The 144179-nt window shown below is 41.2% G+C and overlaps 7 protein-coding genes across 10 annotated transcripts in view; 4 read left to right on the plus strand and 3 right to left on the minus strand.

The window, feature by feature from the left end:
* Positions 1 to 1249: 1249 nt before the first annotated feature.
* Positions 1250 to 32435, plus strand: gpc4 (glypican 4). The gene is made up of 9 exons (XM_063876419.1): positions 1250 to 2069; positions 21886 to 22044; positions 26971 to 27368; positions 27683 to 27848; positions 28644 to 28774; positions 28855 to 29001; positions 29091 to 29215; positions 29303 to 29475; positions 29565 to 32435. The coding sequence occupies exons 1-9, from the start codon at positions 1913 to 1915 to the stop codon at positions 29780 to 29782; spliced, it is 1674 nt and encodes a 557-aa protein (XP_063732489.1). The 5' UTR covers positions 1250 to 1912; the 3' UTR covers positions 29783 to 32435.
* A 1442-nt stretch (positions 32436 to 33877) lies between these two features.
* On the plus strand, positions 33878 to 54231 carry brd8b (bromodomain containing 8b). 2 transcript variants are annotated; one of them, XM_063876502.1, is made up of 19 exons: positions 33878 to 33927; positions 34786 to 34882; positions 41049 to 41118; positions 41195 to 41244; positions 41375 to 41497; positions 41582 to 41662; positions 42134 to 42198; positions 42288 to 42472; positions 42625 to 42819; positions 43067 to 43160; positions 43360 to 43502; positions 44146 to 44563; positions 44675 to 44712; positions 46032 to 46231; positions 46409 to 46501; positions 47412 to 47480; positions 47682 to 47967; positions 50842 to 50886; positions 52333 to 54231. In XM_063876502.1, the coding sequence occupies exons 1-19, from the start codon at positions 33909 to 33911 to the stop codon at positions 52390 to 52392; spliced, it is 2331 nt and encodes a 776-aa protein (XP_063732572.1). In that variant the 5' UTR covers positions 33878 to 33908; the 3' UTR covers positions 52393 to 54231. The 2 variants fall into 2 exon arrangements, with proteins under 2 accessions (XP_063732572.1, XP_063732573.1); XM_063876503.1 differs by lacking the exon at positions 50842 to 50886 and having other exon boundaries at positions 52333 to 54230.
* Positions 54232 to 54842: 611 nt separating this feature from the next.
* si:ch211-39i2.2 (DNA damage-inducible transcript 4-like protein-like) lies at positions 54843 to 56735 on the minus strand. The gene is made up of 2 exons (XM_063877014.1): positions 56474 to 56735; positions 54843 to 55876 (listed from the first exon to the last, which is right to left on the minus strand). Exons 1-2 carry the CDS (start codon positions 56649 to 56651, stop codon positions 55431 to 55433), a joined length of 624 nt encoding a protein of 207 aa, XP_063733084.1. The 5' UTR covers positions 56652 to 56735; the 3' UTR covers positions 54843 to 55430.
* A 10202-nt stretch (positions 56736 to 66937) lies between these two features.
* sting1 (stimulator of interferon response cGAMP interactor 1) lies at positions 66938 to 87731 on the minus strand. Of its 2 annotated transcripts, XM_063876897.1 has the most exons (8): positions 87556 to 87731; positions 86575 to 86801; positions 85942 to 86134; positions 71649 to 71757; positions 71161 to 71396; positions 69212 to 69398; positions 68795 to 68944; positions 66938 to 67434 (listed from the first exon to the last, which is right to left on the minus strand). In XM_063876897.1, exons 2-8 carry the CDS (start codon positions 86799 to 86801, stop codon positions 67406 to 67408), a joined length of 1131 nt encoding a protein of 376 aa, XP_063732967.1. In that variant the 5' UTR covers positions 87556 to 87731; the 3' UTR covers positions 66938 to 67405. The 2 variants fall into 2 exon arrangements, with proteins under 2 accessions (XP_063732967.1, XP_063732966.1); XM_063876896.1 differs by lacking the exon at positions 66938 to 67434 and having other exon boundaries at positions 68555 to 68944.
* Positions 87732 to 89250: 1519 nt separating this feature from the next.
* On the minus strand, positions 89251 to 127620 carry ppp3cb (protein phosphatase 3, catalytic subunit, beta isozyme). Of its 2 annotated transcripts, XM_063875707.1 has the most exons (14): positions 127361 to 127620; positions 114335 to 114535; positions 111339 to 111463; positions 109325 to 109436; positions 106433 to 106578; positions 104440 to 104579; positions 101921 to 101998; positions 99056 to 99150; positions 98676 to 98801; positions 97904 to 97981; positions 97692 to 97776; positions 96500 to 96597; positions 95059 to 95106; positions 89251 to 91492 (listed from the first exon to the last, which is right to left on the minus strand). In XM_063875707.1, the coding sequence occupies exons 1-14, from the start codon at positions 127383 to 127385 to the stop codon at positions 91314 to 91316; spliced, it is 1536 nt and encodes a 511-aa protein (XP_063731777.1). In that variant the 5' UTR covers positions 127386 to 127620; the 3' UTR covers positions 89251 to 91313. The 2 variants fall into 2 exon arrangements, with proteins under 2 accessions (XP_063731777.1, XP_063731778.1); XM_063875708.1 differs by lacking the exon at positions 95059 to 95106.
* Positions 127621 to 132047: 4427 nt separating this feature from the next.
* ube2d2 (ubiquitin-conjugating enzyme E2D 2 (UBC4/5 homolog, yeast)) lies at positions 132048 to 140766 on the plus strand. The gene is made up of 7 exons (XM_063876533.1): positions 132048 to 132306; positions 133956 to 134019; positions 137237 to 137268; positions 137557 to 137634; positions 137756 to 137861; positions 138207 to 138300; positions 139450 to 140766. Exons 1-7 carry the CDS (start codon positions 132283 to 132285, stop codon positions 139493 to 139495), a joined length of 444 nt encoding a protein of 147 aa, XP_063732603.1. The 5' UTR covers positions 132048 to 132282; the 3' UTR covers positions 139496 to 140766.
* A 1018-nt stretch (positions 140767 to 141784) lies between these two features.
* The window catches only part of zgc:110843 (uncharacterized protein LOC541492 homolog), a 3285-nt gene continuing 890 nt past the window's right edge, over positions 141785 to 144179 (plus strand). Inside the window, exons 1-3 of the mRNA XM_063876898.1 lie at positions 141785 to 141991; positions 143195 to 143397; positions 144115 to 144179. The exon at positions 144115 to 144179 is cut by the window's right edge and continues 890 nt beyond it. Of these exons, the coding sequence (XP_063732968.1) occupies positions 141937 to 141991; positions 143195 to 143397; positions 144115 to 144179 (323 nt within the window). The 5' untranslated portion in view covers positions 141785 to 141936. The remainder of the gene's footprint in view (positions 141992 to 143194; positions 143398 to 144114) is intronic.

The following is a 144179-nucleotide window of genomic DNA, read 5'->3' on the forward strand; positions in this document are numbered from 1 at the left end:
ATGGAAGATCCTCAAATGGTTTATGTATCAAAAAACAAACGTTGCCCATTATTTCCCAGTGATCGTCCTGTCATGGGGTTTTATACGGTGGCCGACAGTAAAGATGATGAGTAAACGTGCTACTACGGCCCAGATCACTTACATTAAGTAATACGCGCTGCATTTTCCAAACCGATGCGGATATAAAAACACAAATGTGCGAAAACACATGCAAATGAAGATACGTCTTCACTAACTTGACAACACGTGCAAACTAAAAGCTCAAGTTTCCGTTGTGTTTTGAGCTTTATGCAGCGCTTTAAGTTAATGCTGCTCATGTGTTGTCAAGTTGGTGACGTTATTTCTTTATTTGCAAACTTGTTTTTTATATTTGCATCATTTTTTATATTGCAGCGCGTTTCTCCACGTTCTGGGCCGTTGTAATGTGTTTGCCGCTGTCGGCCACCGTAGGTTTAATTATACATTTGATCATTCTTACAATGTCATTGTCATCTCAATCCACTTGTACAGCTCCCAGCAGACTGTTTACTGTGGTTTACAAGAATGGCCACACTACATGACAGGCAGATGCATATTGGTCTGACCTGTGTTTGTGTAAGGACCAGGCCTGTAATTTTGCCTCCATGGTTACTGTTAACATCAGCCATGTTTTTAATCCCAGGCTTTTAAACAAACTCAAATGTATCGGATCATAAATGCTGAGCAGAAATAACACATTTGGAGGAAATATGTCTTGTGCTCTGATGTTATGTAAATCGCTTTATTGCAATAGAAAAAAAACAAAACACTTGGAGAGCAGTTTGTCAAAATAAATAATCACTTGTTATTGAATTTCTCATCATGGACAACCTTCAATTACACAATTAAGTGGTTTTCAACCCTCTAATGATCCTTGGGGTACTTCCAAAGGGGGTTAGGGAAAACAGTTTATCTCCACTCATTATTATCACTTATTTTACATTAGGACAGACCTTCAATTCAAAGGATTTTTATCTCTGTGGTTATCTCCTGTCTGACGGTAAAAACAGATAAGAAAGCCTTCTCAAACACAGGTCAGATGGGGGTCTGCAGTAAAAGAAATGTGTGATTTTGAGGACTTTTGGTTATCTGGTGCTTCCTTTCCTCATGTCATGTGGCCCAACAATAAGTCTTCATGTTATGCCACAGTGTAGCTCCACCCTCAGCTCCAGTCCTGCTTTTTCAAGACTGGTTTCCACCAGTCTAGACATTATAGAAAGGGAAAGAGAGAGAGAGAGGTATCCAAAGAGTTTGAATTCCCTGCTCCATGCTCCACCCCTGGTGTTCCTGTTTTCCAGGTCTTTGTCCCCGGAACTTGCACTCTCTCCTGGGTGTCCACTAGGGTTTTATGCTTGCATCTGGATCCCAGTACGACTAGCCTTCAGTCCGGTGTCCTACAGAAACCACGGCCTCTCCTCAAGTTGGGAAAGAAAGCAAGAAAAGAAAAGAAGAAAGAGGAAAAAACACCTTCTCGGCTATTTTTCCACCGTCTCCTCTCTCCCCTGGTTTATACGTCCGTCGCGGCTGTGCAGTAGCAGAGATTCTTGCCCCTCAGTTAAAAACTTTTTTACATGTTTGAAAACTATCGTTTCGTCGCGTTTTTGTGTTTTTCCGATTGAGTCTGGAACTCGACATGTATCGCACATTTCCGTGCTGTTAAACGAACGACGTTTGAGCAGTTTTCACGGTTATTTTCGGAGTTGGTCTCCTGCCTGAAGTTGTGTGAGCGGTGGCCTGAGCTGTGAATGAAGTATCTGTTAAAGAAATCAGCGCGTCTCCATGAGGAAACTCAGCGTGGGAGTCGCTGAAACTCTGTGCTAGTTCTACACACCTGAGCGACTTTACTTTTATATATTTTTTTACTTTTTGTGCTGTTGTTTTTAAGTGACACACCATGAAGCCGCTGTTGGTGTTGTGTGTAGTTTGCACGCTGGTTGTGTTGTGTGTGTCGATGACTGCGGAGCAAAAGTTGAAAAACTGCAACGACGTCCGCGCGGCTTACAGCTCCAAGGGCTTCAACGTCAACGATGTTCCCAACAAAGGAGCCAATGGTGAGTTTTATTTTATTTTAATGAGCTTAGCCCTGTTTTTAACCTGAAATACTGTAGTCCAGAAAGTAGTGTTTTCCAATGTGGGGTGCGAGGACCCCCCATGGGTCCTATAGAGGTTCCCCGGTGGTCCTTAGGCTAATGAGAACTTTTAGGCTAGCAGCATTAGCATAATGTGGCACTGTAAAGGTCAGGTTTTTGATTTAGCATTGTTAGCTTCTCAATTACAGACAACACAGTTAACTTGTCAAAAGTCATAATGTCGGAACAAGTACTTAAGTACAAATACTATGATCTTAAAGTACTCAACTACAAGTAAAAGTCACGATTTCAAAATTGTACTTAAGTAAAAGTAGAAAAGTATAAGCATCAAAATACTCAGGAAGTACAACAAGTAAAAGTACTCATACTGCACCATTACACATTTCAGAATAATATAAAATGCTGAAGTATTATCAGCCTATTTTACATAACCACAGACATATGAAAAGTACACTCTGTTTATGCAGAATGGATCTTTTCTCAGTATTATTTTATTACGTTGACTGTATCCTGTTTTTATGCTTGCAAGAGCACTTTAATGTTGTAGTTTGTAAGTTTGGGCCGAATTAAGATACCAGTGTTGATTACAGTTTGGGTACAGTATTGCAATATACCATATCAGAATATCATGTGTTTTTATAAGTAAAAGGTACAATATTTACTTTGAAATATAGTGGAGTAGAAGTATTAAGCATAATTAAACAGAAATACTCAAGTATAGTACAAATGTCAGAAAACTACTTAAGTACAATTCTGAATAAATTTACTTAGTTACTTTCATTACTCACCTAAAGGTGTTCCAGATGCTTTTTTTTTATAACTACCAAATCTAAAATGTAAAGTCATTGACATAAGTGACAAAGTCCCTACAACAAACAGTTAAATTGTCACTTATGAACTTGGACATTGTGTGCTTTTTTCAAAGTTTATATAAAAACATGGTTCATCATGCAGACATGTTTTTTTCAAGTTGTTAAAAGTTACAGTACATTGTTAAGTTTGGGCGAAAGAAGCAGTGAAACATTTGGGCATACATTCCTCAGGCTGAAAAGCCCCTCAAGGCTCCAGGGTTTAAATATAGTCCTCATTTAGGAAATACTTGTAGGTAATTCATAACAATAAAGAGGTATAATAAACACACAGGCTTTGCTCCCCAGTGAAAGAAAGCAGGCCTGTGTTTATTTCCAGGCTTCCTTAGTACAGACTCCTATGGCTATGAAGTGCAGGCTGCCTGCAGTGATTTAGTAAACATTCCTGTGCATTGTGAACAAGGCTTATGGATTTTATTCCTCTCTGCGATTGTCTGATTTGTGTGGTTTTAAACATTTTCTGTGTAGGCACATGTTGTACTCCTACATCTGCAACCAGTCTAGTTTGCAGGACGGGATATTATGCAGCCACGAAGAGCGCTTGGTAATAAATAGGAACTGCTATGTTTATAGTCCGGCAGAGGTGAGAAGGCAAATCAGTTTAGCTAATCACAAGTTAAACCCAAGTGATGGAAACTTACATAGGGGGGCTTTTACACTGAAGGCTTGAGGGGAGCAGGGAAGGGGGTTGGGGTTTGAAATTCCACTGTGTCCTGCATACTTTAAATCCCTCCCTTCTCTCATTTCCCTTTCATTTATATGGTGGTCAAAATGAATATGCGCAGACATATTCAAACCCCTAAATTCAGGCCTGTTTGGTTGCCAGTTTGGCAGTGGCTTCAGCATGACTTTCTTGTTTAAAACTACAGAAGTAGGTCACTCAGGCATGGCCCCTGTCATGTTGGTGGCTTGTTTTCTTCCTTCTTTAAAGGCATACCTAATTGGACTTAATAATTAGCCTTTTCCAAACCGTCTCACCTTAAACCTTTCAGATAAGGGGGACCAACCTGAAAGTGTCCTATTAATCGTACTGATGTCTTTTATGAGTTAACTCTGCTTTGTAAGAGGATGTTCAGCATGTCCTTTATAAAACCCAGACATGCAGGACAATTAATTCCGATCATTAGAATTGGAGTTCATTAGAATTTGAGTCGGACATAACTGTCAAAGAAGCTGAGGACTTATCTTTTCCTGCATTTCACACACGTCTATAGGTCCTTTTGTTTTCTGCCTGTATGTCTTTGTGATGCTAAATGTCATTGAGAGTACCCCAACATGTCTGTGTTGGTCTGACTTAATTGTCTTGCATCTCTGGGTTTTGAAAGAAGGATCTGAATGAAGGCCGTTTTATTGTGCAGGATTGTGTGCTATACACACGTGCCTTTTCCTTACAATAGGTTCCCGGTGTATGTCTGGGCCTTGGGCAGGGCCGACCTCAATGAGCAGCTCTTTGTTGCTGAAAGAGACTGAGTTAATTGATCCATAGAAAGCAACATGGTTACTGTCATTAAAGAGAGTTGGGGGTCTGCAAAAAACACATACGGAAGCTCTTGAAATGTTTCATGTTGCTGGGAAGGAATGCTTCCAGATTTGTATTGAACTTCAATCATGTTTACCAGAGAATCACTTCTACATTTAATGCATTGCGCTCCACACATGAATTCTCTCCTTATCATAATGGAATCTGTGCTCTAATTGAACTGGATGTGAGGTTACAGAAGGGTTAGACCCTTAATTTCCTGCATACTTAAACTACAATTTCAGTTTGAAAAGTTAATAACCAAAGTTGCAGTTCATTGGAAAAAGCTGTTTTACTTCCAACATCTGCAGAATTTCAAATACTCTGTATAAGATGCAGTGAAATAACTTTGACCCACATAAGACTACTGGATCAGAATATTTCTCTGAAATAATGGGCCCTTGTGATACAAACCAACCATAACTGTGCAGACTTTTGTAACAGACACACTTTGAAAATGATATAGTATCTCTGCCAGTTGTCACAGAAGGAGTTTTTGACATGTTTACCTACTTTGATACACGTGTCATAAATCAGGTTGGTGAAATAATATGAGTCTTATTGGAGACACGGGATTCAAACTTGTGTTTCATAACCACAGACATCTTGTGTTATTGTTGGCAGCAAGGAGATAAGAATGTTTGTTACCATTCAAATTACCAACGGGCTCAGCCAAAGCCAGACTTGAGATTCGGAAAAGATGTTTTAATGCAGTTAAACTAAAATGGAAACCCTGATTACTTTGGCATAGACAGAACTAAGTCATACAGAGGAAGAGCAGTTGGTAAATTCCTTGTTGATCCCATGGAATCAATCTCTTACCGCTCACGTGGCAGCAGTTCAAGACCTCTTTTCCAACTTTTCTTGTCTGCAGGAGGATGATTTGTTCAGAGCCTGTGGTTGAATACCTCACTTAAATGGGAAATAAATGAAGCTCTAATGATGACAGATAAATAATGATAGTAATCGTATCAAATGTAAACAGTGGTTTAACTGTCCGAACCTATCTGCTGATGAAGTGTTGCAGCCCTAAACCCCAGAAATGAGTTAGCATTTCCTGGTAGTCTTGACTTAAAATCAATAGTTCTTTGTGTGTGTTTAGATGCCTGTAATAAAGTCTGTTGATATAACAAGCTTTTTATATGTTTTGTTCCAGAACTTAAATATGTAAGAAAATACCAGAGTTGGGAATGTCTGAAGTTTTTTCCTGTCTAAAAAAGTTGGCTGCGATCGGGTAACTCTGAACACCAGTCACCCTTTAGCTTAGCGATAGAGATGTCAAGCCATGCAACTGAGATGCAGTACGTTATAGCATAAGCTTAGATATTTACTCATGGTTATGCATTTATGTTGCAACTTTTATTAAATTATGTCAATATGTGGAGATTATCCTGCTGAACAATTATAAACGTGCATTTGCCGTAGAGTTTATTTTCTGTAATATTCAAAAATGGAAAGAAATCCCTTTTACTTTTGCTGAGAGACCACTTGCTGTGCCTGCTTTGGGGTCAGCTTCTAGAAATGGGTCATCACTGCACCCACTGTAGTGTTCATTTTTTCTTAAAAGTTATATTTGATAGTGTGATAAATTTTCAAAGGTATCCGCTAAGTGGGTTTGCACAGTTGCAACACGGACTCTTCAGGCTCACAGCAGTTAAGACTGGCCAGATTGGTATCTGCCATGTCAAAGGCTACCACATCGCAGGGCTGGACACTGCTTACCGCTCTTCAAGGGAAATCTGTTTTGCTTTACTCTGGCAGTCGGGCTTGATGTCATGCTTCAGGTATGGAACAATGGCAGAGATCAAAGAGAAGAGGGTCGTTTTTCCCTCCCTTTAGCACGAGGATCGTCCCGGCTCATAATCAGTTCAGTGCATTATGACTGAAACTCAAAGCGTGCATGACCTCAGTGCGTTGGCCTCCCGGTAAGCTCGAGACATTCTGCAGCCTCTTATCGTGAGCACTCCTTCCCCTTTAGCCGGTGGCTGCGAGCCCTGCATCTTCACGGTTTGGGAAATAACAGGTTTTGTTATTGCAATGACATTCAGCAGATAAGATAAGAGCAGGGAACTAGGGCACATACACTCGTCTGCAGGAACCTTTATAGCTCAAAGACCAATATTTGAGCGGCTCTGCTCCGTTCAACTGTGTCCTGGTATTTTAACACCTGTAATAATTAACTAATAAACCCACAGCCAAGTCTCTTACTCGCCTCGCAAGGTCAATCCCATAAAACTCAAACGACCCTCTTTGTTTTATGTGAAACACTTGGCAAGTCTTATCATTAGAACCACTTTGGTTCTGTTCTCAGAAACGGTGTTTAATTTTCCAGTATTTCAGAAAGTGGTAGTTGAAAATGACAGTCTCTGTAATAGTTGTAGCTTTGCAAATGGAAAATTCTCACAAAAAGACCCAAAGCAGCTAACAGAAACAGAAAAGTGAGGTTTTAAGATAAGGCCATTATTCATCCTGGTATCTATTTGAGAAACATCTTCCAGGGAGGTCAGGAGTCCAAAACGGATAAAGTAGTTCATGTTGTAGCAAATATTGAGTCAAACTGTAAAGGGATGAAGAATATCCCATAGTGGCTTTTAAAATGAGCAGATTTGTTTGTTGTGAATATGAAGTTGAGATGTGGATGTATTCTTGTAAACAGGCTGTATCCACTTTGTTGAAGACAGATTTTGAGGTCAAAAGAACAAGTAAATGTAAGGACGTGTTTGAAGTTGACATGAAGCTTTCCGTTGTTGTTTTTCTTATTTGAAAAGGCAGCATCTTACTCCCTAATTTCCATTATATCTGCGGGCTACGTTCTTCAAAACATACCACACTGTTACATGCTCCTTTTCTTCTTTCTCAATTAGTACATAAAAGAAGAACAATGTTTTTTAAGCTGAAACTGGTTTTGAGCCAGACATGGAGGATCAAATAGATTCAGGTGTGTCATTTAATCTACGTCCCTCCCATAGGTGTGGTCACAAGCAACGGTAAATTCACACATGCGAGCCGTCATGATAGTAATAAGGGAACACTCTCAGAGCAGCAAAGCTATACTTAGGATTAGACTGGGAAGCAACACGACAGTAGTAGCAAATGCACAAGTCTTGAATCTGTGGTAAATGTAATACTTAGTAACATTTAAATCTGGATTTCATTTTAATAAACACAACCCAATTTCTCTGGAAATCATAAACGTTTCTGTTTGGTTGCTTTGAGTCCAAATTAAAACATCAACATCATTCTGTCCCGTGAGGAATAGGTTGCACAAACATTAATATCAATGCTTGGTTTGAGGAGAAAATGAAGAACATGTGTGTGTGTGTGTGTGTGTGTGTGTGTGGTGGGGTTGATATTTAATAAAAACCCAACGTTTAAGCCAAAGCATGCACAGTAACTCCTGATAACATTCCTGAGAGATTGGATATACTTTTGCGACCTCATATGCCTTTTTGGAAAGCAGGTGTTGATGAAAGTTTTCTTTTGACAAGCCAACAATTGCTGTACTTTCTGTTCAGGCGTTATCAGATTTTCATTAGGTGCCTGGGGCAGGTCAATGCGACCATAAATATTTTTGGAGTTTCGCCCCGCTAGGATCCTCGGAGATCAGTAAATCAGTGATAATGGGAGGGTTCCTGATGCTCTCTGCCCTCTGAATGTGACATCCCCTCCTCAACTGTTTGGCGAGCCTTCAGGATAATTGAGTTTAGGTCTTATAAATCCGGAGGGGGCCTGGCTGTGTCTCGCAGCGTCCAGATGGGAGGGAGTTAGGGGAGGGCAGCTACACGTGCCTCCCAGCTCTGCTCTATCTCACCGCTCTTATCAACTTCCTTCAACCGCAGCGCTGCAGCGTGGAGATCAGGGCTGGTGGTGTACTGTTCTGCTCTGCCAGCAACAACTTCCTTATTGGCACTCCAAACCAAATCGGCTTATCACTGCGTACCAAAAAAACTACAGACAGTGGAGGGAAGATGTTCAACAATGGTCCTTGAACTACCTGGACATGTTGTGTACGGTCCACTCTGGTGGATGAAATGTCATTCTAGACCTGAGTTCCTGTCGTCTTTTTAGGACTGAAGATTCTTAAGTTTCACTCTCACGCTCATTTAGTATGCTCCAAGTGTAGCTTCGGTTCAATAGCCGTGTGTCGACCGTCCGTAATTCCATCCTTCTGCATCCTTTGCTTTACCCCCCTTCAAAATGGCCAAGTGAGCGACAGATCAGTAGGGGGTGGATGCTGTGTGTGGGAACAATTGAGCACCCCCTTTTTAGTCTGGCCTGCCCAAGCCCCCCCCCCCCCCACCCTACTCCTCCATCGCCACATTCCTCACCGGACCACCAAGACCCTCACATAAGGGAGCGCCGGAGCTGGGAAACACACGGCAACAAAGAGGGACCCTGGAGGAAAAAGAGGAGGGGGGATTTGACTGACAGGAAAGTGTGTGTGTGTGTGTGTGTGTGTGTGTGTGTGTGTGTGTGTGTGTGTGTGTGTGTGTGTGTGTGTGTGTGTGTGTGTGTGTGTGTGTGTGTGTGTGTGTGTGTGTGTGTGTGTGTGTGTGTGTGTGTGTGTGTGTGTGTGTGTGTGTGTGTGTGTGTGTGTGTGTGTGTGTGTGTGTGTGTGTGTGTGTGTGTGTGTGTGTGTGTGTGTGTGTGTGTGTGTGTGTGTGTGTGTGTGTGTGTGTGTGTGTGTGTGTGTGTGTGTGTGTGTGTGTGTGTGTGTGTGTGTGTGTGTGTGTGTGTGTGTGTGTGTGTGTGTGTGTGTGTGTGTGTCCAGGGAGGTAACTTCATGTGCTGTGACTCATCGCCGTGCAGTCACACAGGCATGTACACACAGCCTGCTCCTCAGCGAGCACCATGTCTGCCTAACACAGAACACTGTTTTAACCAGAGGGCCCCGCACTACATTTTTTTGCCATGAGTGGCCCCAGTTAAACTCGACTGTATCATTTGGTGGATCTGTGAGAAATCATGATCTGCCTTTTGTGGTCTGCGTTGAGGGGAGCGACCCCCTGAAACTCCTTGTTAACACGTCATCCCGTTTGCACGCTGTTGAAGCAGGCTGTCTCTTTCTCCCCCCCCCCTATACTATGTCCCGTCTGACAGTTCATTTTCCTCTCTCCCTGCTCGCTGTTTAGCCACTCCTCTGGGAGGTTTGGTTTCATTCCTAATCTTTCCTTTCTTCGTCATCCCTGGTTGACTTCCCTCTCTTTTTCACCATCAGCGGTGGTTTACTGCTTTTTTTTCTGCCATCAAGCCCTCTCTTTTGTAGTCTGCTTTTAACCTTTTCTCTGTGCAGAAAAAGGCATTTCAGATGATGAGCATGCCAGAAATACACCTCCTCCCCCAGTTTGAAATGTTAAGTAGGCACCAATAACACATTTTCCCCTGTGATACCAAGTAGAGGAGTACACTTTGTATCCCGAATCACATATTAAGTATTGTCTCTGTGACCAGTCTGAGACCACCGTGGCCTTGTATCAGACTGCAATATCAGTGACTTTATCACACCACCACCACCTTTGTCCTTTTGTGCTGTCGATGCCTGGTGGTTCATTTTATTTGTTCCTCTGATATTGGAGCCTCCCAGTTTTCCTTTGTGTCGATCACTCGGGCGCTGGTGTCCCTCAGCCAGCTGTGAGGAGTGTGGCGAAGGTGGCCGCGGGCTCTGATCCCAAAACTGCAGGGGTGGAGTGTGAACCCCCTCCCCTGACACGACAAGGCTCCGCTCTCTCACTGAAGTCCTCACGGCCGCACAGCAACCAGCAGGGGGGGGGGGGAGCGCAGTTTATGATGTAGGTGTAACTCATCCAAGGTTAATTGATTTCCTACGAAGCCGCAGCGGGATGGATGTCCATGTTGATTGTCGTGATCATCATCATTAAGATTTGTGCGAGTCGCCAGAGGCCCATGCGGTTAGGGAGAGCGGCGAGGGAGCGGAGCCAGGGACTGGCCTGGGTGTTTGGGCTGAAACCCCAGTGTTGGGTGCTGGCCAGGCGAGCTGTAATCCCTGCTAATTACTCCCCAGGCCTACATCAAGACTCCCACTGACGAGGAAGTCGCTCACACTTAGCTCACTTTCCAAACTGCAGTTAGCTTAATAGGTTTTCTAATATTTACTTAATCCCCCCGTGTGCTGCTCACTCTCCATGTATGTTAATATAAATGATATTGTTGTAGATCAAAAACCCTGCTTTAGTTTTTTTCTTCCTTCAAAAGTCCTTTCTTCTGTCAAACAAAAAAAAACCCAGACAAGTCTTTGGCAGCTTCACACGTCTCTGTGAATTTGACTGACAAGTTGATGCCATGTGTTAAAAGCAGGTCATCGCAACTCAAATTTAAAACATGAGGATAACAATGGCAGACGTCTTGCTGGCTGAGCGCCGTTCAGGGAAAGGGAGGGTGAAAAAAGCGCACACATGAAAGGATCAAATAGTTTGTTAAATGATGGCTCCAAAGCTGCAAATCATTTGGTCAGCGTGTTTTGAGGGTGGTTTCTGCTGGCAGGGAGAGTTGCCGTTATGTGGGAAAGCAAGTCAGTGCGCCAGTACCCGACATCATTGGAATAGCAAGTAGCTTTGATTTATCAAGAGTCGCTATATATCTTTTAAGAGCGCAATGAGCCACCCATGACTGTGGCCCATTAGGCCATTGTACCGTTGGGTTTAGACTTTCCGTCCCTTTTGACAGTCCGCGATGAGTGCTTCTTTTCCCACCGCCCCTGCCGGTGTCCAGTTTCGTAAGACCCAACAGGTATATCAGAATCTTTGTTGCCCTTTTGTAGCTTTGAGCTTCCAGAAACCTGATCTTTTACCTGACCTCATTCTGCCTGGGGGGCTTCGTCGGGCCCCGTCCTGCCTCAACATCTGGTGGACTTCAGCTGCTTTTGGATGTCTGTTATAAACATTGTCAAAGAGCTCCCTGTCCTTAGGAGGGGTTCGCTGGCTCTTACTGGAAACGACGAAAAGTCATATTTGTGTGTCAAATCTTTTTAAAAGCTCTCAAATGTTTCAACCAAGCCGGATTTTTCAAATTCTTTTTTGTGGAGTTGGAAGGGAGGCTGTTCTTGATTTGTTATGTGGAACTTGCACATGCATATTTGACCAGGCCACAAAGACAGTTTCTAAGTGTAGTGCGCGTCTCTGGAGCAGTGTGTGAAGAACATCTCAAAGAAGAGCAACTCGTAGGCTCAACAGTAGTCCATTTCGCTGACAGCCCAGCAGTGTTTGTGCGGGGTCCCATGGTAAAGCACTTGGCCTTAAGTAAAGAGTGTTTTTCATTTTCTCCTTTTAAAGTGTGTTTTCATTTGTGTGCCATGAGTCAGTGGAAAGACGGAGGGCTGGTGCAGAGGGACAAGCCAGGAAGGTCTTTTGTTTCTCTTTTTTCTCTCCTCCTCTTCTCTTCCCTTGTGATAATCACGCTGTGCTGTAACTTGTCCTCACCGTTTGTCTGCCTGTCTCTGCAAATCTTAAACATAACACAGTCTCGCTGTCTCTTTCACTCACATTTCCTTACACACACACACCCACGCACAAGGACGTGGTTGAAGCGTCAAAGGTGGAATCTGTAGTAAAAGCATTAGATCAAACACGGCAACTCTGCGGCTCATCAAAAGACACATAACCTGAAAGAAAGATGTGGAGAGGGTGAAAGAGTAGACCAGCTGTTGACGTGAATCATTGCCTCTAACTCCCTCTGATGGATGCTGCTAAGAAAAGATTCCCAGCTGAGGGACGTTAGGAAGGGAAAGTTGCTTTTTCCTGTGTGTATGAATCTGAAATCCATACATTATGTGACTCAAGCACTCATGTTAAAACCACCTGGCTGAAGGCTGAGGCCCGCACAGGTCTTTATGGCAGTCCAGCCAATCTCCAGTGGTTGCTGTATTTACCAGAAGGAAGTCAAACAAGTTGCACTAAGTTTGTGTGGAGCACACTATAAAAGCCTAAATTCAAGCCTGCCCTGAAGACAGACCACTTCTGTTTGAAGTATGAATTCCCCATAACTATGTTAACATGATTCATGGCCTCCAGCTCTTTTCATAAAGACAGAACTTGCACAAGTGTTGTAAGTTTGAACGATCATTCCCATTTCTTTGAGTCTATGTTTGTGTTTTTGTCAAACTCCTGCAGAACTCAATGCTTGTTGGTGTCCAAATGTGTACTGTCAAGTATTCGGAAGGCTTCTTAGTGTTGGGGATTTCTAAGTGGATTAACATCGAAAGCTGATTTAACTTGTCTGGATGAATCACCTCCAGGTCATGTAATCTTTCCTCTCCATCCCACTTGCTAATGTCCTGTTTCCTCACTTTAAGTCTCGCTTTTCCACTTCTATACATTTTTCACAAAAAGATCTCTGCAAAACAGCCTTCATTTCCTAGGTGGTGAGCTGTGGGTCTTTGTTGTTTTTGGCTAACACAAGAACCTTGCCCAGCACAGTTGATTCAACAGCCTCAGACTTCCTCCCAAATTTCCACCCTGCTATCAAGAGACTTTATGGAAATCACTTCATGCCACATGCACAACAAGAGGTCACAGAGTCCAACACGGTCCTCTGGGACTTTTCTTTGACCACAAATGTTTTCATGTATTTTTGTGCAGCAGGTGAACTCTTGAGAGAAGCCCCAGTGGTTGGAATTTGGTTTTCTGACTTGTTAAATGTTCTCTGGGAAGTCCAGGAGCGAGTTGAAACCCTGACAAAGCAATGACCTGGGAAGTGGTGTAGGCAGGGAGCTTTTGTGTGGGGAGACAAAGCCGGAGATGCAGGGCCGGGACGGGAGAGGGAAACAGACAGAGCGAGAGGCCAGGGCAATGTTGTGGAATCTCCCCAGGGGCTTCTGGGTAAATGTTCATGGATGACAGCGTTTTGGAATGTTCACAAACGGAGAGTTTTAATTGGCCAGAGGCCCGGACTGGTTTAGTAATCAGAAATGAACTCTGGTGGCAGAGGGCTCAGATTTACTGAGCCTCGTGTGAGAGGGGTTTGTTTGCGAGAAAAAGACTTGCATGTCGGACAAAACGCGGAGGATTTAGCGCAGATAAACATTCTAACGTGACAATTTCTCACTCCAGATGACACACAGAGTGCATTTAGAGTTTTCTGTGAACCAAATCTGTTTAAAAAGCAGATGAGGAGACATGGAGATTGTAATGAGTTCTGCTCTGCCTCAGACTCGCCTCACTTTCTCATCATAGTCATGCCGTGTGACAAGTACATTCTGGCAGTTTTGTGTTTTGACAGCTGTGTTGGTGGAAGAGAGTTTAATTCCTGATTTATTTAAGGAAACATCATTTTACACAGACATTATCCAAAGCCCTGTGGCTGGCTAGTAGCTGAAAATACTCACTCCAGAGACTACTCTTCCCCTTAACCAACACTTCCTGCCTCATAAATGGATGTTGAGCATTGTTCTAAGTGTAGTAAATCTGTCATGTCACAAGCGGTGCAAACGTTTCCCGAGTTCACCACTACTGAGAGGCTTCCTCCCACAAGTAGATCCTGCTATTTATAAAGTTACCGAGGGTCTGGGTGATTTTTGTTTAATTAACCTCCAACACTTCTGGTCAGTGCTGATTCATAATGGCTCAAATCCACATCAGTGTCGTGGCTCATCATGTGAGGGAGAAATGCCTTCTTGTCAGCTGATGACATGCCAAGTCACCAACCAATGTATCAAAGCTACACCATACGCTGTAGTTTGAGGCAAAGTCAGATGTATTGGACTGCTTTGTTAGTTTAGATCGAAGGTAAATATAACTTAGTTTCAGTGGACCGACCGTTCCAGTAAAACAAAGATGAATTAAAGCACAGAATGAACAAGAACCCAATTTGTCGCGTAAGTAAGAAGGGATGTAACTAAACTATTTAGGTATTATACAGAATATATTGAGCTTATTTTAATTTACAGCTGTCTTTGATGGGACTCAGCTGCTCTCTATGACTGTAATGGAAAATGAGCAGTGAGCAAGATATTTGGGATATGAACTCCGTTAGGGTGATTCTTTTGCAACAATGACACGCTCATGGTACATCATGCTGCTTATTACACAGCTCCTTAATCAAGAAAGACACACAAAAAAAGACTTTTATTGAGTTCAACTTGATTTTATAATGATCACAATGTCGTCCAAAGCAGCAAATGACTCTTCAGAACTATCATAATGTAGAATAAGTCATCAAAGCCCAATAATATGTTCCTCATTAATGATGTGTTATTTCACACAGCCGCAAACCCATCCGCTATTCATTTATTTTCCTGACTAGTCATGCTCAATTCCCGATATTAACCTCGTGCCCGCGGTTATAACTGCAATCCGTGCATCTTTAGTCTACATGTGATTTATTGAACTACAATGCTCTTATTGTTTTATATGCATTAGATGAATATGGTGAACCTCATGGGGGAATTATGCTGTTGCAGCAAGAGAAAATGGCAAAGATTTAAAGAACTATATATGGGCTCGTATATGGCAATATACAAATTCAGCATATGTGAACCATGAATCCAAATAGCAGCACTAAAACAAACTGAGGCTGACAGTTATGTTTTTATTAAGGCACAAATGCAGATGTTCTGGTTGCAGTTTCAAACAGTCGCTGTAAAATATATTTTACTACTTAACTTTAAAAGTTTAAAACCGTCGCCCACTTTAGTTACATGCTTTACAGGCTGCAGACCAGTTAGGAGAGTGGTGTAATGTCTGAGTCATGGGTCAGCTGGAGCTTCATGCTCCAAGCTGCTGCCACTCCCAGCCAGGGGCCGCACATCTACTGCATGTTGTCTAGAACACAGCAGACCTCCAGGTGATATAGCTACAGCCGCTCTGCTGCTTCACCGTCCAAACACTTAACTCTGCTAACGCTTAGCCAGAAGTGAAGAAATTCTCAGATCCTTTTCCTCTGTAAAAGTAGTAGTAGAAATACTCAATGGTGTCTTTAATTTCTCTACTTGAGAAAAAGTACAAAAGTCTTGGCTTCAAAACTGACTTCAAGTGCCAAAACTAGAAGTCCTCATTATATACCGAGTGGCCATTTTCAGAATAATACATTATATTCCATATCTGGATCATAGTAGATGATCTAATAATGTGTACATCGGTCAACAGGTTTTTACACTTCCAGGTATCCTAATCCATAATAATACATCATCATTTATTAGTTCACTTAATTTTGTTCTAATAATAAGAATCTGCAAAGAATTTAAAGCTGTCGAAGTATAAGAGCAAAATGATAGAGTAAAATACTACCCAAATAAAGTACCTCAAAATTGTACTTAAAAAACATTGTGTTGAGCCAACATTGAAACCTCAGAGGTAAAATAAAGTCTTAAACGTTCAATAAACCCCATCAAACACTGATTAAAGCATCAACTTGTTGGTCTTTACTCGTTCTCCTCATTTCTTCTCACCGAGCAGCAACACATTAGAGCAGAGGAGCGCACCGCTTTGGCACTGCTACCCACCATTTCCTTAAAATACATTTCAGAAGTCCCCCAAAAGCACATTTCAGGCTCTTCTGGACTTCCTTAATGAACCGAGAGCCCAAAAGCATTATTGGTCTGGCCTGAACGGCTATAAACTTGTCATTACTCTGTTTTTGTAAGAGGCTGAAGTGTAGAAGCAGAGTAGGTGGAAGCATCGCCCTGCCCTGATTATCTCCATATGAACAGCCGACCCTCTAATAATGGTTTCCGCTTACAGCATAATGTTGTTGAACATTTTCCCCCTTTTAGCAGCCCTTCTGCCACAGAGCACGCCATGTTCGCAGGATAAGTGGTGTATAAGATAAATGCAATAGTATGATGTGTGTTGCGTTTTTCTTGGCTCAGGAAATTCAGTTGTTAATGGGTTAGGGTTTGACTCTCCTCAGGATGGATTGAAACTCTTGAAGAATCTCCCTGTTTTGAGATTCTGAACAATGAAGTATTACTTTTAATAGGGTTAGGCTTTAATAGGTTTAATTACTTTTTTTTTTTCATTCTACTAAAGAAGTTCAACTCCTAGAAAACCAAATTCTTCAAACCAAGCGCAGTGAAGAAATGGTCAGGGTGTTTTGACTAGAAAAACAGGGCTTGGAAAATCCTTTTCCAACTACTGCTGGCATGACGCCCTTCAGCAAGAGTCTGCGGTTGTTCTGAGCGTGAATGTGTGGATGTTTGTTGCCCCCCCCAGCCCCCAGGCTGTAAATAAGACTGAGCTCTTAGTCAGCCTTCCTAGTTAAAGGATTTCTTTTAATACGGGGGGGAAATATCATATTGTACCAGAGCAATTTTCCTAACGGTACTGCGAAAACTTTGTGGTAGAAATGAGGGCATTAGTGGCTCGGATACTTTATGTTCCTCCCTTCGTAGTTTGACTTTTACACATTTGGTTTTTACAGCACTAGACGGGGAGATTCCCCTGCTAAACCCTGAACAATTATGCAGTCTTGAAAACTTTTATTCCATCGTGTCGAATAGATGCATGGGTATAATTTTGAAAATGACACATTCATCTGTTTGAACAAAATGGTGCCTTCCCGAAGTTATTACTGAGAGATGATAACAAACAAAGAGAATTCCGCTTTCATACGACTGATTTACAAAGCTTTGACGGGTCACTGGAAAGTCATTAGATTTCCAAAAAGGAGAAAAAGTGCTTTTGAAAGAATAATGTTTTATAGTCGTTAAAGATGAAAGACGGGGATACAAAAAGAACGTGGTGATTTGACAACGTGCTGAAACAGGAAAGTATTTGAGAAGGGAATGACTTCAAAAGCAATTGCTATGATTTTGCAAATAAAATATGCAGCCATTCTGCTGCCTTTTAATCAGTCTTGTCAACCGTGGCTTCACATCCAGCCCCATTTACTTTAACCGTCCGAAACATTTGACGAAATCTAAAAGATGTCACGCTTACAAGTCAAACTTCACACCTTTTTTAAAAGCAACATCACAGACCCCTTCAAAGACCACAGGTTCAGCTCTCAAAAACAGAAAGTTATCCAACAAATGGCTCCAAACCCCTGAACCCCCCCTCCCCAGGATAATTACACCCTAGACGGAGGTGAGAAGACAGAGGAGAATGTTATGGCTGCAGGGCGTGCAAATTCACAACAGTCTGTGTGAGGAACGCTCCGCAGACTGGCAGACCTTAGCATGTTGCAGCAGGAATTGTGATATGCACATTATAAAATCAACGTGTTGTTCTTTACACTTCTGTGTATACTTTGGGATGCTTCAAACTCTGGACATTTGAGGATCAATCAGAGAGACTTGGAAATGCGTTCCCATGTTTTGAGATGAAATTGCCCCGGTATTATTCACCGTCTCAGATTACCTACATTCCGCTGGGATTGGATTAGTATACGTAGACTGCGAGCAGCGTACAGTTTATCATTTAATTATTTACAAATGTCGATGCCCGTCTGAAAGCTCGGAGCTTTTGCTTGAGTCGCAGACCACCAGGCTCCAATTAGTGACAGACGTCGACGAATGCTTCGTGACATGCCCCCCCCCCGTGGCCTCCTTAAAGGCCCCCTTGGCAGTTTCAGTGATGAGTTCAAAAGAGTACGTAAATAATCCTCCAGGGACATCTACTGCTTCAGATTGGGGTATTTCTGTGTCCCCATGTGTTGGGGTTTTACGGCTATTAATTGCGTGTATATGTGGTCTCTTCCTACGTGTGCTGCTGGTGTTATTATGGGAGTGATTGGGGGCTGAGTTACTGTGTGGTGTGCTGACTGCTGGACAGGGGGGGTCACAGGACAGGACCTCTCTCAGAGGAGTGGCTGTTAACCCCTGACCTTGCTGGTTAAGCCTGCAGGGTGGTGGCGGTCCAGGCGGAGGTGGAGACCGGGGGGGGATTGCACCCTGAGGTCCGTCTGGTTCAGGGGCACATGATGGCAGGCAGAGGGGGCGGCGAGGTGTCTAATCTGGTTTTTGTCTGTGAGGCGTTTTCACCTCCCCCCCATCCTTCCTCTGAGTTTGAGAGGCAGGACAATGTCAAAGGGAAGTGACTTATTTTATGAGCCATTTAAAAGGGGGTGGTGGTGTTCTCCCCACAAAGGGGAGGCAGGGAGATGTGGAGAGCTGATGAATGCCATGACACACAGTCACATGTTTGTTTACAAGATGCTGCTCTCTTGTTTTGACCGCCATAAATGGTAGTTCTCCTCTCCTGAGCGACACTCTGACAATGTCCCTGCGTCTTATTACATCTTAGAGTGCTTGAGAAGCTGGAGGAGTGAGAGGCCCTCTTTAAAGGAACTCTGTAGGGCCACAGAGAGCCAGTTCACCCATCACACAAAGACTATTCATGGCAGGGATGGTAGAGAAATGACCGATGCATCCACTGACCGGGCTCATTGTGAAACAGCGAAAACACAGAGTCCGGTGCGGTGTTGATTTTTACAGGATCTAACCGGTCTCGCTCGCTCTTGTGTTCCAGCCATTTTTCTCCAAGCCGTTTGAGAAATTGGCTGCCAAAATGTTTTCACAAAGTATGCATTAGCTAAGAATCTCCAGTATTCCGAGACCTAATCCTTTGAGCTAACAATGTGACATTTGTGCAGACATTCCTGTGAAATATTGACCATCTCACTTTTATTTGTGTACTTTGGTAACTAGGGCTATTTTCCATGTGGATACAGCCCTTTTGATTGTGGGCCTGTGCTGCGGGCAGGCAGGGGGCCCTGTTGGAGGAGAGACTGGAGCGCTGTTTCACCTAAAAAAGTCCACTCTGTGTGTGTGTGTGTGTGCTGCCTGCTGTACCTCCAATCATGCTGGTACAAAGAGCCATGTGTTGAGCAGCGATGGGATGTGTGAATATGTTTTGGTAGGGGCTGCCAACTGTGCCTGGGTATGTGCGACTCTGTGTGTGTAGGAGGGGGTCAGGGGGGGGGAGAGATGAGTTTGGGGAGAGGACTGGGAGAGAAGGAGTGACTTATTTGGACTGGGTCCCAGACGAAGGGGTCCACTTTATGGCGCCACGGTGCATCCCTCCCTCTGGTGCCCTGTTTATATCATTGTATTGCTCTGAGTCACTCCTGACCCTGCAGTTCAATTTCTCCACATTGGACCTACAACTTTACATGCTTAGTTTTATGTCCATCATGGAGAGGCCAATCTGAGAGGGGTTATGTTGTTCGTATAGCTGCAATGTTTAGTCGAGTAATCATAATACTAATTTTATGTACCTCTGTAAAGCTACTTTGAGCACCTGTTAAAGCACTGATTATTATAATCAATCACCAGTACTTTGATAAAAGATACCATGTTTAGGGTTTTTATAAAGCAAAAATGGAAGAAAATGCTTTTCTCAGCCTTTTAAATATCGATTTACAGTTTTTCTGTTTTATATAATTTAACATATTTTAAGGAGGGTTTTGGAATCACAAATCAAGACATTTCAAAAACATCAGCTTGGATTTTTTTTTACAATTTTCTGACATTGAACAGAACAAACAATCATTCTAGAAAATAATATGTGGATGAATGGATAATGAAAGGGTTAAGGGGAGACCTAGTTTGCCTTGGGATTAGCTCCATTCTTTTACCAGGACACGTCAGACTCCAAAAAGAAACCTGACATAGAAACCTCTCCCCCCCCCCCCCCTCATCCACAAAGAGCAATGCGTGTGTAAAACAACAGAAGTCACCAAAGCTAAGTCCTGTTTCTCTAATAGAGGTCAGCGGGCGTTTCTGTTACATGCACCAAAAGAATGAAAACAAAACTCAAGATGTCACCAAAAAAAGAATATCCACATGGCTCGAGTTGCTATGGCGACATATTAAACATGGCAACAAGCAGTGAAGGTAACAGAACAATCCCAGGGCGTGATCTAATGATCAAAGCAGAGGGAATATCACATCCTCAACCAAAAATACAGAGCAAGAAATTAAACAAGGGTTAGCTTAATGCTAGAAAAGGCTGGAATACATAACATAAAAGATGGTGAGCTTTACAAAATACATAAAATAATAAGTTATTGTCACTGAAAGTAAACGTCTTGGATTTAAAGAGTGAAATAATTACTTAATAACTAGAAAATCACAGTTAAAGAATTAAAACGTGGGTTTATTTAAGAATTCTGAGTAGCACCTCAAGGTCTCGTATACAGGACACATGTAAAACATATCTGACCGCACACCATGTATACCCGAGAGTGAGCTTTATCTCTTTTGATTAGTCCGGGTTAAGTAAATGAAGGTAATACTCAAGCTCCAGTCAGTGTATGACATGGACGCCCTGTCAGCAGCAGTAACCTGCACACAGGCCTGGAGTCAGGGAGCTGAGCTGCTGGGGGAAACCAAACATGCCGTTGGTGCCTGGACGCACTGAAAGGATCCCTGTGTTTTCCTGAATTCCAACAGCCACGTTTAAAACAAAACATTATTGCAGCTGCGACTTCGCATTCGTCCTTCCCTGAACTTCGTTTTTTAATTGGATGTGAAACTTGTTTCGGACAAACTTGGCAGCCGCTGTTTCATCAAAGACAGCACTTAAGATTTGTACAATAGCAAAAGCTCAGAGTGGACTGTGTTCAGGTCCTGGGCCCGCTCCAAGCCCACGCTAACGCAGATCTGTTTAAAAATGTAACGTTTGTCTAACAACGCTGGAGTTCCAAAACAGGAAAACACTTCACATCTCTCCTGTTGTGGATCTGAGGGCCACTTAAAAACGGTGGCTTTACACTTCATGCTGCAGGTGAACTGCTGCTCTTTTTTTAAAGTGCTTGTTTACAAAGCAAGCATTCAAAAAGACAGCGTCAACAATGCATCACGACAGATGTCTGAGACCACGTAAAAATAACATGTGGATTCTTAATAGAAAGAAATGTAGCTTTTCTTTACCTTTATCTGCATCAGCGTTCACATGGCTAAAGTCGGCCTTCTTCCCCGTAAAGTGGGTGAAGAGCTAATCCTCTCCTCTTAAAGTCTGTGTTTTAGACACACTCAGAGAAAGCTACAGCTCTGAACCATCAATCAGGGGGGTGCCAGGATAAAAGCGAGGCTCTATAAAGTGGCTCTGCTTAACACCGCTCTGAGCAGAGTGTTGCAATTAATCCACTTAAGTGCAGTTAAGGGGCTTTTCACAGCCAAGGTGCGTTTGATTCTGGGAAAGGTGAAATCGTTGCTCAGTGGTTGAAAGGTGTAATCCCAGAAAGAGGCGCGAAAAGTGTTAATGATCAATAAAGATGTCTTTCTAACAAGTTAAATATCCACTAAAGTCGGTGAGTCGGCTCAATTAATGAATAATCAGTTCAAGACACTTTACAGGTGGACAGGTTCTGGAATAATCTCTGAATGAAATCCTCACTGTTCTGATCCAAGTGGATTCTAACTGATCTTCTGTATTGATGTGATGAGGGTTTCCTTCACCACAGCGTTTAACAGTCCCCTCCTCTTCTCTTCCAGGAGCCCTGTTGAAAGTGTGTCCGCAGGGTTTCTCCTGCTGCACGGTCGAGATGGAGGAGAAGCTGAGCCAGCAGAGCCACACGGAGATCAAAGCTCCCGTGTCCAGGCTTAGCACCAACCTACAATCTACCTTCAGACAGAGGCACGACCACTTTGACAGTAAGCAAACACACTCGGCCAGACAAACAGACACACACCGGCCACTTTTCAGACTACATTGTGCTGCCAGCTTGTGTCGAACATAGTGGGGAAGGGATCACAAGTGAGCATCACAAGGGTTCCCTCAACAAAAACTGTTGGGGTATTTCCAAAAAATATTCTCTTTGGCAAACACACGTTCTGTCCAGCAGGATAATCTCCACATATGAATGATTTTGGAAGTTTAAATGCAAGCTCCAGAAGTAAAAAGCTAATGTTAAGCTATAACTGCATTACTTCACTTCCCCACCGCTAAGCTAAAGTTGGCTAATGTTCATTTAGTGGTCTCGTTGAGTCACTTGTTTGCAACTGCTTTTTCCAAGACATCTAAAAGCCTCTGACGCTCACCAGTAGGGGATTTTGGGATGTATTTTATGTCATTGAACAAAACAGGAAGATATTTTCATTAAAAAAAAAAGAGAGATGAGGGAACCAGAAAGTGCTAAATTGCTAACTCATGGCCAGTCTTGAGGACTCATTCCTGCATTGTGCTGCTGCTGGCAGTTCCCCACTTAACTGCACTTGTGTTGCATTCATTTTTGACGGACGCCCCCACCTGCCAGTGCACCGCCCCAAGCGGAGACAGTCAGTCTGTGTCCGTTGGCCCGTCCACCTGTCTCTCAGCGTCTCACCCCCCCTGCCTCATCGCCCCTCCCCCTCCACTGCCCCACTTCTCTCCAGAGGGGACGTGCACGCTTCCAGACGGACCACACACATCTTCAGATTTAGTCTTCACTGTACTTCCTGTTCCTCTCTGTGTGTGAGCACATGTGTGTACGCCTGTAAATATTGGGATCGGGTTTCCGTCTTCTGAGGGTGGGAGAGCCTGGGAATCAGTGCTGAGTCACCGGGGTGGCTTTGACTACCATCGGCCACCCAACCATGTCGCCGCCGCAGCCATCCTGAAAAACAAGGACAGAGAGTGTTGGATTTGAAAGTTTCTGACTGCATTGTGCTTGTTATGTTGGTGTTCTGTGTGTAAAGATGTGGGTCAGAGACCTTCAGATGTTATGTGTCCGTTAAAGGGAGCGAGGGATAGTCAGTAACAAGGAGAGTGTGTATTGCAGCCAGATGTGAACAGGAATGTGACGTGTCGGAATGCAGTGGCTGCTCGAGCCGTCCCGCCCCTCTTCTTCTTCTCTCATTGCACTGCCCTTTGTCCCGTCTCATGCCCCACACTCCCTAAAACCCTCTCCTTGCCCCTCAGAACTTTCCTTCCTCTCTCCACAATGCACAAAATCTCTGTTCATCATGTCGACCAACGTATTCAGCACTTCAGTTAACATCTCGTCTTCATCTCTTCCCACTCTCTTCTTTTGTCTCTTCCTCGTGTAATTATGATAATTAAATGATCTAAAAATCTAAAAAAATGCCCCGAGCCAACCCTCTTTAGCCCAAATATATTCAGTGAACTTAAACAGACACAACTCAAACCTGGAAATATTCACATTTGAGTGAACATTGAGTTAAAAACGAGCGATTTTCTTCTTGAAAAAATTAGATTTTCTTTATTTGAATATACAAATATTTGCAGATTTTCATTTGCTTGTTTAATGTAATAATCATTGCAGCATTACAATCTTTTTTTGGGCCAAATTGTTTACAAATGAATTAAACTAACTTTTCATTCATTCATCATTCAAATCTTACATTTAATCGTGCAAAAATCACCCAGAAATGGACTCAACTTTAGCAGCTATGAGTCATCTACCTGATCCCTGTACGCGGGTTTGTTAGATGTGGGATCTCTTTACAAAGGCTGCTGTTTCTCTTCCACCTGGACCATTAGACTGTCCCTGGATACTGTGACAGGCTCGGGTTGCCATCCTATTCTTCCCCCGTTGTCACACTGAAACCCTAAAGGAGACACTTCCTGTCCCTGAAGCTAGCACAGGAAGTTCTTTATTGTACCGCTGCTAACCGAGGAGGACTGCTAATCGCTCAGGAGAAGTGCGATCAATGTAAACACAGCTGCATCTGTACACTAAGGCGGATACAACAACACACACTAACAGGAAGTGGTGTATGTGATTAGGCAGGCTCTCATCATGCGCCTGGAGCTCGGAGTCATGGCCAATTAAGACCAGGGCCAGAAATAGTTCTTCCCTCTCTCTCTGTCTGTCCTGCTGCACTGACCCCTTCCAGCAGAGCAGGGCCTATGTCTGGGATTTAAGCACTTGGATTAAGGCCCCTTGTCGCCAGACACACACACACACACACACACACACACACACACACACACACACACACACACACACACACACACACACACACACACACACACACACACACACACACACACACACACACACACACACAACAAGAGACATCCATCCGAAGCTCTAAAGTCCAACAGCAGGAGGGACAGAATCCCATCCCATAAGAAAAGGGAGAAGCGCAGGGACTAATTGGCACAAATAGGATGCAATTACTGCCTGGGCTGGGGATTGGGAGGAGCAGAGTTTATAGGGACACGGTGGGGGCGGGGGTGGAAGAAGTTCCTCGGAGGAGGAAGTAGGAGGGAGGAGTGGGAGGAGATCGGTCAGCTCCTCTGTGATGGATGGAGCCTAAGATCATGGCTCATAATTTAGGGCCTTTTCTCGGCAACATGTGGAAACGCTGACAGGCCGAGGGGAGGGAGGGAAGGGAAGGAGGAATACTCACAGGAAACCAGGAGTTGTCCTCCTTTCCTTTCCTTTTTTCGCAACAGTTTACTCTCTCCCCCCAGTGTAACCTTTCACCGACATTCTGTCAGACCCTTGGCTGAGCGACAGGCCCATTTTTTAATGGAAACAATCCGGAGGGAGTGCTCGGCTCCTCCGCCCGCTGGCAGACGGCTGCGTGTCATAAACTGTTTTTAATGACAATGCAAGATGCCTGTGTAATGCTGCTCATACTTCAGACCCTCAGCTTGAGCCAAAGAGCCCCCCCCCCCCCTCCACCTCCTTATACTGCCATCACTCACCCACACACCCTGCACACACTCTTTTTAACCAGTGGGTTTGTCCTAGCTCATTACAGGGCTTATCTGTTCAGCATCCAGGCAGTACCGCTCTGATAAACTGTCCTCCTCCTCCTCCTCCTCCTCCTCCTCCTCCGTCTCCTTTCACTGACTTTAAACTTGTTGCTACTATGACATTCCAGGGGTGGGGGGGGTGAAACCTTTTGTTTTAATCTCTGTCAATGGAGCGTGGAACTTGGTGCCCTCTCCCCTGGCTTTGTGTGTGTATGCATGCGTGTTGGTTGTGTGTGTGGGGGGGGGGAGCAATGATGGTCGGGGAGGTAAATGGAGGGGGCTGCAATGTTTCCGGTATCCTTGGCGACACAGTGGGGATTTGGAGTTAAAAAAAGCCCTCAACTTAACCCGCCCTCACCCCACCCTCCCTACCTCCATTTTTTCTTTTTAGTGTGTGTGTGTGTGTGTGTGTGTGTGTGTGTGTGTGTGTGTGTGTGTGTGTGTGTGTGTGTGTGTGTGTGTGTGTGTGTGTGTGTGTGTGTGTGTGTGTGTGTGTGTGTGTGTGTGTGTGTGTGTGTGTGTGTGTGTGTGTGTGTGTGTGTGTGTGTGTGTGTGTGTGTGTGTGTGTGTGTGTGTGTGTGTGTGTGTGTGTGTGTGTGTGTGTGTGTGTGTGCGTTTAGTGACTCCCTCTGTGAGAGCATGGGAACTTTACATTTCAAAGCCAGGCAGAGGGCACCCGTAGCATCTGCAGCGGGGGACGCAGAGGGGAAAAAATAAAAACTGGAGATGAGTGAGGGGAGTAAATGCCAGACTGAAGGTGAAGCAGTTTTCACAGACTCTGAGGAATTCTCATTTTGTACAGATTAAGAAAGTTGTGGGGGGGGGCCTGGATTATTGGGGGTGGGAAGGCGGTGAGGGGAGTGATGGACATTCCTCAGGATGAAGTAGGTCATTGTTCCCTGTCTCTAGTGAAGAGAGCTCTCTGAAGGAACTGATGAAATGAAAGCAGGGAGGGAGGGAAGGGTACAGGTCCACATACGGGAGGGGAGTAGGGGGGGGGGGGGGTCGCATTATTCAGTAATCCTATTGAAAATGCCTCTGAAGGACAGTCCCAAGACAGGCCGGGAGAAAGGAGAGCGAATGGAATGTGACAACAGAGAAACGCCATTGATGCTGGTCAGTCTGAAGCAGCTTGATGTGGATAGACGGCTCCGCTGAATGGCAACACAGCCTTGTTCAGCCTGACAGAGATGCTCCGGCTCCACCTTTCACCCCACCCCCCCCAAACACTCTCATCTTCCCCATTTGCCAACCGTCACCCCCCTCCCCGCTATACATTCCTTCGCCTTTTTATCCACGATTTTCTGCTTAAGCTGTTCCTGTCAAGATGCTGAAAGTGTCAGGACGGTGGGCACAGGTGAAGTGGAATAACCGCTGCTCTGGCTGGTGGCAGCAGCGCAGGGAGAAAAGAGATCGGGACTCCTCACAGAAAGTGAGGAGTCCCGATCTTTAGATGTGCTATAAAACACCCTTCTGTTCTCAAAATGTTACTTTTGAAATGTTATTGTCGGACAACAGTTTATTTATTTGCACTGCGGTGAAGCTGGAATCTGGATATTGCAATAAGTTGATGAAGACCTCACAATGTGCTCGTGGTGCCTCATATTCTTTAATGGAAAACCCCCAACGTGTGAATTCACTGTGACCAAACGAAGGACATCAGAGGAAGTTATTGAGTTAGGGATTGATAAAATCAGTCTCTGTAGCGGTATGGTATCCATCACACAAACTCAACTCCCTTTGTCTCATCTTCGACAGAACTCCCACCCTGCAGACAGACAGAAATGTTAACACTGTAAAAAGTGTTTGTTCCACTGGCAGCATTTAGTCCTCACACTAACCCCCCCCCCCTCCCTTTGTCTTTTCTCTAGAGTTTTTCCGTGAGCTGCTGAAGAACGCGGAGGTCTCGCTGCACAACATGTTCGTGCGGACATACGGAATGATGTACGTGCAGAACGCCGAGCTGTTCAAGAACTTCTTTGAGGCGCTGACCCGGTACTACGTGTCGGGCAGCGCCGCCGTCAACCTGGACTCAATGCTGTCAGACTTCTGGGCCGACCTCCTGGAGAGGATGTTCCGGCTGGTCAACGTGCAGTACGAATTCAGCGACGCCTACATGGAGTGCGTCAGCCGGCACACAGAGCAGCTGCAGCCCTTCGGAGACGTGCCGCGCAAACTCCGCATCCAGCTGACCCGTGCATTCGTCGCCGCACGCACCTTTGTGCGTGGCCTGACGCTCATGCCTGACGTGGTCAACAAAGTTTCCACGGTGAGTGAGAGGTGCTTCTGACGCAGTCAGCCGGATTCCAGACAATTCTTTCCAGAAAGCTTCTCTTTTTTTTGTTTTTTATCTTGGAAAAAACATTTGTAGTTCCATTACAGTCTCCGATAACAAAGCAATTCTCTGGTATGGTGTGTTTTCTACTGCAGGGAGTGATTAGATTACACCGCTTTGTGGAGTTGGCTTTTAAATGAATGGTCATGCTTTTCCAGTCTGAAGTATGCGTCTGCGATTGTGCCTGACCAGTGTTGTCGCTGTGGTGGAATGATAACAGCGTGCTAACTGCCCTCTGCCTCCTCCAGGTCAGCGCGTCTCCCAGCTGTGTGCAAGCGGCCATGAAGATGTTGTACTGTCCCTACTGCTCGGGCCAAGTGGCCCTGAAGCCCTGCCAGAACTACTGTCTGAACGTGCTGCGCGGGTGTTTGGCCAACCAGGCCGACTTGGACACCGAATGGAACAATTTCCTCGGTAAGTCAAGGACCCGTCCTGCAGCCGGTATTAGACAAACCCGCACTAGAGAGAGCCGTGATGTTTGATTTGGCACCAAAGTGTATTTATACAACTCCCTGCTACTCAGTTCCTTTTACAAGTTGCCACTGCAACACTTGTATATCACCGGAGAATCATTAAAGTGTGATCTAATCTTCTTCAGCCTTATCTAAACATGCACCCCTCGTCCCCCCTGAGGGCATGAAACCAGTACAACACGATGGGGATTGGTGGCATGATGGAACTGGGCTAATTAGATGAGAGATATATAATTTTTTCCCCCCAAGTGTAATTTTTGCACTCTACTTAAGCAAGAACCTCTTCAACCACGCAACACGGTGTTTACTGTAAAATAAAATCATGTACAAACACGTTCCTCATTCTTTACCGTCCCGTATAAGTGAAGGGAGAAGGGGAGTTGTACATGTTGTGACCCACAGGATAAATGCAGCGCCCGTGTTGTGTAAACAGACCCAGATCAGTTTCATTCCACTCAGGGTGGCGTATCCACTGCTCTCTGGATGTTTTATATTTATTCCAGACTTGCCTGATGTTTCCTGGATTATGTACCACCGCTACATGAGTTTGTGCAGGCGTCTGGTTTCTGCTGCCTCCTACTCACTTTTCCATAATCGGAGGGTCCTCTTAAAATCTCCTTCTGTCGGGCATGTGCTTCCCCCTAGTGGCAGCTTTTTGTAACATCATCCCTTTGAGAAAAATGACTAAATGTCCTGTTCTCTTTTTAAATTAAATTTCTCATGCACTGGTTTTCAGACGCCATGCTCAGTCTGGCCGAGAGGCTCGAGGGCCCCTTTAACTTTGAGTCAGTCATGGATCCCATCGACGTGAAGATTTCCGAGGCCATCATGAACATGCAGGAGAACAGCATGCAGGTGTCGCAGAAAGTAAGTATAATTTCACTCTGTTTTAAAAAGCAAGACAAGAAAATGAGATCAGTTCCATTAAGTTTATTTTTTTCTGACAGGTTTTCCAAGGATGTGGGCAGCCTAAACCAACCATGGCCTTCCGCACCAAGCGCTCCATCAAAGACACCGGCTTTAACGGTCGCTTCCGCCCTTACAGTCCCGATGCTCGGCCCACCACCGCCGCCGGGACCAGTTTAGATCGCTTGGTGAGTACTAGATAAAACCCAGAGAACGACCTCAAAACTGTTGTTAGCTTTAAATAGATGTGTCTGACATGTTTCTCTCTTTTTTCCAGACAACTGATGTGAAGAAGAAGCTGAAACACGCAAAGAAGTTCTGGTCCACGCTGCCGGAGACGGTGTGTGCAGGCGAGCGGATCGCACCCGGGGACGAGTGCTGGAACGGAACAGCAAAAAGCAGGTATGAAAACCCGCTGACTCAATATGTTGCTGTGTTTTAGGTACACCAATCCAACATCTTGACTAATATTGACTCCAATCTGCACAGGTACGAGTCAGCTGTCATCGGCAACGGACTGGCCAATCAGGGATCAAACCCTGACGTGGATGTTGACATAACTAAGCCGGACATCGTGATCCGCAGTCAGATCGCAGCTCTGAAGGAGATGACCAGCTGGCTCAAGGCTGCGCACAGCGGGAATGACATCTCCTTGGGTATCGGTGAGAAGAGTTCCCTTCACAATTTCTTTCTTCATGGCGTTATTCCCAAGGTGAACACATCTGACCCTGGTGTCTTTCCTTTTTTGTAGACGAAGAAGCCAGCGGAGGAGAGGAGAGCGGCAGCGGTTGCGACTCTCCATCCTGCGACACGGACGACATCTACTTCTCCACTCCGCCAAACCCCGGCAATCCCCAGGTTCCCAAGTTGGCCAAAGATAGATCAAACAGGGGCATGGCCTCCCAGGGGAGCATGGCGCTGGCGCTCTGCGGGCTGGCCCTGGCCCTGCTCGCTCCCCACTTGAGATAAAACTGGCTGGGCAGGAAGAGGAAGAGAATCGACCAGGAAATGACGGAGCGAAGGAGAAAACTGTCAGAGAGACTTTAAAAAAAAGACTGCCTTCAGGACCTTGGACTGTCCGCCATTTGGGGGGGGGGGGAAGACTCTTCTTAATATTACCATAACTTCACTTTTAATTATTTGTTTGTATGTTTTTAAGGACATCAGTGTACAGCAATATTTCTTCCCAAGAGATACACCTTTTTACCCCCAGATAAACCTTATGGCTCTGTCGGAGCTCCACTATGGTTCTGCGTGCAGCATTACAGACATCATATACTTGTTTCGGCAAATTAACCTCATATACACTTGTGTGCCTTCTTCAATGATTGCCATCTGACATCTTAATAGCTAACCAGATGTTTGGTTAAACATGGAGTGCCTGTGGTGCGACATATCTTCATATTTCTGAGGATGCTCTTCCTATCAGTTATTTGGAGATCAACAAATCATCCGACATTATAGATTAACAATTCAAAAACAATCATTAGATACTGTCATGTCATTTACAAGCCGGACAGACAAAGAACGGTCCAAGCTTTTGTTTGCTTTGGAGAGATGTTAAATCAATTCTCAGAAATACAGCGAGAGACGTGACATCACAGGTATTTATGTTTGACCCGGAGATGGAATCATTTTCTAGAAGAGCTTTTTGGGAGCAAGCCCAAAAGTGCAGCCTATTTTGAGCATCACAACAACTTTTAATTTCCTTCATTTATTTCCTGAGCGTAAAGAGTTCAGCCGTAGGGTCATACGTCATGCATGCTCTGTGTCAACGCAAGCTAGTGAGTCGAAAGTGTCTGATAGAGTCGGTGAAAGGTAACTGGCGTGGAGGAAGGAGGGCGACTCCCCTGACATTAACCCTAAAGAAGGCAAAAGCTGACAAGTCCTGAAGCCCATTTTTTTTGGTACTGTAAATCTCAGGTCAGCGCGGGAGGATCTGACTCTATAAGGTCATATGGTATGACAAGAGGAAAGGGGCGACACGTATGTTCACATAAAAACTAGAGAAGAGGAACAAAAGACAGTGCTTTGATCAAATGAAATCAAGAAAAAGATTATTTTAATACAGGGTTTTATGTTGAAGAGGTGTTGTAATGTTTAGCTATTTTTGGTATGAAGATATATATTAGGTACTACAGTGGATTTTACTGCTAGTTTTTTAGGTGGTGGAAGAGGACGATGTGCACAGATATCGGGGGCACTTTCGGTCAGTGTGCACCTTTTTTTTTGGTGCTCTTTTTTTTTTTTGTCAGCCAACATCCCCCCCGTTCCATAATACTCACTCGTGCCTCTTAAACGGCGTGCATCGGTATAAACGGACTCATTTGATCTACCTATCCTCATCATTTCAACTGCAGGAGGAATGATGAAGTATTGTCACAAGTGCTACCAAAATGAATTCAATGTACGGTGCCTTTTTTTTATCCTTGGTACATTATCAGCAACTTCTCGAGGTAAAAAAAAGAGATGTAGATGTTTGTTTTTTCTCTGCTGGGATTCCATATCTTGAGGATGTTAACAGCTGACAAGCACAACATAATTTTTTCGTTTTATACTTACTAATTTGATGATCAGTTGCTGTCTCATCTTTAAAATGATGCTGCCTCGAGTTGTGTATAGTAACTTATGCATGTGTTTTAACGTCATTGGTTTTAGAACTGACATGGATGATCCAAAATACAGTATTCATAATGTTTCGATATGCAAAACCTAGGTGAAAATGATTGATTAGAATGAATTTGGGGGCTCTGAATATGCATTTCGTAAAAACTGAAAATAGATTGGCTTGTTTAACTTTAGTTTGCAGGTCTGAAACCATTTCCCGCAGTTACAGATGGTGAATACTGTTTGTGCCTCTTGTTTTTAAGCTTTGAAATTGACAGGTTGATTGTAAAACTTACATGAAATTTTCTTTTAAAAAGCAAAAAATATAGATATATTTCACCAAGTAATATCAATTAGGACATCGATATAACAAAATCTGACTTTGAACAAACGGCTAAGCAACCCACGTTAAAAAATACTGAAGCCTTAATTTAAAAAAAAAATGAAGCTGTTTCCACAGCTGGGTTACCTCTGCCTATGTTTTTTGTGTTTCCACCTACATTTCTAGCAGGGCTTATGCATGTGTTCATGTCATGTGGAGGAAGTAATGTCGAGTGTGAAGAAACCCGACTTTCTGAGAGTCAAGAGTCGGCGTGACGATGGTAAATGTCTGTGCTTGCGGGCCAGGGCAGCAACGTTTTCCAGCAGGCGGGAGTTGGTCCGGCAGCTGGATGTTGTTCATTCGATCCACAGTGCAACTTGAGTCCAGTGACTTAAAAGTTGTGTCGGTATCGAAAGCCTTCCATCAGCCCTCGGCCCTCAAGAACAGAAAGGACTCATTTTCTAAGTGAGTGACTGACTGAGAAGAATTTTTTTTAAAAGTGTAAATAAAGAGCAGCCGGTTTAGATGTCTCTAAAAGAGGCCGTAACAGTACACCAGATTTTTACTTGTCAGAGTATCTCCTAAATGTTATGGAAAAACAAGATGAAATAGATGTTAAATTGTAAGAGAAAATGTATATTAAACAACATTTCTTAGTCTTGTTAAAATAAAGACTGCCAATATTTAAACTGTTGTGAATGGTCTCATTCTTTTGTCTCCAAATGTCTACAGGTTCAGGTAAGAGTTACTTAAAAAAAGGAGTGAAATCTGATCTATTTTTGTTTAAATAGAACAAAATTAAAATGGTGGTTTATGTTTTGTTTTTCTTTTAAGGAAAATAATGAAGCCTTGAAGAACCATTGACTTGGTTGTGTTTGAAAAAAAACAGTTTTCAGAAAAAAAGTACTACTATTACTTTTTAATCAAGACAAATGCAACATCTAACATTCTTTACATTTATTTATTTTAGGAGGTTTTGGCCTTTTAAACAAGGTCAAATATTGACTATGAACCATTAGCTGATTATATGCCACAAATGACTGATCTACAAAAAGGTTTTTTGCATTTACTATATTTTTTGAAACGTTATATTCCATGAATTAGTTATTTAATGTTCACCTAAGGTATTAAGCTATTTCCCGATCATCCTTCAGGTGTAACTTTAATGTGTATCTACTATATATACTTCTCGCTAATGTTAATTTTTATTTATTATTATATTTGTATCTCATTGTATCTTTTAAAAAATGTTTTACTTTTGTAACGCTTGACACTGCTGCTAGATCAAAAGTAATTTCCCATTTTGTGACAAATAAATATCTATCTAACAGGACTCCAGTTCAGCAGCTTAATTCTTTCAGTCGACATTTTGAGGGTGTTTTCCAGACGCTGTCTGTCTCTCTACCTTACAGCCCTCAAGTATATGCACAATTTGTTTATGGTCGTGCTGTAAAGTCTGGCACACATGTGAGACATTTGTATAAATGTTGATGTTATTGGGTCAATACCAACTTCTGCACTAGCCCTTTCGACCTGCCGCTGTCTGGCAGGTGAAGTACCTGTTGCCCTACCACTAGACTACAGAGCAGCTTCTCTCTGGACTCCTCAACTCCACCTGACCTTATTCTCTGCACTCATAAATAAATATGGCTTGATGCTGGCAAGAATTGCGAACCAGTGCGCTCTTGGAATTCAGAGATAGTCTACTGTGAAAGTAAAGAGATAGTAAGTTGTAATAAAGAGATAGTAAGTCATTATTTTTAAATGCTAAGTAATAAAATAGTACTTCATTATTTTTAGATGTTTGGTTGTAAGTAAGTTAAGATTGGTAAGTAAGTGATAATATTGAGATAGTTTGCTATACAAATGACAAAGGAATTCCAAATGATTAGATGGGAAGTCATAATGATGAGGTAGTAAGATGAGTTACTAAGTCAAAATAATTAGAAATATCCTGATTACTTTTGTGAACCTTAGTTAAAATATTGAGATAATATGTATAAATATGTTTAATAATTTAGTTATGGCTATTTTTAGATTGTTTCTCAACATAATGACTTGGGGGATATTTGGCGGAAATGGGTTTCCTAAAATTGGGCTTCGTTTTTTGTGCACCACTAAAACCTGTCCGGCGGAAGTTGTGCTCACGGCCTTAACACAAAAGAAATGGCGAGCGGTATCGGCAGTGAGTAATATTTCCCAACGCCTTCTTAATTATCTTCATGATTTTGTAGGGAAACCGTCATTAAATGTACGCTTAACTATGTTGTTATTTTAGTTAGGTTTGACCCAGTATCTTTGTTGTTTGATAAAACGATATACAGTGTAGCTCTGTGTGTGTCTCGTGAATGTGTCCCCCGTAATCAACAGTGCTAAGCTAAGGCTATTGCTCAAATTATGGCAAAGTCGATGTTGTTTTCTGCAGAATCATGGCTTGTAACTATTCATACTTGGTTGCATATGATGCATTCAAGTCTTAGCACTTGGAATTAAAGTACAACATGTTATAATAGTTACTAAAAATGATTCGTTAGACAAGAAACTAGCTAGCAATCTAGCTAACGTTGATAACCAATTAAACAATGTTTTATTCGGCTTACCAGCGCTGCTGTCTTATGTTTTATATTATAAATGCATCACAGACCGAATGGTTTATTTCGTGGTTTTTTTTAGCACAGTCTAACAGTGCTTATGTTAGCATAACGACTTTCTCCGGAATAAAACAAACAGAGCTAGGATGACAGTCCGTTTATGCTGAAACTGAAATAAGAGGTGAAATGGCTTATTAGCTATAACAGTAGTCGCTGCACTGATTTTATTCGGGTTTTTTCTTCCATTTTGTGTTTGTGTGCACATTTAGAGTGTGTTTTTCTCGTGCAAAATGTCACAAATCTATTTGTTCTGGCATTAAGGTTTTCCAATCTTGTGTAAACATCAATTGCGCTGAAATAAATATAAGCTAGTGAAAAGACAATGACTGATGATACATATTACCATGACATTTTATGATTAACTGAATATTTGCACCTTTTCTCTTTAATAGAACACAAGATACTGAATGTGGGGCCAACAGAGCCATGGTCAGTCAGAGAGAAACTGTGCCTGGCCTCCTCTGTTATGAGGAGTGGAGACCAAAACTGGTGAGATCATACTCAAATGTTATTGTTTTCACAAACGTATAAGAAGTCTTTGTGTTAGCTGTATGCTAAATCCTAAAGCTCAACTCCAAATATATTTCTTTATATTTGCAGTTCGGGATGTTTTTTTTTTTTTTTTTTTTTTTTTCCCAAATATTTTTTATTAGATTTTAACATTCATATAATTACACATGAAACACAGAAATTGAAGGATAGTACAGCACAGTATAAAAATACAATCCAAACATACACCAAATTAAAATTACAACAATATAACAGAAAGAACAAAAATAAAAATAAAAAGCTTCTCAGTCGGTATCAGTATTACTTATATTTGGCATCCCATTACCTCCACCCTCTTCCAGAAAGGATAGGAATGGTAACCATATCTCCTCAAATTTATTGCGTTTACCTTTCACTATATAAGTTATTTTTTCCATGACCATGTTAGTCGCCATTTCTTTCAGCCAGTCATTTACATGCGGTGCTTGGATTTTTTTCCAAGATAAAGCTATTAAACGCTTTGCTTGCAACAAACACATGTCAAGGAAAGCATATTCCCTTCTTCTCAAAGGCATTTCAAGAGGGTATAAGTGCAGAATAAATGTTCTTGCTGATAATGTTAGATTGATACTTGTCATTTTATTGATCATATCCCTCACCCCTTTCCAGAAAAACATTATTTTTTCACACTCCCATATGCAATGATAAAAATCACCTTTAAGTTTGCTGCATTTTGTACAGGTATCAGGAATATTTCCGTTGTACTTGTGTAGAATAGCTGGAGTTATGCAAGTCCGCATCAACCATTTATATTGCAATAATTTCAATCTTACACTTATTGTTTGTGTCTGAGCTTCCTTACATGCCTCTGACCAATCATCCATACTCAGATCTTCTTTTAGGTCTTTCTTCCAGGCTTCTAATTTATTAATTGACGATTCTTGTGATCCTGATGTTATAGTTCTGTATAGATGTGAAATTAAACCTCTTGCATAGCAGTCTTTTCCCATTACTGTCTCTAAGCTGTTTAGTACTGGCATGTCTAAAGAGTTCTTTTGAGCTACAAAAATAAAGTTTCTTATTTGTAAATATTTAAAGAAATGATTTTTAGGTATATTAAATGTATTAACTAGTTCCTCAAAAGACATTAGTTTGCTTGAAGAATATAAATCTTTAATAGACCTTATCCCTTTATCTGCCCAGCTTTTAAAACCTGCATCCAATCTTCCTGGTTTGAAGTCTGTATTACCCCAAATGGGGTTATAACTAGACAAATTATGAGGAATACCAAAATATTTCTTCACCACATACCATACATTGATCATATTAAGAACCATTGGGTTTGAACATTTTTTCCGATGGTGTTTGAGATTGGCTGAGTATATATACCCTTTTAGGGTCAGACCATGTGTGACTTCAGCTGATTCCATATTAACCCATGATGGGGGACCTTCTGTAGAAAAATAAAACATTATGGTTCTGAGCTGAGCCGCCCAATAATACCATTGCACATTAGGGCACTGGAGCCCCCCTCTATCATAAGGCAAGTACAAGAGTGAAAGGCGGAGCCTGGGACGCCTGTTGTTCCAAATAAAGTTAGTGAATAACTTAGTAAGTCTCATGAAAAGATGCTTTGGGGGTGACAAAGGAATATTCTGAAATAAGTACAGTAATTTGGGTAAAATATTCATTTTCAGAACATTTATACGACCGATTAAGGATATGGGTAGTAATGTCCATCGATCAATAGAATTAGAAATATTTTCCAATAGTGGTTCATAATTTACAGAAACTATGTTCTCTAGTTTTGGTACAATTCGTATTCCCAGATATGTAAAGCTATCGGTTAAATGAAAAATGATAGGGTTGTTCTGGAATTGCACCCTATCGTTATCGTCTAGAAGCATTAACATACTTTTTGAGTGATTTACTTTATATCCTGATATCTTCCCAAATGTTCCTATAAGCACTAAAAGAGCCGGTATAGAATGACTAAGATTTTTGAGAAAAAAGAGAACATCATCGGCAAACAAAGCAATTTTGTGTTCTACCTGACCAACTTTAACTCCAGCAATGTCCATATGTTTTCTAACTGCAATGGCTAAGGGTTCTATAGAAATTACAAAGAGGAGAGGAGAGAGAGGCGATCCCTGTTGACATCCCCTAGATATATTGAAAGGTTTCGACACTGTATTGTTCGTAAGTACCTCAGCTACTAGGTCATTACAGAGAATTTTAACCCATTTGCAAAATTTCTCCCCAAAGCCAAATTTAGCCAAAAGATCAAAGAGGTAGGGCCACGTTACACGGTCGAAGGCCTTCTCTGCATCCAGTGACAAGATTGCAGTGTCTTGCGCATTCCGCTGGTTATGAAGGATGTTGAGAAGCCTTCTTACGTTGTGAAATCCTTGTCTGCGTTGTATAAAACCATTTTGGTCCTCTCCTATTAAATTAGGTAATACTGCTTCCAATCTCCGTGCCAACACTTTACATATTATTTTAGTATCTGAATTAAGAAGACTTATTGGGCGCATGTTTTCACATTTTGTGTTACTTTTTCCTGGTTTTGGTAACAGTGTGATTAGTGCTCCTCTCATTGATGCTGGAAGAAGGCCGAATTCAAATGCCTCTACTGCCATGTCTAAAAAAGGACTTATCAATTTGTCTTTAAATTTCTTATAAATATCTATTGGTAGACCATCCGGACCTGACGCTTTTCCTGATGCCATTGCATCAATAGCTAATGCTATCTCTTCTACAGTAATCCCCTCTTCAAGATTCAGCTGATCTTCCTCTGAGATCTGAGGCAATTCAAGGTCTTCTAAAAATTGTGTTCGTAGCTCATCATTAGGAGAAATATCTGGACTATATAGATTATTATAGTAGTCTCTGAAAGCTTCATTTATCTTAATTGGATCTATAATATTTCCAGATGGTGTTTCAATTGTAACAATAGCCCGTTCCTCTTGCCTTTTTTTAATTTGCCAAGCAAGTAGTTTTCCTGATTTATCTCCATGCTCGTAGAAATTCTGTTTTAGTTTACTTATTTTTGCTGCCGCTTTTACTGCTGTCTTTCCATTATATTGTGCCCTTAAAAGAAGTAATTTATCATGTTCATCTTTATTTGCTACTCTATTCTGATATATAGTCCTTTCCAATTCACTGATCTGTCTCTCCAGCTGCCTTATGTCTTTTCTAGATTGTTTGACTTTTGAGCTACAATATCCAATAATTTGGCCCCTAATGTAGGCTTTGAAAGCTTCCCATCTTATACAAGCGGATGTTTCAGATGTATTTATTTCAAAATAAAAGTCAATTTGTTTACCCAGAAATTCTACAAATAAAGGGTCTTGTAGCCATCCTGCCTGCAATCGCCATTTAGGAGGCGTGTTGGACATCCTTTTATCAGCATATGTTAGTGATACAGCAGCATGGTCAGATATTACCACAGTATGATATGTACAATCTGCTATCTTTGAAAGCAGTGTTGCTGATACCAAAAAGTAGTCAATGCGTGAGTAAGTTTTGTGTGTACCAGAATAACATGAGTAAACCAAAGAGCTAGGATTAAAGTGTCTCCAAATATCCAACATATTTAAATCTCTCATAAATTGTTTTATAATTTTTCTAGATTTGGTATGTGTAATATCTAAGCCAGTTGAGCGATCTTTCACTGGATCCAATGTGCAGTTCATATCGCCTGCCATAATATGTTGGCCTCTTAAACCTGCTATTGAAAGGAACAAATCACTAAAGAAAGCAGGACTATCATCATTAGGGCCGTACACGTTAATTAAGTTAACTTTATCTCCAAACAAAAATCCCTCAACTATAATAAATCTACCAGCTGTATCTTTCGTTACTTTTTCAATTTGCAAGGGGATGGTTTTGTGAACGAGTATCATCACCCCTCTGGCATTTGAGGCATAGCAACATGAGAAGACCCGACCCTGCCATCTCCTCTGTATTCTAATAGTTTCCCCTGTTGACATATGTGTTTCTTGCAAAAATATAATTTTGGCCTGAAGTAATTTGATTCTGTCCATTACTTGTTTAACTTTTTTAAGACTACCCATTCCCCTACAATTCCAAGTTATGAATTTCACCTTTTCAAATTCAGACATGTTTTACTGCAATTACTCACCATATGCACCCCTTTCATATCATGAGACAGACCTACCACCGAGAAGTTAAAACTAAAAACTAAAAACACACACAATAACACAATAAGCACCACACAAACCAAGACTCTCAAGCTAAACCTTGTAAGTCCCTTCACACAAACCCTTACATTCTGTATCCCCCCTCCCCCCTCTGTGTTTGCTCCCTGTATGGGTACATTAGATCCACACATCTGTGAGGAGCTAACTACTGATTGGCTCTCTCACTTACCTACTTTCACACAACCCTTTACCTTTTACTATTCTACTCAAATTTTCACCAGATAAAACTTCAAATTTCACACGCCTTAAAATGTAGATAGCATAATTTAAATCATATTTTCTCAATCTGAGAATAATTCAGAGCTTTGTTCAGAATAGCTACACTATGTTAATCAAACTAGGCTTCAGTCTTATTATCCCCTTTTGGATAAACACAACAAAAAAAGGCCATCTATCAGACAACCATTGAAAAAAGATCAAAGACTGAAAGAAGAAAAACGAAAACAAAATCGGCTGATATTCCAAACTAGAAAAAATAAATAAATAAATAAAAAATCCTCGACTATCGGAAGTGATCAGTCCGTCTGCATTATCTATTCTTAACTAAGCATACTTTTAACATAGCCTACACAACTGCAGACAAAAATCAGGATATAGCAAAAATCGGTTTTAAACGACACCTCTCTTTCTCAGTTATCCAGTCCTTCCATGAAACGCTCCACCTCGGCAGGAGTGTCATACAGCTTGGTTTTCCCGTCGTAGGTGAGGAGCAGTCGCGCAGGAAAGATGACACGATGTTTATCAATTCCCCTCTGCCGTAGCTTCTGTCTCACTCCATCGAAAGCCCTCTGTTTCTTGTGTGTTTCAGCGGTGACGTCGGGGAAGAATCGGATTGCTTGATCCTTATACTTTACTGTCCCTTTAGCTTTGGCCGCCCGCAACACTTCTTCCTTCTGCCTGTAGTTAAGAAACTTCATAATGAGAGTTCTCGGTCGAGGTGGAGTGGTATTGACGTCGTTCTTCTCTGCCTCAGGCCGTGGACCGATTCTGTGTGCTCGTTCCAATGCTAGCGCGGTATCCTTCATTTCTAGGTTTGACGGAATCCAACTTTCTAAAAACTTACACGCATCTCGTCCTTCTTCGTTCTCCGGCAAGCCTACTAGTCTCACATTGTTTCTCCGACTCCGATTTTCCGTTTCGTCCACTTTCTCTAGCAGCAACTTCACTTGGGATTCTAGAGTATTAATGCGAGTTTTCAGTTGGTTTACTTCATCCTCTGCCCCCGAGATGCGTTCTTCCGCCTCTTCAACTCTTTCAGTTATTTCTTTGACCCTTTCCAGTACTCCATCTATCTTATCTGTAATTCGCTTTTCCATTCCTTGTATAGCTTTCATGACATCCGAAGTACTGGGGCTACTTGTGGGGTTATCGTCATGAGTTTCAGATTCGCTCTCGCCATCTTTAACGTCCTCATGTTCAGATTCAGAAAGCCTTCTTTCGGTGTCCTTCTCTCGCTTTTGCTGTTGTTGGGCAGCCGCCTTCCTCCTCTTTTGTGACATTTTCACTAATTTGTTGAAATCAGAAATAATATTTTACTGATGAGTAGAATTTTAAAGTTTTAAGGAATTATAGTCAGGAGGGTTGGTCTCTCGCAGCCTCTCAGCACCCCGCCATTACCGGAAGTCTCAGTTCGGGATGTTATTGTATTCTATGCCTCACCAAAAACATAATATTACGCTGGATTTGCATTGAGATTTCTACTGAAACAATAAAATATTTGCAACGTGTATTCATGCCAATATGAATTCCTTAATGTTTTATCAAATTTATAATAATAAATAATATTCCGCAAAACTGTGATCATTCCTCTTTTTTTAATTATCTTTCACTAGTCTTTATTTAGTCCAAATGTAAATGTATTTCTTAAAACATGATAATATAGGATTCAGGTTGTTTTCTACACCTTTTGTGTTTATTCTGAGTCACTTCTCTCCGTCTTGCAGGGTGTCTGTAAGCAGAGCCATCAAGCCTTTCTCAGAGCCTGGCCGTCCACCTGACTGGTTCTCACAGAAGGTAAGAAATCTCCAAAATATATTTTTTTCGATCTGTTTTTTGCCTCAGGGTAACAAATGTTCTCTTTGTTTCTCAGCACTGTGCCTCACAATACTCCGAGCTGCTGGAAGCCACCGAAGCACCAAAGTCAGTATAATCAGACATCACCACCCACCAATGTGCAGAATTATAATAATGTATTGTCACTTTTGTTTGTTTTCATGGGTAAAATATTTCTGGAGTTGACTTAAAGTCTTTCTGCCCTCCTTTGCTCCAGGCGAAAGCGTGGTGAGAAGGGCGAGGTGGTGGAAACCATTGAAGATGTCATCGTTCGTAGGCTAACCACAGAGAGGATAGAGGAGCTGAAAAAACTACTGCGGGACACACAGGAGAAGTACAGGTAAAAACAAGAACAGCGCTTAAATCACATTGGAGGTCTGCAGACATTACCATTAACCCTCCCTTGAATTATTTATCCTGACAGGAAGTTGAAGAAGGAGGTGGATATAATTCAGACGGGTCACATGGACCCCCAGCTAAAGGAGCTGTTGGCAGACATAACACTGTAAGACTCTTCTGTTCAATATAAAACTAATGCTAACATGTAATCTAATGAGTGGATCACTCTGTATGCTGTCAACACTTTGATAGTCTAACAGACTTATATTTAAAACCACCATTTGGTCTAAATTTAAACTTGAAAAATACCCCAAACCGAAGCAAAGCAAAAAAGGTGAAGATCAACAAAACACAAGCAACAAAAACAATGGTACATTTTTGGGGAATTTAGCTGGCAACTAAACATCGAACACCGTTATCAATTAGAAACGTCTGTAATCTAGTGCTGAACATGTTTCTGCATAGATGTGGGCACAATGACACCACCACAGCTATCAGTATCACAAAGCATGCAAGAGAGCTCACTCCTGCTGTTCTCCCCTGCTGCCTTTCAGCCAACATCCAACTCTGTTCCTTTAGTTTACGCCATATTACCAGCCTATTTACAACTAAACAAATTGTGATTTTCCAACTGCAGAAAAAAGAAGCAGGCTGAGGACGAAGCAGAACAGAAGAGGAAAGCCACAGAAACAGCTTACCAAGGTATATATTTTTATTTTGTGTACACATTTGGCTCAAAAACACCTTTTTATTATTCTTCTCGCCCTGTCTGACCCCTCTGTTTATCGCAGCTCGTCAGGCGTTGAAGAACACACCTAAGCGTCTGCCCAGTGTGACTGTGCGTTCTCCTCTGGGTGCCAGCCCCCCCACCATAGACTGTCCGCTTGACTCTTCAATCCCAATGCCGTCCCTGGATACAGGAAGTGTGGCCTCCGATGACACCACCACCACCACCACCACCAACACCCTCTCAGTTGTAAGAACGCTGTGTGCTTTACATTCTTATTCAGCAGTGAGGAGTGGGGACGGCTGCAAATAATGAGGACAAAATGTTAAATAAAGTGTATTTATGTAGCCAGACATGTATTTAGTTGATCCCTCTCATTGATTGTTTGCTGCCTCTGCCAGGCCCAGGGGGTCGGGGTGTTTCTCCCCGCGGGGGATGCGTCAGGCCCGGGGCCCAAAGACGGAGGAGGCCTGGTCGCCCTGTTGGACGATTCCCCGCAGAAGAGGCTCCTCGCCCAGAAGTCCACGCCGCCGCCCTCGCCTCTCCTGTCAGAACTGCTGAAGAAAGGCAACCTCATCTCAGCCAGCCCCCGCCTGGTGAGAGCCTGCTGTGATCATAACATTAAAATCTACAAAAATACAAGGAACCGGAAATTACAAACAAATTATATGGCGTAACAAGCAAGACTCAGTTGTTAACACTTAAAGATGTACGCTGCAGACATACATTTATATAAAACTACTACAGATCTAACTGTAATAATCTAATTTAATTAAATGTAATAATCCCATTAGTGCTGTGTTAAAATGTTCCTTATGTGTGTGTTGTTTTCATTGCTGTCAGGTTGGGGAGGGAGACTCTGCTGGGAGCCTCACCAATGGAGTACAGACAGCCACAGTAGCCGTTGCCTTACCATCTGCTCATGATGTCATCACAGGTAAAAACACCTTGCATAATTCTGGGCACACACACACACACACACGCACTATCCTGTCTTTGTAATTAGAGCTTCCATTGACACATGCAGGGTTCTGTGTTTCAAAAATAAATGAAAAAGACATCCACTATTCAAGAACATAAGGATATAATGGAAGTTGGTTTTATGTATTCACTAACTCCCGTGTGTGTGTGTGCAGAGGGTGAAGCAGAAGCTGCAGTGAAGGTGGAGCTCGGGGAGGAGGCGGGGCTAGTGGAAGAAGACCTTGTTGCTGTGTCTTACATGGGAGATGAACTAGACCTGGAGACCGTCGGAGACATCATCGCCATCATAGAGGAGAAGGTTCATATTTCTGAAAATCTTTCTGATTTGGTTTTTCCTATTCATGACAGTTTTTATTATCATTATTTTTTTTAAATGCGATCTGCAGAGAAGGGAGGTTGGTCACGGTTTGGAATGACAGAAAACAGGACAGAGTAACACGGCGAATATCGCTCATATATATGAAGACCTTAGTTAAGGAGGCAGGCGTGCGTTGCTTAGGCGGCCGCCTAAGCTGTAAAGTTCTGCGGGAAACCCTGCTGTTATGCTCATTTGATTGAAGGCACAGTGAGTAGCATTTGTAAACACATTGTCGGCCCCTCGTCGACTCAATGGGGGTTACATCTCGCTATGTATTTTTTCCCTGTTTTCTCCACTTTATTTTTAGCTTCCTCTTGTTTGTGTGCTTGCGATCTTCCACTTGGTTGCTTTATGTTAATACAAATTTGCACCCAAAAAAAGTCCAGAAGACGGCGAATACACAAAATGTACTCATTCAATATTTCAGGTTACTGTACTGTCTGTGTGCTAAAATAATCTAACGTTTGGACACTTGTGACCAATTCAAATGTAGTAAATGACCTGTATGGACAAAATTATGAGACTTAAAGAACATCATTGTCTAGATCAGGGCGATTCTGACTCCTCCCTTCCCTCTCCCCAGGTGGATGACTCTGTTGAAGCTTTGGATGCAGCAGCAGTGGAAGCCGCTCTCTCGCTTTGTGAAGAGGCCGGGTCAGAGGGTCACACCCTCCCCGGCCCTTGGGAGACCCAGGCTGCAGACGCAGGGCCCTCTGTCCCAGACTCTGACCCCACTCAGGAGCCTCAGGGTGTGTCCGCGATGTCGGCCCTGATGCCTGCAGGCATGGAGATCCAGAATCAAGCTGAGGTTAAAAGAGAACAGCAGCTAAAGGGAAACTGCGAGGGACCTGAGGCAACAGGAAGTGATGTCACCTCTGACGACGGTGCGACGGGGAGTGAGGTCATGGAGGAGGGTGCAGCGGGGAAGGATGCCACTGAAGCAACGATTAAAATTGAAGGAGAGGAATGGAGCCAGCCGGAGCCCAACCCCCCCTGCCTAGGTGGGTGATGTTTCACACACACACACACACACACACACACACACACACAGAAATCATGCCTGTTTGTTTGAATTTAAATTGAAATGTTTCCTTCTCTTTTCTGTCCTACAGACTCTGAGGACAGCTCTGTGTCCGGGAGAGAGTCCAAGGTAACACACTCATATGGACTAAGGCCCTGTTTACACGACTACGCTCGCGGGTGAAAACAACAAAATATTTTATCGGACGTGCCTTTCGTTTAGACGCCGATGGCGTTTTTGGAGCTTAAAAAAGTGAAACCACCCTCCGTAGTGGAAATTTTAAAAACGCTCCACCATCGCGTTCCTGTCTAAAGGGTAAAATAACAACAAACATGTCAGATTATTTCCATCCGTCAGACCTTCAAGGTGCCCTAGCAACTCTAATAAACATCCAAGAGTCTTTTCAGCAGTTGTACCGAATCTTTACAGATGGTATTACTGACCCGAGAAGGCGCATTAATTACCTCCGACAAATTGTTGATGCACCAATTTGTCGGAGGCGAACCAGATGGCTTTGGACGAGACCTGGGAGAACAGCGTCGACTTGGTGGTGTTGTTTGGCAGTGCTTCACACTACCACCTAGCCGCCTGGCGTGCATACAACATGGAATTCCACACACTTTTGCGTTCCCCTCCAAAAACGCTTGTCTAAACGTGGAATCAAAAGTGAGAACGCAATGCCACTTTGGAGTTTTCTGATCAGACTGTGTGAACATGGCCTAACACACTGCAATTATTGTCATGAACTAAGTGTTGTTGTAAAAAAAATATATATATATATATATATATATCCCTTAAAAGACCAAACTAAAATAGTCATTTCCTGGCAAAAAAACTAATCAGTTTTGCTTTTTATTTGCAATATATCCCAGCAGGATGAGACAGAATGAATTTCTGTCCTATCTCCAGACATTGAAACTCCTCATCAGAGATTCCAGTAGATGGCGCTGTGACACAATGCTTAACAATGAATTCCTTATGCTTTTTCCATACCGTCTTGTCTTGTACATACATCTTCGGCATAATACCTGTTCCCATCAAAAAATAAATATACAAGAACTGAAATTAAACATACATTTAAGTGTATTTTCATTCTCAATTGACACAAGATGACACAATGCCAAAACATTTATGACAAAACAACGAAAAATAGTAAAACCATCCAAAATCGGACAGAGGAAAAAAAGAAAAAGGCAGCAGCAGCAACAACAACTTATTCTGTTGTATTTACGCACACAGTTATAACCCTTCCTCTTTGTTGTATGGGGCCATTGGGTGCCAGTCCCTAATCTCTCCATGGTAAAATGGACTACACCTTTTCTGAAGCTAATCTTTCTTAGAAATGGAAATCAAACTAACCCTAGCAAACACACTCAGAAAACAAACTTCAAAAGCACTTCAATTGAAAAGTTTTTTTTAAAAATCGGTGTGTTTGTTCTTGGATCCAGGAGGTGAAGGAAGAAGAGGCGGGGAGTGATGGCGACCCAGACGAAGGGATGGAGCTGAAGGAGGAGTGTGGGGAGGGGGAGGGTCCTTATCTGTCCGAGGTGGAGCGGGCAGCCAGCGAGAGTGAGGACGGCTACGGCCCCCCCTCCCAGCGCTACACAGCGGACTCTCTGGCCAGCAGCCCGGCCTCTTCCTCACAGCTGTAGGTGTCCTCAGATCACAGCTGCTCCTTCAGATAAAGCTTGGCTGGCATCTGTCCTCTGACCAAAATCTGCTCTTGTGTCTCTACGTCTCGTCCACTTGTGATTTCTCTTCTGCTTTCCATTCACTGTCCTCTCGTCACCCTCATCTGTCTTCATTTCCTCTCTGTCTGCTCTAGATCTACATGTGGGGAGGACCAGGAGGCGGTGCAGGCCCAGAAGATCTGGAAGAAAGCCATCATGCTGGTGTGGAGAGCCGCAGCCAATCACAGGTGGAGCCTCTAGGAATGCCAAAATGCTGTAGCAATCGTTTGTTATCCTACCTACATTTTAGGCTTATCCTCGATCAGCCTAATAGTAAACTGTTAAAAAACATGATGATCCTTGTCTAACAAAGAATGATCCGTATCAAAGCATTTTTAAAAAAATCAAATTAGGTCAATTGTTGTTCTGTTTAGTTTTATGATTGCATCACATTATGAGGACATGGGACTTCAATGGTTGCTCCAGCCCTGATACTATTAACAGATGTTTGTCTTTTGAGATTTTGGTTGATTTTTCTTTTGCCAATGTTGGAAAAATGGCTGACTTGGAACCTTATATCAGCCTTAATCTGAACTCCTTAATTTACTTCTACCATTGGCTAATTTCAATACTGGGATTTTGAGTGAAATGTAATTGGTTTGAAAGATTCTTGCCCACTATTGGTAGTTTTCACTGCTGACTTTTCTAGAGAACGTATATGCATGTAGAGTTAAATTTGGGAAAACAGGATCTCCCCACAGCAGTTGGGAAAACAAATAGTCCTATGTGAGTTTGTCTTATCACTCCTATTTCACACATAAGAGCTTGGGGCTGGGAGGCAGTGTGTCAGACTCACAGCTGGGTTAGGTAAAAAAAAAAGATCCACTGGACGTTTGGATCTTGAACGTTTATTGGCAAAAAACGAAAACAATAAGAAGATGAATCTTTAAACCGTGGCAGCAGATTCTATTCACGCTGAGGCTGCAGTCAATGCCGGTAGCGCTGCTGCCTGGCTGCTCCCTCCCGTCACTTTAGCCCCGCCCTCATACCTCTTGCTGCAATAGAAACAATGCATTGATAAAAGATTAAAATAGATCACTACAAAATAAACTTAAACCCCTATAAAATAAATGTCTTATAAATTCATGTTTCTCTCAGGTATGCCAGTGTCTTCCTGCAGCCTGTGTCAGATGACATCGCCCCTGGCTACCACAGCATTGTACACAGGTATGACCAAACACACACACACACACACACACTTATTAGCTTTTTTAGTCATATAACATCTCACAGGCACGCACATGTTATCTAAACAATATTTTCTGATAGAATTTTTTCCTAAGCTCAAAATACAATGATCTCTTTAATGACATTGGCAGTTAGTAATGTTTGCATAACCACACCCCCCCTCCCCCCCGGCCGCTGCAGACCCATGGACCTGTCGGCCATCAAGAAGAACATCGAGTCCGGCGTGATCCGCACCACCGCCGAGTTCCAGCGTGACATCATGCTGATGTTCCAGAACGCCGTCATGTACAACTCGTCGGACCACGACGTGTTCCACATGGCGCTGGAGATGCAGCGGGACGTCCTGGAGCACGTGCAGCAGTTCCTGGCCACACAGCTCATCATGCAGACCTCGGAGAGCGCCATCTCCGCCAAGAGCCTCCGCGGCAGGGAGGGCAACCGTAAGCCCGGAGAGCCGGCCGAGAAGGTGGGTCAGGGGTCCAGTTAGGGGTCCGGTGAAAGTCAAAGAGTCAAACAAGACTGACTCTGATAAAGCACTGCGTTATCCTCCCTACCCAAACATCAAACCGTTACTCTTTGAAACTCAACTTAAATTCAAATCAAAAACAGTGAGCCAGGAAGACATTTTTGGATATGGGGGGGCTGCTGTATCAAAATCAGGGCATCCAAAATTACATCTATTCCTGTTTCGTCACTTAGTGAGAATAAACCTTTAGGAGAGTTTATTCAACAGTTTGAAGTTATTTGGAAATACAGACTGTAAAAGTTGGTGACTTAACACTCGCTGTTTGTCTACCTATGAAGGATTTAATTGGAAATAGTAATATGGGTTACATTTTTGAACATTTAATATGGTTCAGCTTTAGACCATGATGTCCATTTATAGTCCTTCTTCTTTAGAGCTGATGTCATGTAAATATTGAGGTGCATGAATATACAGTATGAACTCTAAAACCCCATCTATTCACACAGCTCCTGTTACTAAGCACACTGTTACTTTTTCAGGGTGTGGATGGTGTGTTGAGAGGGAATAAATCAGTGGATATGTCAAATGGTGTGACAAACACACAGCCATAGTTGCTGATTCAAGTCGATTTACCTTTTGATATTCTTATATTTTAACTACATCATGCCCCAAGAGACACCTGACTAACTCTGTTTGTTAAAGTGTGTGACGGGTCTTTTTTTAAAGATTGTGCCTTTTTAGTCAAGTGACAGCTGTGAAATGGGGAGACAGAGGGGATGACACGCAGCAAATGGTCTTGGATTTGAACCTGGGTCCTCTGCATGGGGACCAAACCCCCGTGTATGACCACCATCTCTACCAGCTGAGCTATGCGACGGCCAGATTGACGGGACTTTAAACACTATTTGTTACTTTATCACAAGTGTTGTATACTCGCTCCCAGACAGTTTTCATCACAAATGAAGTATATTTGTTTCTCTCAAGATGGGACATTTCCCTGTCTCATAAATATGTTTAAATCCAGTATTTCTGCACAGTTTCAGTAAAAGATTATGCTACCGTAAAAATACAAGTATTATAATATTTCTAGAATTAAATTTTGACATGCTGTGTAGGATTCTAACTCGAACTAAACTCAAAGATTCACAACATCTTTTATTAAAGCAAATATTCAGCTTTTGAACAGAATCAAAGAAAAAACTTGACTTGGTGTTATGGAGCTGCATATACATACAAATGAAACAAAAAGTTGGGCTGTGATAAAAAACCAAGATAGCTATGATAACATTAAAAATATAGCAATATTTATATTGAAATATGGGTGTACCAGTGGAAATGTAATTAAAAGTGGAATGAAATATGTGCATTTTCAATGTGCAGAATGTGTGTATCAATCAATCAATGGTGTTTATTCAACTTGAGGTTTTCTTTGACGTTTTTTTCTAATTAGGGGGATGACATGCAATTTTTAGAACTACTATACATGCTTACTCTCTTCCTGTTGGTCAATTTACCGAGCTTACTTCACTGAGTGCTGCTTCACTGATGTGTTAATGTTTGCGGTCACTCGGCAGAGCCAGTGACGCGAGCCTTTAGTGTGCCAGTCTCTCACAGAGGGTGTTGTGTAATATATTCACATGCACACATCGCTGAGTACAGGGGACTGTTGAGACATCCGCGGCGCTTCTGTCTCCTGCCGCTCGCTACGATCTGCTTCTGTGGAAATGTTCCCCGTATTGACTTCCTTCTGAGTCATGTCCTGCATGCTGGCTTCAGCTCTCCTCACTAACAGCTGTCTGTCTGTCTGTCTGTCTGTCTGTCTGTCTGTCTGTCTGTCTGTCTGTCTGTCTGTCTGTCTGTCTGTCTGTCTGTCTGTCTGTCTGTCTGTCTGTCTGTCTGTCTGTCTGTCTGTCTGTCTGTCTGTCTGTCTGTCTGTCTGCATTAACACATAGTGCAAAGAAACACATTATTAAATTACATTTCGAAATAACAATAAAGAAGCCCAAAAAACGACATAAAATAGAATGAGGCCGAGTGTGAAGTGTAGACATAATCCTATTCAGTCAACAAAATGAGCACTCCTTAATCTTAAAATAATGTGTGGATGTAAACGGTCTGCAAGAGCTAAAATCCCAAGAAGGAGTTTCTCTCCCACACACTCCCCGTGTCTGAAGCGCCTCCATTGGACTCCTTTTTTTATTTCAATAACATAATGACATCACTATGTTGCATGCGCGCTTCTTTTGGCCAGCTTTCCATCAAATTGTACATGATAGGCTAAGTGGCGGGACATCTTTTAGGTGGTTGAACACAGACGACAGAGCCAGCTAACCAATCAGAGCAGACCGGGCTCTGGTTTCAGACAGAGGGTGAAAAGAGGTGCTGCTGCACAGGCAGTATGCATTTAGGCATGTAAAAGAATATCAACCTGAACATTAGCTAAATGTGTACTCCTTAAAGTGAAAGTCTTTTAGTTTTGAACTGACAAAACAAGACATTAATGGAAGAACCCTTGGATTTAATTACTGGGGTGGACAATTTGGAATTATTGTTGACCATTTTATAGACCAAACGATTACATTTTATATTAAACTTTTTATTGTTCAATTTTGCGGGAAAAATATTTTAAAAATCACATCTGTGGTAAGCTTGGTGTGTGTGTGTGCAGAACAGTCTCAGTGTTTGCTGTTAAGATTCTCTGTGTGTGTTCTTAATGTTGTCTGAATACGTGGGTGTGTGTGTGTGTGTGTGTCTGTGCCGCGCAGCAGTGGATTGGACGCCCGTCCCTCTTTGACGCAGACTTGTATGAAACTTGCTTTCTCACGCACGTGTGTTTTCTCTCTCTTTCTCACTCCAATATCTGTCCTCCTACAGGACAGTGTCCCAATGGCCTCTCCTGCTTTCCTTCTCTCTCTCTTTGTAAGTATTCAGGTGCTCCGTCAGATTTCACCAGAACCAGGCCACGCTCCGCACACACTTGGCTCAACGCAAACACACACACACACACACACAATATATATAACACACCACATCTGTCTCCGTCTCTCATCTCATATTCCCCTTTCTCTAGAATCAGTTCTACTTTAGTGGCATTAAAGGAAGTGAAACTACTCCAAAACTAAAAAACTAGAAAGTGTTTAAGTCATCATTTGAGCAATTTTAGCTGACCACTATTATTATTTGGAAAAATATCTATATATCGATCTAGTTTGAAGAGAATTTAAAGGCTCTGTGACACTAAATATGAAGGACTAAATAGGAAACAATCAGAGCTGAGAAGAGCAAATATACACAGAAATCACAGAAATCTCTAATGTAAATGGACATAAGACAGAAATCTCTAATGACATAGAATCTCTAATGTAAATGGACAACATGGCTCACAGTGAGGAGCCAGAGAAAAAGTGTTCCTTGCATTTAAAAAAAGAAGGTGGTTCTAGTTTGTCTCCTTGTTGTGGAAGTAGAGTCTGGAAATGGAAAAATAGTTTGTTGGTCCAACTTTAAGGGGTGCTAAACTTAAGTGTCAAATAGAGTGGGGCAGGAATGGGTTATGGAAAATAGGAGGTTTGTTCTACAACATAAATGTGTCAGTAAATACCCCACTGGTTCGCGTCTGAATAATTGTATAAGTTGCGTGTGTGTTGGCCCCGAGCCTTTTCTGCTTTATTCCAAATGTAGAAACCTATTGGCTTTTAGTTAAAGGGAGCCCTTGCTATGCTGACTTCCTGGTCGGCCTACACAAATATGTCATAACTGCACCGCTCTGTATGCAGCAGGAAGTAAAGAGAAACACAAACAGACCATCAGGGCCGTGGCACTCGAAGCTGTGTAGCTGTTTGCTATGGATCATAAATAAAGGGCCTCTTTGTATCTCACTCTCTCTGACAGTGTCACACACACACACACACACACAGCTCTGAACACACTGCAGTGTCACCACCATGAACTTGAAGCCTTATTTTGACACAACATCTTCATCACACACACTCACACACAGGCTCCAGTAACCTCTCATCACCCAAGCTTTGGTCGACCTTCGGTTATTGACCCCATCCCGGTTTCCTGTGTTTTTGCGTTAACGTGCGTTTGTCCGTGTCTCTGCATGTTCTAATTTATTTTCTCCTTCTTTTTCTTTATCAAAGTGTTCTTTTTTTTTTGTCATCTTCATTTTTTATGTTCTCCATTTCGGAAGGATGCCTCCCGAGATGGACCGTTTAATTTTGCGGGTTCAATGGCGTGAGTCGGCCTGCCGCAGGGCCTCCATTCACTCTGTCCATCTGACCTCTGACCTTCACAGCCGTATATGAACTTCTTTTTCTTGCTCTCTCTTTTTTCCCTGTTTCTCTTGCTCTGCCTCTTCTGCAGGACGGAGGTACCAGAGGTCGCCGAAGTGCCATGGAGGCCGACCTCAAAATGAAGAAATGAACGGATTTTGGAGAATAAGACACTTAGAAAGACTCGGAGAAGGTGGAGCTGAGTATTCACCGTTTTTCTGGAGAGGACTGTGCAGGCTCTGTGTGCCTGGTGTGTATATTTACACACTTAATTATCTGTACTTTGAGTATATGTGAATGGTAAGTGTGTCAGTGTGTGTTTGTGAGCTGCACAGATCCCCAGTTCACTCCACTTTCCTCCAAGTATCATTTCACCAGCAACGGTAGTAGCTCATCATTTCCCTCCGCTGAGATGGAACACTGAAGAACTTTGAGAAGGGAAAGAGAAACATTTTCACCAGCAAAAGTCTGTTTGCGATCAAATGCCGACCATTTGATCATGTTGAATGGTGGATGCATTAATACTAAATCCGTTGATCGACTGATTAATGAGAGTACCCTGTACCAAACTGTGTGACTGCGTGGGATGAAAAAAAGACACAAGACAACAACCAGGATGGAAACATCACAAATCATTATGTACAGATCCACAGATTCAAAATACTACTACTATTTCCAGTTCTGTTAAATCGATCACTTTAAATGTATCACACATCTTTACAACTGGACTTGCTGCATTTTCCATTAATGGAATAAGAGTGTTTTTTTTTTATTTAAGGGACAGTTTGGATGTTAGGAAGTAGGGTTGTAAACAGTCACCTTCTGTAGGTGGTCAGCACGCCTCATGATCGGAGAAACAGAAAGGAGGAAGCTAAGTAATGTACTGCAGTGTACAGGGGCAGCAGCAAAAAATGTTTGAGACGCCGTGAAAATTCTCAATCAGCTCAAGTGTGCAACTATATTTAGAGTATTTCACACCATAACCTTTCTGTTGTGTGTGCTCTCTTTAAAGCCACCACACTCCATTGACACAAACAGTCATTTAACCTAGTAGAAAACAGAGGAGTTGCTGGTACACCGCTGCCTTGATCCGTTTGTTATTCTCTGACTTTGAGGAGTCGTAACTAACCCTTCAAAGAACCTGGACAGAGAAGCTTACACCTCTTCACTTAAATAAATCCAAACCATCCCTTTAAAGAAATCTGATGATGTTTGGCTCTGTTTGCCATCGCAGCCAATACATTTAGAGATGGTGGTTTTTCTTGTTTTCGCCCATTAACTTCCATTGCATATACTCTACATTTATCCTTTTTCCAAACAACACGTTTTAATTTGACCCTAACACGGACCTGAGTTTCCATTTATTTCAAGAGATGATGTAATGTAACTTCATAAATCAACCTCATAACAAGTATTACCCACACATCTAAAAAAAAAAGGACAAAAAGAAGTCCAGAATACAAGCTAGCTATTAGTAAAAGTGGTAAAATTGATGTAATAGATTGATATTTGACTCCAGACTTTGAAATCTCTGATGTCGGAGTGTTTTGAAACAGTTCCTACTAGGACCTGCCATGCAATGATAACAAAATAACTCAGAGCAGGTAAACAAATTGTTCACAGCTCTTTGTTTATGCTGTAGTGAAATGGATGGAAACCTATTAAAGGATCAGAATAACAAAATCTATTCTTTGTAAAATAGTTTGCTGTAATGTGAACAAGGTGTTTCCTTAAGTGTTAATGGGCTGAAACGTAGGATGTGGAGCTGCTGCTGAAATAGTATTGATGCATCCCTGCTCGTCCCTGAGCGTGTAGCCGGACTTTGCTACCGAGAGCAGGAGAAACCTGTTTGTGTAATGTGTGTTAGATGGGAGTACAAAAACATGTTTTGTACCTGTGAGATGGATCATGTAGAGTGTTGTGTTTGGGTAGCTGATACGCGTATAATGTGTTCTGTTGTACATTTGTTAAATAAAAAGATTATTTGATCTAAACATAAATCAAAGTAGTTTATTTGCTGAATTGTACTCAAGTAAAAGTACAAAAGTATCATTAAAATATACTTAAAGTACCAAAAGTGAAAGTACTCATTGTGCGTAAAGTCGCATTTCAGAATTGTTCATTTATTGAGTCACTGGGTTACTATAATGAATGTTGATGTGTTTTTATCCCAACCGGTTAATTTAGAGCTCATTTGAATAACTTTATGTACTGCCGCTGGATATCTTACCCTATAATAAGTTTATTTCATCATGATTTATTTTATGAATTAGCTAATATTCTAAACCTAAAAAGTAACTAGTACCAAAAACTGTCAAATAAATGTAGAGTAAAATGTACAATATTGGCTCCTTAAATGTAGTGGAGTAGAAGTATAAAGTAGCATAACCTGAGAATACTAATGTAAAGTACAAGTACCTTAAGAAATTGTACTAAAGTACAGTACTTGAGAAAATGTTCTTTGTTACTATCCATCACTGCGTAATCGTAAGAATCAGATGTCGCAAACTTGTGTGATAGCGATATTACTGAAGCACCTACTATGCTCAGGTCATTTGTAAAATAAACTATAAAATGCAAGAATTGAGAAAAGAGACAAAGTAATAGTGTAAAAAAATGTATTTCACAATTGCATAAATAACAAAAGTACAGCACATTCCAGGAGTGAGACCTGCCCAATCCTTCCATCTGTTTACAGTGTTCACTTTAACAATCAACAATTCTGTGCAGAATACTGTATTTATATTGGCAACACGCAGTATGACCTCAGGTTCAAAGTTAGACATTCAAACAAAACAAAAAACAATCCACTTCCTTACAGCTGCTACGATTGGTCGACTACTCCGTTGACAGAAAAAATATTGAGCAGCGTTTATGAAAAGTGAGAGTAAAAGTGCAAGTAGCAAGAAATAGTAGTTTTCTCCGTCTCAATGGAGATGACCTTATCTTCTGTGTTTTAATCAAATTCAATGTTTTGGAATTGCTAAAACTCCCAAAAATATTCTGCAGATTCCTTGATAGTGAAAACAACAGTTAGTTGCAGCCATAACTAAAATAAAACAGTGCAACTCAGACATGTTTGAGTGCAGTCTAGGCCAAACCTTGTGCATATCGCCTGCCATTTAAGATCAAATGAACATTCAAACAAAAAACGATGTAAACAGTGAAACAAGGGTTACCATTTCCCTCTCAGTAGAAATCATGGATCACAGGGCTGGCTGAGGAGTACAGCTTCCTCTTCACCAGCCGGTACTCTGGTCTCAGCTTCAGCACCTTGTCCGTCTCAAATATGTGTTTGAGCGCCGGCCAGCCGTCGTTCTGATCTGCTCTGAGTATCACCGACAGTTCAAAGGTCGGCGTGACACTGGGGTCGATCGAGAAGCTCCCGACAGGCTTTAATCCTTCTTTGCCCTCAACGTAGACCTTGATGGAGGCGCCCCGGAGGCCGCAGGGCTCATCAGCGGAGGAGCGCACCACGTCCTGCCCTACCCGGGCCGTCATGTGACATGGCAGCAGCAGCACCTGGCAGTGGAGGGTGGAGGCTTTGGCTTCTGTGAGACAGAGTTCTATGTGCCGGGTCACAACCTGCTCCAGGAGCTGCTCCTCATGCTCCTCACCAGCGTCCATGTGGGCAACTGTAGAAAGAGACCAGGAGTATTGTTAGAAAATGTGGTAGGGCTGCGAAATTAATATATATTTTAATCAAAATTGAAAATTTGACTGAAATGGAATGGTAAAGGCAGAATATGCATTAAAATGTCACAGATATACCGGCTGACATGTTGCATTCCACTTCTATAGCTTATCAGTTGACAATTAGCATATTTTCTTATATTTAAATGTCTATACTGATTTAGTTTAACAGCCAAAGCCAAAAACTCCACTAAATCAAAGCATAAGAGATCGACCTCTGCTCTTCATAGCACTTTTGTCACTACTTTTATCACGTGATGTCTTGCAATAGTGCATTAAACTGCAGGAGTCATCAGAATAAAGACTATACGTCAGCACTGAGAGGAGAAGCATTGAACGCATCATCAGCTGATCCAAGACCTGCATCAGTTACGTCAGAAACATCCAGGTTACATTAGGTCAGCTCACTGATTGGTTGTGCCGGCTAGTTAGAAAGTTCTAGATGCTACAATATAGTCAGCGCATTAATATAAACAAAAATACTAAGTTTATTACAGTTTTATTTACCAAACTACATTACATTTTTTTTAACAACTTACCAGGTGAGTTCTCCCTGTCGTCGCAGCTCTCGACGCTGCCCCGCCGGGCAGAGTTCGTGCCTCTCCCCGGGGATGTGAGCTGGAGGAAATATTTTCCTATCATCTCTAAGACGCTTTCCTCCTCCGACAGGACGGGAAGCCCCGGGTTTCCAGAGAGCAGAGCCGCGGTATAGACCATCCTGATTGCCTTTTGTGAAGCTCCGGTTTCTCCTCCTGTCGTGTCGTCGTTATTTCCTCCATGTAGTAAAGTTAGAATAAGCCGCTGTGAGGGCGAGCGGAGGTTTTATACCGGAGGTGCGCTCAGTTGCATCAGCTGAGCTCCCGTGTGGGCGGGGCTAACTGTGTGGCTCACGCAACATGTCTGGACATTGCACAGAGGCCTATAGAGCTCCTGCGGTCACGTGACTTTTGGTTGGGAGCCACCATTTTGGCAGTCAACATGACCACCGGTGCCAGTGTTTTCTTACCGAGCGAGTATACTTCTCATTTTAATTCAAGTGAAATTCGGCTTTATAGTACAAAATTAGAGAGATTAAATATAAGCGACCCATATAATTCACCCGGTGTGCTTTTCAAGAGCATAACCTCCTGCTCTGAAGACGATGTACCCGACTTGCGCTACGCAGACATCCACAGCTATCTTGTAAGCTTTCCATCAGTGTACTCAGGAGACTCCCTCAGAGCGTACAAAAGCTTGGAGGCTTACAAATGGTGTCAGTCCGGCTTCGTAAACAACATTCAACTGTGGAGTCTTACATCCAAAAACTTCGGCATCATCACTGCAAGGGTAAGTATTAAATTATTCCAGTTTGATAGGCAGTGTCACGTTAGCATTGTTTGTTTATTAGCTTGGCTAGCTAAAATCCGGACTCAACGGATTATCACTCTTTCTCCCTACAAAATAAGAAGGAATATTTCAACACGGGTTTGTTTACCACTAGCTTGCTACAAGCTAACTTGCTAACTGGCTAGGCTGCGCCAGAGCCACACTTGTTGAGTTAAAAAGGGACATCACAGTGTCCGTTAGCTATAATAACTGGGTGCTACTTCTTAAATTAAACTAATTAAATTTAATTAAACTGACCAGAAACTTTTTGTAGCATTGTACTGTATTCCTTCACCCACCTGATATGAAGTGATCACTGCATAAGCGAAAGCCAACGGCCGGGGGTCCCATCTTTCAGTCTTTTTCTGAAGGCTCCTGGCTCTTTTAATCGCTCCAATCCACTTCTCCCTCCTCTCCGCGTCTTTAGGAATGCGATAATACGATACACCTTTCTTTTTCCCACGCCTATTTGTGCAACCTGGTGCACAGCAGTTATCCACCATCCTTGACAGTCTGCCAGTGCCTGTCAATTTACTGCCGCGATGACTGCCAAAATGGCTGCCCCTGTCGTATCTCGTCACGTGACCAGCATATATGACATCATCTGCAGGAGCTCTATGGAGGTTTACTGAAAATACGGCCTACTTTTAATTTCCCTTTTCTTTCTTATGTTACCGATATTAGAGCTAATTAATGTTAAGTAGTGGACTGTAACTTTTAAGAGGACCTTTTGTTAAGTTTGTAATTAATTACAAGCATTATACAGCCAAGCACTTGATTCCACAAATACTGAAAATGAAGTTGCCAGAAATACATTTAATTTAATTGTTATGTAAACGTTTTTAACAGAATTAAAATGATAAAGAAATAGCAGACCAACTAAATAAAAAGTCCTAACTAAGAAAGCTCAAATTAGCTCCATCCCAACCACCTACACTAATGCAGCTTTAACATTAAATGGACCCAAAGTATACTTTTTAAGTAATAGCACAACCCCCATGAGTCATTGCTTAATAATTATTTTACTTTTGATACTGAATTAAATTGGGTAAATCAAATGATAACACATGTATTATTTCACTTTTGTTAGACTAAATGTTCAATAAAAACTACTGATGGATTAAATCAGTCTGCGAATGGAAATCTACCAGCATGACTGTTATATTACAGATTAATCTAGGTTAGTGTGTTCTAAATATAAAATAAACTGTTTGCTCTGGGCGTAGAAAAGTTTGTAACCACAACATCCTTTATTATACAAGCGACTATTTTGGCTAATAAATGAATAATTACAACCTACTACTAATGCGTATGGTTTATATGCATTCCATAAGAATATATGTAAAGGGAAATACAATTTAACGCAATGTTTTATTTACTAATGTCAGTGCAATCATAAAAATATGATTAAAAGGGAAAGGAAAAAGCTCTCTTTGTTTCAAATCTAAAGAGAACAGTCAGTACTGAGTGTCTTTCAGGGGATTTTTTGTGTGGTGTTTTTAAGTTCCTCTGACAGGGCAGACTGTAAGAAATGCCACACATGTTATTTCTGTATTTAAGAAAATCCTAAATGCCACTGTCTCTTGAAGTCCGAATGAATAAATTCTCCCTATTTCTGTGCACTAATACTGCTTATTTCATGCATTACTTTACTAGGTTCTTACTTCATGGAGAGGTACGTTTTCTACTTTGTTGTTCAGTATTTTGTCATTCAATTACATGTCAATCATTTGTAAAAAATAGGCCTTCTGTCTCTTTAAAAGTATTTTGGGCATGAATGAATAACAGTGGAGAAATACTGGAGCCGGAGGTAACCTTCGAGATGGGACAAACAGTGTGACCCCTGATCTGCTGTAAGCATTGATTATACTAAGCTTACTTTAAAGCGTAACTTTGATCTCTTAATATACCCTTGACTTATTGGAATTTTACAGTACTCATCACAGTGAAACATTTCAAATACTAGTTTTCCAGAATTGTTGGTTGTAAAAACAAATGTAAGACTCAGTGCATGCACATGAAATTCCTGTGTGGCTCGGTGTATTTGTGTGTGTGAGCACGTCGACTCCAGACAAGGGGGCATGAGTCCTGCCTTACTCACAGGTGAGTCACAAAGTGTGACAAACTACACACACCTGGTGGAGCATTGGACATGTAGCAACTAAACACAGGGACTATTTTCTTCTCCTCCCTCTGTCTGATTCATGCGACCCATTACACCACATGAGATATTAACCAAAAATACATCCACAGTTCATTATATTTTATTTTACAGAAATGAGGACCCAAAAACGTGAAAGTTAGTAAATGCATGTGTGAAGAATCTGTTTTAAATGTGATGTTAACATTTTATTGATCAATTGAAATAGCATTGTAGTCCAGACCCTGCTTACATCACTGACTTCTGAGCCTAAATGTGACATAAATTCAACATTGGGATTTTTGTTTAATATGTTCTGTGTGTTGTGGTTTAAAAGTGTATTATATGCACATTGCAACACAGCTTTTAGTTTCTGCCCCGGCTTTTTCTACACATACATGTTCATGGATGTGTAAACAAATGTTTATATACAACAAAAAAAGGAATCACATTTACCTTTTATATTTCCGGAGTTTGAAATATGCATCATTTTGCTATTGTTTGGTTACATAAAGATCTTTTTTAAGCATAAAGCAAGATTATGATAATAGTTGTATTCATTAATAAAAACAATTTGATGTATGTAGCATGTTATTTAAAAAAAAAGTCTTATCTCGATTCAAATATAACATTACAATGATCATATTTAATTCAACATACATCTTAACTTTTTTTTTTTTTTTACAGAGACGTTGCTGGATCCTTCTCGAACCTTCTTGTATGGTTAGATACACTTACACAGGTCACACCTACTTGCACTACCGCCAAACTGTGTTTATTGTGTCGAACATACAGTGGGGCAAAAAAGTATTTAGTCAGCCACCAATTGTGCAAGTTCTCCCATTTAAAAAGATGAGAGAGGCCTGTAATTTTTATCATAGGTATACCTCAACTATGAGAGACAAAATGAGAAAAAGAAATCCAGAAAATCACATTGTCTGATTTTTAATGAATTTATTTCAAATTATTGTGGAAAATAAGTATTTGGTCAATAACAAAAGTTCACCTCAATACTTTGTTATATACCCTTTGTTGGCAATGACAGAGGTCAAACGTTTTCTGTAAGTCTTCACAAGGTTTTCACACACTGTTGCTGGTATTTTGGCCCATTCCTCCATGCAGATCTCCTCTAAAGCAGTGATGTTTTGGGGCTGTCGCTGGGCAACACGGACTTTCAACTCCCTCCAAAGATTTTCTATGGGGTTGAGATCTGGAGACTGGCTAGGCCACTCCAGGACCTTGAAATGCTTCTTACGAAGCCACTCCTTCGTTGCCCTGGCGGTGTGTTTGGGATCATTGTCATGCTGAAAGACCCAGCCATGCTTCATCTTCAGTGCCCTTGCTGATGGAAGGAGGTTTTCACCCAAAATCTCACGATACATGGCCCCATTCATTCTTTCCTTTACACGGATCAGTCGTCCTGGTCCCTTTGCAGAAAAACAGCCCCAAAGCATGATGTTTCCACCCCCATGCTTCACAGTAGGTATGGTGTTCTTTGGATGCAACTCTGCATTCTTTCTCCTCCAAACACGACGAGTTGAGTTTTTACCAAAAAGTTATATTTTGGTTTCATCTGACCATATGACATTCTCCCAATCCTCTTCTGGATCATCCAAATGCCCTCTAGCAAACTTCAGACGGGCCTGGACATGTACTGGCTTAAGCAGGGGGACACGTCTGGAACTGCAGGATTTAAGTCCCTGGCGGTATAGTGTGTTACTGATGGTAGCCTCTGTTACTTTGGTCCCAGCTCTCTGCAGGTCATTCACTAGATCCCCCCGTGTGGTTCTGGGATTTTTGCTCACCGTTCTTGTGATCATTTTGACCCCACGGGGTGAGATCTTGCGTGGAGCCCCAGATCGAGGGAGATTAGCAGTGGTCTTGTATGTCTTCCATTTTCTAATAATTGCTCCCACAGTTGATTTCTTCACACCAAGCTGCTTACCTATTGCAGGTTCAGTTTTCCCAGCCTGGTGCAGGTCTACAATTTTGTCTCTGGTCTCCTTTGACAGCTCTTTGGTCTTGGCCATAATGGAGTTTGGAGTATGACTGTTTGAGGTTGTGGACAGGTGTCTTTTATACTGATAACGAGTTCAAAAAGGTGCCATTAATACAGGTAACGAGTGGAGGACAGAGGAGCCTCTTAAAGAAGAAGTTACAGGTCTGTGAGAGCCAGAAATCTTGCTTGTTTGTAGGTGACCAAATACTTATTTTACCGAGGAATTTACCAATAAATTCTTTAAAAATCCTACAATGTGATTTCCTGGATTTTTTTTTCTCATTCTGTCTCTCATAGTTGAAGTGTACCTATGATGAAAATTACAGGCCTCTCTCATCTTTTTAAATGGGAGAACTTGCACAATTGGTGGCTGACTAAATACTTGTTTGCCCCACTGTATGTATATCTTACTTAGGTTTTTTTTGTGTTTTTTTTGTATACCCCCCCCCCCCCCCTTTTTTTTCCTACGCTCTTATCTTTTTATGTTATGTGTTCTTGTTTATATTTGCACTGTGGGACTGCCAGAAACGGTATTTCAATTTTCTGTATGTATAACACATGTGGAAACTTTGACAATAAAGTGGACTTTGACTTTGACACATGGTTTCATTGTCCTAGTGACAAATCCTAGAGTCCCGCCCACTGGCCTGATGTGACAGCAGACACAGAAGGTGTTTCATTTTCTGAGTTAGCCAGATCCTTCTAGAACATTTGAGTATATTCAATGGAAATAAACATGCCACTTGGTTTACCATGTCATCCTAGTGAGTCATTTTCCGTCCTAGAGTCCTGCCCTCTGGGCTGATTTTTTTCAGGTTAACATCTTGAACCTGACTCACCTTTTTTGGAAATCTCCCTGCTATGACATCAAAGCTGCTAACCAATCACATTCAGAGTTGAAGCAGTAGACTTACCACCAAGGAGGAAGTGTCTTTCTGTTGAACTGCAGGGGAAATACAAAGAGTGGTGACTGTATATTTCTCTACCTAACAGATAATATCTGAGAATATGTCTTTATCTCTGAACTGTCATTTTTCTTCGGCCATGTCACAAATCTCCACAGCTGTTAGTTCCAAAGTGATGGTGGTCACCAGTGTAATGTTTGATGAAGTCATGGCTGGCTGAAGGGACAAGGGGGCTGTGTTAAATCGTAAATACCATCACAATAACAGTCAGTGTTATCCATCCATTATCCAACATCAGCGGGTCAGCTGCCTGCTGGTGTTTAGTGGCCACGACTCAAACTCACATGTCTGCAGCCCAGAGTTAGGGTTGTTGTTGTTAATGCTTATCTAAAAAGGAAGAAGGTGGTCATAACACAAATACAGTGTCCTGATGAAAGTGATGAAAGAACTCATCAACCAATATGTTGTTGTTCTGGTATATATATATATTATGTAATGTTTAATATAATATTTTAATACTTTAAATAGTGAAATCGCAGTGCCTACTTGGTACAAGTTTAGAAATTAACAAAGAAAATTATGGTACTTTAAGATACTTTTTTCATCCTAAATTGGGATACATTTTTTGGTCACAGAAATTACAGATGAGTTAAAAATATAATTAAATAAATAGAAAAAATAACATGTTCAGTAAAAAAAACAAATAGAAAAAAAACATTATCCCAACAAGACTGAGGAACAAAGCTTTGTGATCCGGATGCAAGGCGGATATTATATTTACTAGCATCACCATCTTAGGTTAGCATATTAGCATGCTAACATTAGCTAATTAGAGTGCCCTTTATGTGCACTGTTGAGTACTGTTTTACAAGTTCATGCAAATTGGAAGTCGATTTTCCTCTAATGGCACCAATTTGAATCTGTGCATTGGATGGTGAACGTCTTCAGGCTTCTGCTGCACTAGCTGCTAAAAACTAAAGCATGTTTCATGTTGATTATTTTATTCGGAATGAGCTATAGAGGCTATAGAGACTGCTAGACATTCCAAGTCCAGATGTCTCGCTTATACAGCTGGAGAAAGGCGAGTGAACTGTTGAATATTGAATAATTATTGAATTCCCATATAGCACTCTTTGACTTGTGACCTCTTAACAATGAGTCTACAAAGTCCACTGAGCTCTTATCACAGGTCATGGCCTGTAAGGACTTCAGGAGTCATAAGCAGCTCAGGTAAGGATTTACAGAGGTCTGGAAAGTTACAGGTGTCCGGTATTACTCCAGGAAGTGCAAACACTTTATTAAAGCAGGGGTGGAAATAAACAAAATGTAATGTGGCAAGCTTCATTTTGACCAGTAATGGCAACTCAAGGCACAATGAAGCTGAACAGTGATCCATTGTTTGATTTCCATGCAGAAAGATTTCCCATCATAAATCATCTTCAGTCCTCTCTGTACAGTGTTGCAGACAGACGGACAGTCAACATGTCTGATGTAACCTCAGTGTGCCGTTTCAGCCGTCAGGAGGTGTGTGTTCACGTGTGTGAGCTCATGTGAGAGGCAGATAAACACCACTGGTGTCAGGTGTCTTGTGACTTTTGTTTATACAGTCATGAAACAAATTTGCACAGCTTTCTTTTCCTCCTCCATTTCTAGCCTTACTCTGCAATCTCCTGCCTCTAATCTCTCTGTGCTTTACTTTACTGTGACATGTCTCCATGCTTTAATGTTCAAAAAGCTCTTTATTTTTCTCATACTACCTGTGCTGCAACACCTCTTTTCACACTCTGTCTTTTTTATCTTCTGCAATTTTATTTAATCCATTAATAGACAATCTAAGTGTTTATTTTGTGTTTTCTTTTAAAGCATTTTACATAATGTATGATGAATGAATTGCTTTTAGGTAGCATATTTATATAATTGAAATCCCAAATTATGCAAACTCATTCACAAAGCTGAACTAAAGCCAGTGTAAAGAAATTCATTTCATTCTATTACTCTGGATTTCTACACTTTAAGGTGTTTCTGCAACTTCAGTGACCTTTGATTCTCAAAGTTCAAACACCTCTATAAAATGAACATTATCTTTTGGTATACAAAATTGCATATAGTCTTAAAGAATTGTATCTTCAATTTCCGTATTATTTATGGTTTCATCAACTGATCTCACACAAAAAAGCACAACAACAGATTGATACATTCATTTTTATAAATGTTCCTTTCCCTTAAATTCTATAACTTTATCTTCACTTTCATTAAGCTTGGTGCTTGAATCCAATAAATATTAATTAATTAATTAATAAATATATATTTTTATATTTATAATTATTTAGTTCAGATATTTTAAAATGTTGTTAAAAATGAACAACATTTCAGATTTATGAACAACCAGTATTTATTGTATGGCTGATCGTGAGGGTCACCTAGTGACCAAACCTGTCATCTATTTGCTAACTGTTTCTATACAAACTCCATATATTTGGCTACATTTTTAAGGCATAAAATATTGAGTTTCAATTGAATAATTGGATCCTATGCGTTGGGTGGAGTCAAATAAGATGCTTTTGCTTAGTTTAAAGTAAAACAGCCCCTTTGTGGACAGACAAAAAGCTGATTTTATATGTTTTTAAAGGATTCGCTAATCGCACTAATACTGCAAAGTAAACATGATGGAAACCCAAACGTGATATCATCATGGTGATGTCATCCTGGTGATTTCATCATTATGATGTCATGACATATCCTTTAAATTAATTTAGAATCATTTTGCTTTTGCAGAATGATTAGGTCATCGTGATGTCACATTCCACATTCCAAAATCCTGCAAGAGGAGCCTTTAGAGTTCTTTTAACATGTGGTTAGCAGAACAGATCTACTTTTGACTAACTTAAAGAGCACTACAGCAAAAATGCGTAAACAAATCCAGGTTAGAAACAATGACATACTGTCCAGCAGGTCTGCAAACTACCAAGTTTTGGACTTTATTGGAGAAGGTGGTTTTGGCAAAGTTGCAAAATGCCTAAATCTAAAAACATCAGAGACAATAGCCATTAAGATTCACAAAGACATTAAGTATTATGTTACTGAAGTTAGAATGTTGGAGAAAATCAGGACACTTGACCCAGAGAAGAACAACCTCATTAGGTTCCATGAGAAATTCATGTGCGGAGACTTTCCTTGCCTCGCATTTGAAAAGCTGGATAGGAGCCTTTGGGACTTTACGAAACAGAGAAAGGAGCCATTATCGCTTAATGAGATCCGCCCCATCACACAGCAGCTACTTGTAGCATTTAAGGCCCTGAAGAGCATTGGAGTCATCCATTCAGATCTAAAACAAGACAACATCATGCTTGTGGACCAACGGCACCAGCCCTTAAGGATTAAATTGATCGACTTTGGCGTGTCCATCCCAGCCTCCGAGGCAAAAATAGGAGCTAGGATGCAACCGGTTTCGTACCGATCTCCAGAGGTGAACTTGGGCCTGCCCATTTCTGAGGCCATAGACATGTGGTCACTGGGATGTCTTTTAGGAAACATTTATTTTGGTAGGGAGCTCTTCTATGGAAGAACCTCCTACCAAGTGATGAAAGCCATTTGCCAACTGATCGGTAAGCCAGGAGACCACCTGTTAAATGCTGGGAAGAACAGCTCAGAGTGTTTCAGAACGGTTAAGAGATTCAACCGTACAGGATGGAGACTCAAGACGCCAAGGGAGTACAAGAAGTCAATCGGTGTCTGGAGCACCCTTATTAAGAGACCTTTTGACAGGTTCAGTAGTTTGGAGGAAGCAGTATTAAAGTACTCAAGGAAAAGGAACAACGTTGAGTTTAAGGACAGGTTGGCATTTTTACAACTCCTTAAACAGTTACTTGACCTGGATGCTAACTCACGAATCACGCCTAAGCAAGCCCTGACTCACAGCTTTGTAACGATGGGTCACCTAAAAGGGGACCTGGACTGCCGCTCTTATGTCCCAGAAGCTGTTAGGAGGATGAGCATCTGCCCCCTGGACTATTTAGATGCATCGGATATTCCTGTCACTTGTGAAGGGATCTCAGATAATGGATATGCCAGTAATGCAGACGCACCGCCAAATGGTTTCTGTCAGGATCCTCCTATCACATGTTGTAGGAAAAGCTCACAGAAAGAGCATCCCATGACTTCCATTGCTAATAATTCCAATCTAGAGAAGTCCAATATTGACACAACACACGACAAGGCCACACTTAATTCCACTGATGGTGCTGCAGCTGCCATCACGACCACGGATCAGGGTGATGTCGACGAAACGTGCACATGTTTACTAAAGAGGCTCAGGTTTTTTCAGCGAGTGAGAAAGGGAGTGGCTCCCTTTTGCAGACGTTTGAAGAAATAATCTCCTTTTTGACTTGACCCAAACATTTGGGCAGAGCTGAGCTTAAATGTGCCCCGAACGCCCCGGCCAGACAACGTCACTTTCAAAATCACCCACATTGACCCTGAAACACCTTTTAGGAAAAGATTATTCGCTTTGTTGTCCTCGTGCTACCGTATGGGTTTCCTCCATCTATCGTGGTTCCCTGCATAAAATGTATTTTAAAATAAAAACAATTAAAAAGGTATTCAGGTTATGTTTATTGTTGACTTAAAATTGTTTGGATTGCAAATCTTTCACTTTTTGTAAGCGCTATGACATTTTGAATAACCCTACTACTACTTTGATGGCACCCAGAGCCAGACTTCCACATGGATCCATCTGTATGTTCTTATTTATAGACACATGCATTTTCAAGCATTTGGACTACAATTGCTGTAAATGTATTATCTTTTTAATTTACACAACATCTATTGCACGTCTGTCCGTCCTGGGAGACGGATGGACAGACAGGACAGACGGAACTCCTCTGTTCCTCTCCCCCGTGTTTCTTCAATTTCTCCCCGATTAACTGAAGGGTTTCTTTGGAAGTTTCTCCTTGACTGATGTGAGGGTTTAAGGAGAGAGGTTGTCGTATTCGTATTTATATTCATATTCTGTACAAACTGAGAGGTCCCCTGCAGGCATAGACAGTAGGCCTATAGGCGAATGCTAAAGGCGCATCCATCGGTTGAGGGCGCCTACAATAGAACAACAACAAAAAAATGATAATTACAATTTTCTTACAAATACTATTAATATTAAATATTAGGTAACAACAACAGAACCAAGCACCCTTATGTTTACCAACACAAAAATGCAAAGTTATTATGGCTATGGTTATGTATATGAATTTTAACTTATTTCAAATGCATCAGTTAAATAGTTGTGGGCTGTTTTTTCAGAATTATTAGAGGTTTTTTGTGTCTGTCATGAGGTAAAAAGAAAGGTTAAAAAATAAATATTTGAGATTTAAAGAGGCCCTATTATACTTCTGGGGTTTTCCCTTTCCTATAGCAAGTAACATAGGTTTTTGTGCATGGAGTTTCTCTCTCATAGGATTGTTTAGGGTCACTCTCGAGAGGTAAAAACAAAATAATCGTATATTTTCTCCAATATGGCTTGACTTCAAACACTGTGTGACTAAAGCTCAGATTTGATTTAGTTTATCCTCCGTTTCAAATTTTATGTCACATATCTTTGAATATATTGGGCCAATGTCACACACTTCAAGATAAATACAAAATCAAACATAAAGTAAATAAAAAATATGATTGACACATTTCTAGTTATTACAATTATAGTTGTATAAGCAATTACTGCAGTATTTGTCATGATCCTTGTTTCATGTCTGTCATGTCCTCGTGTTGTGTATTTTATTTTGAAATGTGTTCCCTCTTGTGTCATGTTAAGCTTCACTTCCTGTCTGCGTTTCCCTCCTGTGCCTGATTGTGTCATTGTGTTCACCTGTTGCCCCTGTGTTTCTCCTCCCCCTTCCAGCTGTCTCTCGTCTTGTGATTACCCATGTGTATTTAGTCCCTGTTTCCCTTTTGTCTGTTGATTGGTCGTCGTCATTTCTTCCCTGATCTTGTCCATGTTACCTGCCTGTTCCTGTCGCCCTTCATGCCTGGAGCTAAGTGTTTTTCATGTCCTGTGTTCCCCTTGCTTCGTGCTTTCGTCAACAGCTTTTGAATAAAGCTCGCTTTTTGTTTTTGACCCTTACCTGCTTCCCCTTGATTTACTGCACTTGGGTCCTGTTTCCCCAACCCTGACAGTATTAAGATACTTTAATAACATTTACCGCCAATGAAGCACAGTGAATGAAGTGAGGCAGAGTAACATTGGTCATTTATTTTAGAGAATTCTACTTTTCTTGAAAGTCAGAGGCTAAATGAATTTCTGTGCTAAATGATTTCTGTGTACGTGTAACGTTTTTATTTCCCTTTTATTTCCCTTGATAGTGTTCACAGTTCTCCTCAGGTTCCTTCAGAGACTTAGGTTTCTCCAGACTGAACATGAGCGTGGGCTCTCTGCTCATTGGATCAGGGCAGTGCCTGTTACCGTTGATGTTACTTGCGGGGGAACTCGATTTGCTGAACGGGTTCATCTCCTGCTGAGGAGTCGGGGTGAGGCAGTACTCCTCTTTCTCCTGCTGCTCCAAGTTTCTGAGGATAGCTTTGGACAGGAAGTGGGGGTCCGCCTCGTGCTCATCTAGGAGATGAAGTACAGTAAGAAGAAGAATAAGGCATGATGTTTTTGTTAGTTTGAGCATCCTGTTTATAGTGAGCTAAACCCTTTTTATTCCTTCACCTTTCCTTATTCTTTATCGACACCGCAAGATCCTGATTGTCAATCGTTGTTGGGAAGCAGATCATCTAAAAACTGACCCCCATCATCCCGTAAAGTTTGCAGGAAGTTTATTCACACACACACACACACACACGCACACGCACACACACACTTGGCTTGTGTTCCTACCGTTGAGCAGGATGAGCTTGTAGCGGTTGCGGCAGTCCAGCGAGTGCTCCAGGATGTCCTGCAGCGTCCTGAAAAAGAGCAGCACCTGCTGTCTGCGTTCCGGCTCCCCGAACCCTGCGCTGCTCTCCTGGGACATACTGTACAGCGTCAGCAGGGGCGTTGCATACTCCAACACACACTCATGGGCCTGTTTACACACACACACACATACACACATACTTAAGGACAAAACAGACACATGACTGATTCTGGAACTGTGGCACTGGTGCTTTACTGTGTTTTATTAAATGAAATCATCACTGGTGAATTCTCAGGTATAACCAGCAGGTGGTAGTCACGTGGCGCTATGCAGGGGAAACAGTGTGCTGGAGGTAATGTACTGTCCTAGTACATTATCAAAGTGTTTTGAAAGTTATTACAGATCTCAGTATTTATTTAAATTCCTGAAATATGTTCAGGACAAGAGTTGGTCGTGTCAAAATGGTCATTACAGGGGCCCTTATTTTTCTCTCCCACACGCTTCCTCCCTGCCTGAAATGCCTCGATTGGACTCCATTGTTTTTAGCAACATAGTGACTTCACTTCATAAAACTTGTTCTTCTATTGGCTAGCGCTGTAATTCATCGTAGGTGGCGGGCTAAAGGGCAGGACATCTTTAAGCCATTGACTAATCACAACAGCGGCTGCCAGCTGAAGAGCAGAATTGGGCTCTGGTTTCAGACAGAGGGTGAAAAAACGTGCTGCAGCACAGACAGTATGAGGAAAAATAAAGACTTTTTTGAACATTAAAGCATGGAGACATGTCAAAGTGGATGCAAAAAATGTAAATATGAAACATCAACATTTGGTTAATAGGGCTCCTTTAAATAAAGTGAACGTAAGAAGTCAAGATTTAATATTTGACTTGTATATGATAACTGCAGCTGTAAAACCTCACTCTGTTGATGAGTCTGACATAATCTGAGGCTATTACTGGTCTAACATGAAAGTCAGACTGCACCCCAAACTTCCTCTCCCTCCCCTGAACTACAGAGGTGAGTACGATCACTGTTAGATTTGCTACATCAAACATATTGAATATGGAGCACATTGACGTGCTATCATGAAATATTGAAGAAAATATACCGAAGCAGTGCCTCTGGACTGTCACTTCACTGTGACTCTCTCTCTCTCTCTCTGTTGCATTTTAGCTGTGCAGTCTTTACAAATGTGATCAGAGGAGAAAATGTCAGCACACCAAGTCTTTCAACTCACACTGGCAATAAGGAGACAGACACTGAGATGAATTACAGCACGGGCAACTTTGTGGTCTTGCTAAAGGGAGGGGGCACAACTCTCAACACTAATATGAAAAACATATCAATGAAAATTAAGTGAAATATTTTCATTTTGAAAAACTTTATTCTTCAAAAAGGAGCCTGAGACGAGAATGCCCTTTTTTTTTTTTTTTACTTTTTTCTAAATTTCAAAAGGTTCCTTTGGGTGGGCTTTACCTAAAATGGGCCTAGCTATGCCACTATTTATTTACTTGTCATTTTTTCAAGGCTTGGGAAGAAACAGATTACACGTAACGGGATTGCGGAATGAATAAAAGGCCTGACATTATAGGCCAAGCCTTTAACTTAAGATAATATATTTAATGAGAACAAATCCTGGTTTCATCTTTTATAAGGTTTCATTGTTTTGTTGTCTCCCATAATGAGCTTCGAGACGAGAAATTAGCACATGGGTCGAGAAAATCGATCTTATTGATATTTATTTGCATTGCATTTGAAATTGAGATAATCCAAAAGTAACAGAAAGTAATCAGATTACCTTATTTTTGTATTATGATACTCAGATTGAGTTACTGATTACATTGTATTAACATGTAACTAACAATTGTAACAAAATACATTTTTAGAGTTACCCTCCCAACCCTGTCACTTCAGTTTCTTAGCCCCGCCTACCTGTCCAAGTTCATCGAGTACTCTGTAGACGCTGTGCTTGTAGACCCGACCCTGGACTCCAGCCCTGTCTATCTCATTGTTGGGGAGGTTGTCATAGAAATGGATCCTGTCGTCTTCTTCATTCAGTTTGTGAGAAATGTTAGCGTTGAGAGGTATGAGGATGATGAGCCTGGAGCCACGCCCCCACCTACGAGCCCTATGGGTGGCACAAAATTCTGCGATGGAGTCCTTCAAACCTGAATGAACACATGCACAAACATACACATTTATTCAGATCACTAGAATTACAAGGATGCAGTGCAGGGTGCGACAAAGGGACATAGAATACATTTAATGAATAACTGAAGATCATAATTTGATTAAAAAATGAAGAATTACAAAGCTGGAGAGAGTGATATTGGGTGAAGAAACTCAGAAATGCAGTTGTTTTAACAGAGCGTGGTGTGTAATCTGAAATATAAGGAGATGTGTGTTTTGAAGTAACTGACGTGGCAGCACCAGGCGCAGGTAGCCAATGTAGAAAGACCAGGCCAGGCCGTGTGCCACGTTCATCTTCCTCCCCTCGCAGAGTTCTGACACTTCCACTTCTGACGGACCCTGAACACAAAACGGAAAAAGACCCAGAAGCATGTCAAAACACACGGTGTCAGGCCAAAGGAAAAGCGCATCCCTCCACCCATGCTGCTGTAGAAATGTGTTCGTTTATTTGAAGCCAGGATGTCGGTTTAAAAGAAAAGGCAAAACTCCCGTAAAAATTATAAAGGAGTGTTTAATAAAAAAGATGTAGTGGAAGGTTTTACAATCGTTTCACAGCTGTGGCCCTAAAGCTCTACACACACTAGAACAGGCCCAAAACATGAATAGAATTCACGATGTGTTCACTGTCCGTGGGTCCGAGCCAAAAGAGACCCCAACCCCATCTGTGATGGGTCTTTGTCCAGCGGTTGCCTCTTCCTATTGGTTGCTTCAAGTCGTAACAGTACTTCCGGCCAGTTCAGTGTATACGTGGCATAAAGCCAAGTCGCTTCTTAGGGTATTACAGTGGCAATAAGGAGTATTACTCATTGTGTGTTTTATGTATAACACCACAAGAGATTCCCCTGTTCACCCTGTATTTATATTTCGCTTGTTGAGGAAACCTACGCTCAAACCCACAGTTTTCCTCCGTCCGGCCTCAAGCGCCAGCAATGTTGCATTCAATGTCGTTTGCATCCGGTTACGAGTTGACCATTTCAAAATAAGAGTGCACTTCAGAATAAGACAGTGTTTCAAAATAAGACAGTGTTGCAGTTACTCGGAATATTGATTATTACTTCCTACAATTCCCTCCTTACACACCTTTTAAGGTGTGTAAATATTAGTAATGATCAATATGTTCTTCATCCGAACAGTAAACATCATAGAAATCACATCAGGACGGACAATGCAAAAAATACACAAATACTTCATAATCTGTGTGTCAGAGAACAAATCCTTCAGTGTATGAACTCTCCACACCCTCCTTTTGGACAGCTTCATGGAATATAGTGGTCATTTAGCTTAACATAGATTGTCTGGTTTCAAGTCACATTTTGGCACAACATAATACAATTGGTAATGTCATATTGAGGTATAAGGCACTTAAATAAGTCCTACTTTTACACAGTGATACAATATCATTAAATAAACCTGAACATTCATATACGTGGTTACTTAATACACCAATAGTCATAATACTTAAGAAATAAGGGGCTCTGTTATCCCTTAAAAAGGCACACTATATTAGAATACTGAAACGTTAATATAACCTGCTTGTAAAGTATCATCATAAAACCTCACTCCCTGAGTTTAGCAGGATTCTGAATTCGAACCATATGAAAATAGTCCCGATCAAATTACGTTATCTTTCTGTCCCAATACCCGTAATTCTCAACTTAAACCACATCCACATTTTCATTGTCTGTATATGCAGGTGGATCATCCTGCTCTCCCGATCAACAAATGTACCTGTTCTCTTAACAGAAATTGACCTTGATGTTGTTCTCTTGAGAGGGCTGTAGTGATTAAGCGGTTAGCCAAGGTACGAATACATGGTATACAACAACATCCACATAAAATCAAAATTGTAGCCATTCCTGCTATGGATAACATTGCACTCATGATCAGTGTCTTATATTTACCAAACATTCTTTCAAACACTCCTACAAAGGGGTCTTCCACTCCACTATTGTCTGCAAGTTCAATACTCAGGGTGGTAAGTCCCTTTAATGCTCTGGTTACGGATCCATCTGGGAGGTGTTATTTGGGATGAAAGTACAGCACAGAGTTCCAAATAGTTTACATACACCCCCTTTTTCAGCCAAAAGCATATCCAAGGCCATCCTGTTTTGCCAAGCCATTAGACTGGTTTTGTCCAACTGCTCGTGCAGCCCCTTTACTGCGTCTCGGGTGTAGTTAATGAATCTCTGCTGGTTGTAGTAAATATAATTGATCCAATCTACATTCTTGTTGATTGTAGGCCAAAGAAATATTGATTCAAATCCTGCAGTTATCTGGTTTCTAGCTTTAAACTCATCTGGTACTCCCCTGGGCACCCCAATACTGTCAATGTAAACCGAGGAGCTAAAACTCCCTCCTGGGGCTGACCTCTTCGTTCTACTGGTCTTGGGGTGCAGTGCAAGCTGTGTTAGCTGTCTGGCGGTCATGGGCACTGCATAGAAGGGCATCACCAATTGCACCAGTGCACATGTTCCAGTCCAACCATGGGGAAGGACTGGATATAATGTTTTGGTACCACAGTACCACCAAACATCTGCCCGGGGATACTGCATATTATCCACAACAACTCCTGCAAGAAGGCCCTGGTTGGTTACTGCTGTTGTGGAATTGCACCACCGTAATGTTCCCATATAGGTGCCTCCCGTGTGATTCTTCAGAATACAATCATAATGTCCCTCATAAGGAGTAAAAACTGGTGGAATGTCATTTACCTTTATGATGGGGTACATTAGCGCAATATCAGTACAGCCTACTGGGGATTTTTGTTCATAAAGTTTATACATGCAGGATAGTCCTCTTGGGTCAGTATAGGAATTTAGAGGGAAAGGCACAGTGCCAAGACTGGGCCTTGCAGCAGCACATGCCATGCAGTCTGACATCTTGCTCTGTTCTACCGAATACACAACCCAATCTAACCAAGCGTTAGTGTCTTCATACCCGGTCTCCACTGCTATTACCTTCTGCACCGTCGATGTACTCAAATATGTCACCAGTCTGTGGTTCTCCTGCGAGTGAGCCTGAGCTACTCCCATATCATGGACTGTCATCAGGGAAGAATTTAAATCTGCTGGTTCCCCCGGGGGTAGGATGGAGGAGTAGCTCCTCCTGTGGTTCAATTATCTCACCCAGACTGAACCCATAGGATCCTTTCCAGGAACCTCAACTCCCAATATTAGATGAAATGCAGATGTTTCTTCCCTGGCTCTAAATAGATGTGTGAGTGTGTCTTTAAATGAGATTATGATGGGATTTCGTCGGTTGTTGTCCCCATAGTGGTGCCCCTTAGCTAAGGATATCTGAGTCTGAAACGTCCCCTGTTGTCCTGTAGGTGGGGAAATGGTGTCCCCCTCAGACCTAGAATTCCAGTACACTATGTCCCACTGAGGGCACCAGGTGTTATCATCTGGTGTTCCCCAGGGGAAAATACAACCATATACATCATGTCCTGTCCAGTCTTGTGGACCCTTTCCACATTCCACCACGTCACACAAATCGAGACTGACAGTTACAGCTTCTCCTCTTGGAACCAGGATTACTAACCTCCCATCCCCTGGGTCTGCTGATCTTTGAGGCCTGAGGAGATGGGGGGGTTCCTGTAATAGAGCTTGAGAGAGATTAATTTGTTCACCTTTTTCAGACAAATTTCCAATGTGCTGTACTCCCCACCAAATCATAAAGGACCCCATGAGCATGATTATCTGTATTAGTTTAACCTTAGACCCTAGAGGACCCCATTTCTGGTTTGGCATTATTACTGGTTGTATAACATTTTTACACACATTCATGATTATACAAGATTTCCAACTGTGAGATACACAACAGCGTATAAAAGTAAAAATATCAAAATATAATGTGAGTAATAGGAATAAAAAACAAAAAACAAAATAAAAAATAAAAGTTAGCGGCTTCCACCTCTATGGGAACCTCTGAGCTCCAAAAGGGAATTTGCTTTTTCAACTGTTTCCCTGTTGACGTTTATGATTCTTGCCTTAGCTCTGCCAAATCAATCCTAACTTCCGAAAGTGTTCTGGAAGGGGGTGTTGTGGGAGCACAATGTGTAAGGTGGTACCAATTTGCTCCTGTTTTACCTTTAACCCGGAGCGCGTGAGAAGTTCGTTCAACAACTTCGCACGGTTCCGACCACCTAGGATCTGCCCACTTTCGTTTGTGGACCTTGACCCTCACCCAATCACCTGGTCGGACAGGAGCCTCTTCTGGTGTCTCACACGGTCCCTCCTCAGCTTTTCGAACCTGTGTAGACAAAACTGCAATCATATTACTCAGAGCTCTGACATAATCATCCACTTCAATCTGTCTAAGGTCCAAAACTGGACCATATCCCCCCTCCCTTAGAGGTCCCGGCATTGGTCGGCCTGTTAACAGTTCATGGGGTGACAAATGTGTTTTGGCACTCTGCGTGGTTCGCATTGACATGAGTGCCAAAGGCAAAGCGTCAACCCAGTTTATTTTAGTACCAGAAGTTATTTTAGCAATTTTCCCTTTTAGAGTTCGATTGGCTCTCTCAACTATGCCTTGAGATGCTGGGTGATAAACTGCACCAAACTTGTGAACTATACCAAAATATGATTCCACTTCTCCTAAATGTTTACTTGTAAAGTGTGTACCATTGTCTGATCTGATTACTCGTGGAACCCCATATCTTGGTATGAGTTCTGTTTGGAGCCACTTAATGACCGTTTTTGCATCTTCTCTCCTGCAGGGGATGGCTTCAATCCACCTGGTAAACCGATCAACCATTACCAGCATGTATCTAAAGCCTCTGATTACTTGGTCTGCTCCCATATCTGTATAATCAATACAAATTTCTTTGAATGGAGCTTCTGGGACTGGAAATCTTCCCATGGGCACCTATATGCCTTTTTGACATTAAATGCTCCGCAGGTGTCACAATCAGTGACAAAGTTTTCAACCATGTCTTTCATGTAAGGATGCCACCACTGTTGCTCAATGTCTCTTGTGGTTCTTGATATATTTACATGAGTGGGGCCATGTGACTGTTGTATAAGCAAGTGGCATAATTTTGCAGGTGCCACTAAGCGACCATCATGTGCTCGCCACAGGCCATCCACTTCTGTTGCACCTTTAAGAATCCATTGATTTTGCTCATATGGTCCCGCACTTTTCTGCATCTCTCTCTTATATGTTCAGAGGTCAGCTCTCCTTGCGTGTTGCTGTTTGTACTTATCATTTGTTTGTCGTATCCTCCTGCCTTTTTTGCTGCTTTATCTGCTGCATCATTTCCCTTTGAGATTGTGTTATCCAATGCCTGGTGTCCTTTACATTTGATAACTGCAACTCTCGTCGGTAGGAGTACAGCTCTCAGAAGGGCTTTTAATGCCTCGGCATGTTTTATTGGTGTTTTAGCTGATGTCAGAAACCCTCTTCTTATCCACTGGGGTCCATCTACATGCACTGCTCCGTGGGCATATGCTGAATCTGTGTAGACGTTGACTGCTTTTCCTTCTGAGTGCTCCAGGGCTCTGGTGAGTGCTACTACTTCAGCTAGTTGAGCTGAAGCAGGTTGAGTGAGGATCTCTGCTTTTATGAGTGTGGTATGTTCTCCCTCCTGCTGTATAACTGCGTAGGAGGCCACATTTCCATCATCCCCCTTATAACAGCAGCCGTCACTAAACAAAGTGATGTCCGGTTCAGCCAGAGGGTCCCCTTCTAGATCCGCTCTTATCTTCAGATCCTTCTGAGACACAAACTCACAGTCATGGGGTGTGTGATCATCCAACACCAATCCTTTGGCCATATTGGATAGGCCTACTTCATAGGTTATGTGTGGTTGCAAGAGGATACTTTGAATCTTGATCTTTCTGATTGGAGAGAATGTAAACGCTTGTGAATTCAGAAATGCCACAACTCCATGTTCGGTGTTTACTTTCAGTGGGTGACACATTACTACATGCGCAGTTTCTCAATTGCCTTTGCTAGTGCAGCCAGATGTCTTGCACATCCTGTCTGCCCTAGTTCTATGGTATCTAATCTTGAGCTGTGATACATCAGTACCTGTCTCACTCCCCCTTTTTTCTGAAACAGAACTCCATTCACTATCCCTTCTGATTCAGAAACATCAAGGAGAAATTCTTTGGAGTAGTCTGGGGTTGAGAGGTGTGCTGCTTGACCTAGAGCTTGCTTAGTTTGAATGAGGCTTCTTCAGCCGATGTCGTCCATTCCAGTATGGCAGAGAGATTGCGGTTTCCAGCATCTGCAACGATTTTCCTCAATGGTTGTGTCAGGTTCACGTAGTCCGGTATGTGAGTCCTACTGTATCCCGTCAATCCAGGAATGCAAGCATTTGTTGAACTGTTTTCGGTTTTGGTTGAGAGAGGATGGAAGATCTTTGTGACTGTGTCAGGGTGAGGCTGTTTGCAGAAATCATTCTCCCCAAGAAGGTGACTGTTCTCCTTGCAATTTGTGGGTTTTTTCTCGTTTTTACTTTATTTCCGGAAAATTTAAACCAAAAGGGGTAGTAAATTTTTCGTTGCAGACAAACATGTCACGGGATCTGGGCAAAACCCCAAAAAAGGTCATTTAACTACTGTATCAGAGTTTTCTCCCTTTTGTAAATGTAGAAAAACTCAAATCTTTCTTTAAAGGGTTGAATTTAAAAACCCCCGGGGCTGGCTTTAAAAAACCCTGGGCATGCGATTAAAATTTTATCTCTGTCCTTTAAAATGTGGGAAAACAAACCTATTTTGTACTTTTTTTAATGGTAAACAAAAAATGCATTTGCAAAATCTATGACTGTGAAGTACTTATGGGTTTGGGTTTTTGTTTTGAATGCTAAATTTAAAGGTCTGGCACAGGGATGTTTTGCAGTCTTGGGGGCATTATTCACTTTCTCAAATCAGGGGCATTCTTTCCCTCCCTTTTTCCCAGCCTTTGGGACTGGGAAATGGGGGGGTTTTCCCGTGTGAGGAGGTGGTCTATTAAATCCCGCTTGCAATAAACCTTTAAAGGGTTTTCCCCAAATTTCCCTCCATCTTTCTTGCTTCAATTTGTATTTAGGGCGCCCCGCGGGGGTTTTGTTGGTCTTTTAATTCCAACGGTAATTCAGTCCCCCAACCCTACAAACATAATTCCTGTGGTCCCCTAGGTTTGGAATTTGGACAAACATGTCTTTGTGTTGGAAAGGTTTGTATGTTCTCTTCCATGATCCCCATCCAGTTCCTGTCTTTCCCGTGGCCCTTTTCCACATGTTTTTTTTCCTATTTCCACACGTTTTAAACTTTTTTTTCCCCCAAGGAGGGTTTTTATTTAATTTAAAAAAACTTTAACCTTTTTTCAACCCATTTCCAACCAATAACCCATTATTGGGCCCCAACCAAAAGGTTACTTAAACAAAAATTTTTAAAAAACCCCAAAATTTTTTTACCCTTTTTTTTTTACGTTGCTACCCCTTTTTCCCCAAAAAATTTCTTCCAAAATTTAATTTTTTTACTTCCCCTTACTTTAAAAAACTTTTTAAAAAATTCACATCCCACTTTTTTTAATTTATTAAAAAAATTAAAATCAAACCCAAAAACCCCCCAATATTATTCTTTTATAAAAAATTTTTAACAAATAAAACCCATTAATACCCCTCCCCCCAAAACCCCCCCCCTTTTTTTTTTCCCCCCACCCTTTATTGGACCAAAATGAAAAAGGATTCTTTGTTGGCCATTTATAGGTTTGTATAATGGGGATTTGTCCCGGAAATGGATGATCAGTCCCTCTGGGGGCATAGAATTTTGCTCCTGATTCACAAGAAGATCCCTTCCCGTGATTTACGGGACACTTGGGGGGTAGAGGAATGAGTGGGTTAGGAGTTGGGGGGGTTCCCCCTTGTGGGCCAATGGCGTTGTATTTCTTTGTACTTCAGTTCTTCCCCAGTTTTCCAACGTTTTTTAGGGTTTGTTAGAGAGTGGAGGCCTTTTCCTCGTAAGAAGTCGACAGGAGGGGGTTGCCCCAGTGTCTGCCAACATCGCCATTTTTCCCCCCTCCCAAACTCACAGGGGACCCTTGGTTCATTTTGGGGGGGAAAATTTCTTCACCGTTGTTGGATCCTTGGGGGCCCCCTCATTTTTCCCAACTCTCCCCGGTGACATGGGGATCTGGTTCATGTTGGGGAAAACTCCTCTTGTTCTCTTGGGTTTTCCCCTGCCTCTGCCATTTCCCTTGTATCCTCCCCTTTTGGGTTTATTTGGTGTGGGAGGGGTTTCCCTTTGGGGGTTGTGTGATTTGGTGGAATGGTTTTTTTCCAGGGGGATATGTTGCTGATTTTTGTGGGAAAAATCCCGTCTGTTTTTTGCCCCCGCCAATTTTTGTGGAAAAAATCTTAACCAAATTTTTGGACCGTCCCCAATTTTTAAAGGAATTTTTTATTTCCCCTTTCTGGACCCATTTTCCCCTTTCCTCTTCGTGGGGTTTTTGGGCCTCCTTTGGGTTTTGATTGTAAGGTGGGGGGGTCCCTCCCGCCCCATTTTGCTAGTATGGCCATGGGTTTAAAACTGTCCCCTTTGCTTTTTTGTCTTTTTTTTTAGATTTTTACTTTCCCCCGGTTTTATCTTCAGGGGTCCTTTTTGACAGTTCTTCATTTCTTCTTTTACTTTCCCCCTTTTAGTTTATTGTATTTATGGTCATGGTGAATTATTATTCTCTCCCTTTTTTTTCCCGTGGGGTTTTTTGCTAATTTCCCCCGATTTCCCCCCAGACCTTTTTTAAAACTTTTTGCAGGGCTTTGATTACTGCCCTTTTCCCCAATTTAAACCCCCGGAAAGTTTGTGGCGTTTTCCCCCCGGGTCTCCATCCATATATTCTCATTCTCTTTTGGAAAGCATGCATTTCTTTCTTTGTTTCTTTTTTTAAGGGTATTTTGGGGTACCAAACGGTTTTGTTTGGTAGGAGGGGTGATGGGAGACCATATCGGTTAAAAGTGGTTTTAATCAGTTTTTATCGGGGGGGTTTACATTGGGCCAGGTGATCCCCCAATTTTTTCATGTCCCGCCTTTTCCTTTTTATTTTCCCAAGAGAGGCCCCCATATCTTTCCCGACATAGGTGATCTTGGGCAGTGAACTTCTCCAAAAACAGTGATCCACTTCGAACCCCCTTTTTAGAGAGGAGGTAAAACTTTAGACCAAAAGATTCCCTTTCTCTGTGGTCCAAGGTTTTAAAATATCCCCCCCCACTGGGCCCCCTTTCCCCAGGTCCCCAAACCCTTTGGGCCCCCCCAATGGTAGCATTGGGCCTTAGCCTTTTCCCCGGGGATTGTTTGGAAAACCGACTTCGTAGGTTTAAATTCCCCCTTTAATATGTGGAAATTTTATTGTTTTTTTGTAAAATTCGTCTTATCACTGGGTCTCCCCCCCCCGCTTTCCATCGAATGTGTTATTTTTTTGTTGGCTCTGGTAGGCTTGTAGTGTTTCCCCCGTCGCCCTCTGAGTCAGTATTATATCCAGTTCGAACTCTTCTGATAACTTGTCTCTCTCTTATTTTTGACTCATTCTCCAGGCCGTTGTATTGGTATGCCCTCCTGGGGTCTACAAGTGATGGTTCCCAGTTTAGTTCTTCTGGAGGTGGACTTACTTGAGACTTAGGGAGGGAATTATAGTCCGTTCCTTCCGCTAGTTCCGGTTGGGGGCGTGGTTTCATATGCAACGTCCTCCGTGGACATCAAAAGTTGGGGCTTGAATTCGAACTTGGGGCGGGATGTTACTCTCTGATAGATAAGGGGGGGGGAGCCAAGGGGATCTCAGCCAGATTCGGATATAGCTTTGGAGTTTGGGCAATGGAACTTCCTGTGGCTTTCCTGCCTTTGTTCCCTCCTTTTCTGATGTTTCTGGTGATTGTACCACATACATGCTACTTATTGGTCCTACAGTGACATATCTCAGATGGAGCAGGAGGCTCGTTGCTCTTGCTTTTCTTTTCTCAGCTTTGTCCATTGCCCTTTTAGTAGGTGAGTACCATGTGGGGCTTCCAGCTTTCTTCATGCCGTTTGCTGTCGAATATATTCTCCATCTTCATAGGCCATTATGGCTCTTCTGTGGACTTTTGTTTGGTCCTGGTTGATCATTTGCTGGATCAGTCCTCTTGCTTGCCACAGATCCATCATGCTCTCTATTTGGTTCCTTACTTTCTTTCTTTCTTTCGGATCTGTTATAGCATCCGATCTTGCATTTACCATGCCTCTTACCTCTAGTATTGAGGTTAACTCTGGGTTCGTCATTGTACTATAATTTGTTATTTTATTATTATTTTCTATAATTAATTAATAATTTCCTGACCAGTATTTCTATAAGATTCCACCTTATTTAATACAAAAATTGTCCTAATTTGTTTAAAAAATTTAGAAATTTTCCAAAGTTCTATTAAAATTTTAAAATTGTTTGATAAAAAATAAAAAAACACCTTAAATTTTTCAATATCAAAATAAAATATTAAAGTAGTACTTATTATTATTTATGATGTTTATGAAAATTGACGTGTGTAATGTATTTAATGTTCACTATGTAATTATAATAATTTTAAACTACTCAGTATGTGTCAAATGCAATACCTATCATCAGCCACTAATGTAGTTAGTGATAATGCTAATAAAAGTTTTTGTATTTTAGTTTAACAATATACTATATGTCCACTAGAGTGTGCTATCTCATTCCTGAGGTATTCAATGTGTGTTATTCAATACCTCCAACAGAGGGTGCTATTTTGTTCCTGAAATAATACTGGAGGGGTATATTAATTCATCCAGTAGGGGCACTGTTTTTTCTTTCTTTAGTGGCTACTTCCTGTCTGGTTTAGCCTCTCTGACCATTACTTCCTCTGAAGTTTTCTGTTAATGGCTGATGCTAACAGACTACACTAACTAGGTTAGCCTATTAAAGACAAAGGACTTTGGGGGAGGGGAATACAGAACCCGTTTCCAGATGGTTTCAAGCAAAACAGCACAGTTCACGAAGGCCCAACACTGCTTGATTCTTTAAAAAACTGTGTGATTACTATTACACATAACACTTAACCCTACACTAATAATTTAAAAATTCTCCATGCCCTATAATTTAAGTACTCTTCAAAACAATCGCAGATAGAGAAGGGACTTCAACCTCAGCTCTTCTCGTTGTAGTTGGTACCATAAAACAAATCTTTTCTAAATCTATGAACTATGCTTTGTTAAGTTCCAGAATGAGTGTAGACGCCGAGACTCAAACTCGTGCTCTCTCACCTATTCTTTCCCTTATACAAACAGTAATGTCGGGGATTTTTAAATCCCAAATACTACGCTTCTTTGGCCGAGAAGTCTTCCTTTTAATACTAACACTATTTACCAACTATGACTGTTCAATAACGCAACACGCTAATCAGAGACTATTGGGATGTCGTCACAATTCTCAACGTAATTCTGTCGCAAAGCTTGCATTTACTGACCCACTCACTAATCACTCGATTAGGCCTTAACCTGTTAGGACTTTTAACTTACTTTATCACAAAATTATACTATCAATGCCAAAATACGCTCCAAAACCTTAATCTGGATCTACGCTGCCAAATTTAATTAGCACTACGTTATCAAACTTAAATCGATATTTACGTATTAATTTTACCTAAATCTCTTTGTAATTCCGGCGTAAAAAGGACAAACAAAGACAAACAAGACAAAACAACGAAGAAAAACTCTTGTAAAACCGAGGACCACACCCAAGTTTTTCAATATTTAATTTGACCTTTTAACTTTAAATAGACAGTTATGTTAGGATAATCGACTCGCCTCAAGGCACTCACATCTAAAAGTTCTGTCTAAACTATGCAGAATTTGAAATAAACTGGTTCTGCTTACCGTATGTTAATGGCGCGCCTGTGAGTGCCTTAAGGAGTCAGCTCTCCCTCCAATCTCCGTCCTGCCTGGCCTTTCAAATCACGTCGGGGTCACCAAATTGTAGAAATGTGTTCGTTTATTTGAAGCCAGGATGTCGGTTTAAAAGAAAAGGCAAAACTCCCGTAAAAATTATAAAGGAGTGTTTAATAAAAAAGATGTAGTGGAAGGTTTTACAATCGTTTCACAGCTGTGGCCCTAAAGCTCTACACACACTAGAACAGGCCCAAAACATGAATAGAATTCACGATGTGTTCACTGTCCGTGGGTCCGAGCCAAAAGAGACCCCAACCCCATCTGTGATGGGTCTTTGTCCAGCGGTTGCCTCTTCCTATTGGTTGCTTCAAGTCGTAACAGTACTTCCGGCCAGTTCAGTGTATACGTGGCATAAAGCCAAGTCGCTTCTTAGGGTATTACAGTGGCAATAAGGAGTATTACTCATTGTGTGTTTTATGTATAACACCACAAGAGATTCCCCTGTTCACCCTGTATTTATATTTCGCTTGTTGAGGAAACCTACGCTCAAACCCACAGTTTTCCTCCGTCCGGCCTCAAGCGCCAGCAATGTTGCATTCAATGTCGTTTGCATCCGGTTACGAGTTGACCATTTCAAAATAAGAGTGCACTTCAGAATAAGACAGTGTTTCAAAATAAGACAGTGTTGCAGTTACTCGGAATATTGATTATTACTTCCTACACTGCCCTTTCCTTTTCAGGAAGAATACTGTTTTTAGATGTAATTCTGGGGAAAATAACAGCTACACCCAAACTTAAGCTGGATTTGAATCTATAACGCTATTAGTTTTTATCCAAGGCTCCAGAGGGAACACTGAGTTTTGTTTAAAATTATACAGCAATTATTTGAGGACAGTGCCATGGTCATTGTTGCTGCTGAAGACATATTTTAGGCCTATTTTCACTCCAGAAATGTCAAATCAATTACAATCAAGTGATGCTCCAGGAAGTGTTCTCACTAGGGGCTGTTCTGTCTGAAGTGTAGTCCGCTTATGCTAAAACTGGGATCATTTTTATTTGACCATAGCGCTCTAAACTGTAAAAATATAATTTCTGATAAAAACAATCATCAACATAATCAGGATTATATGGAGAGAAGGTTTCACTCTTTCCAGTTCAGCATACAGCTAGCTTTCATATTTCATTTATTAAGGCAACTATAGAGTTCTGTTCAACAGTGGATTTTCACTTTACTTGTCCTCTATCTGATATCAAGTTAAAGTTACTCTAAACTTCTAACAAGAGTTTTATTTTGCCAGTGCTGGCGACATGCTTAATGTGGCGGTGTTAGCCGGTTATGCTAACTAGCATGTTGTTAGCTGAAGTGTTTGTGTCTAGCAGGTGAATACACTATCTTCCACTATGACTTACTGTAATGATATTTTCTTTCTAAGGACTTGTCAAAAATCAACAGGTCCTCTGAGGCTAGATAAACAATATCAAGATGTCAATGAATGTTAGAGTATGGTCTGTTCAGCAGTTATGATTGTACGGAGGGCGTGTTCTAGTCTACGTGCTATGACTTTCGCAAACATTTTTCATATCATAGGCCTGTGAGAGGCACATTCGGTTGGGTCCTTCCCTTGTTTGCCAATTAGAGTGATGCAAGCTTTGGTGAAGTAATGGGGAAGAGAGCCCTGTCTGCAAGAGTCAGATAAAAGAGAGCACAGATATGGGGAGAGTGGCAAAGATAATTTCTTGAAAAATTCTGAGGCGTAGCCTTTGGGACCTGGACATTGCCTGACTGCATTGTGGAGATAGCGGAAATTATTTCTGCCTGAGATATACAGTAAAAGCGTCTCCAACTTCCTCTTGAAGTCAGGTGAAAGTTTGGGAGTATTGAGACTGCTTAACATTTTTTAAAATGTCACTGTCCTCCGTTTGAGACTCTGAGTTACAAAACTGAGAAAATAAGTTCCTAAAGGATTCATTCATTTGTGTATGGTCAGATGTTGTATGGCCATTTTCCCTACTGGAAATACTTTGCTTCACCTTAGAGCCTTTGAGCAGATTAGCCAGCATTTTCTAAAGACTTACAGTATTTAATGACATGCTTTACTATGACTTTGTTATGACAATTTTATGACATACAATGACCTTTTTAAAGAAATACTCTAAACTGATTGCTTTATGGCACACCATGTTTTCACTTTTTTTTTTAATGATGTGTTAATTAAAATTTTACAGGATACTGTAATTTGACATTTTATCACAATTTTAACCATACCAGGTACGATACTATACTATGACATTTTTTACGATATACTGAATTATGATTTTTTTTTAATGAAATACTATGATTTTTGTTTCTCTTTTCTTTGAACTGAAATGCACAACAGCACCAGTCAGTAATGTGATCTAACATGTCCATCTCTGCTGTTGATGCAAATGAACAGGATGGCAGTTTAAAAACTCACAGCAGAGCAACTTCACTGTGTGTATTGATAAGTGACTTGACAATGAAGCTCAGTAGAATAAAATAACATGACCACAATAAAAGCTGAGATACCCCTTATGTATCCTCCTTTATATGAATGTATCTAGGCATGGGTCCTTTAAGAAGGAACACATCTGGATATTTTTTTGGAGTGCAGCAGAAAAGACAGTGATGGTTAGGTGTGGACCTTACCAGGACTCCCAGGCTTTTCAACAGGGGGTAAAAGCTGGAGGCCAGAAATATGAGTTTCCAGCTCTGGCTTTTGTGCGGCAGGGGATGTCCAACCAGGTAGAGCAGAAGGCCTGCCAGCCCTGCAGCCAGAAGAGTCTTCCCACACAAACCACAGGCTGGCATCACATGGCTCAGCAGCCCTCGGCCTCGGTGTCTGGTAAAAAACATAGAAGATACTGAGGTCCCATTTAAAAATTATTTTAAAAATCCTAAACTCCTTGAATCACACACACATGTATAGAAGTCAATTTCCGTAATTGTAATTTTAAAAGAAATCCTGTAATAATGAGTAACCTTTTCCAAATACTCATTAAGTATCTCAAAATGATGTTCTAGCATCACAAACTGATGATTGAGTAGCTTAATCTTTTTTAATTTCAAAATAATAATTTAAAATCATTCAATATAGAAAGAAAATGACTTAACGTGTAACTAAGGCACTTTTTAATAACTCTATCTTGTACTTTTTGACAAAACACCTCATTTTATTGAGCTGATATGTGACTATTTGTATTTTAAGACACAAAGTCATTATTTTCAAGAATTTTTATTTCACTTGTCGAAATGTGCTTACAAACAACTTGTTACTCTCACCTTGTATTTGAATGGTTCACAATCTCCTCTGCCAGCAGACAGAGGCTGTGCAGCAGAGAACCGAGGGTTAGGATGAGTATCACTATGGCAACCCATCCAAATAAACTTTCAAGAGACATAAACAGGATGCCTCCTATTGTCATGGCAGACAGCACCGCAGCACACACCTTAGGTAACCTCCCCCGGGGCCTCGGGATGAGATTGTTCTGATCCTGGAGGCTCTGCATCTGTCAGGGGATCAAACACAATGTCAGGGATGCTTTAATAAAAACAGGAGTATCTCATTTCAGTGTGTAGAGCCAGTAAACTCAGTTCAATAAGTCTAAACTGTGGCAGTTTAGTGACAGGCTTGGCTGTTGTTGTAATGTTTCCTGTAAACTTAAAAGGGGCCCTATTATGCTTGTCAGAGCCAAAATGCTTAATTTGCCATTGCTTATTATTTCTGTCATTATAATTATTTCTTTTCATGGCACATATGTCATTTTTTAATCACGTCCGGAAATTAGCACATGGGTCGAGCGTAAGGTATTTAGTGCACCTGTTGTGCCGGGCTTGTGTTGATGTCAAAGAGGGGGATTATTTATCTTATTCGTTCTTAATTAAACATCATGATCAAAAACAACTTCAGCACAGACTGATCGTGATACGTGTTAAAGTACAGATGAAACAAATTTTCGTTTACATTTTTTGAATAACATTTAGTCCGAGTTCAAGATGTTTGTTTTCTTTCTAACAATAATGTCATGACTCATGTCACAAGTTTCCCTCCCACAACTTTAAATCTATTGAAGTGCTGACTGTGAAGAACACAGTATTGAGAGGCAGTTTAATTTGAACAGTAAGGTTCCTTTTTCTTTCTTTAACCAAAAAAACCTCAGTGTTCACATGAGGGGGAAAGTCCTTTCTAGTAACTAGGGTACAGTTAGTCTAACGCCATAACAAGTGCCTTTCCAAAGTAACAGAAATGTATAAGGGACTCACCTTGATGTGTTTGCTCTGATCCAGAAGTGAGAGATATTATTTTGTCCTCGGTTCTTTTTATCTTCTCTTCTGCCTCTCTCCCGATCAGTTTGTTCATCATTCAACACTTTCACTTTCGTTTACTGCTTATTCCTCTCTGCCTGAAATCATCATGAAGAGAGGGGGTGGGGAGAGGCAGAGTTCCTGCGAAGGGTTCATAAAAAGAAGTTCTCGCTATATACTGTATACTGTAGCTATGAACGTTTTTCTAATGACAACAGGTTTTTCAGAAGTTCACTTCAGCTCCTTGTTTCAAATTTACACAATTTTGGTTTTCCATAAAGAAATAGAAGTAACTATAATTTGAGGGTAAAGGATTGTTTTACGCACGGATATGCAACGAGGCGATGAGTATGAGGGGGGCCCCTCATAGATGAGAGGCATACCTGTGCAAATACACTTAAAACCTCAGGGGAAATTAAGCTTGGGCCATAGGTCTACACATGCCCACATTCAAACAATTTGTGGCCAACAAGATGTAACATCGCCCAGTGAGATAAATAAACAGATATGTAGGCATTATTAAGAAAAAGGAGAATATAACAAAAATCATAAAACCACAGTACATAAATTCGACAGGTGGCCCTTGGATTAAGTTATTTATTCCCTTAAACGTAAAGTTGATTTGTTTCAAGTGTACGGCACTCATCAATGCATCCTGTGTGTCATGGAAGAGGAGCACATGTCCTCCTCCATGACCTCCACTTTGAGGCAATGGTCATGTTCTTAGTAAATAGGGGCATGAAGAGGATTTTACTTTATTTACACACAGATTACACAACTCAGTGGGTTAAACTGGATTTTAATGTTTCCAGATTAAACCTGAGTGCTTCTATGTAAGGAAAATATCACATAAAACTGAATTTGTACTCTCCATCAAAATGTACATACCTGGAGGGGGATACAATTTACTGTTTTTTGTATTCAACAGACTTTAGTTGAGGGCTAGTGTGTCATTTTTTGCAGTGCATTTGATTATGGTGGGGGAGATTTGTCTTAAAGCATGTATTCAAAAATGTATTTCCTGATAAGCAAGGAAGCATTTATTTCCTGTCGCACCTGTATTGTTTCCCAATACACGTTATTGCATAAGAGCGCACATTGACATTGACACATCTGTGATGAGGAAACTAGTCTGCTTCAGTGGCTTTGCACACAGTGTACCTATTATGCTTTTGGGGTTTTCTCTTTCCAGTAGTTTGTTGTACAAGTTTTTGTCCATGTAAATGGTCTGTAAAGGCTAAAATCCCAAAGTTCCCTCACAAGGGAGTCCCTGCCTAGAACTGCCTCTATTGGACTCCTTTGTTTATAATACATTGTACGGGATAGGCCAAGGGGCGGGTCATCTCAAGGGATTGACAATTCAGCAACAGAGCCGGCCAGCTAACCAAACAGGCTTTGGTTTCAGACAGAGGGTGAAAAGAGCTGCTGCAGCACAGGCAGTGTGAGAAAAATAAAGAGCTTTTTGAAAATGAAAGCATGTAAACAGGTCACAGTAGAGGCATGAAATACAAAAATGAACCTGAAAATTAGTATAATAGGGCCCCTTATGGATTCCATTTCATCATCTGGTCGGTGCTTTTGTATTGAATACTTTGTATAAGTGTGTGTGTCCATGAGAAAGTGGCAATGAAATAAAGGCTCGGTATCCATACCAAAGGTTCATGCATATTTTATTCAAGAGTAAAAAAGTGGATCGTCCCATGGGGCATGCTTACAGTGTTGGTGACTGGGGAGTCAAAACAGAAAGAGCAAGAGAAGAGAGAGAACGAGAAAGAGAGAAAGTAAGTACCGTGGCACAATAACTATGGCACAGGGTCTCCCAGGGGGGGTTCACCTTTCCCAAAGAAGCACAACAAGATCAACCAAGGAGCAACGCAACATGAAGAGCAACCAGCAGAGAGAGAGAGAGAGAGAGCGAGAGAGAGAGAGAGAGAGAGCTTAAATATTAAGAATAATGTCCATAATAAATAGAATCATAATAATCATAGAATCATAAATATCATTAAATAACAAGAGGAATCATCAAGAGTCATAATCAGAGAGAGAGAGAGAGTACACTTTTTTCCTTTAAATTGTGACGGCAACACACCGGCTCTTCTGTTAAAATGTGTCCTGCTGCTTTTTTTGCTTGAAAACAGCGAAAACTTTTAACCATGCATCATGCTTTGGGCTGCCTGAATGCCTGTGCCTCTGTATATAGTATGGTCATTCATCAATGCTAGTTTAATATTTGTTTATTCATATTTAATGTTAAAAACAACTCCTGTACACCGACAAAGAAGAGAGGAGAGAACGTGGACTTGACACCTGAATAGAAGCGTACCGTCATTCTGTACAGCATCGAAAAAGAAAACAACATAGGTCGTGAAAAAAGAAAACATGAAAGTAAAATATAACGCAAAATGAATACAAAATTAACGTTATGTACAAAATTAGTTATTCATTACTCCTCAGTTCATTTAAATTAGCCAAAAAAAAAAAAGATCCTACCATAGTGAAACACAGAGCACAAATATAATCTTCACATTATTATCAAAGAACTTAACTCTGCATGCACTGATGCGTTAATATAAATGCTTAACAAAGACCTTTTCTGACTTCTTCTTGTAACCAAGAGTCTTTTTACCTCTGTGAAATATTATTTCCTGCTTGTTAGGCCAGAGATTCCCAGCCATCAGTGCTGTTTGGTATCAGACAGCATTCCGGGAAGAAAGGAGGATGTAGAAAGAGAATGAATAGAGAATGACTTCACATTTCAGCTCCCCCGGGTCATATATAAAGCATCCTACGTCCGCTATACTGCATCTTGCTTCTTGTGACTGTATGCATCACATGTGCGATAGAACCTTTTTATGTTACCTATATGTACACGCAACCGGTGGGGAGAAATACTTCCTTCAAATCTGATCCAGGCCATGGGAACTAGCCTGGGACCAGAGGTTTTTTTTTTGGGGTGGGGTTGGAAGAGTACGGTGTAGTGCTACAAAAGCAAACGGGAATCTCCTCCCGAGAAGAAAAAAAAGGACGTTTAAGGGCTCAGATTAAACTGCTACTGAGATTCTCTCCACACATCTCTCAGCCCCAGATACCACACCATGTGTTTGTGAACCATAACACACTTTTTCAAATATTACCACACGGAAAGTTACATGTTGAAGCATGTGCAGGCACGAAGGCAGACACACCACCGACACAACGCACGTCATGCTGACACTGTCAATCCCCTGGTGGTCACCAACGCACAAGGTGCACTGCAGCTCCTCCTGTTACGCATGGGGAGTGTTTTTGTAGTTTCTTTCCTTGTTGTTGTGCAGGTACATGGGAGTTGTAGTTCTTTAAATAGGACCGATCAGTTCAGTGACGAGACTCAGCCTTTTGGTGGTAAAGTCCAGGTACGCTCATGCCTTTAGATTCAGCTGAGGGCAACAGGAATGGGGTAGTTAATCGTGTGTGTGTGTGTGTGTGTGTGTGTGTGTGTGTGTGTGTGTGTGTGTGTGTGTGTGTGTGTGTGTGTGTGTGTGTGTGTGTGTGTGCGTTATCTGTAGCCTATATGTTATACTATGTGTTTGTGTGTGCGTGTGTGTGTGCGTTCGTGTGTGTGTGTGTGTGTGTGTGTGGTGCTTTTATCTATATGCCTATGTACACATATCTATAAGTCGGGTACCATATCAGAGTTGTTGTATCTGCAGGTGTGTGTCTGTGAGAGAGTGTGTCCATCACTGTATATTGCTGTTGCTGTCGGTCCCGTTGGGCTCCCCCATGTTCATGCGGCCCATCGACAGCCCCACGCTGTTGACGGCGTCGCGTCGCGGAGGCATCCTCTCGTTGATCCGATCCAGACCTTTAGCCTCCTCGAAACTACTGATCCGGTGCTGCGGAGAGAAGCCTCGGATGGCTGCGGAGACGGGCAGGCACACACACGCAGACACACACACAAACATACATTCATGCACATGGAGTTAATTTTTTAGCAAGACGTTAAGTAGAATCTTGTGTATCCAAACCCCTGGGACATTTGAGGGAAATATTCAGAGGCCCAAAATGAATTGAAAACACCAAACCACAGTTTATTCATTTATGTGCAAACATTTTCATTCATTCTGGTTGAATTCACTTTTAAATGCTTTCACTGGAGCGCACCAGCAAGGATATTTCAATATTTTTATAAAGAGGCCTGATGGGTTTGGATGAACAAGGTCACTCTTTAGTCCTCAAATTGGTAGTATAGGCTAATGATACATTACTGGAGTATCCCTTTAAATGACACCCAAATCACCACAAAAGTCTTTGTCATTAATATATAATATATATATATATATATTACAAGGTTAAACATTAAGATCAGGAGGTAACACAGAGACCCATAATTTATTTGCTTAAACAAATGTAGTTCCGGACAGCACAAAACACTACAGTTAACAAAAGCATGCAGGGTACTAACAATTCTTGTGTGCTGAGTGCATTTACATCATATACACTGTACCGAAATATCACACAGAAGAACCTGGCAGACCTGTTCTGGCTTCAGTCATTACGGGAGCTACACTCAAAACCTGTTATCGCCTGACCAACTCAAGTCACTTGATCATTTGCCTAAGTTAGCCATTGGATATCATCGAAGCCAGTAAAAAGCTGTCTTCCTTCTCTCTGTTATAATGGAACTAGAAGGCGCATGGCTTGTGCAGAAAGTGCAGAAACACCAATGTTACTTTCCATAAATCATGACTTGTTCTTCTAGATCAGGGGTAACCAACAGGTCGATCGCGATCGACTGGTCGATCTTCAAAGCCTTCACTGTCGATCCCTAGCATTTTCACATTTTCAACAAAAAAAAATGTTCATGCTCTGGTTGGTTGGTTGTTTTAACAAGCTTTTTAGACCTAGCTCTGGCTTGTTGATTTGAATCACGCATAGGTCATTTTACAAACTCCTATTGGTTATTTGATATGCTGAGGTCTATGCTGAGGCTGCATGCAACTGTGGGCGGGGTTAAAAAAAAATCATATCTAACTGACATCTTGAGAAAGTAGTAACTTTAAACTGTGCCAAGTTCTGCCAACCTTAACTAACAGTTAACATCGATAGGGCTGAGGGTCCGGCAAAAAAGAAATCAAAAACGTATTATTTACACCCGGAATGGGAGCATGAATTTCTTTTCACATCAGCAAAAGAGAAGACTATGCCTCAAATGCCAACAGGCGGTAGCCTTGCCAAAACGTGGCAACCTGGAGCGCCATCATGCTAGCACCCATGCTAAATTCAAAGACTCATATCCACTCAACAGCGCATTAAGATAAAAAAGAATTGATGAACTGCAAAGAGGACTAAAAGCACAGCGGTCGCTTTTCATCGCGCCTACAGCAAAGAGCAAGGCAGCTACAGAAACATCCTTCCCGAGTTAGCCATATTTTGGCTAAGCACAAAAAAACATTTACGGATGGTGAGTTGATTAAAGAAGCAATGAGCGTTATAGCTGACGTCTTGTCTGCTGATTTTAAAAACAAAGAAGACATTAAAGCAAGGATAAGAAGTGTACCACTTGGTGCACCAACTGTAGCCGAGTCATTGTCCGAAGATGTATCCCAGCAAGTATTAAAAGACTTATCTTTCTCGGAATACTTTTCAATTCAATTTGACGAGTCTACCGACGCCACAGACAGAGCCCAGCTAAGTGTGTTTGTCCGAATGGTTTTCCACGGATTTTACTGTCAAGGAGGACATTCTGGCCCTTATCCCATTGAAAGAAAGAACCAGGGGTGAGGACGTGTACAAGGCATTCAAGGACTTTGTGCGTGAGTACAAGATTCCCATTCATAAAATAGTGTGCTTCACAACCGATGGGGCACCGGCGATGATCGGTGTTCATTCAGGATTTGTCGCGTTGTGCAGAAAAGACCCAGACTTCCACCATTTGTAAATTATCACTGTGTGATACATCAACAGGCATTGGCAGCTAAAGCAATTGACATGTCACATGTAATGAATGTTGTTCTTAAAATAGTCAATTCAATTCGCGCAAAAGCGCCTCAGCACCGTCTATTTAAGTCTTTATTGGACGAACTCGACTCTGCATATGGAGATTTGATCCTTCATGCAGATGTAAGGTGGCTCAGTCGGGGCAAGGTGCTCCAGCATTTTCTGGATTTGCTGCCAGAGATCATCAGTTTTCTGAAGTTGAGGAACACAAGTATGAGCAGCTGTCCGACGATACTTGGTTATTGGACTTGGGGTTCCTTACCGATCTGACCGCAAAACTCAATGAACTTAACCGAGAAGTGCAAGGGAAAGACCGAGAGCTTGGTCACATGATTAGGGCAGTGGAGGCATTCAAAGTGAAGCTCAGTTTGTGGACCACTCAGTTAAGACATGCGAGGCTGACACACTTCCCAAATCTTGAAAAGGTGTCACAAAACCTCACAGATAAAACTGCTTTTCATCCTGAACGATTCTGCGCCCATTTGAACAAACTGACATCAGAATTTGGCGCTCGATTTGTGGAGGTACAAGACATGGGGCAAGTAGTTGGTTTTGTATCAAACCCTTTCCTCAGCATTGACATTGAACAGCTGTCAGTTAAAATGCAGGAGGTGTTTACATTACCTATGGGCGTTGACATGGAGATTATTGAAATGCAAAGCGACATTGAATTGAAGGCCAGAGTAAGAGACCAGGACTTTTGGTCTCTCGTGAGTAGAGAGCGGTATCCACTGATGGTGTCATGCGCGCTTAAACTGAACGCTTACTTTGGCTCCACATACTTATGTGAAATGGCCACAAATGAAAATAATAAAATCCAAGTATAGAACTCGTATGACTGACGCACATCTTACTGACTGCCTTAGACTGGCAATCACTAACTATCAACCAGATTTCAAAAGACCTGCAGATAATGTGCAGTCACAGCAGTCTCATTAAAGTCAGGCTGATAGAGCAACTTGAGTATTGAAGAGAGAAACTTAATATGGATTGTGTTCATTGAACTGTAGGCTGAAAACAGATTGTATCCATGTTATATTTTATAGAAATGTATCATTTTTTAAATATAAAGACACAACTGAAACACACTGAAGACTATAACAGGTCAACTTCACACACCAACTCCCCCCCACAGCCCCACTCTTGTGTGTTTGTGTCAGAAAAAGTTGTGATGTTTGTTGAATATTTGAAAAATGTGTGTGTTGCATGAGAAGAGAGTGTGGATGCTTTGTAATGTGATGGCTTTAGCGTGCAATGTTGTAGGCTTTGTTGTGATGTGGTTAGAAGAGTTCAGTGCATCATGGGTAAGGAAGATCTATGACCTCATGAACATGGATGGCTGAGAGTGCAGCCATGCTTCACACACAACTTATACACACACACACACACACACACACACACACACACACACACACACACACACACACACACACACACACACACACACACACACACACAATCAAAGTGAAATGAATGGGATTTTACCTTCAGCGTCCTTAACTGTCTCGATGGCTTCAATGGCCTCAATGGTAGCTGAAGGATGGGCGAGGAGAAGAGAAAGAAAGGAGGATAGGAGATGGCAGAGGCAAGAGAGAAGACCAAAGACAGAGGAGAAAGGAAGAAGAGAGGAGTGAAGGCTGAAACATGCTTCTTTTGCACTTGAGTGTAAATGCAATCCTGTCACATGGCTGTGTGTGGCCTTTCAAACCTCATGTAAATGTTGTCAAAAATATACACTGGCTATTTTGGTTAGTCAAACACTAAACAAGACTCAAACTATTAACCACTAAACAACGCAGAGAGCAAATCAAGCACATTGAAGTGTAATTCGCAGTGAGATATATCAAAGATAGTAAGAGTATAACTTCTCCTTTTTGAGAAAAGGGACATGTTTTAGTACGCCCACTCTCCCTTAAATTAATAAATTACCAAACCAAGGAAGTAATAATCAGTTACTTATTGTACAATTTATAAATGGTATTACTGGCTGCTACTTCACTACTTTGGTGTGTTCATTTACTTTTATAATGCTGCCACTGATTTCTTCACTTTAGAGATCTTTACTTATTTAATTTTGTATTGTATTAATGTGTGCTTGTTAACTATTCATTTCATTTTGACTTGTTATCTGTTTTTGGTCCCCTTTATTAATGGTCCTTCTGTTGGACAAATACAATATTTCTGATTCTGATTCAGAGAATAAAGTAGTACATCTATCAGACAAAAACATGGACGTTCTTTGAGAATAAAGTTGGAGTGGGAAAAGATTCCCTAAACACTCTGAGATTATAACAGTCTGTAATTTGCAGTGGAAACAAATTTAAATTAAATTCACAAAGTTCTAAATTATCATTTTACACAATGAACCATGCTGTTTCAGTTTCCTTTTTTTAATGTGACTTTAATCTCAGACACTTCCTGACTTGTTCTTGCCCAAAATGTACACAATTAATCTTGGTAAAGAAAATCTCAACCCTTATAGTTTGTTATGTACAATGCCCCTGATCATTTATAATATATAATTTAGCCTAGTTCCCTATTCATTTCATTAACCCATGGTGCAATTTTTGTTAGCAAACACCACTACGACTTTGAGACATGTTTCAGGCTTGTGTGAGGCCCGGGCTTGTTTAGAGTTGGTGTTAGCATTAGCTGGTGTTAGCTCACACACACTTTGCCTGTCTCTCATTTCTTTCTATCTTTTATTCCCACACACACCCAGCAGGCTGTTAGTATCTTCAGCGCCGGTGAGGTGAGGTGCACAGAGTGAGCGAGTTAGTGAGGCAGAAGGATGAGAGGAGAGCAGCAGAGAATTGTCCAGGGTAGACATTTGAACTGTTTCTGTGTGTAATTGTGTGTGTTTTTTTGTTTTTGTTTTGCTGGATCCAGGGTTGAGTGTGTGTGTCTGTGTGTGTTCAACACTTACCGCTCTGCAGGGTTTGTTTACCCCCAGAGAGCACGCCGCTGGGCAGCATGCCAGTAGGAGTCAGTCCCTTCAGGGTCAACACGTTCTCACTCTCCTCCCTGAGAGACAGACAAAGACAGTGTGAGAGTGTGGTGCAGGTGTGTGTGGACAGAACGATACATTGACAGGGAATTACAGACTTCCCCTCATTGTCCACCTGCAAACACACATGCTTGTGGTGTAAACCGCTGAATGTTTACAGTTATAATCTGGGGAATCCTGATTAAAGAAGCTAACGGAAGTACAACATTTATAGCAGACTGTACACAAATACACACACACACACGAATCATCCACTCACACCTGTAGATTATAACTAAGCACATTTAATCAAGTACTGTACGTAAGTACAAATTTGAATTACTTGTACTCAACGTCAGTCCCTTTTCTTTTCATGCCACCTTGTACTTCTACTTCAATACATCTCAGGGCGAAAAATTGTAATCGACTAAATTGATCTGACAATTCAAAGAGGACATATTAAGCTCATTTTCAGGGACATATTTGTTTTTTGTTCCTCTACTGGGACATGTCTCCATGCTTTAATGTTCAAAAAGGTCTTTATTTTTCTCATACTGCCTGTACTGCAGCACCTCTGTCTGAAACCAGAGCCCAGTCTAATCTGATTGGTTAGCTGGCAGGCTCTGTCGTGATTGGTCAACCGCTTAGGGATTTTCCCCCCACGTACAATGTGTTGTAGCACTAGCCAATGTTACATTGTACATGTTACATTGTACATGTTACGGTGTTTCAGGCAGGGGGTGAGTCTGTGTGAGAGAAACTTGGGTATTTTAGCGTTTACCCCCAAAAGCTTAATAGGGCCTCTTTAAGTTACTTTCCAAATTATAATTTTGCACAAAACATATTAAATAGTTGATTTACAAGAGTATTTTTTTAAAATCATTGTCATTAAAAAATGTTACTTACACTTTTCAATATTTTCAGAATATTCAAACTAAATGACCAATAAGTGAATGGAGAAAACGATCAGCAGATTAATCCACAATAAAAATAACCATTAAACATTAGTTTGAGATTACCTAATTCGATTTCAGCGGTCCAATCTAGTTATTGAACCTTTAACTTTAGTAAAGGCTCTAAAGGCTTCCTCCGCCCCTGTAAGTACAGTAAGTACACGCAGAGCTCAACCCACCGTAGAACAGAGAACATTTTAGCCATCTTCCCGATGGCTCGGATCTTGTTTTTGATCACCTCTTTCCTAGCTGCTGCTGCACTGGCTGCAAAGAGTAAAAAAACAACTCATTAAGATCAGTTCTGCATCATAAAAATACTTGCCAAAATATATTTGCGATACATAAAATATGTTTCAATGATGTTTGTTTTCACACAGACAGTGTTTCTTACCATCAAAGATCTCCTCTCCGTCGTTCATGAGTTCGTCGTCCGAGCAGATACTTAGGACGTTGACCAGCATTTCAGTCACTGTAGGACACATACAAAGAGAAACACACACTTTACCACAACATAGTTGCAAGCTGTTGGCATAGGTGTCAAGAGATGCAGCATTCCCTATCTGTTCTCATTTCTCTACAGCTGCTATCCATAAAAACTTTAAATGTTCTATTTTTTAGAGGATATTAAGGTGGTACTAGAACCAAAGTACATAAACATGACATTAAAACTAAGTCTTTATAAAAATCGTCCATTCGACCTTTTTTTTTACTTTAACTGTGTTTGCTAATTGGTCAGAGGGAAGGTTCTTCTGCATCTCAGCGTATTGAAAAATGCAAACTGATCAAAACAGCTTCTATTTTTATAGTACTTAATGTGTGATGATGTGCTCTCTATGCTTTTTTGGTTTATTTTTATGGTTTACATTTAATTTAAGCTTTATTTCAAAGGGATATACAAAATCAGTGCAATCAACTAAAAATAAACTCATATAAGAGCAAGACATTCATTAGTTTAAAATAAGCCAAACATTTTAAAGCTTACATCTTCGTGTTTCAGGTTTAAAGGCGAAGTTGCAGGCAAATTTCGGCTTAACCTTAGTGAAGGGCTGGATTCTCCCAACCATAAGTGGTGTTCCTTTAAATCACTGACCTTATGATGTTTTACTAATAGTGCACTGTATATGGAAGAGTCTAAAAAAGGAATATGTGCGTGTCTGTGATACCCTTCTCTCCCACGAAAGGCAGCGACCAGGTGAAGACGTCCATGAAGTTGGGCAGCCAGTAGGGGTGAGGAGAGCAGTTGAACTGACGGATGTTCATCACGTTGTTCTCATACTTCAGCACCGCCGCTGGACACACACGAACACACACATTACAGCTTTAAGGTTTAGACAATAATCACTAAATATGGATCGTGAAATGTCATGTTAAACATACACAAACAACTTTATTCAGATCAGAAAAGTTATTTATAATCTTTTCCTTCAAGTTCCTCAACAGACGATTTATTGGTTCCTTGGATAAAAAACAACACTCTGGTGAGTCTAAAATAATTGCACCGCTTCAGCTTTTATGTATGTATTTGTGCATCTGTGTGTCAGACCTTTGTTGTTGTAGACATCCAGGTAGTTTGGAGCAGAGAAGATTGTGATGAGAGAGGGGAAGCCTGTAGTCTGACTCTTCCTGTACATACGATACCTGAGGACAGAGATACGAACACACCGCCCACGTTACAGCTACTGAAATAAAATAAACATGTTGCTGTGGATAAAAAAACTGAGGGTTCACTTCAGAGGTCTTTAAAACCAGACAGAGTCTGGTTTAAGGCGAGACAGCCTCGCATTGAAAAACTAAATGAAGGAAAACTGTGTGGGCAAAATGACAGGGTAAAGCAGAGCTCAGGGAACAGACAGCCCCAGACAGTCAGTGAAGCTTACAACTCAAAGCAGACATTTTCAATTAGGCCCAGATATAGTGACTTAAAAAAGAAAAAGTGTGGGTGCAATTATTTTTCATGCATGCAAAGAACCTCATATTTTCTTTGTACCCACAAACAAAGCACACAGACTGCCTATGCTAGCTCCCTTTAGGACAATCTAATTACCAAACTCATCAGTAATCAAGAATTTTGGTGGCAAAGTTGCTGGCAACAGATTTTATATTGGTGTTCCAGTGTCCTGCTCTGCATTAATACAGATATTATTTTTCTCAAACCTGTTTTGAAACAAATGCCAATAATCAATCCATGACTACCCTAAAATGCACATTATCATAACACAATTATTTTTAAATAATTGACAATATTCAGGAGTTTTCTTTGACATATATATAATAGTGTTGTAGTCAAGACCACTTTAACCGGAACCGAGTCATGACCAACACCGGAGTGAACCAACACAAGGCCAAGACTCTTAAAGGTCCCCTATTATGCAAAATGCACTTTTTGATGTCTTTTATACACAAATATGTGTCCATGGTGATTAAGGAGACTTACAGTGTCAGAAAATACAACCATCTCTCTTTTCTTCCTTCCACACATCTCTAAAAACGGGGGTACAAACGAGCTGATCCAGATTTGCGTCAGTTATGACGTCATGACCCGAAATAGGGGCTGGCTTTTCATTGAATTCCTGGCAACGTCCCACCCACGTGACACATCCCAACCTATGGTCCCCACCACAGCACCTCTGTGTGTTCAGCAGGATGTCTGCAGGAGGGACTTAGAGTTGTTGTATATAATAAATATAATGTCTCTGTTTTAGTGATAAACACTGAGAAGTGTTTCAGAAATAATGCTTGATGTGGTTTGGAACATAATATGGAGTTTAATCACGGGAGCATTTAGCTGAGTATCTCCGTTAGAAACTTCTCTCTTCACAGAGAGCTGCATGACGCTCGAAAGGGGCGTGGCCAGCTTCAGCTCAGCTCAAATTTAAAGCAATTCACAGAATCAGCACTTCAGGAACAGGGCTGAAATAGAGGGGTATGAGGCATGCTACAATGGGGGATCTGTTTGGTATTTTGAGCAAAACACTTCACGGACATGTTTTGTATAGATATTGCCCTACAATATATTGTTCAAATATAGCATAATAGGAGACCTTTAAGAGGTCAAGGCCAGGACCAAGGCAGGGTGAGACCGAATCAAGACAGGAACAAGTCTAGTGTGAATCTAACACGACATAAAACACTTACAATCAAATGTAGAAGATACCATATTCAATTTGATCTGAAAGATCCACATCATCATGAAAAGACCCATGTACAAGCAGTAAGATACAAATTCTACTTCCTCATATTTGTTCAAAAAAGGATTATTTTAATTTTAAAACAGTAAATTAGTCAGCTCTTAATATATAACATCGTAATATAATTCATCAGGTTTATGTGAGTCAGTGAAGTCACGTTACTGGTTGCATTTGCAACAGGGCGTTTTACATCCAATCACATCCCCAGCCACAGCCATGGTCTTGACCGGTCATGGCATAAAATCTCGAGTCCTATAGGTCCAAGACCGAGTACAAATGCAGTCCATTCCAAGACAGGACCAAGATCTTTATGAAGTGGTCCTACAACAATAATATATACATCATTTAAAATGGGTTTTTTTGATGCAGTTGCGCTGAAAATAATTTCACCGGTGGACCTTATTGCAAAACCTATTTTGAAAGCTAAATGAAATAGGGAATATTAAAATGCATCAGCCATACAAACAGCTTTTGGAAGAAGGGCTGTTTGTTTTTTTGCATGGAAACCGAATCAAAGTCATCGGCACATGGCTGGTTCCTACTTTAATCTTAATTCCACTTCCAACATTTGTCCACAGCAGGCTGATGTGTCTGATGACCAGTCACATCCAGAAAAGGTAAATGCTCTGCATCGAACACTCTTGATTGGATGCCTGCACAGAATTGACATTTTTCCTTGGCTGTGAACCTACGTATATTATATGTTACAGCTAATTGAATCTCACAAAGAGACACCAAACGTCTGCAGGAAAGTAATTGTTTTATTTGGTTTTCTGAGGCGTTTCTTTGTGCAGTGCATTGTGGGAAGAAGTGGGAAGTGTTATTAGTATGCATACTGTTGTGTACACTTTGTTTTCTCACTTTTCTGAAGGAACACATAATGTACTTGCTTGGATTCAGTTCTGTCTCGACACGGCTGCTCATTTCAGTGTATGAAGTCATTTAGTTGTTCCAACATTGTCTAAAAGTGATAGGAACAGATCTGTGGGTCAGTGTGCTTCATTTACACCTGTGGGGCAAACCTTACACTCAGTGAGCTGTTCATGTAGTACTCTCCTTCAGACATACTCTAAAAATGCTAAGGAAACGTTTTAAGGGTGAATTTAAGTTTAAAGTGCCAGAGAGTAATAGCTAGGAACATGAAATGTCAAGGTAAGCCCTTTAAATTATGTGGTGCTCTCTTTTAAGCCAAGGAACGGACTGACAGTCCGTCAGCTTACCCAGCATCCTGTGCTTCATGCGCTCTGATGATTGACAGCAGGTTGTTGGTCTGTAGGAACTCACACACTGCCGGGTAACTGAGGACAGAAAGAGACGCAGAGAGAAAATAAGTGCATTTGAAGTGGAGTGAAGGTGGAAGAAGTACACTGGTCTTGAACTTAGAGTCAGGTTAGAAATACTGAACTACAGTTAAAGCATACAATTATTAGCCTCAACATTACTCAAAATACCAAAAGTGAAAGTACTTGTTATAACAAATGGCCCATTTCCAAATATATTATTATTATCATCATTAAAGTATTATTATTTTTTAAAATTGGACCTAAATCTGCAAGTTACTAGCTCTCCCATAAAAGTAGTTAAGGTGGCCGACAGGTGACAAAGTGCCTAAAACCCTTTTATTAGGAGAAACAAAAATGATGGGTTTTGGGTCGTTGAAGCGCTTTTGCACTTGTCGGCCACCGTGCCTAGAGTAAAAAGTACACCATTGCTCATTGAGATCGAGTGACGTAGAAGTAAAAAGTAACAGAGAAACAAGAACTCCCTTTTAATGGCACATTTGCTCAGGATATTGGTAATGTTCAGCGAAATATGTACGGAAATAAAACTACGGAAAAAAGTTGGCTATATTTTATCTTTTTATACAAGATACAACTTAACATATAAAAAATATACATCTAGGGCCGCCGTATAGTTCAGTTGGGAGAGCTGGCAGTCCTTGTACACCAGGTTTGTTCAGACTGGGACCCTTTGCCCTGTGTCATTTCGTCTGTCTCGCCCTTCTTACACAATTTCTACAACAAAGGCACTGGTCCTCAAACATTTTTTTTTTAATCACGAAAAATCCTCTGCTGATAAAGTTAATCTCAACTGGTAGAGATACATACAAATATCTAGTAAAAATCCCCTAAAAAGACTGGTGTATACCATTAATCAGATGAAAGTATTTAATATCCAGCAGTGGGAGATGTGTTGGCCTCTAGTTTGTTAAAGTCATGTCAAAGTGTGAGCAGCAGGAGGCATCAGTGAGCACGAGGCAGGCCTGAGCTCATGGCCCCTGAGTGCTGGGGGGGCATAGTGTACAGAAGTTGGTCAATTGATGCTGTGTCTGCTAAACATAGAAAGCCACTGACAGACAACATGTCATAACACACACACTCACACACTCTGCACATCAACACTGGCGCTCCAACTGCTCTCAACCTCAGCTCCCTGTCTTTGCATTCCTCCATTTTTGTTTCTTTATTTCCATCTTTCATCTTTCTCCCCCACCACCACCATCACCACCACCACCCTTTCCGTGTTGCTCTCCCTCTTCCTCTCACTGTATCTTAATATCACTCCATATCTGGCAGTAGTAGCCAGTCGTCATAGCAACAGAACCGTGCAATCTCCCTGGGGATTGTGGGATATCGTTTCATGCTGAAACCCAACAGTGTGTGTGTTTGTGAATGCGTTTGTTCGAACACTGAATGTGTGTGTGTGTGTGTGTAAAAATGGCGGAGATCTCCTGTCTCCTGTACACATCCCAGTGATTGTTATTGGATCTGTGGAGTAACCGTCTCTTTTCTCATCACCAACATCAAACAGTGATACACAGAAGTCCATCAAACTTATTAGATCCACATCTCCCAGCAACAACTGATGCCAACCGGGAAGATCACGCTGTATTTTTATTTGAGAATGTTATTTTTAGGCCTGCAAAAGTGTTTTTAAAGATATTTCCAGTGTAATTATAGTTTTTTGTGATCCAATTGGTCAAAGTGTAAAGGAAAAGTAAACTACTCCTTTTGATAAGAGAGATGTCTTGATGATTCTTTGAACCTGAACTTTTTTTCTATTTTTGCTTGCTTGTTTCTTTCATTTAAGCACTAGATTATAGATGTATTTAATTTTTTTCCCATCCCACTATTTACAGATTCTGCATTCATATGCAAATGTATTTTTTTAGACTTTAAGGAATATCATGAACATGAGCAACATAAAGTTTAATGAAAGAAAGGCACGTTTAAGGATGTAGAGCTGAGAGTTGACAGTGAATATAAGGACATGTTATTATTTTAAATATATTTTAATTATCATCCTTTTACCCTGAAGACATTTCTTGCATATTTGTATGCGACCTGGCTTGACAGGAAGCGACAGGCATGCTGAAGAAACGCCAACTAATAGATATTGATCAAAACAGGTGTGAGTTATTAGTATTTGTAATTCACTTCTGTAAATCCTCTGGCCAATAAAAATAAATTATAAAAGAAAGTCACACACCGCTAATGCTATGTAATCACAAGGCGCTCAGATCAGTAAAAAACTAATCGAATGAGCCGGCATGAGCACATTCGAGGATCAGTCTTAATTGTGGCTGCATGTTTCAGCTGCTAATCTCAAAGAATATTGTTCCTTGTGTGTATTTGATATCACTCTGAATATTGCATTGATTCATCCAGTTCATGTAAAATGAACACTTATGACACATTTCCTTTTGTTGGTAATTGTGTGGAGTAATTGTGTCCTGTACCTGTAGAAATAGGAGCAGCCTCTCACTGTGTTGTGGCCAAAGTACTCCTGAGTCTTCTCGTTGCCAAAGTCTTCCAGGGGGTCCGCCCACAGCAGGTCGCACATGGGCCCAAATGCCGGGGGCTCCTTGAATCGGTCCAACTAGGACATACAAGTAACACACACACACACACACAAAGACACACAAAAATATAAGCTTACACAAAAGCTTGAAACATAAAAAGACATTGACCCACAAAAAGAATAACATTTTCAAAAGTGCGCACACAAATGTACCAGCACACATTGAATTAATTGAGAAGAGAAAGGAACGCAAACACACACAAACACATACTGTCAGAGCAGATCATCTCCATGGCAACCCTCACCACATAGGAGGGAGAAGATGTCACACCAGCAGATTCACCATGGAAACACTGCCATTAGATGAGGAGGTGTGTGTCCTCACGTGTGTGCCTTTGTTTTCTGTTTTACTGTAAACTGTAAACATGCAGCTGTACTGTTTCCACTGCTTTCCTATGGATCCACTGCATTGACAGTACATGTGGTTAATGAAGATCAGTTGGTGTGTGTGTGTGTGTCTGTGTGTGTGTGTGTGTGTGTGTGTGTGTGTGTGTGTGTGTGTGTGTGTGTGTGTGTGTGTGTGTGTGTGTGTGTGTGTGTGTGTGTGTGTGTGTGTGTGTGTGTGTGTGTGTGTGTGTGTGTGTGTGTGTGTGTGTGTGTGTGTGTGTGTGTGTGTGTGTGTGTGTGCGTGTGTGTGTGTGATGGTGTGTGTGTGTGTGTGTGTGTGTGTGTGTGTGTGTGTGTGTGTGTGTGTGTGTGTGTGTGTGTGTGTGTGTGTGTGTGTGATTGTGTGTGTGTGTGTGTGTGTGATTGTGTGTGATTGTGTGTGTGTGTGTGTGTGTGTGTGTGTGTGTGTGTGTGTGTGTGTGTGTGTGTGTGTGTGTGTGTGTGTGTTCTCCCAGGTGTGTTTGAGAGCTGCACATAAGCCAATTATATGTTTTGTTAATGTGATTATTTTCCAAGCAATAAGGGGAGTGATAAATGTTGCTTCTGTGTATAAAGTAGTTAAAACAGAGGCAATAAAGGTGATAAATAATGGTTTAAATTCTTCAGGCTGTCAGGCAAACTGTGTCACAGTAAGAAAACTTGTAATGCCTTCATATTAAGCCCTATTTTACGGTGGCCGAAAGGGGCAAATGCGCTACTACGGCCCAAAACACTTCCATTAGGAGAAATGTGCTGCAGTTAAAAAACCGATGCAAATATAAAAACACAAATGTGTCAAAACACATGCCTTTGAAGAGCCATCTTTATGAAGTTGACAACAGCATTTAGAAAGAAAAAAAAAATAGATGAAACATGCGCACCGTATACTGAAAGCGCATTATAATCGAAACGCTGCAAACACCACATGCTGCGAATACAAAAAGCTGCAAGAAGCTCAAAAAACAACGGAAACCAGGGGTCACTAGAAGGTCTTTTTAAAGTATTTTAAAGTTGGCCAAATGACACTAAAACTGTACCTAAAATGAAAATTGTATTGGCTTAGTAATCCTTTTACTTATCGCATGTTTCCTCAGGATCAATTGCAGATCTACTCTGAGCTAGCTAGCTAACATAGCGTATCTACCCTAGTCATTTCAAATATACTGATAAAACACTTACAATTATGAAACATCCACTGTACTATTTTACCCAAACACGAATCGCATTAGGACAGAAATAACACCTACAATAATGCTTAGTATAAATTATAGGCGAAAATGTTGTACTGCGACAGGATTACATGCTTCAATGTTCAGCATTAAATAGCATTTGCAGACCATTTATATGCACAAAAAAACACAAACTACAGGAAAGGGACATCCCCCACAAAGCATAATAGGGCCTTTAGCGTGTTTTGCGTTTGTGTTGTGTAGCTAACTCAAATTGCATGTGTGTGTGTGTGTGTGTGTGTGTGTGTGTGTGTGTGTGTGTGTCTCTTTTCATACCTTCTTGATGTCGTCCAGCGTGTGGATCTCTGGTGAAAGCCCACCATGCACACACAGGAACTGCTGGTTCATCAGGGCCGCCAGGGGCAGGCAATCAAACGCCTCCATGCAGGAGTCGTACACCTGCTCCGAGTACTTGATCTTACCTGCAGGTGGTTACAGGGAAGGGGGAGAATATTTCAAGGCTTGAGACAAAGGAGCGCCTGAATGTGTTTTTGACATTCTTTGAACAGCCACCATCCCTGCAAACGTACAGTCAGTCCCTGTTACCCGGAGTGTGAGTGTTACTTATCGCACACAAACACACTGCTGAGAACAAACGAACATGGAGCTTTTACATGGATGGATCAAAAGAACTCAGTCATCTGAAGGCTTCAGACAGACTTGTACGATTCCTCTGAAAACATCATTCAGTTCACTTGGGTGTAAAGGCGGTTACATGTAGGATTTTCACATAGCATGTAATTAATTAATGCAACCATCTCTTCTCCAGCACTCCCATATGACCTGTTTCTCTCCTCTCTGATGATTCTAAAATGCCTCTTCCCAGAGTCGAAAATGTACATTCATGAAGAAATGCTTCTTATTACAGTAGATAATGTATTACAGACAACACATGGGTCTGAAGACTACAATTCTGTTTTCCAGTAAACAAAATTTGACCCAAATAAAAGCGTGAAGCTTTGTAGAGGCGTCACTGTGAGGCTGATATTTTTCTGTTTTATGAAAAAACTCCTTTGATTTGGCAGTGATATCAATCAAGACATCCAAAAAGCAGCATCTTTAAAGAACATTTCACACATGGGCGTAACAATATATCAAACACAAAACAATATCACAGGATTAAAAATAGCTGAAAGGAGATCGGAGAAGAGTGATAGAAGGGGAAGAAAGAAAGAGGGGTGGATTTTGGAATGAGAGCGAGCAAGGAGGCGGGAGGAGGAGAGGAAAGGAGAATGATAATTTTATAAAGAGAGAAGGAGAGATTGATGGGAGGAGACAGGAGAAGTAGAAGAGGTTAAGAGCAGTGAAAGGAAGAGAGGAGACAACAAGGGCAATAGAAGGAGAGATAGAAAGGAGATGAGATGAATGTGAGGACATGAGAAAGTCACGTACGCAAATCAGAGCCAGTATTGTGGAGTAGCAGTGAACATTAGCCAGCATTTGTGTGTGCGTGTGTGTGAGACAGCGAGTGTGTTTGTCAACCTCTCCATCTGCCTTGTGTAGAGCAAGAGCTCATTATTGCTTGTCCACCAGGTTTCAGCTCCTTGCACACACAGACGCTTAAACATTTATGGAGAGGCTCTCGCACATGCATGCAGTCACAGTAAATGCTCTTGCACACACTTGTGGTGCACACACACACACGCACACAGCAGATGGTAATTGAGGGCGACCACTATTCGCCACAAGCAACAGGGGAAATTAGCTTCCTTGTCCCTTGGCCAATCAGACACAGAGGAGCAAGTCCCTGAGCCAATCATTAAGGGCCAAGTTAATTTGCTGCTAATCACCTACTCTCGGACAGGACGCCAGGAGAGTCAGAGAGACTCCGCGAGGGAGGGAAAGATGGAGGACGGAAGGAGAGGCAAAAGAGTAAGACATCAGGAAGGAGCAGAGAGATGGATGGGAGTGTGGGAAAGAAGGGGAAATACCACTTGAGAGTATGGACAGGGTAGAGGACACTACAGAAAACACATCTTTAGAGCTCAAACGATCAGTCAATAATGTTACGTCTCATTGAATAACAGGAAATAAATCTGCAACATCTGACTGTTCGCTAAACCATACCCCCGAGCAGCCTCCTAGCTGTGTGTGCTAGTTTATCAAGGTGTAACTTTGAATTTCTATATATGTTGAGGCAATATGCATGGGGCTGTAGTGAGTGTGAAAGCCGTTTGTCTCTTGACTCCAGTCTCGCAGTCTGCTAATCACACTTTAAACAATGAACATTGCTCAGAAGAGGAAGTGTTAGCCCAAGATTTCCATTAGCTTCACTCAAACCCCAAAAATATAAGTCATTGCTACGAGAGCCAAAATTACGTTACACACCAGCAACTCCAGCCAAACTTGTTAGATGAAATATCTTTACATTTGACAGACACGTCTTCATTCTAAAAGCTTTCTTTCCTACTACACTGAGTGTGAAACATGCTGTACAGAAATATGAACAGTGAAGCAACCACTGTCTTGCTCTTCCAATTACTTAACCTACGAAGCTAAATAGAGTTACATGTGCATGAGTTAACTGCCTGATCCATGGTTTCCCCTTGTTCGAATATGACTAACTAGCTCTACACTGCAAAAACAAGACGATACAGATTCTTTATTTCTTCTAACATCATTAATCGGTGAGGGTGGGCATTTTTCTGCCTGGGAGATTTAGCTGGACCTCAGTCATCAGCATTATATCAAGTAGGCCTATAAAAAGGCCCCCTTAAACGGTTCTCAAAAAATATTGCCCGCTGAGTTTTTAACTAACTCTTTGAGCCCACATGACTTTAATTAGGTAGCTTACCAACATACATCTGATGAGGCAAGGGTATTTTTAGGTAGCAAAACAACAAAACAAGAACAGGGCTGGCAGCTTTAAATCTTCCACATTTCCTGACACGCAAGAAAACAGGGGCTTGGTGAACAGCCAATTCTGTTTTTGTCTGGTCATTTAAACAAAAATGTAAAAAAGAAATCCTCCAATGTGATGACTCGAACATTTAATCAATTCGTTACATAACTGTTAGCTACAGCCCTACTTAGCTTTTTAATATTTTTAACAGATACAACGGGTAAAGTTTAAGAGGGAAACAACAGGAATGTGAGGGGTGGGAAGGTCATTGTCACAAAAGAAGAGAGAGGAGGTGCACATTACATTAGGAACAAAGAGTTACTCACATTCTTGTTTGAAGGTGAAATATTCTGTCAGATGTCTACATTCATGATTTCCCCGTAGAAGAAAGAGCGTCTTTGGGTAGAGGATTTTCAGTGACCATAGGTATAACACACACTGACAGATCACCAACAAAAGAGAAAGCAACTGGTTAGAGTTGAGCAGTATTACATTCACCACAACATTGTTAAAATTGCCAAAATAAGAACCACTTTCATAGTTTTGGGTAGCTTTATAAAGCCTTATGGTAGTATAAAAACTATTTAGCAACAAAGTAAGCAAATAACAAATTTGGAAACATACATTCATATAATTCTTTATATTGTCTGGCAAGGACCAGTCATACTAACACGGTAGGTAGATTACTTTTCTCTTGGTCCGATCCAGGCTAGCAGTTAGCTCTTTATTGCAGCCTTTATGGTTATCTAATCATATTGGAAGGAAAAAAAATACTTGTCTGTGTGAACAAACAACATATAATCTGCTCATAAGTATGTGCTTTTATGTGTTTTTGGTTGAGGACAGGCTAATACAAGCAGCATCTTTTATCTCAAAAACACTAAAGAGTGGCATTTCTTTGGGCATGTTTAGGTGTTTCCCATAAAAAAACATTGAGCTAGAGAGTGCATTTACGGAGGACAAAAGTGCTGATGTTTGTTACGCCATGTCGTCGTTGGGGAAGGTATTGACATAGGTGATGACCAGGGAAATAATATATGGAAAAGTGTTCCCAATTTGTCAAACTTTCCCCTAGAACCAACCACGACTGTGGATATAGCTTTCTCTTTAGCACGTCATTGCTAGTGAGGGATTGCATCAGGCAGAGTCAGATGTCATTTCACTTTCAGTTCTAGTCTAGTTCAAATACAAACTGGAAATTCTAAATGAGACAAAGAATCATAATGGAGACAAGGCATCTCTGAATGAACCTTTCACTGCCCAATCAATTGAGCTAAAAGTGAATGCACCCTTACCAGAGTATAAAACACAATAGAAAAAATGACATGAACAGGATTTTTGGCAAGAAGCATTCAAATTTATGGTCACACATTTGGTCTCTTGCAAATGGTTCAGAGGGTGCTCTTTTACAACTACACAGGCATGGTAGCTAAGTGGCTAAATAAGCTAAAATATTCACCATGGACTCATACATAGGAGGCAATTCCAGCAAGAGTCTGATTGTTTACAAAGATCAGAAATCCGAAACCAATTAGCTGAACTTTGTATTTAAAATAAAACATAGCAAAATGATTATTTAAAGTTATTCAGCTCCAAGAGACTGTACTAACTGGTTTGCGCTAACTTTGCTAGCCAAACTCTAATGCTAGCTGCTTGATCGCATGTAAAGATGGGACGTTCATAAGGAAGCTGAATCAAAGGGTTGTGGCGATTAATATTTTCCTATAGCTTTGATGAATTTATTGTTTGGGATGTAGTTGATGGTTAACCCAAGAGATAAGTTGTGACGAAATACAGAGAATGTGTTAAACTTACATTTTCTTACATTCATATTTACCTTTTTGCTCTCTCATTCTAAAACATAACCAGGCACCCATGCATATGTGTTCTTATTATGGAATCAAGTCACGCTCCTGATCTGTGTTGCATTTCTGCCAGACTAACTCATCACAAAAATAACCTATTGCACTCACGTCCGTTTTACAGAATCAAATGTACTAACAGCCCGCTGGATATACCGTCCCTGCTCAGTTTCCATACATATTTCAGTAAGCAGCATATTACAGTCTTGTTACTGATTACTGACCATGAATGATCCATGAATTTTAAATTACTTTGGTCTTTGCAACAAATTGTGGTGTGTCAATGCTAATCTCAAGTACCTTTTGTACATTTATTATTAGAGGCGTAGGGAAATAAACCTTGCCAGTAAAAACTGTATGACATACTTCAGAGCAATTTATTGGACATGGATTTAGTTGTACGCTTATTTTATACAAATTAAAATGAGCGTACAGCATTTCTGAGATAATACACACACAATAAATTGTCCATCCTCACCTCGATACTGAAGTAGCCCCTGTCCACATAGTCCCCCAGGAAGAGGTAGCGCGTGTTGGCAGGAGAACCTCCCACTTCAAACAGCTTCATCAGGTCGAAGAACTGGCCGTGGATGTCTCCACACACTGTGAAAACAGCACACATCGATGTTAGAATCATAGATACCGGAGTCTTCAGCTGCCACGTGTTACGTTTTCACAGATGAAAAATGTGGGACCATATTTGCTTCAGTGGCTCCATATGGCCTAATTTGCATCTGCAGAGGTAAAACTTTCTTGTCTGCTGATCTAGAAACATCACTCACCTGCCTGATGAAAAAGAAAACCGACAAAAAGCGATAAAAATATCCTCCTGAAAGAATCTATTGCAGTCTTTGTTTAAATACAACCAGTCAATATAAGAAGGGGTCAGGGATTTCACGGCTGGTATCTATATTGACTTCTATGCCAAAAAGTCTGAAATGTTTTCGATATCTATATTACATACAAACAAAGCACTTGATTAACTGATTATTTGATTGACAGAAAATGAACAGGCAGCTATTGTATTGTGATTGGTCATTTCAGAAACGCAAAGAAAATAAATGTGCTTGTTCCAGCGTCTAAGAAGTGCAGATGTGCTACTTTTCTTTGTCTAGTACGCTATTATACTGAATATGAAGGGCTCTTGGACTGTTGGAACAAATAATACATTTAAATATGTCATCTTTGGTTCTGGGATAAGCATATTTTAGACATCTAACTAAATAGATCCCTCGATTTTCCCTGGCAACCGTATATAAGATTAACTTCATTCTTGGTCCAATGTGAAGTTATTTGGCTGAGCATTTCTCGACAAATATAATGGATGCCAAGATATTGGCCAAGCGGGCACTGCTAGATTAATTACCAAAACAATAATTAAGAATGTAATTGGCAGTTTAAGTGATAATGAAACCTTTCCAGTTCTGACCCGAATACTATTAATTACTGTTGTGTTAGGTACATCATTTAATGGCAGTCTAACAATATTTCCCCATACAAAATTGTTCCGAGGCACGTCCAGACTTATTCATATCAGGCTTCAGATGCTAAACACTTAATATTTTGAAAGTCTTCAGGACTTTCTGTCCATGTGATCTGCCAGCATACATCTGCCTCCCTCACCATCTGCTTGGCCTCTCCTTTTCACTTTTAGTTGATGTCATAGTTCCCCTCCACAACCATTTCACATGGCTATTTTGCATCTGGCTGGCCTGCAACGTCTGTCTGTCCGTCTCTCCATCTGTCGGCCATGTTCTGTCTGTTTTTGTGTCTTCTACTTAGCATTCGCTTAATTTGAACTGGGAATTGGGAATGCAAAAAAGCCTGAGTGAAATTGAGCCGTAGCTGTCGGCCTCCTCAGACCTGCGTAGGTATTCTCCCAGAAGACTTCATGTGACTCCCTAAAAGCCTGTCATTTCACATTTATGCCCTCCATCTACCTGTCCGTTCACTCGGTGGCCCCTCTTAAAGCATTTCCAGAGAGAATGCATGAAATGTTCTGAATACCTCCTCGACATAACATCTGCTTAAAGACCCTGCCTACAGAAACCTGCACTATTCTTCTGCGGTTTTATATCGAAAAATTTATAAGCAAAAATTCTCTCAGGTGGGTGTTCCTTGGTCTGAATCTGTAGAAGTGGAGAAACTTGGAAACTAATAAATATGTTTCTCGTTGGGAATGGGCAGGTTTGAGAACCTCTGCACTAAGCAGCTTATGATCAACTATCTATCAACTATCCGCCTGCCTGCCTGCCTGCCTGTCTGTCATCGTCCCCAGGGATCTGTACCTGTGAAAGCCGAGCCATGTTCCCACACTGCGTGGGCTCCACATCCCACACAGAATTATCTCATCGCTCACATTTGCATAAACGCACACACATGTGTGTGCGTACATGCAGAGATAAACAGGTACATTAACCAGGCTGTGTCAATGGGTTGAGACTGTCTGAGTCTGTCTTCCTGCTTATCAGTCTCCTGTGTCATCCTGTCAGAAACTTGTTTTCCATTTTGTTCTTCATCGATTTCAATCTCCTCCCCCTACAACATTTCCCCGGCAAGGGAATACATGCAGATATTACCAAAGCGAGCGCCCGCCATTGTGAGTCGAATAAAGTGCCAATTGCTTCTCTCAGTGAAGTGCGACCGAACAACAGTTCACATTAAAAGGCTGGCAGATACATATGGCAAATTAATGAATCGACGAATGGAATCTGATTAATACATAATTACTCATCTTTCTGCCTTTTGCTCCGCAGCTCCATTCCTCTGTCTGCGTGTGAGATCTATTCGCCTGTCACTCATGCACAAGTATCACTCTACAATCTACATTATTGTGCAGTGAGTCCCAATGGGAGCTTTGCACGCAGTTCTTTAAGAAATGTGTAGAGAAATGCTTATTCACATTCTAATCACGAGTTAGATGAGGAGACACAATATCCTGTTCGTAAGGTAAGTATGAAGATGTAGCCAGCAACCAGTTAGCTTATTTTATCATAACCACTGGAAAAAGAGTCAAACAGTTAGCAAGCATTTTAATACTGTATATAGTTGTATATGATTATATTATTTGTTGATATATATCTTTCTTTTTTTTTAAACCGTACAATTTCTTAAGTGTAAAAAAATAAACGAGTAGTTACTCGGCAACAGGTTAAGACCATGGTAAAGCTACAGGAAGTTAGTGCTCCTGGCTAATAAAATGGACATACTGTAGCACTTCTTAAAATGGCAAAGTGGCAAAGTTATGTTTTTACGAATTATTCTTAATACAAATGGATAGATGATATAAAACTGTCTTTACGCTAAGCTAGGCTAAGCTAGCTGCTGCACCGTTGGTACCAATTGTAACGCTTGGAAAGAAGGCAATACACAAAGGTTTAGCGTTCCAATTTTCTACCAACTGTCCTGTTATTGTTCTCCAGAGAACAGACTTGTCCACACTTCATTTTCCCACTCTGAATCATTATAGCATACCCGTGACTGGCGCCTCAATATCCAACATGGTGCGCTCCTGGCGCAGGATGGCGGCGCCCTCATCGATGATGCGCAGGGCCACAGCCTCCTCTAGTCGGCCCTCCTTGGTGAGGTGAGCTTTGAGCAGGTCCACCCGCGGCCGGCCCTCGGCGTCGAACACCTCCTTCATGGTGAGCCGGTGGGCCAGGGGGAAGGGGACCGCTGGAGAGGGAGGTGTGGATGTGGAAAGAGATGAGAATGAATGATGAATTTAGCACAGATTTAAGATTTAGAAGGTGGAGGAGAGTTTGAATGGGTGTATGGATAAATTGTGAGTTAGATTATGGAGGGAATGACAGGAGTAGATGCAGAAGAAAAGAGAAGAATATATATTATAATGCAGAATGTGATTCATTGAGATTTCATGTAGTCTTCATCATGCTTGCCCAAACACATCAGCGGCCCCCAACCCTCACCATTTCCCTGATCACACCTCTGCTGCAGGCTTTGACTTGTGTGTGTGTCTGCATGTATGTACAGTGGGGCAAAAAAGTATTTAGTCAGCCACCCATTGTGCAAGTTCTCCCATTTAAAAAGATGAGAGAGGCCTGTAATTTTTATCATAGGTATACCTCAACTATGAGAGACAGAATGGAGAAAAAAATCCAGAAAATCACATTGTCTGATTTTTAATGAATTTATTTCAAGTTATTGAGGAAAATAAGTATTTGGTCAATAACAAAAGTTCATCTCAATACTTTGTTATATACCCTTTGTCGGCAATGACAGAGGTCAAACGTTTTCTGTAAGTCTTCACAAGGTTTTCACACACTGTTGCTGGTATTTTGGCCCATTCCTCCATGCAGATCTCCTCTAAAGCAGTGATGTTTTGGGGCTGTCGCTGGGCAACACGGACTTTCAACTCCCTCCAAAGATTTTCTATGGGGTTGAGATCTGGAGACTGGCTAGGCCACTCCAGGACCTTGAAATGCTTCTTACGAAGCCACTCCTTCGTTGCCCTGGCGGTGTGTTTGGGATCATTGTCATGCTGAAAGACCCAGCCACGCTTCATCTTCAGTGCCCTTGCTGATGGAAGGAGGTTTTCACTCAAAATCTCACGATACATGGCCCCATTCATTCTTTCCTTTACACGGATCAGTCGTCCTGGTCCCTTTGCAGAAAAACAGCCCCAAAGCATGATGTTTCCACCCCCATGCTTCACAGTAGGCATGGTGTTCTTTGGATGCAACTCTGCATTCTTTCTCCTCCAAACACGACGAGTTGAGTTTTTACCAAAAAGTTCTATTTTGGTTTCATCTGACCATATGACATTCTCCCAATCCTCTTCTGGATCATCCAAATGCCCTCTAGCAAACTTCAGACGGGCCTGGACATGTACTGGCTTAAGCAGGGGGACACGTCTGGAACTGCAGGATTTAAGTCCCTGGCGGCGTAGTGTGTTACTGATGGTAGCCTCTGTTACTTTGGTCCCAGCTCTCTGCAGGTCATTCACTAGGTCCCCCCGTGTGGTTCTGGGATTTTTGCTCACCGTTCTTGTGATCATTTTGACCCCACGGGGTGAGATCTTGCGTGGAGCCCCAGATCGAGGGAGATTAGCAGTGGTCTTGTATGTCTTCCATTTTCTAATAATTGCTCCCACAGTTGATTTCTTCACACCAAGCTGCTTACCTATTGCAGATTCAGTTTTCCCAGCCTGGTGCAGGTCTACAATTTTGTCTCTGGTCTCCTTTGACAGCTCTTTGGTCTTGGCCATAATGGAGTTTGGAGTATGACTGTTTGAGGTTGTGGACAGGTGTCTTTTATACTGATAACGAGTTCAAAAAGGTGCCATTAATACAGGTAACGAGTGGAGGACAGAGGAGCCTCTTAAAGAAGAAGTTACAGGTCTGTGAGAGCCAGAAATCTTGCTTGTTTGTAGGTGACCAAATACTTATTTTACCGAGGAATTTACCAATTAATTCATTAAAAATCCTACAATGTGATTTTCTGGATTTGTTTTCTCATTTTGTCTCTCATAGTTGAGGTATACCTATGATAAAAATTACAGGCCTCTCTCATCTTTTTAAATGGGAGAACTTGCACAATTGGTGGCTGACTAAATACTTTTTTGCCCCACTGTATGTATGTGTGTGTGTATCTGCGTGTGTGTGTGTGTGTGTGTGTGTGTGTGTGTGTGTGTGTGTGTGTGTGTGTGTGTGTGTGTGTGTGTGTGTGTGTGTGTGTGTGTGTGTGTGTGTGTGTGTGTAATGGAGGCCTAAGTGGGTTGTATTAAAGCAGGGGGTGCCAGAGTTATCAGGGCTGCCTGCCTCTGTTCTGCAGTAATGTCTCTCTGCCTCTCTGCCTCTGTTCAGCAGTAATGTCTTTCTTACATAATGAAGGCCCCCAGGGCGCTGCTGGAGCGGGGGGTTGACTGACGACGGGGGTGATACAGCAGGAGCGCACAGCTGCACGTGAGGAGTCACATACACACATGCGAAGAGACACACGAGCGGTCTTAACAAACAGGCACAAACTCAGTGGCAAGAAACAAAAGGCAGGGGCGCATGCGTACATCATGTATGGCACACTGACATTAACACGCATGATCGCATACGCGTGAATGAGACTACAGCGGTGCACACATACACATACAAGCTCATAAAAAGGTATTGTTATGCAGGATCCACAGAGCCTGTTGGAGCCCCACCAGTGCTAACACAGATAATGGCCTAGATCACAAACTAAAAACTAGGCCTGGCTCTCTCTCTCCACACACACTCTCTGTCACTTTGTCTCTGTTTTGCACCCTCTCCTCTTGCCCCTTCTCAGCCCCCCCCCCCATGTTTTCCCTCTTCTTATTCTCTTGCTGCTTCCCTCTCTTTCAGGCCACAGTCTCTTCAGCAACATATGGCCTGTATTTCAAAATAAATCTGACAAATCGATTACAATCAACATAAATCACTTATTTATGTGAAATTATGAGGATTTTATATCGAAATTGCAAATGTCTGTTGACTAAAATGACCTCCGTAGAACCATGCGGTCATAGTTGCTCTGGTTTTGAGCCATTGTCAGGCGAAAGTAATTAAAGTATGGATTTTTATTGGATTACACTAAAAATGTCCATAAGCACTTTAACAATGCTGACACACCAGAACATGCCAGGACCCCTTAACCCAAACGTATCTCAGGCCTTGTTCTGGTGTTAATATGTGTCTTTTCAAACCCAATTACCAGTGGGCAGCTTTAAGTGCTTCAGTTCACAACTGGTTCTGTGACCACTTTTGATTGGATCTCATTTCACCGTTCTTTATGTAAATAGGCACATATATAATTTCTGTTTTCACTTACAAATATGTGCTGAAACAATGTTTTGGATTTTGGTGTGTGTTTAATATCAAGTCGTTAGTCTCACATACACCATAGAGTATTACAGAAACATTACATTTCGTTTTAAAAAGCGCTGCCAACCCTCTACGTCTAAGTGCAGATTAGGGGTGTTTTTCTCCACCACACTGTGATATGCATGGAATACTTAGTTTTTCAAGTACATTTTATCAAAATTAACACATACGGTTATTGTCTCAAGATAATTTTGCTGGAACTCCACCGACAATGCCTACTTTGTTCAATAACTGCGGCACAATGAGCTACATAGATCCCAGGATACAAGCAGTATGACTCTTACTTCCATAATATAAGATATAAAGTACATTTGTGGTGCTACTGTCATTGACAAAGCTAAAGACTAAGCGCTTATTCTGCCTCTTCAGAGGATGCCACTTAAGTAGGTGGTTCTTCAAAGTGGCCCAGGTCACATTTGAATACACACTGCTAAAAGAATGTGGCCATAGGCAACCCTACCACCTCACACTGTGGTCTGCGTGGTTGGATCTCAATGTGTCCTCAATGCTTCTTGGGCACGTTCACATCTGTACTTGGAGTTTTTCAAATGTGATTGGAGCACAAAACAAGCATGCACGTGGGTCTGAACAGGGCCTCAGGGGGCCCTCAAATATCTTATATCACCTTAGTTGCTACACAGGTGAGCCCTTCCCAAAACATACATTTTATGCCCACTTTTAAGACTAACCCCAACAAGTAAGTAATGCCAAGCTGAAGGGTCTGTTTGCCATTGATAGACACAAGATATACATGGTATAACCATTTTTTCCCCTTCGGGTTACAGGTTTGTACTATTAGACAGAAAAGTAATTACTTATGACTTCATATTTATTTATAAACAAGGAAACAATAGGGCTCAGTCAGCATGTGGTTAATCCGCCTCCATTGTTGTGCTTTTCTGTCTTGTACTTCTGTACGACCCCGTATAGTGCTGTACTGTGCTACAAAAAGTACAACTGACAAAAAGCTGCATGCACAGTTGGAATAAAGCTACTGTATTCTTGCGAAGCTTGCACACATACATGAACTCAATGTGTGTGTATTTATAATTCTGGTTTGAGGTAAAACTGAGGCTTCTGGTGTGTGTGAAAGAGAGAGAGAGAGAAAGAGAGACAAGGAGTGTGGAAATCGTAAATTGTGTGAGCGCTATGAAAGTAGGGCAGGTATGAGAGAGTGGAGAGCAGCAGAGCTTGGGGAAGGAACGATACTTGGGAAAACTATACTTGGCAGTGAGGGGATGGAGAGAGAGGAAGAGTCGAACCAAGAAGGTCTTTTGCACCTGACGACTGACTATTTGATGAGCGCCCAATTTTTGGGGATTTCAGAGAAATGTGAGAGGTTCAAGCATGCCTGAAAAGGTGGAAGGCTAACAGCTGTCTGGGGTTTAGAGATTTAAATTATGAAGAATCTGAATTTTATATCGCAATATGAATCTTGGGAACGTGTTGGTACAGCTTCTTCTTCTTCCTCAAATCAAATCTTTGGGCACAAAATAGGGAATTCCGCTTAAAACAATGGAAGGCGTTCTGCATTATGCAACAGAATTTGTAGGCCTTAAGCACAACATTAATGCAGAGGAGACACATTTATATTTAATACAGCACCCACATTTATAATCTACAGTATATGCATTCAGTAGTACAACTTATCATTCCACGTGAACCGGTTTGTTTGACAACTGATAGGCCTGGTTCATGTGTTTGTATCTTATTCCTTTAATGCTGTGGACCAAATCAGATTTAACAATAGATCAAAGTCAAAGTCCACTTTATTGTCAAAGTTTCCACATGTATATACAGAAAATTGAAATACCGTTTCTGGCAGTCCCACAGTGCAAATATAAACAAGAACACATAACATTAAAAATAATAATTACATTAAGATGCGTTAACGTGCTAATGTGTAGCAGCAATGTTTCTTATGCTCACCATCTAGCTTTAACACAGAGTAGAAATGAGGCAGATAGAAGTGTCATTACTGAGCTGTTTGGACAAATCAACATTTGGACCAAATGGTAGCACTAAAAGAAATATCACAGAATAACCAAAGTAATTATGATCAGGCAGTGGGAACCATGAATGGCGATACCAAATTTCATAGCAATCAAATGAAAAGGTTCAAATATTATAGTCTGGAAAAAATGGCAAGATATGCTGCTACGTGGCAAAATAATACTAGATTATTATACGCACTGGCCTTATTTCAAAAGGGGGAAATCAGTCATTGCTTTGCTTCTCTTAAAACGTTGTTTCTGCTGGTTTCTCTCTTAAACCCTTATGATTAATCAATACGATTTCATATGGAAATATGAGAGAGAACAGTTGGATTTCTTTAGGCAAACAAAGTTTGAGCTCCTGAAAAAGCAGTTATCAAATGAATAAACAAAGTATTACTGTGTGTCATTTAGAGATGACAGAAAGAACGGACACATTGTGTTCTTGACTTTTTTGGTGAACAAATTGTGCCCACAGACTGCTCAAAATGCTGAGTAGTTCTAAGTGGTCCTGTGTAACCATGCAGCCCAATTAGCCGTTTTTGAGACCGGAGATCCATCACAAGCCTGGGTAGTTTCTTGCTGCACGAGCGATGACGCAGGCTTTGCCTCGAGAAAACAAGCAGCAGGGGTTTACTGCTTCCTTTGTAACTTTTGTTACGAAAACAGCCTCTTCCACAGACCAGAAGCTTATGGATCGGTTTACTTGGATGTAAATGTCTGTTTGGTAAAGCTGCTCTCAAATTCATATGGTACCTAAGCTGTGGGCATTATCCTGAAATAAGTCTTTCTATGATACACTTGAACCCAACAGTGTCTTTTGTGTGAAGAGTTCAGACATTACCTCCATTTCAACACCGAGTATTACACAGTTGTGTTTCAACCACTATGATATCTTTCAGCAAGTTAGGAATTTCCCTCAGTAGCACTCAACCTTCATGCTTCTCTGATGGAACTTGTGTTCTTTTAGCTCATTCGTAGTTTTTGTAAAGACAACATTTACAGTTGCACATAAAGTCAACCCTGTTTACACTTGGTATTGGGTGATAGGATGCCAAGTGCACGGAGCTAATTAGTCGACAAGTGTAAGCTACCATCAAGATGCATTGTGATAAAATCATGCCCACATCTTGTAGAGGTTGTCTCAGACATATTTAGCCACATATGTTTTGTAGTGTGAACACTATTGAGTTAAGAAGCGTCCCTGAAAAGCACATTAAAGGAATACAAATACATCATTCTGCAAGCTGAAGGTGGAAGACATCTCTAGTTTGAAACATATCACACAATGTAATCCTGTTCAACTGTAAGACAGCTAATAATAATCATGTCTTTGTTAAGGTATGAAGTGCAATTATTTTACAATGGGAATAACCTTGACTGAAACAGACAGAATAAACTGGAAGCAAAGAACAAGGGTGGCCATATCCTACAATACAAATCAGCCAGGCCTATTGTAAAGCTAATAGGTTGAAATATGAATTATGATCACCTTTTGAAGCTTAACCTGTACATTTTGAGCAGTAAGAAATCCAAATGGTTTGGCTTTTTTCTACCTTGCCAAATGACTGCAGTTGAAAGTTAGCTAGCTAGCGAACACTTACACCCACGATAGTGGTAGACTGAGTTCCTAATCATTTCTCCGACCCATGTATTAGCAGCTCAAAGATGTTAGCTTGACGCACAGTGAGCTCAGACCAGAAGTGCCCCACTTCCTGGGTTATGTGATGCTGGAAAGTATTTATGTCAAATTCTGCTGTAAAGCATTTTTAAACACTTTGTGATGTGTTTCAACCTTGTGAGGGGATCTCTCTGACACTGCACTCTAAGCGCTCTCTTGTCCGATTACAGATGATGAACACAGTGAACACTTTCTGAGGTGCAGCCACTTGGAATGAAACAGAACTATCCTTTTCACAATCACACAATGCATCGTTGCATGTGTCTGCAGTGAGCTGGACCAGGGGGTGTAAGATGAGCAAAGAGGTGAGAGCATTTTCAGCTTCTCCTCTAATGTACCTAAACTCCCTGGTGTGGAATTTATTAAGCGCCAAAAGGTGCCAGCTCAGCCAAAAATCTCCACATCACAGCGCAGGGAGGGGGAGCCTGGGAGAAAATCTATGACACAGCTTTCAACGAAATCTCCTAAATTTGTTTGGGCTGGCCTAATAGCCTAACTGGAGCAGAATCTGATCAGAATCACCTTGTTATTGTGTGCATCCTCGCTAATGGCTAAAGTTAATTATGGGGATATTCAATCAGCTTCAATACCCTAGGAACACCCTTCAATACGACAGGGGTGCAGGATGGAGGAAGTGACAGCAAGTGAGAAGCTGACAGATTGCAGGAATGACTGAAGGAGTCACCCATGATCCATCTGTCCTCTATTGTGTCTGCCCCTGACAACTGTTGCCAAAAGCTATAATGGAACCTCATATCAGGCAAGAAATTACAGGCAATAATGTTGTTGTTGATGCACTACTAACATGTAAATATCTTCTTCTAGACGATTGATAACAAAACATCTAAAATACATACTTAGGAGTTTATTTTACCTACTTTATCTGTTTGTGTTAGCACTTTTCTCCTAAATTCACTAAAAGTTAGCATTAGCCTAGCTTAGCATATGCCTTATTTTCACATTGAAACATAACATTCCAGTGAGCTGGTAAAGTTTTATGAGGTTATCAATGACTTTAAAGTTATATCCTTTTCCCCCGGTGTGTCCCCATCACTGGCTGTGACATTATGGCACAGAAAAGGAAGACATGTTTGATTCTGAGTAATACATAAGTCACTCAGTTAAACTGCTTTACCTAAAGTGGTAAAAACTGTATTCATATATAGAATTGACAGAAGCACGTGCAGTGTAAACATGTGCTATAGGCATGAATCTAATCATTAGTGCAATACTGTGCCCGAGCAGACTGTATCCATCTGGTGTTCATCCAGCGCCATCAAGAGAACTAATAGCAGGCCTGTGTGTGTGTGTGTGTGAGTGTGTGTGTTTGTATGTTAAATGTATGTCTGTAGAACCTCACCTAAAGTAGTCACACACACACCTCCCCATATCACTTCATCCTAGTGCCTGTCCCTCTATGAACATATGAATGAGGGAGAAACTGAGGGATGAATGAACGAATGCGGCCAATGAGAAGACGGAGAGAAAAAATTGGGGTGTATGAGAAAGGAGGAATATGACTCTTCACATGCATAAAATGTGTGTGTGTGTGTGTGTGTGTGTGTGTGTGTTTATCTACCATCTTTGACCCAGATCCACTAGGATAGATCCATGGGTCTTTGAAGGTGGTGGTGGGGGGACAACGAAGGATGCGTTTGAAGTCGCTCAATTAATGCACAGTACACACATGAAGGACCATCTGTGTACACGCACACACACACACACGCGTGAACAGAAACAACGGCCCATCCCCTAACGTCTGTCCTCATTAGACAATCCCTTCTCTCTCTCTCTTCCTCTCTCGACCTCTCTCGGTAGTACCTACTTTATAAATAGTCCTTGCCCTGCCACCCTCCCCACAGGGCACAGAGACCTGTCAAGGTGGTACCCCTGTCTCACAAGGAGAACACCAACATCTAACACACACACACCAAAACTCACAAAGTACTCAAAGGGGACAGCATGTTACACTAAAAGGAAATATGCCCAGTGTGCCCCGAGCATCGCCAGAGGTGATGTGTATGCATGTGTGTGTGTGTGTGTGTGTGTGTGTGTGTGTGTGTGTGTGTGTGTGTGTGTGTGTGTGTGTGTGTGTGTGTGTGTGTGTGTGTGTGTGTTTTATATGGCTCCACTGAGCTTCGTGAGTACTCTTCACACGTTCATGGATATGTTAAAAAGGTAACAACCTACAAATATTGCCTTTGCACATTTTATCTCTGAAAGGGTATTTTCTCAATGTGAGGCGAGTGGGCTAGGCCTGTGGAGTCAACATTAATAATGTCTGAAAGGCTAAACTAAGGCCCACTATTTAAAAATGGCTTACAATTGCATAGTATGTGCATTTTCCATCCTACTTTAACCATCAGGTGTCAACCAAAGTTGGAGAAATTGTCTTAGTCTCTTGTCACAATAACCAACGTTCAAGCATTTATTCAGTTTGTTCCATCCTGATATTAGAAGTACATTACCATGAGAGGAAACCTGTATGACAAATTCTCCCTATTAAGAGGTTTACCCATAACAGGGTTATATTTCACGTGCATGCTCAGGCCATGTACTGTAATAGAGTTTAAAAGTATTGAATAAAGTCATTCTAAACTCAAGAGCACTTTGTACAGAAATACTTTCTATAAATGTGAAACTGTTTGGTTGTGTCAAGTAATTCTCTTAATAAAAAATAAGTTTTGTATGTCACACAGGGTCTAGAAACACAGAACTTCCTGCAGGTTATCTAATCAAAAAAGGACTGTGACTCCTAATATTTTTCTGTATATGGTCTACAATTAAAAAAGTTTGGCCACCCCTAAATCCAGATTGCTGTCTGATAATATGATTGAAGATATGATTCAATGTGGGGAAACATTTGAAGCTAAAGACCATGTGCAACTCCGAAATTGGCCATGGGCATCAATGACCCCTTCCACCCTTCCTCCCCCATACTTCCGTTGCTCAGACCTGGACTAAACCCATTCTACATCTACTCAATCCAACCTGAACGGAGCCTTCAACTTTTTTTCAACTAAGAATTTGTACAATTTGGCCAAATTGGGCCAATGGCGGACAGCGGGCTGACAGAGGGAAGCAATGATCCCCTCTCAAATTCTTCCCCCTTTACTTACTATGCCGTTTTTCGGACTGTGTTCATCTTCAAATTTGAACATCATTTTGATCTCAACTACCAACCCAGAAGTTTCATGACCGCATTTTGCACACTTGCGACGCTATTTAGTTGACAAAAGTCAGCAGTAGCCCACAGACGAGGTGAAAAAAACATTCCGGGAAGGATCAAATTCGTTCTTAATTGTTTTTCTCAGGCACTTTAGTTCATTGCCACAATATCCAATATATGACAAAACATTTGGCAGCACACACAGAATGCTAATTAACCGTGTGACAGATAGTATCATAAAAGTGACAGTCAGAGGCTGGGTTCCAAATTTGTTAGTTTTATCCTCTCTGGAATACTCAAAGAGATGACGACAATTCAGCAAAGATACTCCACTGGATTGCTTTGTTTTTCACAGACTAAAGTAACAGCAGTTAGTACTTGCAGTTAGGACTCCTTTGTATGGCCATTTCTGTTTACTCCAGACTCATTTAAGACCCATTACAGCCATCATGAACTGTAATAACCTGCAATAAATGGTGTGTTGGATCATGATTATGTGTTAATTGCACTCTATTATCATTGCATAGGTGTTTCTTACACTACACACCCTTTGGCACTTGAAGCCTGTATCAATGTATCAACTTGTTTTTGTGTGTCCAACTAAAGCCAAACACAAAAGAGACCTCACCAAATTGCTTGTCTCAGGTATTCAATTTACAACGATAAAGCTAAAACCACAAATTGCTTTTATTCTCCACTCTTACATAAAACTGCCAATGTTTACAGCAGGTACCCTTTATCTGTAATGCCATGTGTTTTTATATACTACACTTTTGGTATCAGGTACTTTTCTCCATTTATTTTTTCTGCAAAATCTTGTAAAATATACTGTCCTGCTCTAGCCTGCCTTACTATGAATTATAAAGTGTGATAGAAACAACTTTAATCAAAGTTATTAAACAAAACTTAATTGCGAAGTACCACATTCTCACATTTGGGCTGCTTGTTTCTCACACAGACACGGACATGGTAAGGGTGTTAGAAGTCCATTGGTTAAGTCAGAGGATGCTCTCTTGACACTCAGCAGTGTGAAACCCTCTCTTGTTTCTTCCTTTGCTCCCTGTTCTCTTTTTTCCTCTCCCTCTCTCATCCTCCTTCCCTCCATCCCTCTCTTTCTCTTGTTCTGGCTACTTTACCTCTTCTGTGGCCTTGTCACATTCTCTCCTTCCTTGCCTCTCTCCCTCACCTCGCCCCCACACTCTCTGTCCATTCCTCTCGCCTGTTTGGCTCCATCGCTGTGCACTCCTCTCAGCTGAATATCACTAAAAATCCATAAGGTGGAGGAACTACCGGGCACTGTCCATCAGCCACGAGTGACGTCTCATTGACTGATGCCCCCCATCTCTCTCCAGCTCGCACTAAATCATCCCCATCTGACTGATGAATGGCTGTGTTGTTTGGCGGCATGTTTGTTACAGAAGGTGCATTTACGCGTGTGTCTGTGTGATGGATGATGAATGAGGATATAGGCTGTTTAGTTTGTTCCAGAGTTGAGGCAGCTGAGCTTTGTTGGCCCATTGCATTACAACACACATGCACACAGAAGTAACGTTGTACAAATAATAAACTGTATAAAGGAAACTATATAAGTAAACATACATGTGAGGGGAAGCTACGGATTTGGGTGGTAAGGCAGGTAACAAATGGATGCATGGGGGGAGGTGGGGGGGGGCAGCAGTGTTAATTGAATCCTAGTAAATTAATTTAAGGGAATCCAGATTTCGTAGCACCGCCCCAATTCCATCCATGCATTTACACACACGGACTACTGTAGGCGTAAGCACAAGTCGTACGTGCAAAAACTGCAAGAGCCCCCGCTTGCCCCCCAGCCCTCCCCACCCCCTTCCAAGCACGACGCACGCACGGAATACCGGGGCATGCCCGAGCGACGCATCCAACTGTCAGCTCCGCTTCTTCCGGCAGAGAGACCTTGAGAGTTTATTAAGGGGGGAGCCAGTGGGAGACATGCACTGTCGCATGTGACTGTGGCATGTGTGCGTGTGCCTTATTGTGACCCGATAAGCACGGCAATCTGTGCAAGCTCTGCGGATCATAACCCGAGCGGAGCCCCCTTATTGCCTCCCCCATATAAAGCAGCCCACGCGTAAAACGCTGAAACAGACACTCTTATAAACACATTAAATATTCCATGATCCGGTGAAGCAATAACACAATTAAAGCTGTATGCATGGTCGCCATCCGGTTGTATGTGCTCGGGTATACGCAGCATCCCTACTCTCACATTTTGTCTCTCGTTTGACACCCAGGGAAGCGAGAGGGGGAAGCCAGGGAGACCTTTTCGTGGAGGAGCGGTAGGCACGGGAGAAGCATAAATCACCCACTGACATTCAGGCCTTACAGAGAGAACGTCGACTCGTAAATCCATCATGAGCACTCGTGGTTTTTAAACGTCACATCAAGTAGATTTAATCTAATAGGCCTGTAGGATTAAAACCAAACTGGCAAAACTTAAAACCATCCTACCTGCCGTTTCAACCTATCGATTACCTGACTCAAGATTTGGCGAGAAATATAACTACATCGCTAATGTAGGCCATACTTGGGCGCATACAACCTTTGGTCACAACGACGTGCATTTAAAGTCAAGTAACAAAGACAGAACGCTAACAAACAAAAAATATCAGCCTCCGAGTCACAAGTCCCCCATAGCATCCTTCCTTCCCTCCTTCCCTCCCCTTACATTGCTGCTTACATTGCAACATCATCCCGTGACACAATCCACATCCACAGCAGAACCACAACACCAAAGATCGCAGTTTACGCGTAACATGTATTTACCTTTATGTCTGCCTTTCGCTGTCATCGTCACACTGCTTGATGTTTCATTGGAACTAGACGCTCATCTCCCCTCTCTCCCTTTCCTGCCTTTCCCTCTCTCTATCACACTCGGTTGTGTGTCTCTGTAGGGTGTTATTACTCAGTAACGCGAAACCACCGCTAGGAGTGGAGCGCGTAAATGGAGCTCCATGTATCCAGCAGCAAAGGGTGTCGCACAATAGCTCTGGCTATACATAGAGGAGGAGACATCCCCCCGTTAGAAAATGGGATAATGCCTCGGCGAGGTGGTGATTTCTAATAGAATAACGAGGGAAGACCTCGAAGACCCCCCCTCCTCCTTCCACCAAAAAGGATCAAAAGCACATGCATGGTGCATGACTCGCCGTCCAAAAGGCTTCTTTTATTATGGGGCTAAAATAATTTAAAAAAAGGGATGGAGTCAAATAAAAAACCGTGCTAATAAAAGACACTGGTGCTACTATATAGATGCAAACTTTAAAACAAAGTTTGATTAATTGGCACACCGGCCATGCAGGATTTGGCATGCCTACATTTGATCGGCTTGTCGGCGGGGCTTGCGTTGCAGTCGGACATCCTGGAGTCGGGACGGGGTCGTAGCCGGAGGGGGGATTAAAGGGATGGGGACTCTCTTCTGTCAAGACCTCCGGCAAGCGTAGAGAATATGCGCGGTCGCTTGGTGCTTGTCTGGCCGCAGCAGTAGCAGCATCACTCGGTGGAGACTCCGTGCTCTCTCGGACGGGGGAAGTCTGCCGCTGCACCTGCGGTGACTTTGGGGGAAGATAGGCGGGTACCAAGCTGATGTGTTGGCATACTTGGATCCCGATTTTGTTATTTGTGGGGAGGGGGTTTTGGGGTGATGGCTGTGGTGGTGGTGGTGGGGGCGGGGGGTTAAGAGGGCGAAGAGAAGCGTTGGAGAGAGGAGAGACGCGCAGGCTCTGCCTCTCCAAGACGCCTCTCTCCGTCAGCTGGCAACACCCCGGAATGGCGAAACAAGGAACTCCCACGCAGATTCACTCACACGCGGGAACGCATACACAGACGCAGACTCATACTGCCATCATGTGGATGCGTTGATTGCAGGGCTTTCCCCCTAACAGCAACTCTGGAGAGATTCTGCGTGACGTGTTACTGTATGCTATTTGACAGAAGATCACATGGATAGCTTTTTTTCACTCCTAAAAACTGCAGCGCTGTTCCAGTGTTTAATATCTACATTGTATTTTTGCAATAGCCCACCTTCTATTTTTATTTCTCTCACTATGTTTATTTTGTGCACAAATACAACCAGAGCAATTTCCCTGTACATAAAAACTTACTTGGCAACGGCAGTGGAAGAATACTCAGATTATTCACTTAAGAAAATGTAACAATACTGCAGTGTAAAAAGTACTCAGTTACAAGTAAAAGTCATGCATTCAAAATTGTACTTAAATAAATTAAACAAGTATTAGCATAACAACATACTTTAAGTGCCAAAAGTAGTAAAGTAATATGAAAAATGGCAATTTTTAGCAGCAGATATTTCTTTATTAATTTATTAAATGTATTTAAATTATTGGTGCCTTAATGTGTTCATCACTTCAAAGGGTGCAATTGGTAAAGATGTGGTTTATTTGAATTGCTTTAAAAATTACATGGTAGCTTAACCTATAATATATAATAATGTTTATTGATATTATTATTACATTTGTATTAAAAACCTAAATCTGCAAAGTAACTAAATATATATATTTATAAAGTAAATGTAGTGGAGTAAAAGTAACATAATGTAGAAATAAGTAAGAAATTGAGGTATTTGTGCTTTATTTGATTAAATGTACTTAGTTACATTACATCACTCCTTGGCAATAAACATGATTCTGATTATAAGCTGTGAAACAAAAAAGGCTAAGCTATTTAAAAGTTTTCTATTGGACATATGTGTGTTAAAACAGCTGCAAACATATCATGTTATAAACATATCATTGAATATTGAAGTGGATCTAAAAAAAAAACCACACAGAATGCCACCAATGTCCAATGAGCATCTTGTGAGTTTTTAATGCTGAATACAACTATTATAGCAAATGTCGGCTGAGGAGTGTTGAGGAAAAATATGAGGTCTGGTCTTTGGATAGCCATGTTGTCACCATGTTGGCAGTGGCCAGTTAGCACACTATCTTTGTCATGCTCAGCTTTACACTATCAGACTTGGAGCAACTCAAATTATATTTTTAACACCTGCATAACAGTATGTTTTTTTTTGTTGCCTTTGTTTGAGGGTAAAGGACATTTTGTTAGATATTTGTATACAGTATATATAATTGTCATTCGAAAGGCTCGTTTTTAACCACTTAGATTGAATAATCAAGGTGTCATCATATCTTCACTGGGAACTGTGTTAGAAAGGTGCTATATAAGTCAGTGTATTAGGTTTGCGTGCACTGGATATTAATATAATGGGGACAAAAGATGAACTTGTTTATTTTCAAATTAGACCCCTATGAAACTTAAACAGTTCATTCTTTGAGAATATTGCTGTTACTTCATATCCTGGTTCCTATATGTCACTATAATTGATTGTTGACAACAACCCGATACTACACCTACAACAGGTCAACACTGATTACAATTTTCCCTTAGGTTGTATGTATTCAAAAGCAGAAAGAAATAGGAATTTTACTGTAACTACTGGTAAGTAAGATGAGAAAATGTCATAATAATAATAATAATAATAATAATAATAATAATAATAATAATAATAATAATAATAATAATAACTAATATTAGATTTTAATTTATTGGTAAACAGAGCTGGGCATTTTGGTATTTAAAAAAAAAAAGCATAATCAAACCGATGATGATTGAGATAAGGGCTGATCATTAGGCCTGGTTTACTTGGCTTCTATAAGTTGCTCAATTATCATCTTGAAAATATATAATTATATATAATTATATTATTTTTATATGTGTTGTATGCCTGACTTTACGTTTAAAAGTGTTATTCATAAATATGATATATATGTAAATGTGTTTTGTGGGGGGGCTGCAGTGTTGCAGTATGTGCAGGCATCACAAGTTTATTTGACTGAAAAGAAAAGATTTACAAATGTTAATTTTTCCTGTACGATAAATGTTGTGTTTATGAGTTTGGGAGGAATTCATTCGTATGGAGCATTTGTCTGTACACCATTTATAGGCTATAGGACACGTGTAAGGGGGGTTGGATGTTTGCACTTGTTCGCTTTTCCATAATACACAAACTGTACAAAAGTAGGCCAGTAACTAACTAACTGTATGGCTAGTAAGTTACTGTGACCCGCCAACCTTACCACACAGCGCACCTTTACCTGAAATAGTTCGCTGGCTAGAATCAAATGAAAATTATAAAAAACGAAGACCTTTGTCACACAAACTGATACACACTCCTACAAAATACATATTTAAAACCTAGAATTGCTCTACAAATTATACGTCCAATTAGTACTGTATGCCCTCAAAACAGCCTTCAAATGTGCCCACGGCCTCGCTACAAGTCTCTAAAGAAGTATCACTCCGCGCCTAACAGAATCCCGAGTGTAGTTCATCAGTATGATACTAGCCCCCCAAACTGGAACTGTATCGCTAAATAGAGCATACGAATTGGAACATATCTAATATAACCATATCCATTTCCAGCTCTCTAAATTATATTATAACAGAAGTAGTAAACCGTCCTAGGACACATCTCCTGGAGTTTACCTAATGTAAAATACGTGCCGGGTAGACATTTTGGCCCTGTCCGGATCATTTGAACACAGCCTTGCTGTGACGTGCCCGCAGCCACAATGATGCTAGTTGCAGTGCTAGGTCTCCAGCGTGCACTGCCACTGTGAGCCATTACGTGCGCATGTCGGCGGAAGGCTTTCAAGCGTAGTGCAGTGAGAGATGCCTTCCAACAATGAGAGATCCGGCTCGAAGGCTGGCCTTCACAATAAAAGGACTATGTTTAATGTTTAAGGTGCAAATAGGTAATTGTATATCATCGCCACACAAACGACTGGTCTCTGAGAAAGATATTAACATTTTAGTATGTAAGGGTTTAATAATGTGTCGAATTTTGGTTAGTTATTTAGATTTAGATTGTTCAAGTGCGAAACATGCTTTTGTGCAATTACTCAAAAATGAAAATGTGATGTGTTCTTCTGTTCTCTATCATTTCAAATGAGTAATACTTAAGTCTGGCTTTCGGTCTTTTGGTCAGGCAAAACAAGCAATTTGAAGGGTAAAGAGATATTTGTTGCAAATAAACATTTGTGGCTATGTGGTTCTATGAAGAAACACTTTTGAATCCTATATATCTTTAATACTATTCCCGATGTTTTACTTACAAAATATTAAAAAGTTAATAAAACAAAAATAGTTTGGTGAATCAATAATTGGGAAGCTTTTTAAAGTAGAACAGTTCTTCTTTGGTTGTTCTTACTACAGTCAAAGATAAATTGTACAGTGTCACAGATTTTGGGGCTCTGCTTCTTTTTTTAACTGGTGCAGTTAATTTATAGTATGATGATAAAGTACAGCCAACCAGGAACGTTTTTGTTCCCATATATTTTAAGGTAATGTAATGTTTGATTTAATGGCGACAGGGCTTTTATTGTGAAAAGTTGTTTCCGGAAGTCGAGTCGTTGTTGCTGCTGGCAGAGCACAGGCCGCAGTGATTTGGTAGCCGCTGCAGTAGGAGGAAGGACCGCGGTTCTACCCCTTCTATCTTTCAGTTTCGTCTCGAAATTTTTATCAGTGGCGCTTTCAGGTAGCGATCGGTAAATTGAGTGTTCAGTAACGGTGTTCTATGATAGCGAAGTCGTAGTATTATCAACGGATAGTGATATCAATCGCCATTTTAATCGCACGTTTTCCCTGACAGAAGCGCTAGCACAACAATGGCTCTGAAAAGAATTCACAAGGTAAGGAAGTGAACGAGGAGGCCCAGGATTTCGCAGTTTCGTTAGGGATTTAAACCCAGCGTGCCTAGTGTGATGCTCTTCGGTCAGGATTAATAAACACAGGATGATTCAGAAATATTGACTAAATAACTCAAGCTTTGCTTGAACTGCCAGCTAACGGTGTGTGAATAGCGAGTGACGACAGTGAGCAATGCGCCGCCTGTCTGTGTTCACCAGCTACAGATGGGCCAACTGAACCGTTAGACTTAGCTACAAGTAACCGTTATGCTAGCTGTTCTATGTTCTGTCCCAATCATACACTATTGATGCCTTAACACTGTAGTTGATATGATGTTTTAGCTAGCTATGCCGGTAATCAGTTAACCCGTATGATGTTAGCGGTGGGTTAGCTGTTCTGGCTAACATTATCTGTCCCGTTTGTTAGCTAACCCGGACAAGCTAAAGGGTTTCTGTGATCAAGCTAGGTTACACTAACGCTACATATTTAGAGTAAAATACGGGTAGTTTCCACCCGTATGTGATTTATTTTATCAATTATTTCAGTATCAGGCTCACTTTAAGGCAGTCAAGGTGGCTAACATTATTTATTACAGTTATTTAAGCTTGCTTACCCCGCTCCTTGATTTGACAGATAAGTTATCCGGCTAGTGGTAACGCTAACGCTAGCTTAATGTAAAAGGGCTATGGCGTTGTTGAAATAATCGATTTGCCTTTACTTTATATATTTTGTGGTCAACTCTTTTATTTTACATGTTTGTATGTAAGTGTAATGGTAGCTAACAGCCCATATTTTACGATGAATGTAAGTTAAGCTAACGTTAAGCTATCGCACATAATCCGTGTTTTTTTTACAATAACATTATATTGGCTCCGTATTGCACAACCAGTAAGTATGTCAAACAGTCGTGGGAAAATGTTGTGTTCTGCTCATAATTGTCAGTGTATGGTTTGTATTCGACTGAAGCATACAGGGACATGCTAATGTTAGCCGTGTGTCACTGGTACCAACAGGCCCCACGCGTTGTTCGCCTTTGATGCCATGTTGCTGACAGCAGGCGAGCAGCATATCCGTCATTATGCCGGTTGTTTGATTTAGTTAGCTGACTGTTGTCTTGTGTTTTACTGTTTTTAAGTCGGCCTGTAACGTTAGCCCTTGACACAATGTGCCTGATAAGCCAGCGTAATGTTTCTCTCACTTGACATCATGTGCTGTTTTGTCGAACCCGAGCACCTAGCTAACATTACTTTACACTGCGCTACAGAAAACGAGCTTATACGAGCTTAAACACCCTGTCCTGACTGTAGCAAAACCTCTCAAATTATATCGTGATCTCTGTCACATATTCAAACTGCTGTACCTGGGGGAAATGCTATTATATAACAGCATTCACTACAGTAATGAAAGCTCGTGGTGTTTTCCTGTCAGGGTGGATTGCTTTTTTAGTTGTTAGTGTTTCACAGAGACTTAGTAGCAAATGTTTACAAACAGGGATTTAGTCATCTTTACAGAGGGATCCTATGGGGCCTGTAGTAACAGAATGTATTTTAAAATGCCATATCCAGTTCTGCTATGTACGTAATTGTTAATGGAAATATTTCACCGCACTGTATAGGAGCCGATAAACTGACTTGTAATTTGTTTGTCTCAGGAGTTGAATGACTTGGCACGGGACCCCCCAGCCCAGTGTTCTGCAGGACCAGTAGGAGATGACAGTAAGTTTATCAACTAAACCAACATTGTTCTGGTAAAAATGTGTAACTGGTACTTAAAATGGAACCATACTCCAAACACATTCCTGGTTTATTATTCCCTTGTTTTGGATAAATCATTTAATAAACAAATCAACACACAAAAATAAATATTTTTTGATAAAAACGCCCACAAATGTTTTGAAAAAGAGATACCTTACATTCTAATTATGTTGACTAAATTAACTTCTAAAATGGCTATAAATCCTCCTAAAATGGGCTCCCTCGGGTTACATTTAGGATTTAATGTGTTCAGTTTGGATCTGAAAAAATCCCGTGAATATTTCCATGACCACTGACTGCAATTCAAATGCATAGACTGTTTTCAAGCCTAAGTTATGTAACTTGGAAAGAAAAATGAAAACATCACCAGTGGAGGTTCTGGCTTTTTATGTGTGGAGTCGAGGACATTTAACTAAATTAAGGAAGTACCTTTTAGTTTTTTGAGTAAGCAGATCCAGGAAATACCTAAACTCCCTCTTGTAAAAATACTGGTGCATTATAAAAGCATAATACTAACATCTATTGCTCCATGGCTGTTTTACTTTTTGCTACCAATGGGAATGTTCGGGAAATTCTTGTTGCAGCCACTATCTTATTTTGTTATAGCCTTAGAGTAAACACGGACTGTGATTAACATCTACATTGGTTTTCCACTTCAGTTTTTTTTATTCTATCCAGATTGACCCAAATAAAACCCTTAAGACTCTCTCAAACTTTTAATGTTCTGTACATGTTAAGTGCAAAGGTGTACATACATTTGTAAACATGGATATCTCCTTTGAAAATATATGTATTTTCAATATTCTCTGTAACATAATAAAATGATGGGCGGTGACTGATGGTCCACAGAAATAAAATAGGCACATTAAAAGAAAAAGAAACCTCGTTTCACGTGTAATATTGCATCTTTATACCACTTTTATATTTTCCCACCAGGGGTATAAATTAAATCCCCTGTTGTAATTCCGCTTAAAAATATTAGCACTATGTATAAAACAATGAAATGCCTGAAAAGATCCAGAATACATTTGGCTAAAAGTAAATTCAGACCCTCATTACCTTTTCTCTTTGTTTTAAGGTTTCAAGGTTTTATTGGTCATATGCACAGCAGATACAACGTATATTTTGGCAATGAAAATCTTATATCCCATGCTCCTCCAACAACTCAACATACATGGTGCAAATAAGATAAATAAAATAGTGCAAAAAGAGAGAAGAATATTTACAATAACAACAATAAAGATTTGAGGATGTGAAATATATACATATGTGGAATACATTGAGAGTATTTAAACACTTTACACTGTTGAATGAGGAGGTATGGACAGATGCATATATTATGTATAGCAGATGTATATGGCAGATATGTATGATATATAGATATGTGTATTATAAACAGATATGTATGGCAGATGTGTATAATATATATATATGTATCGTTTTTTTAGTATACATGTACATTTACACAATTTGTGATATTGCTTTAATATGATCACGCAACTTTGAATTAAGGGCTTACTTTTCCTTATTGTTAATGTAAACCATTCTGTACAACATCCAGTGCACATTTGATGTTTCTGTTGGCATTCTGTCAGGAGAAATAGATGCAGTAGATTTGATGTGTGTGACTGCATTACATTGAAAGGTGAATTTATTTTTAAGTATTCCCCAAACCCCACGCATCATGTAATTCCTTTCTATTGGGAAAACGAAATATGGGTGTTAATCCCTTGAAAATAACAGTACAGATAACAAGTACAATAATCAGAGATGACTAACTGGCTTTTATAATTGCATTTTTTGATAGAGAGTTATTTGATAAGTAGAGGCGTCATTTTCTTTCCAAATCTTTGTTTTTTATTGTTCTTCTGCGGGGATGCATAACGAACAACCTTCATGAACCGATATTTACACTGACAGGTGCATTAGTGTTTTTTACCCAAACATGAACCCTTTTATTGACAGCCAGACCTTTTCTGTCTGAAAAAAGGCGATTTGCTTCTAGTTTTAGCAAAGGTAACACAGATATGTTAAAGTCAATTCTTTTCTTTTCTAAAGCAACAGGGGAATTTTTAAATGTAGTTTTTGCTGATGTTAATCTTAAGTAGATGAAGAAGTCATGTGGACCAAACAGTTTTGCCATATGAAACCTTTTCTTTCATATTTTCGAAGTTGAACTCCATTGGACCCCGTTTAATGGTTCACCTTATCCTGTTTCACTGTTACAGTAGCACCTTTCAATGAGTAATGAATCTGTCAACAAATGAAATGCATTGAAAGCATTCGAATGTGAGACTGTATTTTGTTAAACTAACAATAACTACCCATAGAAATAAAACATTTAAAATAACATTGTGTTAACAAGTTCTATCTAATTCTATCTCTATCTATCTTCTCCTCTTATGTATTTTTATTCAAGTAACGTCATCTTACTTGTTTTCAATATCATTACCAACGAATGTTTAACAATGTGAGAGCTATCAGCAATGAACATTCTTGCTTAAAATGAGCTTGATAAAATGAGCAGGTGTATTTGAACAGCTTTTTATTTTTGGCATAGGAAAGTGTGTCCTGGGATCTGACCAATCCAGTATTAATAAAAGAAATAGTTTGTCGCAGCTTTTAATTACCGTGTGTACCCTCAATACATTTGTGATGTGTATTTTAAAAGTATCAATCACAAGTTATGTATGCATGTTTTTAGCATTCGTGACACCTTTTGTCACTAAAACAGCAGAACAGAAAATCAGTTACTTCCTGCCTCACTGCGACAAGACAAGTGAGATTTATCGTAAAGGTCGAAAGGTTTTCTTGTAACATATTTATTGTGGTCTACTTTCTTTTTTTTCTCGCAACTCAACAGGATGCTTGAAATAGAAAGGTTTAAATGCGAGCAAATGACATTTTAATTGGTTTTTCTGTTACATTTCTGTCCAAACATTACTTTAGATGTTTCTGAATGTCGGTTTCAGGCTTCTGCCATTATTTGAGTGTTTTCAATTTAAATGAATACCACTTCTAAGTATATCCAACCTGATTTGCACTTCATGTAAGCACCTGTTATTCAACTGTCCAAATAAACATGCTCCCTTCATGTGGCGTTATTTATTCTAACACTTCTCAGCCGTGCAAAGTGTTCTTAGTGTTACATAACGGATTTCTCTGCTTTTTGTTTCAGTGTTTCACTGGCAAGCCACGATAATGGGACCTGTAAGTATTCACGTATCCTATATTACTGAAGTCATTGATTAAATGCATTCTAGTTCATTTCTGGCAATTAACACTCATATGGTGACAAAATGTAGTTATGCTGTACTCTCAAAACAATTTCACTTACATTTTAAACAACATCTGATAGGGCAAACTAGACTTCAAGTTACTGTGTACTAAATATTTTCAGTCAGTCAGCAGCACTAGAGTTTTAACTTTATAATCTAATTTTATGCATTTGTTCACTTCGCTCACTAATTACATGCTTTTCTCTCCCCCCCGCATTAGAATGACAGTCCTTACCAGAGCGGGGTTTTCTTCTTGACCATTCACTTCCCCACAGACTACCCCTTCAAACCGCCAAAGGTAAGTTAGACCTAAACAAAGTGCTTGATAAACAAAGTAACAGTGAGGCACAGAGAAGGCCTCTTGCCTGCACAGCTCTACATCATTCGGTTTCCTGTCTTTTTTCTCTGTCTGCAATAAGGTTGCATTTACCACAAGAATCTACCACCCAAATATCAACAGCAACGGCAGCATTTGTCTTGACATTCTGCGATCACAGTGGTCTCCGGCTCTCACCATCTCCAAAGGTAAACCCTCCCTCACTCATTAAAGTACACATATGGTTAAAGAGGAACAGCAGTAAGAAATGAAAGTACTTCCCACAGATAATACACTACAACACGTCTCACTCGGAGGTGCTTGTCGGACTCCACGACTCTGTCTGTAGATGTCAGCTTTCTCCCTCTCATTCAGTGCTTATCGCTGGATGTCATGAACCAGATTTTCTCTTTTTTTAATCAATTGCATGTGTTATCAACATGTTTGTAGCCATCACAATTACCCTGCCTGACGGGTCATCCGAGGATAACATGACATGTGTTCTGAAAATGATTCTATTTGTGAGTACTTATTGGTCACCTGTCTCGTTCTAGTCCTCCTGTCCATCTGCTCTCTGCTGTGTGACCCAAACCCGGACGACCCCTTAGTACCCGAGATTGCCCGCATCTACAAGACGGACAGGGAAAAGTAAGTTATGAGCTTCACGTTTGTTGTTTTTCCATCATTTGTTTGCATTTGGCTTTGTTTCAATGATTCAGTTTGACACACCAACCACATCTTATAAGCTGGAGCTGTAAGCGAAAGGTAGTTCGGCTCAAAGTCTGTGTCAAACGCATCATTCCATCAAAGCTCATGATTGACTGAATATACATTTACTGTATCCGTTGGTAGGCTTGCTGAGGTAGTTGGTGTTAGTTTGTGTTCAAGCATACACCAATAAAATAACGTGTGAACTGCTGCTTTACCTTGTAACTTTTACATAGGCTTTCAGCAGCTGGGTGTTGTCTTCTCCATAGTTTAAAAGCCAACTATACTGGCTTTAAAAATTACATTTTAGTCAGCCATCTTTCAGTTGCAACAGTACCAACACCTTCTGATTTCTGAGACGGCTGCCGTCAAATGATCCGTTACAAACTGTTAGCTTGTTTTATATACAGCCCGGAAAAAATTACGAGACCACTTCAGCATTATCATTTTCTGTTGTTTTATTATTTATAGAGATGTCTTTGAGTTCAATTATTATTATATTTTTTCATTGTAATCTATAAACTACTGACAACATTTCTGTGTTGGAATTCAACACACACTGGAATGGCTGCCATACATGTACAGATAAAGATTTAAAAACAATTTGGAGTGGCCTTTTAATTTTTACAACATAACACTCTGAGCTACTTCACTATGATGCTGATTATCAATCACAACATTTCCAAAGGATTTCCTCCTTTCCCCTCGTAGCACGTGATAAACAGAATTAAGAGGAAGTCCAAACTACATTCTCTTGTACACAGTATCACACAGGGATAGGAACAACCTTAGTATTATTGTTCAGTCAGAATAGCTTTCGATTTGGTACGTCGTATCTGCAGCAGCATTGACTCCTGAACATTTACCGCATCGTTGAGGAAAACTAAATAAAATGGGTGCAAGGTGGCAGAACTTCATGTGCCCTTGCAGAGTGACAGCCAGCTGGCATCTGTGCTGCTGCCTCTGCAAGGGTAGCAGTAGAGCTTATGATGGAAAATAACGGGGTGACCAAATCACCGTTCCCTACTGATTTGTGTTTTTTTTAGGTTAAACCACTAACCACTTTTCTCTCTTTCTGCTTGTTCACAGGTACAACAAAATAGCTCGGGAATGGACACAAAAGTATGCAATGTAGTGTTGGGGGGTAGAATCAATGCCAACCACCTCTACAACGTAAGGTTAGGGGAGCTTCAGACCTAAAGAGAAAACAAACAAAACCATTCAAAACAAATGAGAAGTTTAAAACAAGATCTTGTTGGTTTCCATTGGAGTGCTTTCTTTGAGCCACGCCTCCCCTTCACCAGAGTACCTGTAAAACTCCCTCTGCCCCCCCCTCCTCTCTCTGTCTCTCTTCTCCCTCTGTTTTACTGTCTCCCTTCCCCCTCCTTCCTCTCCCCCTGCCTCTCAGCTCACCTCTCCGCCCTCCAGTGTACATATTGTCGACTTGAAATGGTAACACCCATCTCTTTACCTTCTCCTTTTTCACCTCCCTCCCAACCTTGTGACCGCTGGCCCCCCCATCTCCTGACTTCCGTTACAGGTTGGGCCCCACCCTCCCTTAAACTCCTCCGTTTACCCACACTAACACCTGCATCCTCACCCACCTTCCCCAGACGTTAAAAGCATTCCTTTGAGCATCTGTAAAACTTCGAGGGGACTTTTTTTTTTTTCATTAACTCCTTTTTTTTTCAGGGCAGTGGGGGACAATTAATGTGAGGGATTTTTACGCTCTGCACCCTTTCTTGTTTTGTTGTCCTTTCAAAACCCATCCGTCAAAGGTGACAATACAAGAAAGCAATTTGTTTTCGCATGCGAGTCGAAGGGCACTCTGTATTTTATACAATGAATACTTAAAAGAAATCTTTGCAGGCTATGTAGGATGGAGTAAAAAAAATGCACATGGCCTATTTTGGTCTTCTGTTGGATTCTACGAAAGGACTTGAATTTATCCTGACATCGCCTGCTCCAAACTCCCTCCCTCCCACCTTAACCAGTTGACCCCTTTGTACACACACATAGACACACATCCACGCACAATTGTAACCCCATGTCACCCCCACCACAACCACCAACTTTTCGTTATTCTCAAAGTGGAGGTTCTGGACCAGGTATTTAAGCAATTTATTTTTCTTAGTTTATCCTGTGTTTTTATCCCCCCCCCCCCCCCCCCCCCCCCCCATAACTCTTTAGTTGCATTGTTTTTCTTTTTCCTTTTTTGTTCTTTCGTTTTTTTTGCTATTGTTGAATTAGAGGCTAACATCTTAAATGGCTATGGGACTGGCTTGGGCTCTGGGTGCGAGGAGAACCCATTCTTCTTGCACAAAACCTCTGTATATTGAATTACCTGAGAGGCTCGTTGAGCTTTGTGTGTTGATTAAACTGTGTAATAAAAACCCATGATTCCTGTGTTGACTCATTCTCAGCCCCTTTTGGAGGACATCCAGAAGTAGGAACATGTGAAGCCGGGTCACTTTCATGACCCAGTTTAACAGGAAATGGACAGGATGAATAGTACCTGCCTTCACCACCAGGTTTCACTGTTGGTCTGATTATCAATTAATGTCTGAGTAATAAACTAAACATTTACTTTATTTACATAAAGGGTTTTGAAGTGTATCACAACAGATGATTTGGAGGAGGTCATTGTGTAAAGCTAAATATATTGGTTCAAAATAATGGATTTACATTATAAATACATTATTGCATTAATATATTAAACATACGGCCTTACCACATGGATATATTGGGTCAAAATGTTCATATCCTGTTGCCCTCTGTTGGGGCTTATATTTTAAGTCCTTAAAGTGCATTACATTTATTAGATAGTTAAATTAACTATAGCATCATATATCAACAGTTAATTTCAAAATTAAGACATGTTCTTCTGTCAAATATTGAAGAAGGGACAGTTGTGGCTCCTGATATCATTTAAGTGTTCTTAAGAAATAACTTCTCGAGGGAAAAAGCTCCTCAACGAAGCTTGCAGCTATCAAGATGGCTATCCTCCAGTGGATTCTAACCGTCGTTCACTGTAATTTAAAAATGTAAAGCATCAGTTATTCATAGCATAATCGTTATTGGGACTTACAGTTCCATTCTAAAATAACACCGTTTTTGGCAAGGTTGACCAAGCTTCGCATGGTTGTGACCTGAAAGGTACGGAATAAAGACAGATTATTTTGCCATTTATAAAGTTGAGATGGTCAAAATGTAGCTTTCCCTCAATGAAGGGAATTACTTGATTCAACATATGAAACAGGATCTTTGTAAATGTAACCGTGAGACACCTTGCTGCGTTTTAAACAATAAACAGATAATTCATGAATCATATTTGAGATTTCCGTCGCAGTAAATCCTTCAAACAGTACTAATAAAGTACGCTTGGATTGGTCTCTTGCCCTGGCATAACTCCTCCTCTCTTGGAGCTGATTGGGTGCTGCACAGCACGTAGGAGGCCGAGCACCGTGCTTCTGGAGCCGACTGAGTTCAGATAAGACTCCCAGTTTGACCTTGCGGCTGAAAGCTTACCCAAGCACAACACACCGTACAGGGAAACACAACAACTCCGGGTTTACCATGTCACAGATACCGATACCTGCCTTACCCAGCTCGGGATTTTCGTTAACAAAAGGTACAGTATGCAAGCTAGCTAATAGCAAGCTAGCATTACATGAGTGTTGTCGTTTGCCGCTCAACGTAAACTTAAAATGTCTGACCTCACATTACCCTGGCGAGTTTAGTCAATGTTACGGTTGTTTGTAGGCTAGCATTTAAGAGAGGTTGAGTGAGACCAGAAACCTAAGTAAACTTAGTGAATATATATATAATTAAACATGTGTATCTTATTTCTAGAGTTAGTTACTTATTCAGCAGCTACTTAGCTAAACAGTCATGTAGCTAGCTTGGTCACTGGGCAGTCAGCCGAGTTGGATGCAGCCACATGATGAGTTTCCAACTTTAGACCATCACTCAGATAGTTTTGGCCCATCAGGTATCAGGCCATACTCGGAGGCGATCCCAGCACCTACAGTATCTTAACGTATGATTGCCTCCAGTCAGCGTCCCTAACAAAGCAGCTAATGACTGACCCTGCTGATCCAGACTGACAGCAGGGCCCCTTTTCCTCTGGTCTTACGACACCACATCATGTGATGCTCAGTGGACCTGGATAATCTCCTAAATGCCTGGAAAAAACTAAATGGAAATGCACTGTACATACCTCTTTACTTAAGTGTCCTCTGTATATAACAGGCAGGCCCGGTTCATTATCCTCCTCTGGTGATGTAACGTGCTGTTAAGCAGAGAGATTTATTTGAAGGCCTTTAAAGACATTTCAATGTTTTGGTTAATGCTCAATTCGACACTATCAGGCCATGATAGGCAGCCAGGGTGGATGTTTTTTTTATAGTGAGACGAATGTCAATAGACAGAAGTAGTGCAGAAAGGGCTTAAATAATACTTCCAAGCTAAAGGGATCCTTAACCACAAGTAACATGCAGAAAAACATTGGTTTAACACAGGTTTAGGATACAATAGACCCTGGTATGTCACATGGTGTGTCCAGTTGTTTATATACAACTTCACTATTTAATGCAATCCAGTAACCATTTCACATTATTGGTGTCTACTGTGTTTTAGGTAGGGCAAAGTTAGCCGTAACATTGTATTGAGTTGCATTCATTTTGTGGGTGTTGCTAAGATTTTGTCCACCTACATTTTGTAGTGTACAAGGAAAACTGGCTCTACTGTCTTTAATGAGCCACAGAGACAGGTGTATTTCTGAATAAAAATACCTTTCTGTATCTCCACTCACACTGTGTCTCTCCTCTTTCAGAACATTTTGTGGTTGCGGTGCCAGTTGCAGTGGTAGCAGCTGTCGGAGGTTTCCTGGTCAGCCATTACCTGAGTGGGCGGGGCTGTAAAAAGGGCCAGGTGAACACCTGCATCAGTAAAGATAGCCCCAAAGTGGTGCACAGCTTCGACATGGAGGACATCGGCACCAAGGCTGTGTACTGCCGCTGCTGGAAGTCAAAGAAGGTCAGCAGCTACTTAAGAGCATTCATAACTACACTTAATTTTAGTGTTTGATTTATTGTTAAATGTATACTGGTATTTGAAATTCTAAGCTAGTAACTCCCTTAGCTTTCCACCTTAAACTGTTTTCTTACTTTGACTGCTAACTGAAATCTTATCATTGAGCTCTGCTAACCATATCAGAGGCTTTGGGCGTTTCCTGAAGTAAATTAAACACTTGCTGACACTGATTTGTGGCTTATGTGTCAATCTGAAAATAATTGAGTGGGCTGCTACCATTCTCTACATGGGTTACATCTTATAACAACAATAGCCCCCCATTCTTGGGGAACCCAAGTCTTACTTTGTGCGATAACATTTTTGCATAAACAAGACCTACAACTTGCTTTATGGACATAAAATAAAGGACAAGGGAAATCTGAGTTCAACACGTAGCTTCAGTCTGCATAGTTGAATATTTTAGACTTGAGTACAGCTATTTCAGGATTTCATTTGATCACAATTGTAAAGATAATAAGGGGCTAAAGTCACTTTGACACTGAGAGTAATTCTACTAACATGTCTGCTCTGGAAATGATCTTATGTAGTTGGGTCTCTGTCTTAATTTTTTGGTGCTTTCTGGTGGATTAAATCAATATTGGCTAACTGTCCACTCCTATCACTGCAACACAAAGGTTTTGAACTTGATAAGAGCAACTTTTGTTTCCCTCTCTTTTATAGTTCCCTTACTGCGACGGAGCCCATGCCAAACATAACGATGAAACCGGGGACAACGTGGGACCCCT

The sequence above is a fragment of the Eleginops maclovinus genome, chromosome 23 (assembly GCF_036324505.1).
Source record: "Eleginops maclovinus isolate JMC-PN-2008 ecotype Puerto Natales chromosome 23, JC_Emac_rtc_rv5, whole genome shotgun sequence".
NCBI lineage: Eukaryota > Metazoa > Chordata > Actinopteri > Perciformes > Eleginopidae > Eleginops > Eleginops maclovinus.

Coding starts and splice junctions, on each gene's coding strand:
- gpc4 (XM_063876419.1), top strand. CDS start 1,913: ATGAAGCCGCTGTTGGTGTTGTGTGTAGTTTGCACGCTGGTTGTGTTG. Junction 29,002..29,090: donor GGACCAGTTTAGATCGCTTG/GTGAGTACTAGA, acceptor TCTTTTTTCCAG/ACAACTGATGTGAAGAAGAA. Junction 29,216..29,302: donor AACGGAACAGCAAAAAGCAG/GTATGAAAACCC, acceptor CAATCTGCACAG/GTACGAGTCAGCTGTCATCG.
- brd8b (XM_063876502.1), top strand. Junction 34,883..41,048: donor AGGAGTGGAGACCAAAACTG/GTGAGATCATAC, acceptor TCCGTCTTGCAG/GGTGTCTGTAAGCAGAGCCA. Junction 50,887..52,332: donor CTTTCCTTCTCTCTCTCTTT/GTAAGTATTCAG, acceptor CCTCTTCTGCAG/GACGGAGGTACCAGAGGTCG.
- si:ch211-39i2.2 (XM_063877014.1), bottom strand. CDS start 56,651: ATGGTCTATACCGCGGCTCTGCTCTCTGGAAACCCGGGGCTTCCCGTC. Junction 55,877..56,473: donor CGACAGGGAGAACTCACCTG/GTAAGTTGTTAA, acceptor CTCTTTCTACAG/TTGCCCACATGGACGCTGGT.
- sting1 (XM_063876896.1), bottom strand. CDS start 86,801: ATGCAGAGCCTCCAGGATCAGAACAATCTCATCCCGAGGCCCCGGGGG. Junction 69,399..71,160: donor TACTCGATGAACTTGGACAG/GTAGGCGGGGCT, acceptor GTGTGTAAACAG/GCCCATGAGTGTGTGTTGGA. Junction 68,945..69,211: donor CAAGCTCATCCTGCTCAACG/GTAGGAACACAA, acceptor TTCATCTCCTAG/ATGAGCACGAGGCGGACCCC.
- ppp3cb (XM_063875707.1), bottom strand. CDS start 127,385: ATGACAGCGAAAGGCAGACATAAAG. Junction 111,464..114,334: donor TATTGAGGCGCCAGTCACGG/GTATGCTATAAT, acceptor CTGTTTTCACAG/TGTGTGGAGACATCCACGGC. Junction 101,999..104,439: donor GGCTGCTCCTATTTCTACAG/GTACAGGACACA, acceptor TTCTGTCCTCAG/TTACCCGGCAGTGTGTGAGT.
- ube2d2 (XM_063876533.1), top strand. CDS start 132,283: ATGGCTCTGAAAAGAATTCACAAG. Junction 132,307..133,955: donor CTCTGAAAAGAATTCACAAG/GTAAGGAAGTGA, acceptor TGTTTGTCTCAG/GAGTTGAATGACTTGGCACG. Junction 134,020..137,236: donor AGGACCAGTAGGAGATGACA/GTAAGTTTATCA, acceptor TTTTTGTTTCAG/TGTTTCACTGGCAAGCCACG.